Source organism: Typopeltis vanoorti, chromosome 8 (assembly GCF_054136105.1).
Source record: "Typopeltis vanoorti isolate ZY-2024b chromosome 8, IOZ_Tvanoo_1.0, whole genome shotgun sequence".
In the NCBI taxonomy this organism is placed as follows: Eukaryota; Metazoa; Arthropoda; class Arachnida; order Uropygi; family Thelyphonidae; genus Typopeltis; species Typopeltis vanoorti.
In genome coordinates, this window is record NC_143556.1 from 79,493,348 (window position 1) to 79,637,526 (window position 144,179).

Sequence of the window (144,179 nt, forward strand, 5' to 3'; positions counted from 1 at the left end):
ATGTACACTAATACTAGGAGTATTAGTGAAACATGGCTGACTGTAGATGATATAACTAGTGGGACTGAATGTGATGGGTATAGTGTGTTCAGGAATGACAGAGAGAATAAAATGGGGGGAGGAGTATTGTTGATGATAGCCGATGAGCTCCAGCCAAGGAGAATAGAATTTGAATTGCAGGATAGAGAAAAGAGCACATTTGAGGCTATTTGGTGTGAGATTGTGGCTAGCAGAACTAAATATACAATTCGGTGCTGCTATAGACCAGGTGATGGAAAAGATGGTGGTGACAGTATGCACAAGCAAATAGAAGAAATGGGTGGAAGGAGGGTGATTATTATGGGAGATTTCAACTATGGTCGCATTGATTGGAGTGAGGAGAGGACACACGGGAGGAAGGAACTGGATTTTATGCGGTTATTAAGGGATAACTATCTGCGACAGCATGTAATGGAAAATACTAGGGGTCAGAGAGTGCTTGACCTAGTAATTACATCTGAGGATTTGGCTGTAACAAATATGACCACATTGCTACCAATCGGTGAGAGTGATCATAGGGTCTTAACTTGGGAGGTGGCTAAAGGTGTAGAATTTTCAATTAAGACAGGGTACATGTGGAATTATCGGGCTGGAAAGTATGACAAGCTTAGGAGTTTGATTGGTTCAGTGCCATGGCATGTACAACTGCAAGGACTAGAAGTTGATAGTGCATGGGAGGTAGTTAAGAAGTGCTTGCATGAAGCAATGGCTGACTGTATACCTAGAGTCCGAATAATAAATCAAGTAGGGGTTAAATGGATGAATAACACCATTAAGCTTGAGTTGCAAAAAAAGAAACAACTATGGAGGGAATTTAAGGAGAAGGGTGACCGGCAGGCACATGAACGGTATAAAGCGCAGGCCAGAAGGGTGACGAGTGTGGTAAGAAAAGCAAAAAAGGATTATGAAAGAACATTGGCCATGCAGGCTAAAGAGAATCCTAAACAGTTTTTTAGATATGTAGCAAGTAAAAGGAAAAATGTACATGGCAGGTTGATTTTAAAGAATGCCGATGGTAGGGAGGTAACTGAATCAGTTGAGATAGTTGAGTTACTGAGTGAGCACTTTGCAAAAGTATATCATCCAGGTGGTGACATTGCAGAAACAAATAAACCAGTAGATTATACGGGAATTGTGGTTAATGAAGTGGAGGTGAGTAGTCTATTGCATAACCACAATGTCAATACATCTGTGGGATTGGATGGTATACCAGCTCGTGTTGTACGAGAAGCAGCTAAAGAATTGTCAGTACCCTTGACCATTTTGTTTAATTTGAGTCTCGGGTCTGGGTTAGTCCCGAGCGGGTGGAAAGAGGGGAAAATAGTTCCACTGCATAAAGGTGGTTCCAAGACTGCTGTTGTAAATTACCGACCGATTAGCATATCAGGAATCATTGTCAAGGTCTTAGAGAAATTAGTCAAGAAAAGAATACAGGATTGGATAGATGAAAATGGGATATTGTACGGGGGACAACATGGTTTTGTGAAGGGTAGGTCATGCCTCAGTAACTTGCTCACGTATTATAACACAGTGACGGCTGAACTGGATAAGGGTAATGGGTTTACGGTGATTCTACTGGACCTTGCCAAGGCCTTTGACAGGATTCCACATGGAATTCTAATCAGTAAATTGCAGCATATGGGAATGGACATAGGGTTGGTGAGATGGATAGGAGGGTGGTTGACGGAGAGATATCAGAGAGTGGTTTACTCGGGAGTAGAGTCCACAAGACGGCCTGTGACTAGTGGTGTGCCACAGGGCTCTGTTCTTGGACCACTGCTTTTCAATTTGTTCATCAATGATATTGGAAAGGATTTGAGAGGAAGTGTTCACTTGTTTGCTGATGATGCAAAGTTGGGTAGAGCAATTGTGAGTGCACAGGATGTCAAAATTTTACAGGATGATTTGGATAGTTTGAAGGACTGGGCTAGGAAAAATGGATGTCAATTTAATGTGGCAAAGTGTAAGGTTATGCACTTTGGGGTGAAAAGAATAGCAGCAGTATATCGCATTGGTGGAACCATACTCCAGGAGATTGATGAGGTCAGGGATTTGGGAGTGTTGGTGGATAGGCAGTTTAAGTTTAGGGGGCACATTGCAAAAGTAACTAAAACAGCTCACCAAATCACTTGCTTCTGAAAAATACTTTTACATGCAGAGACGAACAAATTGTTGTTCCTCTGTATCGAGCCTTAATAAGACCCCATCTGGACTTCTGTGCCCAGCTATGGGCACCAGGGTTTCTTCGTGATGGGGAGGAAGTGGAGAGGGTCCAGAGACGAGTGACCAAGATGATAGCAGGTCTGTGGAATGAACCTTATGAGAATAGGTTGAAGATTTGTGGGTTGCAGAAATTGGACGATAGGCGAAAGTGGGGGTGATATGATTGAGACATTCAAATTACTGAAGGGTTTTTATAAGATTGATCCAGAAGATATTTTTGAAAATATGACTGGTGGTTGGAGGACTAGGGGCCATGCATGGAAGCTGGGCAAGAGCGTGGTTGACAAGGGTGTTAGAGCTAGGTTCTTTACTTGGAGAGTGGTAAATGAGTGCAATAAGCTTCCAGAGTCTGTTGTGGGTGCTACGACCGTGAATGAGTTCAAGGCAAGGTATGATAGATACTCTGTGAATGTTGAATAGTTGTTCTTGACATGATGTTAGGGCCTCCCTCGATGAGTCTGTCGAATCCTTGGAGTTTCCCGGAACAATAATAATAATAATAATAAATATAACATGGGAGACTGTTACATAAACTGGAGAATATAAGATTTGGATTATCACATTTTATCGTGGATAAGACGATGGCTGACTGACAGATATCAAGAGGTGGTACATACATCCTCTATCCAAAAAGAATCCGAACTTTTCGAAAATATAAAATTCCAATTTGAGTTCTACGATTTGAAAACCTTAGCCGCTATTAACTTTACTAAGTATTTATCGTTCGGTATACTGAATGAAACATTTGCCGATGTATTGGAAGAAATAATTCTTTTAAATCTTTGCATTTAATTCTTAAAAAGATACAGCAGGCTCCACCTGCTCTATCTTTTTGTTGTCGAAAACCGCAACCTTCATTAGTGTTGTGTCAACTGTTTTTGACATTTGTTTCATTAGAAGCCGAGTTATAGTGCCAACAGTGACAGTGTGTTTTGACGAACGGTCGGAAAATGAGTTTCAGAGAGCTGCATATTGACTTTTGCGTTAAATTTGGTAAAGGTTTTACCGAAACGCATCAAATGCTTCAAAGAAGTATACGGTAATGAATGCTTATCCCGTACTCAAGTTTACGAGTACTTCAAGCGATTTCAAAAGGGTCGTGAGACGCTTGAGGACGACGAAAAGCCGGACTGTTCAAAAACTGGACTGAGCGAAGTTAACATGAAAAGTGTGATTTCATCAAAGAAAGCCCGAAATCGTCCGTGCGATTGATTGAAGATGAATTGGAGATTCCAAAATCAACTGTGCATAACATGTTGACCGAGGGTTTGGGCCTTCGTAAATTGAATTTGCGATTTGTTCCCCACAAGTTGACCGACGACCAAAAAATGTATCGAATTGAACACTGCAAGGACCTCATTAAAGCCGCTTGTAAGGACTCAAACTTCATTGAAACGATCGTTACTGGTGACCAAAGGTGGTGTTTTGAGTACGAGCCCAAAACAGGGTGCTGAGTGGAGACCACCAGAAGAAGGGCATTCGAAAAAAAGTCGCTTGGAGAAGTCAAAACTAAAGACAATGATATGTTTCTACGATTCCAAGGTCATTATCCACAAAGAATTCGTTCTGCCTGGCCAAATGGTCAATGGTGAGTTTTATCTCGAAGTTTTGAAGCAATTGATAGCGAGAATTCGTCGCGTACATGAATATCGTGACGACCGACTGTTCGTCAAAACACAGTCATTCTTGGCTATAACTCGGCTTTTAATGAAAAAAATATCATAAACAGTTGACACAACACTAAAGAAGGTTGCCGTTTTCGACAACAAAAGGACGCAACAGGTGGCGCCACTAGTTTCTTCTATTTTCGAAAAGTTCGGTTTCTTTTTGAACAGAGGGTGTATATCTGCAACATTTAAGTTAACCAGTGGTGTAACACAAGGATCAGTCCATGGTCCATTGAAATTAAATATGTGCATTAAAGACATTGGGAAGGTTCTGACATACAGTTATTTGCTATCGGGGGAGCCTGGTGCATAGGCCTGCAGAACTGCAGCACCCCCAAATTTTCTCGATTGATATAAATAAATCAGTTAACGCCTTTTATTCCCTTATAGGGAGTAGGCGAGGCCTTTATACCCTATCTAGCTTTTGGAGACTGAGTGGGCAGTTCAATATCCACCAGTAGCCAATCAGAGATAGCTGGCCCATGTCTATCACTAATTATAGCAGCCACCGATGAAGAGGCTGGCAAACAAGTGCTGACATATGTTGGTACTAACCCTAACAAGATATGTTACTGTCTGAAATAATGTGGGTACTACGGTCAATTTTCTTGAGTTTACGGGATAAAAACCCGAGTTCCCAGGAGGAAAAATCCGCTTGCCCATGCCAAAGATACTAACTCAGGAATCGGTCGAAGAAAGGCTTAGAAAAAGTTCATCCAATCGGCGACTAGACTTGAATTCAAGTCTGACTTCGAGTGACCAAGTGCAGAGGATGCAAGCGCCACTTCCACTGAGTTACACAGGCCCTCGATAGATAGATAAGATATATTTATTAATTTATTTATATTTGCTTGTAATATTTAATTTTATCAATAATCATATACAATTCTCTTATTTTGTATAAAAAATAAATATCCATATTGTAGGAGTGTGAAGGACGCTAGCAGCATTGTGTTTACCACAGTGTCATACTGCTACACGCGCAAGCATATGCATGTAAAATGAGATGCCAGCTATTAGCGTAATGCCGCACTGTCCGTCGCGCAGTTCCACTGTTGTTTATATGCAATCTGCGCCAGTAGTAGTAGTGTTCGTAGTGCTTATCGTGTTTGTTCCATCTCTTTAAATATTTGGACATTACAATTAAAGACATAACATTTGTTATACTTTTTATATTAGAACATTATTGGGGTTATGATAAAGGATTTTATTTTTAAGTAATTTTGAATTATACTAAATTGTATAATTTTATCGATAATGGACAATATTTTTTCATGACATGAACAAGAAGAATATATTTTATTTTTAAGTAATTTTGAATTATACCAAACTTTTTAATTTTATGATAATAAAGAATATTTTTAAAGTGATTTTTTTTTTAATTTTATCATAATTTTGATATTTTATCCAAACATGTATACACTGTACTTACAGTGTGTATGTATATTTCGAAAGTTGCAGCAACCCCATGATTTCAAGCCGCGAACTGCCACTATTTGCTATTGATGCAAAGATTAAGCAGGAATGCTTCTGATAAATATATTGTACTCAAAATGATTTGAATTGGCTGAAATTATGGGCATGTGAAAATAGAAAATGTATCTATGGCATGGTGTGATGAGATATCCAATGTCAAATTATATTGCTTGGATTATGCTAGAAGAAACGGACCAGACTAGAGATCTTGGAGTTTCAGTATGCAGGAAGCTGAACTTCAAGGGCCACATAGCAAAAATTGAAAATACAACTCGGAGTATGATTACAATGCTCAAACGAACTTTTACATGTAAAGTTAAGTCATTATTTTACATGAAGTTTTTTTTTTCCAAGTGCAGGTCATTTGATTATTATGGAGGGACTTCAGCTATAGAGAGATATAGATTGGAAGGAAGAGAGATCACATGGCAGGAAGCAAATAGAATTTATACACGTACTAAGAGATAATTACTTGAGGCAGTATGTGATGGAAGGGACTCGGTATACAAGAGGATTCGACCTGGTCATAGGATCACAAGAGCTATCTGTAATCAAGGTCATATTTTCTCCGAAAGTGGCCATGCCGTCTTGCCTTGGGAGATTGCAAAAAATTAGGAATATTCTCTTAAAAGGGGGTATATGTGTGGAACTACAAGGAAGTGAGTATTACAACCTTAGCAGGAAGCTTGAAACTGCGATATAGCATAAAATCCTGCAAAGGAAGGATGTTAGTAGTGCAAGGGAGAGAGAGAGAGAGAGAGTTAAGGGAAGGAATATTAAATTATATAGCTAAGGAAAGGAGAGTTAATCGGGTAGGAGTTGGATGAGTAATAACATAAAGCATGATCTGCAAAAAACGGAAATGTTGTGGAAGGTATATAAGGAAAAAGATGACTAGTAAACTCTCCACATCTCCTTGTTCACTCTACTAATTTTGTATCATTAGCAAACAACTGAATATTTCCTTTTAGGTTATTTCCTATATCATTAATGTACAAATTAAACAGTAATGGTCTTAGCACCGAACCTCGTGGTACGCCACTAATCATCAGTCAACTGGTTTTCTCTTCCTCCATATACCACTTTTTGATATCTGTCCAGTAGCTACCCTCTTATTCACATAATCAGTGTCATATCATTCTTCATTTCTCTTTTATGAATTATTTAAACGTAAACAAAAGGTAAAGGTAATAATTTATTATAAGGCTATATATTTCAGTCTGAAAATTACAGACCATCTTCAGTGGCAAAAAAACAGCTGATACAAAGTAGAATGCGAACAATGGATTTATTTGAAATAGAACCGCTTGATGTTATATTTCCAATAACGATATATTGTAATTGAGAAAAAGGTTCATCATAACAGTATAAAAAATTTATATAAAAAATTAACGATGTCTTATTCTAATCGGATATCATGTGGTAAATATATGATTAATGTTCTTGTATTCTCTTTGCTATGGAAGTGTCCAGTTTGTCCTAAGTAGCATAGATGGCAGTCACAAGGAACTTTGTGTACACCCAGGAGAAACATCGGGGTGCGTTTATCTTTTGAATAGGTAAAATAAGTTAGGAGTTTATTGATGGGTATAAAAGTAGCTAATAAATCATATTTCTTCAGAATTCTGTAAATCGGTTCTGAAAAGCCAGAAATATATGGGATTGGAACTGGACGTACTGTTTACTTGTTGTTTAGGTTAGGTTTAGGTCAAAGAGATGTGTAGTCCTTTCTGAGAAGCCATTTAATTTCATACATTGTTTGATATTTGAGAGTTCTTCCTGTAATTGATGAGCAGAACAATTAGTCTTAGCTCGTCCAATTAGACTATGATTCCTCTCTTTTGAGAAGGATGGTGTGCAGCTTGTTGAAGAATGTAGCGAATCTAGAAAAAGTGGGCTTTTTCTAGAAACCGATATGGTGGTGAGTGGACGGCAAGAATTCTGAAAAGATAATTTGTAGTCTTTTTCAATTTCCATAGTGAATTTGATACGAGGATATTTGATATTTATAGTAACAAAAAACGTTGGTAAAGTTTCTTCATTGTGAGGTCACACAGCGAAAACGTCAGTATACCAAACCCAAAATGAAGTTTGAGGATATATGGATCAAAAGAGGATGTCTTCTAGATGCTCTAAATAAAAGTTTAGCTAGAGCAGGGGAGAATGGACTTCCCATGGCATTTCCTTCCACTTGATTGTAGTATTTGTTTTGAAAAAATAAAGTATCCAGAATGCACCACAAATTCGAATAGTTTTACTATATCTTGTGGAAATGTTTCAGAAAGTAGCTGCAATGTATCCTAGAGAGTTTTGTAAAAAGGGATTCTATATCGAAGCTCACCATAAGATAAATGGGTTGTATGGAAATATTTTTCAATTTCCCTATGAAATCTGAAGATTTTTTTATAAAACGAGCGAGACTATAAAATAGGGACATTATAAAAAGTTAGTAAATTAAAAAGGTATGAGCGACCCTTCGCAAAGCCATGTTTCCCCTTATAATGTTCGTATCTACCCATTCCTGAATTCTTTTAGACCAATTTTTCCAGTATTTTTAATGCCACGTCTGAGATACTGATTGGTCTATAATTTGCTACTGCGAATTATAAACCAATTAGACTCTCATGCAGTCTGAGAACCTCTCTTATGCAAGGGAATTAGTTTGACCTCTTTCCACTTCTTGGAACTCTACCAGAGCTCAGACTTAAATTAGAGCCCAGTCAGAGGCATTGCCAGTTCCCTTGCACATTCTCTCAGAACGCAAGCTTATATCCCATCTAATCCACCAGCTATTCACATTTAGATTCTGTGATATCCCAAGAACCTCCGGTTCATCCACCTCTGTTCACACATAGCTGTCTGCCACATACAGGGTGTTTCAAAAGAGGGTGAACAACTTTGAATGACAATAGAAGGTAAATAGCTATAGGTTAATAATAATATTTATTAACCTATAACTATAGGTTAATAAACATTATTATTAACCTATAGCTATGTGCAAAAATAGCGTAATACTTGAAATTTCAATACGGACAGTTAAAGTTCGATATGACTACCTCCAGTAATTCTGCAGACGTCCCATCTGTAATCAATTTCCTGCCACATGAGGTAGAGCATATCTGGCGTAACTTCAGCAATGGCGGCAGTAATTCTGGAATGCAGCTCATCCAAACTGGCTGGTAGTAGTGGTGGTACAAACACTCGATCTTTCATAAAGCACCAAAAGAAAAAAATCTAACGGTATAACATCGTGGGAACGCGGTGCCATGCTACAGGCGCCCCTCTATCAATCCATCTGCTTGGAAAACGGGTGGCGAGGCACGACCTTAAGTCTCTCAGGTAATGAAAAGGACGTTCTTGTCTTCCACTCACCACCATATCGGTTTCTAGAAAGCCCTGCTGGAAATGTAAGCGTCCGTCGTGATCATCGTCGTCGTCTAATTGTGGTATCAGGTACTACCCTTGCAGCACGTCAGAATGAAGCCAGAACAAGTCAGATGTCTTCTTAAAGTTAATTTTTAACTTCTGCAAACAGAAGTAGCAAATTATACACCAATCTGTATCACAAGAGTAGTAGTTAAGGTATTTGAGTAGGCTGACCATATTTCCTTGAGATTAAAACGGGACATTGGGATGGGGACGGGGGTTACATAATATTCTGTATTCATTAAAAAGTAAGGCGATAAAAAAGTTTTACTTTGCCCAATATGTATGGTGATAAAATGTTGGTAATTACTGCTTCTGATTTGGTACATGCTGAAAAAAATTTGGTTCATAAATTTCATTTATCAATGTCGACAGTCAGTTATTTGAGCGAAAACTTTGGCCGTGACGCACAGTATGATAAGCAACAAGAGCTTCACTTGCTACAATTTTATCGCTTCCACTATCTCACTCCATAAACGAGCTAATGTTTTTAAATTAAAGCTAGAGTCTTTTCAGCATCCTTATGTTTCTGGCTATGTAAATGTTGGTTGATGTCGCTTCTACCTCCATGAGCAAAGGAAAAATGGACATTACAATATTAGCATACCACTTTTGTTCCATCATTCCACAACTTGTCCAGTGTAATAAATTTGAATTCTTTCTGGAGATTGTCATTAAAACTGGTTTCGCCTCTTCGGTATTGCAAGGATAGACTTAAAGCTTTAAAATCTAAAACTTAAAACTTCAAAAAATATGAAATTTAAACCACCTACATTGAATAACAAAGCCACCGGTTATCATACAGACAAAACAAAAACTAACGCTACAGCAGTACAGACGCCACGTCTGAGACGCGCAAGTGTTGCCAAGATGTATTTTTTAAATTTTCTCTGAATAAATCACTGCAGGTATCTATCGATATTTAGTATCGAAAATGAGACTCCATGGTTATTCAAATTCATGGTATCCATGATATTGATATAGGATTATAGGTTATGAATAATAATTTATGATTGGCCAATATTAAAGTATATTTATATTTATAGGTTTTATTAAAAACGGGACAAAATTGACATTTTTATTAAAACGACGGAACAGCCGGGAAATATGAAAAAACCAAAAAAACGGTAGTGTCCCATTCAAAACGGTATGTATGGTCAGCCTATATTTGAGAAAATGATAAACGACAGAATTCAGGACTAGGTGGATAGTAATTGATCATAATAAATAATCAGCTAACGCTTTTTATTCCTTTATAGGGGGTAGACGAGGTCTTTAACCATATCAAGCATTGGAGATTGAATGTTCCATCTACACCAGTAGCCAATCAGAGATAGCCGGCCCATGACTATCACGAATTATAAGCAGCAACCAATGGAGAGACGCGAAAACAAGTGCTGCCATCTCATGGTACTTAACCCTAACAGGATATGTTACTATCCGAAATAATGTGGGTTCTATGGTCGATTTTCTTGAATTTACGGGACGAAAAACCCGAGTTTCCAGGAGAAATAAAAAATGCTTGACCCTGCCAAATCCACTTACTTGGGGAACGGTCGAGGATTAGCTTAGAAAAAGTTCCTCCAGTCGGCGAAGACACTTAAACTTAAATATTCGGGCAGACAATACAAGTGCCACTTCCACTGGGCTATGCACAGTGAAAATGGAGTTGAATAAAGAAACTCAGTGATATTGCTAAACAAGCAAAGGCACTTGGCAGGATTCTACATAGAACTCTTTCATTAATTAGAGAAAACGGGGATGGACATGCATCTAGTGATTTAGATTAGAGGGATGCTGATGGCAGGTGACTAGTGGTGTTCCACATGGCTCGGTATTTTATCCTCTGCTGTTTAATTTGTACATCAATGATACAGGAAATGATTTGATGAGAAATATTCAGTTGTTTGCTAATGATGCAAAACTGGGAAGAACAGTAGTGAATGAAAGTGATGTAGAGATCCTGCCGGATACCTTAAATAGATTGTAAGTATGGGCAAAGGTCTGCAAGTTTAACGTGATCAAGTGTAAGGTAATGGACTTTGGGATTACAAGCTGTGTATTGTATTATATTGATGGGACTGAATTGCAGGGAACTGATGAATCAGTGACCTGGTGTTTGTGTGTGTATATGGAGTGGGGTATTGTGAACAGAAAATTGAAGTTGCATATTGCAAAGGTAGTCAAAATGGTTACCATTGGTTACATATCAAATTATGCAGCTTTTGAAGAACACATTGATAAGCAGGGAGGTATTGTTCCCCTTGAATAAGGCCACATACAGTCATCTAATTCTGTGTGGTTGAAGTGATGGAGAGGACCCACAGGTGAGCAACAAAGATTATAGCACCTCTATTGAATGCTGACCACGAGAATATATTAAAAGCCTGCAAGCTTCAAATATTAGCTGATAGGCGAAAAAGAGGAGACATGATAGAAGAATATGTTATTCAAGGGGTTTATAGGTTTGGCACTGAAGACTTTTTAGTAGATGGTAAGAAGAGATAAAGAAAGAGAGGTCACCCATAGAAATTATGTAAGAATTAGATTTTTTGCTTGGAGGATAGTGAATAGATTACCAGAGGTGATTATCGGTGCTTCATCTGTGGATGCGTTTCAGGAGAGGTATAATAGGAACTGAGTGAATAATTGGTCTCCCAGGACAAGTCTTCTGACTGCATGGAGATACCCATATAATAATAATCAGGGCTCGACAAATTGTGCAAAATCCTACTCGCTGCGATTAAAATGCATTCTCCCAAAATTTTCCTTCCCCTATTTTTTTTTTTTAATTTTAATATGCCCCAATGTCAGTAAGAGTTCCACAAAGCGATTAGTGGTCCTGTATCGTTATTTAGAGAATATTTCCATTCTGTGAAAATCATTCTAAAAAGGAAACGTCACTAAATAACAAGAAAATGAAAAACAGAAAAAAACCCAAAGAAAAACACTGACTTTAATTACATTAATTAAAGTATTAATTAATAATTAATTAATTAATGTAATTAAATACAATACTTACATTAATTACATTAATTAATAAATTACATTTATTACATTAATTTTTACTACTGGACTGGCCCTTTATATTACGCATATTCTTCTGCGTTTCCTTCAAGTTAAAAAAAGATTTTGTTCAGAAAGTTATTTTTTATTAAATAAAAAATTTTTTTGCCCAGTTTGCAGTCACTTACCAGCTGGCAAGATCTACTCGTTTCAAGCGATTGTATTTGTTTAGCCTTGCTCATATCCATATCAGTTTTATATTCATTCCCATTTGTTCCAATTTGTGTAGCAGTATCCCATGAGGTGTCCTGTGAAACGCCTTTGCAAAATCTAACAGAATCATCACGTAACCATTCCCTCCATCAACTCAGCTATCACTGTTATAAAACATGAATTACAAAAGCTTATTTAAGTATAGTTCCACGTTCCAGTCTAAATGTAGGTTTATATTTTTCTTCCATTGCATCTATATCGATATTAAATAGGAGTCGTGATATTGATCTTTGACAAATTCCTCAGTTTATTGATTTGCATTCTGCAACTTTTTCATTGATCCTTATACAGCTATTTGATTGGTTTGGTACGTTACTTATTGAAGCAAAGAGCTCATTTGGAATGTTTAGATTCTTGAGTATGGCCCACAGTTTGTTCCTGAAGATTCTACTATCAAAGGCTTTCTGGTAATCTACAAATGCTACGCGTTTTAATTCGCAATACTTTTCCATTAAGATTTTTAATGTAAAAGCTTTTAATGGACAATACACGAACGTCCTTTTCTGACACCATTTTGTTCTTTATCTTCTACATATATTTAAGTTTATCTTCTATATTTGATTTAAGTTTTTTAAAGTTAATATTGGTGCATATAATAACTTATAACCAGTAATTAGGAGACATTCCAATTTATTCGCAGTTGCTTTTATCGCCGTTGTTGCATATATTACACTGATAATCGCTTTATTCCAACTTTCTGCGATTTTTCCTTGCTGCCAGATATTGTTAAATAATTTTAAATGTCGCTTGATGAATATGTCTCCATATTTATTACTATTATTATTACATGACGCTTCTAGGGAATCAAAGGACTCATCGCGGGTGGGCACACTACACTACTTCGCTAATACATCTCATCCTCTCCACTACTAATTAATTAATAAGGAATTCGTCTACGACACTGCTACCATCAACGGCATCTATCGCCCATCATTACCAACAACAGTACTTTTTGTCTGTAAATTGTGCCGTTCTGAAGGCTGATTTGTCTGTACGAGGATGAAAAACCTGAGTTTCCGGGAGAAAAAACCCTGATACCGCATCTCATCTTCAACTGAAAAAGACCATATAAGAATTCCCTTTGTCAAAACGAGGATCGAACCCAGGTCTTTTCCAATCGAAGGGCGCAATGTTCCACTGTTTTTCCAATTGCACTACGACTTATATTTAATAAGTTCTGTATTTATTCCATCTTCTCCAGGGGATTTTCCTGATTTAACTTGCCATAACTTTTGGAAGAAGTCCAGCTATGTTTTCTCTTTTAACTTTTTTCCCCCATTTACCTCCGTAATCATATTTCTTAGAATTTTGTAAAAAATATGTCTCTTTACTGTAATATCTCTTTCCAATTTTGCTATGAAGTTATCCCATCTTTCACGATTCTTTTTTCCGGCATGCTTTTTTTTTTTTTTTTGCTATTGCTCTTTTATATTTATAATTAATTCCCACTTCTAGTGATTTTGCGTTTATCCACTGTTCATATGCTTCTAATTATTGCTACAATGTTTTCATCCCAGTTTCTTTTTTAACTCCTCCTCCATTTACTTTTTGTTCCAAGGCATTGTTGCTGCATTTAATAATTTTTTAAAAAAATTTCATCATTTTATTTGCTCTCGTTTCATTTATTTTTTTGCAAATAAAGGGAGTTAATACTTTTATCATCCAAGAGATGAATTCTAAAAGATTCCTGGGGATTTCTCTCTGCACTGATTTTTTTTTTTTTTTTTTTTTTTTTTGGAAGAGATGATTAGATTCTATTCTACATTTCTTACCCAGCTGCCAAGTATCATATCAGCTGTTTTCTTAGTATCTATTATATACTCTATTATACTTCGTACGTTTCTTGTTTCCCAAGTTTATGGAAATCTTTATGCCTGAAAAAAAGTATTAGTATTTTTTATTATTATATGTGGTAAAATCCCTAAGTCTGTAATGATTTCTATTGCAGGTAGTTTTTCTGTGTGTTCCTATATTTGTACCAGGTGGAATGTTCCCTCTGCTGGCAATGAAATCTCTCATCATTAATGGATAATCATTTGGGTTATCTTTTATCAATCAGAATAAAAGGCATTGTTATCTTCCTTCCACTAGGGCAGGGTTGTCTAACCTTAAGTAATCCGAGGGCCGCATTAAAAAAAAAAAAAAAGATTTATTCGAGGGCCGCATATCTAGTAATTTAGTGAGCAGCAGCGACAACGTTAGAACAAAACAATGTAAGAACGCTTCTTTGACACATCTAATATTTGAAAAACACGTGGGTATATAGTGATATAAAACACCAAATAAAATTACCATCGAAATTATCGATTAGTGATAGAATTAAAATATCTAATATGCATTCGCTCGTGAAAATCAAAACCCACTAGCGGGCCGCACAAAATTGCACCGTGGGCCGCATTTTGGACAGACCTGCTCTAGGGTATAGACACCAATAATAGTCAGGAAGACATGATTTACTTGCAATCTTAGTTCTAGAAATCTTTCGCTCCAGTATTTGTAACATGATTTTTTTTTACAATTTTTTTTAAAATTGATTTGTTAATAAAAATTATTACTCCTCATTTTGTTCTTTCCCTTTTAACTCCGTTGTAGATATAGATGTATCTATTTCATCTGAATCTTTTATTTCTGTTATTACTGCTAATTTGATATTTCTATTAGAGTTTTGTCTAGATCCTGATATTTGTGATGGATACTCGTGGCATTCTAACTAGCAACATTACAGATATTCTTGTTTATTTTCAATCTTTTTCTTTTCCTGCTCATATCCGTTAACCTGCCTGGGTCATTTTCCAGGGTGACAGTCCAGTACTTCTTTCCTGAGATTTTGGTTACCGGCTATCTGCAGCCTAGTTTGGTGGTGGGATGACCACCTTAAGGCCTCCAAAACTTGACCAAGTCTCCCTTCGCTCTTTTGTACCTGACAAAGCTTCCCACTGGGGTCAGTACCCAATCTTCTACTTGGTTACTCTGGTTCCAGAACTCGCCATGTGGAGAGGCTAGGTTATCCTACTTTAGAGGATCATATATGTTGCATATCTATCCCCTTTGAACCGTCATCAGGTGGAAAAAACCAAAGCTACTACATAGATCCTAATTTAAATAATTGTCTCATGCTACACCACTGACCGTAATATAAATGATAGCATAATTCTGCATAAATTTTGGTGCACTGTGCTGCCTGTCAGCAATAACCATGAATTATGACCGTAGAGAGCACCACTACTACCTTTCATGTACGTGATTATCCTTGTTCTGTAAGTCACTGTAACTCTGGTCTCCCTTGAGTTCATAAATATGCCTTTGATAATGCTAGTTTGAGCTAGCAAAATATCAGGTTGTAAATACTTAATTTAGTTATTTTATTTCTGTGTTCGTGTAATTTATTTCAGAAATTTTCAACATGCTTAGAAATTTTATGAATCAACAGACCTCCATGGAGGAAAGAGATTCATTGTGGGAGGTCTGCTCTTACTGTCCCTGCACTCACCTTCCACTCTTCATGTAAAAAAAACTTCCAGGGATGGGTTCTCGTTCACCCCATCTCCAGATACTCTACAAAAAATCTCGATGATAATCTAGTAATTAACCCTTACCAACTTGTACATCTCGATCATGTCTCTCCTCTTCCTTCTATCCACTAGGCTCTGCAATTTGCATTCTTTCAATCTGTCATCATATTCCAGAAACCAGCTTAATCACCTCTGAATCCTCTCCAACATATCCTTTTGAAAATCTGGCAATCAAATCTGTGCACAATAATCCATATCTGGCATGATCAGTCTTGTACAATGGAATTTTAACGTCAGTGTTCTCTGCATCACTCCCATAATCCATTGTGCTGTCCTCACAATTTTAGCAAAATTGTCCATGAAATTTCAAGTCCCTATCCACCATAACCCCCAAATCTTTCATCTCCTCCAACTTCTCTAAAATATCCCCACCAATCCTATACTCTGCATCCCAAATTTTGAAATCTTACACTTTGCAACATTAAACTGACATTCCCACACATTCACCATTCAGACCGTCTATTTAAGTCTCTTACAAAGCTGCATGCGCTCTACTTCTCATAACTCTCCCTAACTTTGCATCATCTGCAAACAACTGTATATCACCATTTAAACTCTTTCCAATGTCATTCGCATACAAATTAAACAATGGCCCCAAAACTGACCGCTGGGAGCATGCCACTATTGACATTCCTCTTCTGGAATATCACTTTCCCAATACACGACTTAATAATACATATCAGATAGAAAAATTTCCAATTCAATCCCATTTATTCCAATTTAACTAGTAGTTTGCCATGTGACAGTCTATCGAAATCCTTTGCAAGATCTAAATATACTATTTTATATGCATCACCTTTACCACAACTCCAGACAAGCAGATTGGCCTAAAATTCGCATCCTTATATAATCTTATCACTTTATGAACTGGAACAATTTTGCATTCTTCCCACTTCTTTGGAACCTGGGCTACTCTAAAACTCATACTAAAACTGTACATTAAAGCTGTTGTTAACACTCTGGACCATTCCCTCAAGATCACATCTTGAGGGAATATGGTGAGATACTATCAAGTCCCATAGACTTGTTGACATCATTTTTACTCAATTCTTCGCACATCTCTTGCTATTTCAGTATGGAAATTTCAGTACAGAAGTACTCAGACAGGTGGATTAAGTCCTCTACTGTTCAATATTTTAATGGATGAAATAGCAGAACTAAAAGACAGGAAGTTAAATGTAACCAAAATCGATAATAACATAGTAAATGTAATCTGCCACATAAATGATATAGAACCGATTCAAAATTTAACAGACACAGAGATAATTAACAAAGAGAAGTACAGGGTGTCCCATAAGTTCTGAGATATTTCAATAATTCATCAAAATTAGTATATTAGAGTGTGGTTTGCAAGAAAGTGTATTGCAAAGGAAGGGGATTTTTTTGGAGAGGTGGAAATTTAACTTCAAATTTTCACCGATAGAGGACGCTATACCCCATGCCCAATTTGCAAACGAGTCCTGTAAAACGCAGGGTGTACCACTGACAGGAATGCGTGCGAATTCCCAGTCATTGGGGCAAACCAAATTGTTTTTGTGAAAAGAAAAATTTGTTGCTGTGATGCTTGCATCGTCGGATAAGGATTTCTTAGTGAAGTTGTTTTAAATGGGGAATTGGTAGCAGAAGTTTTACGATTTTCCAACGCAGAAAATAATGAAGAAAGGTCGAGGTCCCATCACTCCTGTCAGACTACAGTCTCTAATACGCTTAAAGAAAACTAGAAATGTCAGATCACCCTCGAACATGCAGACCAGTGTTATCTGAAGCCCGTACCAACGTTGTGGTATCGCAAATGAATGCCCTAGTGGCACAATCATAAAACAGTGCACGGTAAGCTGCAAGAATCACAGGCATATTAGAAAACGTCCATATTCCGCATCCTTCATGGTAAGCAGCACACCAATTTTTTCTTTTCACAAAAACAATTCTGTTTGCCCTGATGACTGGTAATTCACACATTCATTATGAGCTGTCAGCGTTACACCGTTTTATACAACTCTAATTTGCACGTATTTGCGCGTGGGATTTGGCGCCATCTATCTGTGAAAATGCGAACTAATTTTTCTCCCAGCTAAAAAAAAAAATCCCCCTTCCTTGCGATACTTTCGTGCAAACTGCACTCCAATATACCAATTTTTCTGATTTTTATGAATTATTGAAATATCTCGGAACTTATGGGTCACCCTGTATTTAATTTTCAAAAGATTTACCAAAAATATTACTATTAAGTCGCCCCCCCCCCCGCCCTCCAAGAATTCACTGAGGGAGAGTATTCTACTGTAACAACTCACTGCCTACGCTACTTACTTTTTCGACCAGTTACACACATTGCAATCTACTGCCCAATATGTTGTCTGCAAATTGTGTGAGTTCTCATATAGAAATAAGAGAAATATATTAAGTGCTTCCGTAGCGCAATTGGAAGAACGACGGTACATTGCGCCCTTCGATTGGAATTGGCCTAAGTTCAATTCTCGTCGCGACGGGAGGAATCTTTATCTGGTCGATTTCAATCGATGGTGAGTTAGCCGATCTCATACGGAGGTAGCAGGGTTTTTTCTCCCGGAAACTCGGGTTTTTTTCTCCAGGAAACTCGGGTTTTTTTCTCCAGGAAACTCGGGTTTTTCATCCCGCATACATACAAATCGGCCCTTCAGAACACACGCAATTTACAGACAAAAATTACTAGTTGTGTTGGAGGTGGGCGGTAGATGGCGTTGATTCGTAGTAGAGGTAAGGTGTAGAAACAGTTGAAGATGTCCTCCCGCGATGAGCGGGAGTCCTTGGACTCCTTGGAGGTATCAGGAATAATAATAATATGCTTATGCATAGAAATATCACCAGAAAAAAATCAGAACACTTGTGATTAATAGGCAACCAAGTAGGTAAAAATAATAAACAAGTGATTAATTTTAAATATTTAGGAATTCATATCAGAAGAAATAACAGAAAATTGAGTAAAGGAGCAAGCAATTACAACAAAAAAGATTTCTAGATATCTCTCAACAGTTTAAATGTAACAATCATGCCACCACCTCCCTTCTTCTATCCATCAAACTCTGCAGCTTGCATGTCCTTAGTCTATCCTCATAACTAATCTTGTAAAATTCCGATATCATTTTGGTTATCTGCCTCTATACTCTCTCCAAGGTTAACTCTATTCTTCAAATCTCAGTGACCAGGTCTTGGCATAATAATGTAGATGAGGCCTGATGGCTTTATACAATGAATTGCTACTCTTATCTCTACTTGTCAAAGTTCTTGGTATTGCAGTGATTCTCTGGGTTACCTTCACACCTTCAAAATGTGCGCGATAAATTTCAAATTTTTACCTATTATCACCCCAATATCCCTTGCCTCATCCACTTCCTCTAGCATAGATCTATTGATAGATTAATACAGCTTGTTATCAGTGGATCCCAAATTTCAAAACATACATTTAATTGCATTAAACTGGCACTCCATTTATTTACCAATCTGTTCAGTTTATTTAAATCATTCTGAAGGGCTATCCTCTTGCAACCCGGTAACAATATCATTGACAAACGTTAAAAAGTAAAGGTCCCAGTACAGATCCATGTGGAACTTTGCTTGTAACATTCTTCTTCCTTGATATTCCTCTCCCGCCCAAACTCTAATATCTTTCAGATTGCAAATTTCCAATCCAATTAGCTAACCTAATATCTAATTCCACGTGTGTATGTAATTACAGTAATTACACACATGGAATTAGATATTAGGTTATGGGTACTAAATGTCAACTTATTACATGGCATCCTATCAAATGCCTTTGTAAGATAAAAAAATAAAAACATGGCAGTATATGCCTTCCCTGCTTCAATCACTTTATTATAAATCACAAGTAAATTACGGAAATAAGAGAATCCTTTAACAAATCCATGCTGACCACAGATATTACCACCATCTACCCAATTTTGTATATGCTCTCTCACTAATTTCTCCAAAATCTTAGTAACCAAAGATATACAAACTTGTCCATAGTTTGATGCCTGCATTCTACCGCCAATCTTGTGCAATAGCACTATCATCGAAATCCAACTCCCCCACATGATTTAAGAGAATGTGCTGTCAGTTCTTTAGCAGTCTAGATAATGGAAAAGTGCTAGACTTCTAAAGAACTGACAGCACATTCTCTTAAATCATCATCATCAAATTCCTGCCATGTACCCCCCCCCCAAGGGGTATACAGGACATGATACTACTACATGAAAAATATTTAAATCAGTACTAACTTCCTATCTACAATTTTCCTCCAAATCAGTCTGTTACTTGTCAAGACTGCAACATTATCAGAACATATTTTTCTTTCATCTAAGGCACTTTTTATCGTATCAATCCACCTATATCTTGGTCGTGTTCTGGGTCATTTTCCTGCTGACCTGGCAGAGAACACTTGTTTTGCTAATCTTTCCTCGCCCATTCTGTTTTTAAGTGACCATATCACCTGAGATTAGCTCTGCTAACGCATTCCTGGATGCTGACAATGTCAAGTTCTTTCCTAATATCCTCGTTTTTAATATGATATTGCCATTGATGCCATCTGTTCAAACCTATAATCTTTTTCAGGACTCTCATATCTGCAGTCTCTAGTCTTTGGTCAAGTGTTTTACTTCTGACCCAGCTCTCAGATCCATAAGTTAAAACTGGTTTGAACACGGTCTTGTATACAGCTAATTTAGCGTTCCGACTAATTTCTCTCTTATTCCACATGAATTTAATCAATTGACTTCCCACCATACCATCTTTGCTGATTCTGTTGTCTATTTCTATATTTAATTTACCATCTTCACTAAAAATCGTGCCTAAGTAGCTGACTAAGTAGTTTACTTGTTCCACAGGTTCTCCATTCACAACACAGTTGACATTTTCAATGATTCTGTCTATTTTCATTGTCTTTGTCTTTTTATTGCTGACCTTCATGCCATATCTATTACAACAGTTATTCAATTTAGTCAGAGAATCTTGCAGACTTGTACTGGATTTATTTAGAAGTATAACATCATCCGCATAAAGCAAAGAGCTGAGATTAACATCTCCAATTTTGATATCATGTTTAATACCACTTTCCTTCATAATGTGATCCATATAGATAATGAATAACAGAGGGGATAATGTACATCCTTGTCTCACACCAGATTTAACATTAAACCATCTTCCTGTACTTCCTTCAATTCTAACTGCCGACTTACAATTCAAATAAAGACTAAGTATTGCTTGATATAATGCCCTATTGACACCATATAACTGTTGCGTGTTGAATAGCTTCTCTCTTAGCATCTTGTCATATGCCTTTTGCAAATCGACAAAACGTAAATACAGATCTTTGTTATATTCCCATGCTTTCTCGACTATTTGTCGTAAAGTGAAGATCTGATCCTGACAGCCTCTATTTGGCCCGAATCCAGCTTGTTCTTCACAAAGCTTTTCATCCACAATTCTTCTCAACCGTTTCTCAAGTATACTTGCATAGATCTTGCCAGGAACACTTAGTAGGGAAATACCTCTGTAATTCTCACGTTCAGTTTTATTTCCCTTTTTATATATAGGCATTATGAGAGCTCTACTCCAATCATCGGGAATTCGTCCCTCTGTGCAAGCATTCTGAACTATGCAGTGCAGCCACTGTAAGACTTTTATACCACCATACTTCAGCATTTCTGGTCGAATATCACGTACTCCTGCTGCCTTTCCACATTTCAAGCCTTTGATGACTATATGCATTCCTGATCAGTGTTTTTTTACTACTGTGCTGTCATCACTGCTTGTTTCATTTAGCAGTTTTTCAAAGTAATTACTCCATACTTCAAGGATATCTTTTTCTCCTGTTTTCATGTCACCTTTATCATCTCTAACTCCTTTTGCAGCACTCTTTCCTCCATTCCTAAGCTTCTTCAACAACCTCCAGAATATTTGGCCACCTTCTTGATATTTATTTCCTATATTCTTGCCAAACTCCTCCCATGACTTTTAACTAGTTTTACACAGCGTTTGGCATTCTTGAATTTGTCTCTGTATTCTCTAAGAGCATAAGCTGATTTATTTGCCAGGAACTTTTGATATGCTTTCTTCTTTTCTTTCACTGCCTCTTTTAACTTCCTGTGTCCACCATGGAGTTCTAATTTTTCTATCCATGCAGACAACTTCACCACATGCCTCTCTAGCTGAATCAATCAGGGCTTTCTTCAAGGCTTCCCACTGAATCTCCAAGATTTGATTCCTGTTATCAAAATCTTTCATTTTTTTCTTCAATAATCTTTCTGTATTTTAGTCTACAGTTCACATCTGAGAGCTGCTCAACTTTTATTTGCTTCAAAGCTTTCTTACATGTTTTTCTTTTCAATATGAAATTCAATTTTATCCTGCTCAAGACTAAATAGTGATCACTTCCAATTTCCAAATCCTCTGTACACTCTGGTGTTCTGCACCAGGGAGAAAACATCACTATCAACAATAAAATAGTCAATGAGACTTTTCTTATTCCTTGCCTCTTCTCTCCATGTGAATTTGTGCAGATTTTTATGTTGGAACATGGTGTTAGTAATAACCAGTCCATGTCCTGAGCAGAAATCCAACAGGTATTTGCCATTATTATTAGCTTTGCAGTTTTCTCCAAATTTTGCCAGAATATTTTTGTATGTCTGACAATCATTTCCTACTCTGCTATTTAGATCTGCCACAAGAACCAACTTTCCCTTTTTCAATGTGTCAGTTGCTTTCTCTACAGCATGAAAAAATTCCTCCACTTCTACCTTAGTAGAACCTTCTGCAGGACCATAGGCACAAATAAGTCTCATTGTCCAGTTCCCCATTCTCATATTTGCCCACATTACCCTACTTGAGACTGCCATTCAAGACTACTCTCATATTTTGTGTTGTATACTATGGCTACTCCTTCTTTCCCTTGATTTTCATTGCCTGAATATAACATTTTGTATTTCTTGCTCAGGAAGATCTTATCAGTTTTTGTCTTTTTTGTTTCAGTCACCCCTATTATGTTGATCTGGTATTTATCTAATTCCTCAGCTAGCTCCATTTCTTTGCCATTCAGGCTTCTTATGTTGATAGTACCGATCTTTAACTCTGGTGATGTTGAGTTGGGGTGTGTTTTCAGATTTATTCCAGTAGCTGACCTTTCGTTGTTTGCCCTGGTTCCCTGGCAAAAACAACGGGGGGGGGGGGGGGGCTGGTTTCTAAAAACATCATACATCCCCTTCTTGGAGATGTGTTTTGGCATTAAGGGTAAATATTAAGATTAGTGATCAGAGCTTGCTCCACGTCTACCACGAGTTGCCTTGGTCTTGCACTACCTGTGGGATCAGCTAATCTTGCATAAATTGCAGGCGCAAACTTGACATTTTGTCTGTTTGCTTACTTGGAAAAAATGGAGTAAAACCAGGTTTAAAATTGCTGGGTATCTTTAACATAACTATACCCAAGTTAAAAATACTTTCTAGGGTTATAGTTATGAAGCAATCTGCTTGTTATTTATTTTTCAATACCCTTTTTATTTATAAAACGGCTTTGGCCTTATTATCTCCTTTTTCTAAGCTCGTCCAAGCACTGCCACAAGGAACCTATATATAATTACATCAATAGCTACTTGGGTGCAGTTTATTAGGTTTAATCAGCTGGAGTTCTGTTATTTTTAGGTGGCCAGCTTTGATTTTGAAGAGCACTGATTTAAAGCTGGCAAGCATTTTTCCTTGTGGCAGTGGATACTGACAACATTATAGATCCATTATTTTTTCCCTCTGGTATTATTGCTCTATTCTTATGGGGTAATGATAATGTTATATTCTAGTATTATTGTATTATTTTATTATATTATATTATATTATATTATATTATTGTATTATAGTATTATTTTTTAATGTGTTAATGACACCTAGTTTTTGTGTTAGGTGGTGATATGTATATGCATGAAGGAGTGACAACCAGAGGAAAGGTACATTCCAGTTTTCAAGTTCAGTGTTAAATTGTTGTATATATTTGTGCTGGGGTGAGTAGGTGAGGCCATTTAGCCCTAACTAATCTTTTGGAAAGTGGAGGACAGCCAATTGCCAGAGACCCCTTAGCCAATCACAGATAGCTAGCCAAAGACTATTAGTGATTTTAATAGGCATCCAAGGAGTATTAGAGTGTTAGGGATTGTCTAAAATACTGCAAGCAAGTTATACAGTTGATTTTCTTGAGTTGCAGGATAACCCTAATTGCTAGAGATCAACCAATTCAGGAACTGGTAAAAGAAAGGCTTAGAAAATGTTCCTTTAGTCAGTAACTAGAATTGAACTTGAAATAATCTTTCTTTGGTGACCCAGTGCTATGGATGCAAATACCATTTCTACACATGCCTAGAAGAAAAATATTATTATTATTATTCCGAGCAACTCCAAGGAGTCGACAGACTCATTGAGGGAGGCCCTAACATCATGTCAAGAACAACTATTCGACCTTCACATAGTATCTATCATACCTTGCCTTGAACTCATTCACGGTCATAGCACCCACCACAGACTCTGGCAGCTTATTCCACTCATTCACCACTCTCCAAGTAAAAAACCTAGCTCTAAACACCCTTGTTAAACCACATTCTTGCCCGGCTTCCATGCATCGCCCCTAGTCCTCTCACCACCAGTCCCATTTTCAAAAATATCTTCTGGATTAATCCTATAGTAACCCGTCAGTAATTTGAATGTCTCAATCATATCACCCCTTTTCTGCCTATCGACCAATTTTTGCAACCCACAAATCTTCAACCTATTCTCATAAGGTTCATTCCATAGACCTGCTATCATCTTGGTCACTCGTCTCTGGATCCTCTCCACTTCCTCCCCATCACGAAGGAACCCTGGCGCCCATATGAATATGAAATATTCATAATGGGTGCCAGCAAAAATATGAACTAAAATTAAGCGAGATAAAAAAAAAAGTGATAAGAGCTTAAAATCACCAGAAATTTTTGTTACAATTAACAACTGCCATGTTATTTATGTATAATAAAGTAAGAGATAATGTATGATAATTAATGTATAATAAAGTAAGAGTAAAAAAAAAAAAGCTATTTCATTCATCCTTACAGAATGACTTTATTGCAATATCCATATTCAAAACTATTGGCAAAATATACAAGAAAAACTTGTTTTGAAGTCTAACAATTAAATATGACATAAAAAAAAAAAAAAATCAAATAATTACGCAATAATGATACTGTACAATTACACAACTGATTTTGTACCAGTTAGTAATACCAGGTGGTTGTCACCATCCTGTTTAATACAAATGGTGAAGAAAGTGAATAACTAATAGCAAATATATAAACATGGCACTAATCTAAGTTAGTTTACAGATAAATAAATTTCTTACATTAATGGCCAAATTAAATGTATGAATAAAAAAATTATTCCAAAAAAAGATCTGTATAAAAATTTAAAAATATATACAACAAATGTAAACATTAAAATTAAAAGATACTCTTCTCTGGTTTCTGCTCAGGTAAGTATCATATCGTGGAATGATATAAAACCATTAAATATCGCATTCTAAAATCATATTTGGACGGATACAGTTGAATGTGTAATGATATAAATTATATAAAAATTATACTATTCATATCATTAAAAGTATAAAATATTTCATTTGTTACAGATAAATAAAATGCATGTAGTAGCATGCAGCCAGTCTGTTCATAAAATACATTACACTGAAAAAAAAAGTTAATTTTTTATTCAGAAAATAATTAGAAAAATAACTAATCATTTAACACGTTTGCTGCCACGCTACTTCGGCATAGTCTGTTCCAATTTCACTTCAAGGTCAGTACGATAATCTCGTTGGCGGCGGTAAGCGTCATACGAGTATACTCGTAGTTGGCTTACGCAGAGCATATACTATCTATGAGAATACACAGTTTTGATGCTAGCTCCACAAGCCAAGCATTTTCACTTCTTCAAGGTCAGTACAGTAATCTCGTTGCCGGCGGTAAGCGTCATGCAAGTATACTCGTAGCTGGCTTGTGTAGCTGGTTTACCAACTACGAGTATACTCGTTGTTGGCAGCGAATGTGTTAATGATATGTAAGAAATTATTGTCTTATTTGGCACTATGATAATTTAATGCAACTAATTTTATTATAAACCACATATTAATATGTTTTATAATAACATATAAAACTTATGTTAACATTTTCTTTTTTCTTGTATTATATTGTATTATTTAATAAATGGCAGTAGAAGTACTGTATTCTCATACATATATTATCTGCTATTCAGAAAATTGTATAGATAAAAATTTATAAAAGTTTGTTAATTTTACAAATGACAGAAATAATAGATAAAACTGCTTTTATAACATTAAATGCAATTTTCTAGAACATTTTATTGTACATTTTATTCTAAATGGTTGCATATTAGATTTTATGGCCAATCCATTAAATGCAATGCAATACACTAGTGATGATGATATGAACTTTTGACAAAGAAACTGTCTTTGTCAAATTGTATTTAGGGAATATTACCTGTTAAAACTGACTAGTAGGATGACTAATCTCAGTGCTAAAATTAAAATGCAACATAAAAAAAAAAAAAAAAAAAAACACCTCGTTTATCAATATGGAGTAAACCGCACAAAAGTTGAGTAGTATATACAATAAGACAAATCTTTACCGTCTCTCAGCTGGCAGTAGTATATTAAACCTTCTAAGGGCTGATATTTAATATTAATATATAGTGAAATATCTCATAATGAGCATTCCACCCCAGCCAGTGAATCTGGCTGAATTGGAGGGGAGAGGGGGGTTACTTGGCAAGTGCAGTGCAATCCAACTAAAATGCTGCTAAAAATCAGAAATAATAATAATATATATATATATATATATATATCAGGAAGAGAGAAAATTAATATGCTGTATATACATCCAGTGTATTATATTTCTTGGGTACTTTTCTACATTATTAACACAAATCAGTCATGTATGGACATTTTTGCTAGAAGAATAAAGGAAAATTTCCTACATAGTTTGTTGAAGGCAATATCTACAATAAAAACAACAGCTACATAAGAAATCAATGAATTTGAAATAATTATCTAGTAACAGAATTTACCAGACTGCAATGCATTTTTTGATGTAATACCTTTCAAAAATATATTACTTAAAAGATGGCCACACTAGTAGTAGTTTTGGTGGTGTCTTAAATGAGAGCTGAATGACCAGCATGGCAAACTAACTTGTGACTGCACACAAATTAGTTCAGTTTGTGTACTTGCGCAACTACAGCATTTCTGTGGATGATACATTTTGAAGTATCTGATACAGATGTACAACATGAAAATTCAATAATTCATGAAGAAGTGTTTTAGCTTAGAAGTATATTATAGTATGAGGGTGTGCTGAAAAGTTGATAATCTTGAATTTCTTCAAAACCTCTGACATATCCATCCAAATACATCCAAAAAGAAAAGAACAAATGATTATAATTTGATGAAACATGGGAGTTAAAGAATTTTAAGATTATGTTCTTTCTTGTGATTATATCAGTTGCTTTAATATCATTTTTGTTCTAGGTGTTTATCAGAACTTTTCAGCTCCCTGTATATAAGAAATTATTAATTCTTTTTTCATCTACATTATATAAAGTATTTGTGCAAAAGAGCAGTTTGCACATGAAATAACTCTCACTAAAGCAAACTTGTAGGTACCATAGGAATAGTTTGTTATAACGGAATGTTTGCTACAGTAAATTTCTTTTTAACAGAGCATTTAACCTGTGGAACTTTGGTTGGAACTTTTTTTGGCAGTTTGTTACAGTGAGCAAGTTTGTCATAATGGCATTTGGTACAGTGAGAGATGACTGTATATGGAAGTAATAACTTGAAAAATTTTTCCTCTTATATAACATATCAATATTGCTTAACCCTTAAAAGGAACAATTGTTATTTTACCAAGTATGTTAAGAAAGAAATGCAGTTCATTCTTCTAAAATCACCTCGAAACAAAAAAAAATTCATTTTTAGCATTATTTTGTGGCGATATGGGTTTATTACTGTTGGCCTAAGGCCAAATGATAGGACACACACACTTCTTCAACCCACATTCAGTAAGATTCAAATTCCACCACGAGCATGGATGTTTATGAATTTCACCACTTACTGTAAGACCACCACCCGAGGCTGTAGGTGGCTTGAAAAAAGTTCTAGGTTTGATTTCAAGGGTAGGTTTTTTTTTTTTTGAATCTAATTCTTAGCCCATTCTAATTCTTAATAATACAATATGGGTTTATAAATCTTTCATGGATGGAACATATAAAAAAATAAAATAAAATAAAATAAATATGGGGTTACCAAGCAAGAGTGTGTGCTAACATATTATGTAATAGTTAAAATAAACCCCTCAATTTCACCTAACATGAACTTTATGGCTGGAGCCTTTGAAGTTGACAACAGACAGAGGATCACACATCATGGAGTGAATTTTTGGTATGGAATTGATTCTTGGTTATGTTGTCAAAGTATAGGAAAAATGCATAGATATATTAATGTTATAATTAAAAATCATGTTAATAAAATAAACGTAATTGGGAAAAGTTACAAGACCTGGACAGCTATGGTAATTATATATTGATTGACTTGAATAAAATGGAACAGTTAGGTGAACAGAGCTTGCAAGCTGTTATACATATGTACAAACATGAAATTTGTACACATGACTATCATGCAGGTACAGCAATAGAGAAATCATCTGATTAGAGGACTGGTCAGTTTTTTCATCTATTTTGGATTAGTACAAGAAACCTGGAACCTAGGCTAAGGCATTATATAAAGAAAAATGGATATGTTTTTTGACATGTGCAAGCCAAAAAATTACTGCCCCACGAAGAACTAAATGAAAAATTTGGAGCGTGTGATGTTGATTTTTTGCAGTCTGAAAATATAGATGATATTCTGGAATTCTGACGGTCCGAATGATTCAAGAACCGTACAAATCTGCACAGCATCAAAATCACGAGTGAGGCAGCAAGTGCAGATATAGAGCGGCAAGTCGATTTCTCGAACTTTTGGCAGAAATAATTGAGGAGGGGGATTATTTGCCTGAGCAAATATTTAATGTTGACGAAACCACTCTGTTTTGGAAGAGGATACCAACACGGACATTTACTGCAAAAGAGGAAAAATCTATGCCTGATTCAATTGTTATGATTGGCAGCAACGTTTCATGGGACTTAAAACTTAAACCACTTACAGTGTACCATTCCCAGAGAACCGTGCGCCTTTAAGAACATTAATGTGAGTATGATGCCTGTAATCTGGAAATCCAACACCAAGGCTTGGGTTACGTGCACGCCATTTGGAGACTGGTTCAATAACCACTTCATTCACCAGGTGAAGGAATATTGTTCCGAGAAAGGAATCCTATTTAAAGCACTTCTCCTCCTCCTGGACAATGTCCCAGTCACCCAGAAGAGTAGGATGACTTTCACCCTGACATAAGTTGTTTACCTTCTTCCTAGAACTACCTTATTATTGAAGCCTATGGATCAAGACATTATTGTGACTTTTAAAGCCTACTATCTGCAGTGTACATTTTCCCAAGCAATCAAAGCCATTGATAGTGGTAAGGGCATTACTCTATGTGATTTCTGGAAGAACTATAATATCCTTAACGCTAAACAACAGGGTGGCTTGGGATGAAATCAAGCAGACAACAATGAAAGCTGTGTAGAAGAAACTCTGCCCAGAAATGGTCCATAATTTTAAGCGTTTCAAAGAAGGAGAGCAAACAATGACTGATAGCATGCTGAGTTGACACAAGAATTACAACAGGCGATGAAGATGTGTGTGCAACTAGCACAGCAATTAGAACTGGAAGTGGATAATGGTGACATTAACGAGCTTCTTTTGAGTCACGATGAAGAGCTAACTAATGATGACCTTATTCAGTTGGAGGCATTCCGAAATTCTGAAGAAAATACTAAGCCAGACATAAAGAAATTTACGATGAAGGGACTAGCCAAGGTTTTTAACTTGATAGACGTGACGTTAGCAAAATTAGAATCCATGGATCCGAACACCGAGCAGTTTGAAAATGTTAGCTGCCGTATCTATTCTGATATGTCTAGCTACAAGGCCACCTAACAAGGGCAAGAAGCATGTGACCACACAATCTACTCTAGACATGTTCATTCATAACAAAGTCAAGATGAAAACCCAGATGACCCCGGCTACCCTCAGCCTTCAACATCAAAAGGAGTAAAACCTCCTGCAGAACAGCATTCCTTAGCTGTCACAAGACATTTCATTATTTGAAAAGTGAATATTTCAGTTTGTTTTTATACTCTTTTATATTATGTATTTTTCATACTTTCATATTTATGTATATTATTCAATACAATTGATAAATGTTTTTATAATTGAATTTTTTTTAATCAACCCAAAAATGGAAAATATCTGATTAATGGCAAAAAAATTAATGCAAGACAGCGGTGTGAGCAGCCATTGAACATTTTATTGTATGCATGTAATTTAAAAATTCGAATTACGTAAAATTCAAGTTACGCAAAGGTTTACGGAATGCATTACTTATGTAACACGGGGTGTAACTGTATAATTTTGAACAAAGGTGCCTCTTACCCATGGGACGGTCTTGCTAACTGCTATTCTACAACTCAAGCATAAACTATCTTTCATGGAATTATGTTTACACAACATCATTTCAGTTTTGAACAGTATTTACTCATATGCTTTTTTACAAACTATATTCTTCCTGGATATTTTAGCTGTCATGTATTTTTTCAACTAGTTTAACTACTCCAACCATCTAGATTATCTTTTCAGTTTTATATCATCTCTGTCATCTTTTATTTCCTTCTGTCCTATTCTTCCCTCCATTTCTAAGAATAAAATAGTGGGATCCAGAGCAATATGCAACTTTCATGATATTTTCTATATTCTTCCTATGACATTGGTTTTAGATACCTTCACAAGTAACTCCACCATAGAATTCTTGCTTTTCTAAATTTGCACACAATCACTACATACTTCCTTGTTTTATTTTACTTTCTTGGATGAATCTGTTGATGTTTTTTTTTTCTTTTCTTTATCATTGCTAAAGGCTAATCATCATCTTTGAATTCTTTCCCTTTCTTTTTCCTCCCAATAATATCTAAGCGACATCTGACAAGTACCTTAAAACATAAGATTCTGTTACAATTAAAAGAGCTTCTTAGTTCATTCATATTACAAATTCATAGAGCATGTCCGTGCTATCTAGCTTAAAAAGTAGCTGAAGGACTATTAATGTGCTGACTGATGTCCTAACATGTTCATAGGGATGAACATGTTAGACAAGCCCGATAATATTCTACAAAGGAAAAAAAGAAAATTTTACATTTAATAAGGATGATCTGTGACCAAATGAAAAACTAATTTTAACATAAACTTGTTTAAAATTTCCTACATTTGGCACCGGGCACAAAAGAGTCTCTAGGTATTGATATTATTGAAATTATAATATCAAAAGACTAAAATGATTAAAACTAAATATGAAAGTAACTTTCTGTGGCATCCTCAGAACAACAGAGAATATGAGAGATAATCAATACACATCTGCACCCAAATCATGCACTTCTATGTGTTTACTGGCTAATTTTTAAAACTGCTTATTTTAATAGCCTGAAAATAATTTCAAGAGGATAACTACTTTCTAATCTCGGGGCACAAGAATGTAAAATCTCTGTTCTTCAATGCTGGACAAAACTTGGTAATGTGAAATAACGCACACAAGGCAATAAACCTAAGGAAAACAATACGTTAAAATAATTAGAAAGATAAAAGTAGCTACAAACATATAAGTGACTATATATACCATTAAAAAAATCAAGAAAAGAATACATTAAAATTAACACAAATGACAAAAACATACAGATGCTCTCAGGATCTATGATACATTGTACATAAATTTTCTGTAGTTGGCACATTAAAGGATTATTGATTTAAATCAATATCAAATCAAAATCAGTGAATATCAAATAATGTTAATTCAAATTAATGTGCCAGAAAATTATTAATAACTGAGATCAAACAAAAAATTGAAAGGCTACATATTTAGAACATATACTGTGACTTAATAATTACTGATGTTATCATGATTTAATAAATATATTCCAATACAATATAGCAAATCTTCCATAACTCATCATTTGATACGTCATATTTCCAATATACCTAAACCTTCAACCAGACATCAGTCAGCAAAATATTAATGAAAGTTCTAATAAGGAATATACAATAAACCTGATTTAATTTAGCTGTAGGCAATTCTTTCACTTTGTGGCAAGTAAAAGAAGGAATAATTATGGACTTTAAAAAAAGGGTTGATGGTAGGGAAGTAACAGGAGTAAATCAAATAGATGAGTTACAAACAGTGGTGAGCTATGGAAATTTTAACAAAGGGCTCGCATCGTCGAGGGGAAAAAAAAATAAAAAATATAAAAGCTAACTTAGCCCTTATATTGCAACTTTGTAGAGCTTCTGACAGATATGATAATTCCTGTAGGATATCAATCATTAATGCTAGATCTTTTAAAAATTCCAAATTGAGATGTTGGTTTAAAAAGCCCTTATATTTATCGTTTGATGCTAAATGCTTGCATAAAGCTTCCAAACACACACCCAATGTTTAAAATTTCGATACCAAGGTCTTTTGCAATTGTATTTAATTCTCGTTGATTTTTTGGTGATCGATGATAAAAAGCATATAATTTATTCATAAATATTTCAAAATGATTTATTTCTTTAATGTTTTTATAGAATCGTCTAATGCTAATTGTAAACGATGAGCAACGCAATGCTGGGAATCAAAATGTTGGGAAATTTTTGTAGAAGTTTAATTGCAACACCTGATTTGTCTCCTAACATTATACTAGCTCCATCAGAACAGAATGCAATGAAATGATTTTTTATATAGTTATCAGAAAATCCATTAAATTTAAAGTAGCAATTATAGTAGCAAATATACATTCCGCAGTGGTATTTTCTAGTTCTACAAGATTATTAAACAAGAAGAACAAGGGGCTTGCAAATTTGAGAAAAATTTAACAAAGGGCTCGTGCGAGCCCCTTATAGCTCACCACTGGTTACAAAGCATTCATTACCACCTTGGCTGTCATACTGCAATGCTGGATGTGGGAGTGACTGATGGGAGAATAGGAATTGAAGAAATATAGGTGTTTAGGATATTGAAGAACTTTAATGTGAACATGGTCATGGGATTAGATGGCATATGTGTTACAAAAATGTGCAAGAGAATTATCACCTCCTCTGACCAAGTTATTTAATTTAAGCCTTCGTTCTGATAAGGTTCAGAGTGGAAAGAAGGCAAAATAGTACCACTGCATAAAAGGGGCTCCAATCCAAGACAAAAGTAGCAAATTATAGAATCAGTATCTCAGGAGTGTGGTTAAGGTATTGGAGAAGTTTGTAAAAGTCAGAATTCAGGACTGGATGGACAGAAATATGACACTTTATAAGTGCCAACATGGTTTTGTGAAAGGCAGGTCTTGCCTTAGTATTTTACTTACTTTCTATAACAAAGTAACAATGGAGTTGGATAAAGGAAATACTAACTCAGTGATACTGCTGGACTTGCAAAGGCATTTGAGAGTATTTCACATAACACTCTGTTGCATAAATTGGAGCAAATGGGAAGGGATCTGAATCTGATGGGCAGATATCAAAGAGTGATTTATGGAGAGGTCCAGAAGAAGGCAGATAAGTGGTATACCTAAGGGCTCAGTGCTTGGTCCTGTGTTGTTTAATTAGTGCATTAATGATATAGAAAATAATTTGATGGGAAATATCCAGTCAAATGATGCAAAATTGGAAAGAGTCATAGTCAATGAAGATGATGTTCAGATCATGCAAGATGACTTAATAAGCTGACAGCATGAGCAAAGGTAAATGGTAGTCAGTTTAATGTGGCCAAGTGTAAGGTGATGCACTTTGGGAGGATGAGATCACATGCTGTGTACTATATTGATGGATCTGAACTGCAGAAAGTTGATGGGGCCAGGGACTTGGGAATGGGGTGATTGTTTACAGTGAGTTGAAGTTTAGAGAGCACATATCTGCAAAGACAGCCAAAACATCAAATTACATGGTTGTTGAAGAATACACTGACAAGCAGGAATATGGAAGTTCCTGTTCCCATTTATAAGGCATTAACAGGGCCATATCTGGACTATTGTGCTCAGATCTGGTTGCCTGGATTCCTTGGTGGTTAAGTGGTGGAATGGATTCAGAGGCAAGTGACAAAGAGTGTGATAGGTTTGTGGAATGCTCCCTATGAGAATAAATTGAAAGTGTGTGAGTTCTAAAAATTAGCTAAAAATTATAGAAGCATATAAGTTATTAAAGGAGTTTTATAAGATTGACACTGATGACTTTTTTTTCCACAGTACAGTACAGGAGGAGAAAAAAAGCGGGATCATTCATGGAAATTGTGTAAGAGCATCATTACTAAGGGCGTCAGGCTAGATTTTTTGCTTGGAGGTGGTGAATTGGTGGAATGCATTGCCAGATAGTTGTGAGTACTTCATCTGTGAATGAGTTTAAGGGGAGGTATGATGGGTATTGTGTGAATAATGGCTAGTTTGTCAATATAAGGTCTCTTACAATGAGTCTTCAGACTTCATAGAGATATCTGAATAATAATAATAATAACGAAGGGGATAAGAGGGTGGTTGATGGAGAGATCCCAGACTATAATTTATTCAGGAGTCGAGACCAGTGACTAGTGGCATGCCACGGGGCTTTGTTCTTGGACCATTACTATTTAATTTGTATGTTAATGATATAGGAAAGGATCGGAGAGGAACTATTCAGTTGTTTGCTGATGATTCAAAATTTATTCTATAATTTATTCAAGAGTCGAGTCCAGTGACTAGTGGCATGCCACGAGGCTTTGTTCTTGGGCCATTACTATTTAATTTGTATGTTAATGATATAGGAAAGGATCGGAGAGGAACTATGCAGTTGTTTGCTGATGATTCAAAATTGGGTAGAGCAATGGTTATTAAAGATGGTGTTAAAATTTTGCAGAATGATTTGGATTTATACTGACAGTATCGTCAAAGGAGAATGGATGTCAGTTTAATGTGACAAAGTGTAAAGTTATGCATTTTGGGGTGAAAAGATTACCAACTGTGCATCCATTGATGAAACTGTACTCTAGAAGATTGTTGAAGCCAGGGTATTTGGGGGTGTTAGTGGATAGCGAGTTAAAGTTCAGAAGCCATATTGCAAAATAATAAAATTAGTTTAATCCTTTATCCAAGTGTGAGCAAACAAAGTTTGCGCCTGAAAGTATCTTCAGGACTGGGGTAAGGTGGTACAACACCAGGACAACTTGTTGCAAAGGTGGAGCATGATACCAACACTCCTATCTCGGTATCTCCTATAATGCAAAACACATCTCCTTGCGGATATGTCTAACGTTATGCATAACGTTTCTGTCTAACGTTATATATGTCTAACGTTATGCATAACGTTAGACATATCCACAAGGAGATGTGTTTTGCATCTCCACCTTTGCAACTCGTTGTAAAGGTGGAGCAAGACACCAACACTCCTATCTCGGTATCTCCTATAATGCAAAACACATCTCCTTGTGGATATGTCTAACGTTATGCATAACGTTAGACATATCTAATGTTAGACAGAAACGTTATGCATAACGTTAGACATATCCGCAAGGAGATGTGTTTTGCATTATAGGAGATACCGAGATAGGAGTGTTGGTATCTTGCTCCACCTTTGCAACGAGTTGCCCTGGTGTTGTACTACCTTACCCCAGTCCTGAAGATACTTTCAGGTGCAAACTTTGTTTGCTCACACTTGGATAAAGGATTAAACTAATTTTATTATACTCTAACCAAGTGAAAAATAAACTTTCACCATATTGCAAAAATGACTAAAGCAGTTCATTGAATTCCTTGGTTACTGAAGAATACTCTGATGAGCAAGAAAAGCAGAGAAAACCCCATCTTGACTACTGTGCACAGATCTGGTCACCTGGGTTCTTGGGGATGAGGGGGTGGTGGAGGTGGAGAGGATCCAGAAGCAAGTGATCAAGATGGTAGCAGGTCTATGAAATGAACTTTATGAGGATAGGTTGAAGATTTGTGAGTTACAAAAATTGATTAGCAGGTGGAAAAGAAGGTGATATGATTGAGACATGCAAATTACTGAAGGGTTTTGCATATTAATATAGAGGAAATTTTTCAGAACAGATCTGGTGGTAAGAGAACTAGGGGCCACCTTGAAAACTGAGTAAACATGTAGTTAGCAGGGGTGTCAGGACTAGATTTTTTGCTTAGAGAGTGATGAATGAGTGAAATAGGTTGCTAGCGTTCTATTGTGGATACCATGACTGTGAATGAGTTGAAAGGAAACGATAGATACTGCACAAATATTGAATAGTGCTAGGCATAATGTTTAGGGCCTTCTTCGATGAGTAAAAGGACTCCATGGAGTTGCCCATATAATAATAATAACAATAATGATATTGATGATAATTCAAACTCTAACAGAATTGATGACATAGTGGATACAGTGCAAACATGTAGACAGCAGAAACACAAAAATATTTTTATTGATAATAAAAATGAACAAATATTTCAGATGGAACTAAAAGTCCATTCTCAGTGTTCATAAAGCAAGACTTCTGAATATGCAACATGACTGAAGATAAATCATTAGTTTTGGTAAGAAATATTTGTAATTCAATATGAATTCAATATCTCATTTTTAATCTAAACAGGGTTAAATGAGATATTGAACAAAAATTAAATTTAATCAAAAGTGGATTCCAATGATCAGAATAGAGAATGAAAATCAAATGACAGTAGAATGTGTACAATAAGCAGTGCCTTTTTTAACACACCTGCATTTTGTGCAGGTGTGTTTAAAAAGGCACTGCTTGTTGTACACATTCTACTGTCCAATTTCTTGAGTTATACGAAATTCTTGAAAACTTGAGTTTTTCAGGAAGAAAAAACTCATGTGTCTTCAGTAAAGACTGACTAAATCAAGAACTAGATCAAGAACTAATTCACGCCTAGTAAAAGTTATTCTAATCAGGAAATTGAATCAAACCTATAATGGTATTTCTTCTGACACCAGTATCATGGAACAAGCAATGTTTCCACATGGCTATGTAGGCAAAGTGATCAATTCTTGCTCTCTCTATCTCTCTGTAACCTCTCATGTGTGATCATTAACACAATGGTGCCATGTATGGGCAAGTGATCAAGAAAGAAAGATGGAATCTTAATGTGTTACTTAAAAAGTTAGAGGCTTGTATCCACCGAAGTTATATTGAGTTATACGAATGAAAACTTGAGTTTTTCAGGAAGAAAAAACTCATGTGTCTTCAGTAAAGACTGACTAAATCAAGAACTAATTCACGCCTAGTAAAAGTTATTCTAATCAGGAAATTGAATCAAACCTATAATGGTATTTCTTCTGACACCAGTATCATGGAACAAGCAATGTTTCCACATGGCTATGTAGGCAAAGTGATCAATTCTTGCTCTCTCTATCTCTCTGTAACCTCTCATGTGTGATCATTAACACAATGGTGCCATGTATGGGCAAGTGATCAAGAAAGAAAGATGGAATCTTAATGTGTTACTTAAAAAGTTAGAGGCTTGTATCCACCGAAGAAAATACCATAGAGAAGGCTGTTCCAAAGAATGGAAATAGCTGGCATGAAGGAAGAGAATAAGAAGTTGGTTCAATAATGTTGCCCAGCAGTTGCTTGTGTTCTTACATAATTAAAGAAAAAGGAAAGCAAAATAATGGTGGTAGCCAGTTCAGCAGAGTATTTATGAGAAAGTGATGAGAGGTAGTCCATAAGAGAGGCATCTATCAAGAAGAGCTCTCTTTTTCTAAAGAAAAAGAAAAACAAAATGATGGTGGTAGCCAGTTCAGCAGAGCATCTATGAGAAAGTGATCAGAGGTAGTCCATGAGAGAGAGAGAGGCATCTATTAAGCAGAGCTCTCATTTGGATATAGTCAAGTATTCTTAGGGACAGTTTGGGTGCATCATCCCAAATGCAACAACATTGTAAGGTTGGGTGGATATGAGATTTATACAGAATGCAAGAACACAGTTTTGAACACAAAAGAACCAAGTTTTCGGGATGGAAGTGATGAATCCATGCCAGAGCAGACCAAATGTGAATGTCAACCCAGGAAGAAAACTAATCTTCACTAGAAATCAGAATATTATCAAGATAAGAGGGAGAAGTAATTATTTTTCTTCTAAGTGATAAAACTAGATTGTGTTTTCTTAAAATTTATAAGATTATCCCCACTTGGCATCAGAGTCCAGGTCTCCAAGAACTGACAGAAAAATGTTATGAGAGGAAACTAGCATCCAATCATGAACTGCAGGAGGACCAGAAGATTTTAGCTTGGTAAGGAAATCTTCATACCCAACACCTGGAAAATATGAAAGCAACCAAGTGAGTTTCTCCAAACTTTTCCATAGCATCTATTCAAAGATGGATAAGGGGGGATCAGCTAGGCTAGCTAGATTTGGAGTGGAATCAGAGTGCCAAAATCCATGTTGGTGACCCCTAATTAATCAGAGGGTCTCGATTCCGCTCCACCATTACACCACCCTCTGATGTCTATCAGCCATCCCTTTATCCTTAATACGAGCCTTATCCATTCCCATTTGCTCCAACTTATGTAATAATGTTCCGTACAGTCTGTAAAATGCCTTTGCAATGTCCAGCATGTGATAGTGTAGCAATTTCCTTTATCCAATTCTGCTGTCACCTTATTATAAAATGTGAATAAATTACTGAGGACTTCCTTTTACAAAGCTATGCTGCCCTCTACAGAGTATCACATTCCTATTCACCCATTCCTGAATTTTACTTTTAACCAACTTTTCCAATACTTTATCACCACTCCAGAGATACTAATTGGTCTAATTTGCTACTTCTGTCTTGGAGCCACCTTTATGTAATGGAACTATCTTACCCTGTTTCCACTCCCTTGGAACTTGTCAAAGCTGAAACTTAAATTAAACAACTTTGTCAGAGGCTGCCAGTTCACTTGCACGTTCTCTCTTAAGGCACATGCGGTGACATACTGTCCAAGCCCACTGCTGTATTCAATATTTTTCCATATACATCCACCTGGATGATATACCCTTGTAAAGTGATTACTTAGTAACTGAACTATTTCTTCTGCTTCTGTCACTTTCCTACCTTCAGCACTGAGTAAAGTTCTCTTTCCATAATCATTCTTTCTCTCACTTGAAAACTGTTTTGGATTTACTTTGGCCTTTTTAGCTAATTTTCTCTAAAAATCTGATTTAGCCTTCCTTATACTTGTTATTCTTCTTGTTTGTGCTTTATATTGCTCATGATCATGCTACTCACATTATTTATATTCCTTACAAGTGCTTTCTTCTTTTTTTTGCAGCTCCTGCTTTATATTGCTACTCATTCAGTTAATCCCTACTCAGTTCATCCTCCTGACCCTGGGTATGCAGTGTTATACTGCCTCAACTCAAACAATCCTTGACTGCTTCCCATGCACTAATGATGTTCATTCCACATAGCTTCTCATGCCATGACACTACTCAAAAGTTGCCTCCTAAGTTTGTCATAATTGCCAGCTTTTGTACCATAAACCCTTTCTTGACTGAAAATTCCAAATATTGAGCAACCTCCCAAGAAAGACTGCATTGCATGCTCACTTTCTCCAATTGGAGATAGAGTTGCAACTGTAGTTATAGATCTTCTGATGCTATTATCAGATCCAACACTTTTGATCACATGCTGTTTCAGGTAATTATCCCTTAGTAACTGTATAAATTCCATTTTGCCATATATCCTTTCCTCCTTATAATCTATATCTCTATAGTTAAAATCTCTCATGATAATTGTTTGGCCTACATTCATTCTGCTAATCTGCCAATGCATGTCATCCACATCACCTTCTGGACTCCCAGAAGTCTATAGCAGCAACCAAAAATATATAAAATATCTTATCTTTTTTGTTGATTGAAGTTCTTCAGTCATTATTAATAATATCTCTTCTCTTACCCTATTTCTTCTATCTTCTATGAAAATACGATATCCATCACATTTTAACCCTGTAACTATATCATTCTCTGACAACCAGGTCTCACTGATGCCAATAATTTTTGGCAAATTGAGTTGATAATGTTAAAAACTCCTCTACTTTATTTCTGATACTTCAGGCATTCATGTACATGCATTTTAACATCGCCTTGGGCCCACAGTTACCCTTATATAATGTTATTACCTGACCATTCAGATTCAAAACCTGAGAAACTATAAGCAGCTTTTCATTAGGATAACATCTCTAGCCTGGTTTTGCACTTTCAAACTCACAGAACAACACTTTCTCCAAGCATCTAACTCCAAAACCATTCAACTGCAGTCCATCAGGCATATACAGACCCCTACATCCATCAAATTAACTCCACACACCTATAAACTGCACACTATTCTTCCTACACAATCTTCTCATTGACAATCATGGCCGTTCTCAATTCTGTCTTTTCATTTTTGCTTCTTCCAATAACTCTTTCATATTTCTCACCCTTCAAATCATTTGTGCCTATGAAAAAAATTAACTTGTTCACTTCTTTCTTCTACAAACTTATTGTGAACTGTGAATTTTATATGAAGCTTCATTTAATATTCTTTATCTTAGCACCTGGGAAACATGCTTTTATCACTTTCTCATTAAGTATATCTCTATTTTGGTTTATATTAAAATCAATATTGAACTCTTATCATCAAATCCCCGTCCGTGTGGTTAGCCTATTGGCTTTGCGCTTCACAACCATATGCCTGGGGAAGGAGTGTTCTAGGTTCGATTCCTGTCGACAACGTGAGGAGCTTAAGGATCTTCCTCGGTCATAGCCATGTTAGCCGATTTTGGGCATGGACAGCAGGATTTTTTCCGCCAGTTTATCTGGTGTTTTTCATCCTGCAAGCAGGCAAACCGGTCCGAGGACACACACACACACGGATTACAGTCAGGAATACTAACCCAGCCATAGGTCTGATTGATTCGTCAGCTATGCTGGTTCCGGAGCGCAGATAAAATTTAGGGGAGGAGGCTAGATAGTACCGTGAACTCCCATGAAAAGGGGGAATGCTGTATCATCACAGTAATTAATTAATTAATCAAATCCCCATACAATACTTTCTCCTAGTTTCTCACACTTTTCTCATTCATTCTTTCTTACTTCCTCCTGTTGTACCATATGCCAATCATTTCTCCAGTTCAGGATACAGACTGGTCATTACTAATATTAAAGATGGGCACAAATTCACAATAAGAAAGCGACTATATTATGGTGACATAAAAATCTCAAGAATTAGGATGGTGTAAAAACTCCATGTAGCTTAAAAATACCAAAATGCCTTACATCGATTTTTTTACAGAGGTCAAGTCCTATGAGAATATTGTAAAAATAACCTTGTTTGTCTCTGTATATTTTGTGCTAGATATATTGTAAATAACCCGATGGAAATTAACTGTATTTACTCCTTTAACAAGAATATTTTAGAATGTCAAAAACAAAGGCAATGTTTTCCCAGAACATTGTATAATACCTCTCTATGAGGGCATAAGAAAGGTTGTTTACGATTTTTGTATGTATGAGAAAGTGCTCACAAGCTCTGCGCATAAACACCTCCAAAGTCAATCTAAAAGGTTCAAACAAGTTTCCGCTGGCCGGCAACTTATGATCAAAAGAGTGCACGAAAGAGAACAAAGAGCAGGTTGAACTTAAAAGAAGATGAAAGAGTCATGCCGAACTCTTGGGGGGGGGGGTTACAACCCTTCGTGCGAGATATCAGAGAAGGCATAATAAAAAGAAACAGAGCCCAGCAATAGGGACTTCCAGTCATCAGAAGTCAGAACCAGAGCAGTGGCAGTAGAGAAAAGAGGCGAGGCAAGACCCCAGTTACTAAAGAGGAGAGCCGAGAGAGCAAAAGGCAAAGCACTGGTACCAAAGAGAGCCAGATCAGTCATTGGCGGTTGGCAGTTACAACCATCAGCGATTAGTAGCAGAAGTTCCTGAAGTAAGGATCCAGAGGAGAATTTGCCTGTATGCTGAAACCTCTTGTATATGTGCTATTTGAGTACCACAGATTGCAGTCAAAAAGCCTGCTAATATCCCAAAGTGATACCGCTGTAGCAAGATACTCCTGAAGGAAGCCTAAAACTCGAGATGAAAGAAAAGCCATAAAGACTTTAGTAAAAGACTCTTGACTGAATGTACGATACAGAACCTCTGTAAGTTACTTCCCTTTGTATATTTTAATCTAGGAGATATGTTGTATATGGACTGTTAAGAATTAGTTTAATAGTAATAAGAAGTGTCCATAAGAGAGTCAATTGGCATGTTAGAAGTTGATATCTAATTTGTAAAAATAACCTCTTTGCAAGTAAACTAGAAGTTTAATAAGTTGAATTTGCAAGCAGAGAGTAAATAAGTTTTAGAGTTAAAGAGATTATTTAGTGTCGAAGTGAAAGGGTTCTAATTTTATGCTAAAGATTTTTTAGATGGGTAGAGAAAGCAACCTCCTTGTTGTTTGATTCATGTATATTTCATATTAATGTAAATAAATGTGTTTTAATTATTTGTTAAAAGAGTGCTGCCTGATCCTTTATTTTAATTGCACTGTTCCTAAATAAATCGGACTTGTGAGCGGGAAACAACTAAGGCATTAAAAGCACAGTTTTATTACTTAAGAACCATGACTGTTTATGTAAACTTTGTTGAAGGAGTGTAAGAGAGAGATCTATCGGAAGTTTTATTGAGTCTTATGTCGAATATTTGATATACTGATGGCGCAGTCTGGCAAATAAATTTTTCAGTGTTCATAGGCATACGACTAATAAAATATGGAAGGTGGATAAAGTATAGTAAGATAGAGGAAGTAGAGTAAGAAAGTAAAATATATAGAAAAAACATGTAGAATAGTAAAGATAATAAATAATGCATTAAAAAGACATAATATTACAAGGGCACACATTCATCCACTTAAGTTCTTCAAGTTTCCAGCAAACCCTTATTGGGCCACCATCCATACCATTTTATTGCAATTTATATGTGTACTTATGAGTAATTACATGAGAGCATGTTGCTCACTAGCTTAATATTTCTCTTAATAACCAAATAGATAATAACAACAATACTCTAGCTATAATGTAGTAAGTTTTTTTTTTCCCCCAGCCAGAGGTCAGTCCAGTAGTTTTAACAGTTGACCAAATTAATGTATGTAGATTGTAATATAGCTTGTTTCTCTGTACATATGTGCATACTCCAGATGATGACCTTAATGTGAAGGTCGAAACATCAAGTGATTATTTTGGTTTATATTAAACTGAAGTTTTACTAGAACAGGTAGATGTTTCCATAATTTTTAATAACGAATGCTGATCTCCGTGTAACCACGAAGGAAAGGATGCATATTTAAATGTTTATTACTGCACTATTAAAATTCCTGTTCATTTTTCAAAGAAAAATGGTTTAAAATGATAATATTGCACTCACATAAAGCATGTTATTGTAGTGGGATTCACTTCTCTAACTATTTATTAATTTACAGCATTCTTTATGAATGTAGAACCATGTGGCTATACTGTTCTACAGACATCATTAACAGGACATTACTTTAACCAAGCAGTCTTCAGAAGACTGCTTTCATTATGAAGTGTGCATTAACTGCTGTTCATCAGCTGCAGAGATGCTGATGGAAAAAAAAAGTGTAAGTTCCTACTTCACAATTTGTTAATCCTATTACCAACTTCTTCAGCCTAGATAATTTCTTAAATGCTTAAATATTACTCTAATCATATCCCATCTTTCAGAACACTATATATTATTCAGACTTTGGAATGTTCAAATAACATATGAAGATTTATCGATATGGTGTCTAATAATCATGATAACAACAAATTAATAATAATTCTTTTACCACATTCTGTACCTGATTTTATACCTGCTACTGTGTTGCTTATGTCTGTCTTACAGGATTCATTGCTTTCAGAGGCATGAGATACTTTCAGGAATAAGGTTTATACACATGTACATTTATATAATATTCGTTTAAAAATTCAATAACTGAATTACTTACATGAAAGCCATCAGTGCACCATACAATAATTGCTGCTATGATGGGATACATCTTAAATAGAAAGAAATAAAATAAAATAAATATTTATATTGATCTGATTATATTTCAAAAAGTCTATTTAAAAATTTATATTTCAGAAATGGCCAATAATGTCCTTTTGTATGATGAAATTTTATATGTGCTAGAATTTTACATGTAATAAGACTAAACAAGTACTACTTATTTTGTTTTATAATGGAATGAAATTGAAATGTGGCAGATTTTGCAACTATGCATAAAATACTTCATATATATATATATTAAATAGAAGTAGCATGACATTCAGCAGCATAACTGCACTGACTTTTTTTATTCTTTTTTGTGAAAGCAAGTCCACTGATTCTCAGCCTTCAAAATGTTTAGAAATTAGGCTTACAGTATCTTGTAAGAGGAATTTTCAGGGAATATGGTTCCCTATTTGAGATTTCACAATTATCCAATATAATGTTCTTATTTATTCTGCACAGGTTTTTATAATTTCTAACATTATTTTTTGTAGCCTGAATTTCCACCTTATAAGAATGTTTCTGAGGCTGATTCTTTTGTAGTATAACTTCAGATGCAGTTGAATGGCTTTAGCTAAAAATAATGCTGTTGCAGACAGTTCTGTAAAGAATCGATACAAAATTAATAACGGAAAACTCACGTACAAAGATTATTTAATAGTATAATTTTCGCCTGTGTGTCACAGGCATCTTCAGTACATTTTAAGCTCAAATTAAACAAGATGATGATGCCTGTGACACAGGCGAAAATTATACTATTAAATAATCTTTGTATGCGGGTTTTCCGTTATTTATTTTGTATCGATATGTCAACTCATTGCATACCTCGTTTAAAACTTTCTGTAAAGAATATTTAGGCTATAATTAGCTCTGCAACTAACCCAGCACTTTTTTTCTTCATCATCAAATTCCTATCATGTACCCTCAAGGGGTGTACAGGATATGATAGTACTACATGAAAAATTTAAATCAGTACTAACTTCCTATCTACAATTTTCCTCCAAATCAGTCTGTTACTTGTCAAGACTGCAACATTATCAGATCATATTTTTCTTTCATCTAAGGCACTTTTTATCGTATCAATCCACCTATATCTTGGTCGTCCTCTGGGTCGTTTTCCTGCTAACCTGGCAGAGAACACTTGTTTTGCTAATCTTTCCTCGCCCATTCTGTTTTTAAGTGACCATATCACCTGAGATTAGTTCTGCTAACGCATTCCTGGATACTGACAATGTCAAGTTCTTTCCAAATATCCTCGTTTTTAATATGATATTGCCATTGATACCATCTGTTTGTGCCATTTAATCACTCTTTCTCAGAACTCTCATATCTGCAGTCTCTAGTCTTTGGTCAAGTGTTTTACTTCTGATCCAGCTCTCGGATCCATAAGTTAAAACTGGTTGAACACTGTGTTGTACACAGCTAATTTAGTGTTCTGATTAATTTCTCTCTTATTCCATACGAATTTATTCAATTGACTTCCTACCATACTAGCTTTGTTGATTCTGTTGTCTATTTCCATATTTAATTTACCATCTTCAATAAAAATCATGCCAAAATGTTTTACTTGTTACACAGGTTCTCCATTCATAATGCAGTTGACATTTTCTCTGCCTATTTTCATTATCTTTGTCTTGTTATTGCTGACCTTCATACCATATCTATTACAACAGTTATTCAATTTAGTCAGGGAATCTTGCAGACTTGTACTGGATTTATTTAGAAGTATAACATCATCTGCATAAAGTAAAGAGCTGAGAATAACATCTCCAATTTTGATATCAGGTTTAATACCACTTTCCTTCATAATGTGATCCATATAGATAATGAATAACAGAGGGGATAATGTACATCCTTGTCTCACACCAGATTTAACATTAAACCATCTTCCTGTACTTCCTTCAATTCTAACTGCTGACTTACAACTCAAATAAAGACTAAGTACTGCTTGATATAATGCCCCATTGACACCATATAACTGCAGCATATTGAACAGCTTCTCTCTTGGCACCTTTTCATATGCCTTTTCCAAATTGACAAAACTTAAATACAGATCTTTGTTATATTCCCATGCTTTCTCGACTATTTGTCGTAAAGTGAAGATCTGATCCTGACAGCCTCTATTTAGCCTGAATCGAGCTTGTTCTTCACCAAGCTTTTCTTCCACAATTCTTCTCAACCGTTTCTCAGGTATACTTGCATAGATCTTGCCAGGAACACTCAGTAGGGAAATACCTCTGTAATTCTCACATTCAGTTTTATTTCCCTTTTTATATATGGGAACTATGAGAGCTGTACTCCAATCATCTGGAATTTGTCCCTCTGTCCAGGCTTTCTGAACTATGCAGTGCAGCCACTGTAAGACTTTTATACCACCATACTTCAGCATTTCTGGTCGAATATCATCTACTCCTGCTGCCTTTCCACATTTCATGCCTTTGATGGCTTTTCTACTTCAAGTATGGATATGTATTCTTGACAGTATGCCTGTTGAGTGTTTTTTACCACTGTGCTATCACTGCTTGTTTCATTTAGCAATTTTTTTGAAGTAATTACTCCATACTTCAAGAATATCTTTTTCTCCAGTTTTCATGTTTTCAGTCTTTTGCATTGAAACTAATAAACTGAATAAGACTAAGTTTGAAAAAAAATAGGCATTTTAAAAAAAATATGAGGTGGGCTTGGCTTTGTAAATAGATGATTGAATTAATAATTGATTAATGTAAAAGAAGTTAATGTAATCAGACTAATTAACATCACATTTCTTATGTGAATCTACACCATGAAAGTTTGTAAACCTATAGTACATTAGTACTGTGGAGATGGGCAAGGATTGTTTTCTTCTATTTTTTTTAATTAATTTTTACCTGGTCTTCAACCATCACAGCATGATGGTTGAAGAGCTGATGTGCTGACCACATAACTTTACAATGAAATTACTAAAAAATTTGAACACATCAAGTGACCAACAAAATAAATGCTGAACAATGTTAGAATTGTAATTACCGTTTGAATATTAAGAAGATGAAAAACATTAAGATGCTCAAGTGTGACAGAGCATATAAACAAGAAATAAAACAAAGAGATATTATTGCCTTGCATTTAAAAATAAATTTTAAAAAATCTATTTCTACAGCTGAATGGTGCATGCATCTCTTTGCTGGACAAAGAGTTAAATTCTGTCTGTGATGAGACTAACTGTATTGCTTTATTAGACTTTTTTTCAAGGACTTAAGACTTAGCTATGTTAGCTTGCTAATGTAACTTTGAAAATTACCAAGAGAATGTGAGACATATTCTCTTGGTAATTTGTGCTTCTTTAATTGTGTACATTATTAACCAGCTAGATTGTAGTGGAAAAATTTTCTGCAATATCTGTTTGAAAAACTAGCAAATTTAGTTGAACAGTGTAGAAAATGTTCTTTGCATCCTCCAAATGCATCATGGAGGCAACTAGTTTTTACATACTTGGCATCTGATTTTAAACCATAAGCAAAATGTTCCTGAATTTCCCTGATGACTCTATGGAGAACAATAATAAATAATAATTTCCATCTGCTCTTATGAAAATGGAATAAAATACAAAACAGCTTTCAGGTTAAGGAACACCAGTCTCACCAGTGGGAGAACTAATGAGACCTCAAAACTGGTCTGAATAATGGCCCTTTCCATAATACCATTATATATATATATTCGAAAGGATGTGTTATTTGCATTATGAGATACTAAGGCAATTAATGTGAAGCCAGTAGCTTCTATATACAAGTAGCTGAAAGTCATGAAGATACTTCACATATAAACTTTGTTTACTTATGCTAGGATGGCCAAGTTGTTAGCATATCCACTCTCCAGTCAAAAGGCTGTGGGTTCGAATCCTGCAGTGGGCATGGATGTTTGTGATTGTCTGTGAAAATACTAGTGGTGGACGACAGTAGATGGCATTGGTGTAGATGGAGGTAGCTGCGTTTGGTGAGGTGGTAGAGACGGAGAGTTGTAGAGTAAGTGCCCTCCCTCGATGAGTCTTTGGACTCCCTGGAGGTGTCACGTAATAATAATAATAATGGATTAAACCAGAATATAATTTTGGACAAGTTTAATTTAATCTATAACCAAGTGAAAAAACTTTATAGGAACCTTCAACATAAAACAGATGGAGCTAACAGAAGATCTGAAAAAATACTGTACCAACATAATGTTACCTACATGAAAAAAAAAGACCATAACAAGTAAAATACTTCCAAATTTTGGCCTGTAGGTCAAAGGAATAGTGTATCCAATCTCACCAACAGTCTGTGGGTTCAAATTGCAACATTAGGTGGTAGATGAATATCATTTGGTGAAACTGCTACGACATTGTTTATTGGAAGCCTCTGGATGAATAAATTTACATGATAGAAATATGGATTTTCTACCATGTAAATTTACATGGAATAAAGTAGAAATTAGAGAAAACACCCTGGACAATCAAATTAGCAAACATATACAAGAGCTCTTAGGAAAATCAGGAACATGAAAAAGTGAAATAAATGGCAGTAAAGTGGAGTAAAACCATACGATAAATGAAGAGACATTAAACAGGAATTTGACATTAATAACATTATGAATGTGCGAGCAGAGCTAATCTAAGATAATATGGATGTCATTAACACAATGAGAGAGGAAATGTTAGCAAAAGAGATGTTTCATGCCAAGATATCAGGAAAAAAGACTCAGGAGAAGAGAAGACCAAGATCCATGTGGAATGATGCAGTCAGCTGCATCTTAGAAGATCAAAATGCAAAATCTACAAAACAGAAAACTGGCCAAATAAGATTCTGGAATAAAACTATTGATAAGAAGTTGGTAATAATTGTGCAGCAACTATGCAGTATTATCACAGTATCACGTGTACATTACTGGAGGATAAATATCAGGAAATGATGGTGTTCTATATAAATATGATACATGAAAGTAACTTGTTTCAATCACCATTAATGATAGTCACTATTATTTATGTATTCAAATTCCATGAAGTTCAGTTATGAACGTGCATTGAGTTACTGATACTGGTTCACTTGTAGTAAGAACTATAACATGATTACTAAGAGTAACAGGCATCAGTTCTTAGTAAGGACTGTAACATGATAGGATATCACAGGTACACACAGGAAAGATACACAGATGATGTAATGAATGGAGGAGTAGTTTTAAGTATTCTAGCTTATGACATGTAATATTGGAGTAGAATATCCACAAGCAGCTAATATTTCTTTTGAATTAAAGGTTCTATTCCGCTGTTGTCTTATTCCTTTCTGAAATTTTAGGAAGAAAAACTGTTGATATTTAAAATACCAAGCTGAGAGTGAGGATGGAGTTTAGTGCTGATATGTTCTGGTGTACTGAAATCTTAATGAAGAGCTCAGTTTTAGCAAGATTTGAATTGGAGAGATTTTGAATTGGAATAAGTGTTGAAATCCTTTATTCCAACAAAAATTATATCAGTAGCTGGATCGAAGCAGCAAGTTTTCATATCAAGTAAATGGAATCCGGTAGTCTAACCATGGAAAATATGAATAGAAATCGCAGAAATCTACTTTGCAACATAATAGTGCTAAAGGATATGAATGAGGGTGATATGAAGACATTCTGTAGCAGAAGACTTGTTCTGAATTATGAATTACTTAAAGGAGAGCTAACATTACAGTGTACAGTATTGAAGAGTTATGGATTAGAAAAAGATCAAGAGTTGTATGAGAATGATTAGACTTATGTGGTATTCTGGTGGGCAAATAAACAACATGTATTAAATAACGTTCACCTGGTCTCTAAGTAGAAAAGGAATGCATAATGAGGTACAGAACATAAAAACTATAATAAAGGTTTTTGCAGACATGTGATATACGGATAGTTACACAAATTGCTACAAAGCAAAAGTGTATGTCGATGGGGGGATATGTGTGTGTGTGTGCACGCATGAGGGAGGAAACAAATTGCTACAAAGCAAAAGTGTGTGTGCATGAGGGAGGAAACAAAGTTATGCAACAGTCAGGTCTATTTTGCATCTTCAATAAACAAGAAACTTTTACTTTTTGGATAGCAAGATATGCCATTCAAATGATGGCCAATGGTCAGCACATTCATTTTGATTTGAACCCTCAACCTGTTGGTTGAGGGTTCAAATCCCACAGTATACACTGATGTTGTAATTGTCTTTAGGTTAGAGATAAATTTCATTGCCTGATGTGAGACAACTGCTCTGCTTATTGGAGGCATTAAATGGCTTGCAAAACTCTAGAGCAGAATTTAAAAATGAAACTGTAAAAAATGAAAAATACAAAGAAATATATGAAATGAATTCTAAATTGAAAAAATTTCCTTAGTCTATGAATAGTATGAATGTATATTTACACAAGACTTTCATGGGTGAGAGTCATAAGACACGCACACTGTTAAAAGTAAGAAAAGGTATAGGAGAAAAAAAACAACAACAATAAAAAAAAAAAACGAATTTTAGGAATATCAAAATGAAGATATTTATCTTTTTCCTAACAACAGCGTAGCAATCAAATAGCATTTAAGTAGAAACAGTTTTCACTAGGAGAGAGATGAAATTTGTATCCATAAAAATGGTGCAGTAAATATTTTTATTTCAGTTAATATAGAAATTGCAATACACTTAAAGTCATATTTAGATAAATATGACTAATACTTAATAACCTTAGATAAAGCTAAAAAATGTAAATAAAGAAACATGATATGCTCACTGATAAAGAAATGTTAATAATTTCTTTACTTTTTATTACAACATAATAAAAATAAAATCTTACACTGCTATATGCAGATGCAACAAACCAAATACCCATCAACAATGTCACCAAAATTTCTAAAAGCATCATAGTTATCCATGGCAGCAGTAAACAGCGATTTTCCTAGAATTAAAAGATATATGTACATTAAAAGGCTAACACTGAAGACTGCAAGAAAGACAAACTGAGAAAAATTTTATTTATCTAATGATAACTAATTTGCTTAACCAACCACCTGTAAAGCTATTTTTCTTATATAATACATAATGATTTGACTCACTGAGTGTCATTTTTTTTATCCCTATGCCAGTATTAAATATTTTCTATATTTGATTTCAATAAAATACCAGTTCCATGTTGACAAATGTAAGGTTTACACTTTAGCCAGAAGAAATGGAATACAGTGTTATCCCATTGGACATACTGCAAAAGACAAGAATAATTGTGCCTTACGATGTCAAAAGAAAACTGCTGGCATAATGAGACTACTCTTGAAAAGTTGGGATAAAGAAATGACAGTAGCATTGTAAAAAAGGTATTAATTAGGCCAAATTATAATACTGTGCACAAGTTATAGTCTTCTGGATATTTAGTAGATAAGGAAATGATAAGAAGGTTCTAAGGGCGAGTTACTAAGGGTGTTGTGACTGCAGAATCAAATGTGAAAACACTGAAGGAATGCACTTTAGAAAGCTTGAAAAATAGGAATGGAGGGATAATATGATAACATAAGTTGGTTGACAGGAATTCATTAGTTAAATGAATGGGGTGGGGGGGGGGGGAATTACAGAGTTGCAGGAAGTGCTGGTATAATAAATTATCCTTGAAACTGAATAAGCAACTGTCAGCAGACAAGTGAGAAATATTGTTTACATGGAGTGGGTGAGGGCATTGTTAGGCTGGATGAACACACTAACATTCATTGTGTGTTCAAGATGAGGTATGATATTTATTACTGCAGAGAGTAGATGAATCCTTTTGTGATGAGTCACCTAACTACATAAAGGTCTTTCTTATATAGTGAGACCTATGGAATGTCGATAATTATAAAATCACATATGTACCACAGTAGAAAACTATTTATTGTGCAAATATTTCATCTGACATATCGTAACACACCATCAATGTGAACAAAGAACAGTAAGGAATTTGAACAAAAACAGTAGCATGCTTGCATTAAATCAGAATTTCTCTCTCCCTCTATATATATATATATATATATATAGATGTAACTGCATGTTTATTAAGACTATTGAGCTGAAAAAAATATTTAATAATAAAATTACAATATAGTTGAGGATAATAATTTCCCAAGTTTTAAGAACCAGTTAGGCAGCTATTATAATTAAGGTTTGGTTGATGAATAAGGCACTTTCTTTCTTTCTCTGATGCCCTACTTCATCAATCAAACCTTGATATGAAGGTTGAAACATTGAGTGTTATTTTTCTAAGTTGTAAGTAAAGGATGTGTTCTAACCCTTTCTTTTAGTGTTACATGGTGATCAGCATTCATTTTAGAAATTATGGACTTTACGTGTTATAAATAACTCTTTTAATATCCTGACTCGATCTTCACATTAAGATCATCATCTGGAGCATATACAAATATACAGGACAAGCTAAGTTACATTACATACAGTAAGCTAGAAAAACAATGAATTGATCACAAGTTATTTTACTGGCATGACCTCTAGTGAAAAAAAAAAAATTTAATTATTTATAAACTACATCAAGCTAAATTCTATTTCTGATAACATGAATAAACATTCTTTCTTACAGATAGTTTTCTTTCAGTAACAATGATGTCCTGCTTTTAGCATTACAATTGTTATTTTTGATTTAGGATCATGGATTTTCTACAGTCCTGTTTATAGTTGCTCTTAGAGAGGAGCAGGTCGAATATATGCCTTCCATGTGTTTGGGATTTTTAGACCATCATTATTGTTCAGATTGGGGTGGTTGGTAATAATCTCACAGGCTTCTTTAAATTTGCATTCATACCATGTTTTGGTGTGATGTAGACAACTAGTGCTGTTCCAGTCAATTCTATGTAAGGTGTTCAATTGTTCTACCGTGTGTTTTTGTAGCGATAGATTCTATGCAATGAATTGACCACTATTTAACCCTGAGAGAGAGAGAGAAGCACATATAAAGATCCCTCTCATCATGCCCCAGCATATTGATCTGCTTTCAAACGGAAGAGCACAATGTCCCACTATATTTCCAATTAAGCTACAGAGGTGCTTACATATATACATACATACATACATACATGAACACATACATACATATAGATATACATATATATCTCTATATATACACCATCTATATATGTTCAAAGGACTCAAAGGTGTCTGTATTTGTGACTGCACACCAGGGCTATTAACTCAAATATGATGCAATATTTATGCATCGAAAAGTATCCTCTTCATGAAGCATTAGTATGTTGGGTTTGATTTTAGGAGTCACACAAAGCCATGAAACAATCAGGGGAATCTTAACTGGAATAAATGGAAAAATATAATATTGGTGATATTGCCATTCCATGAGTGTGTGCCACACACCTAGCATACCCTGAATATATGGCCCTAATATATATATATATATATATATAGCAAATCATACAACATCCATCCTTCCAGTTTCCTAAACACCTCACTTTTCATCTTGATTAGCATACCATTGCAATAAGAGATGTAATGATAATTGTGACTTAAAATACTGAAAAAATGCATGCATTCCATTTTTAAAAATGATTTCTCTGTTATTATTTTTTGTTTTAGAACCTTATATTCAGTTAAAAAATAAAAATGTTAACTGGAAAAAAACAATGGATTTAGTACTACAAAATGCATTTTATAGGATATCACACACTTTTTTAGTACAAGAATAATAACATATAAATTTCTTCTTTGTAGAATGCACAGTACATGTAAGAATTCAACTCACTTTAAAAAAAAAAAGAAAAGAAAAAAAGATGAACAGACAACCTGATGTGACTATACAATTGCAGACAGACAAATTTAAGGTTTGTGAAAAGAGTGTTTTCAATAATATGGTCCCCACCAGGTGTGATACTGCCACTATGTTGGAAAAATATTAAAACAAAACAAACATATACAACATCAAACTAGCAGTATACAAGGTAGTATTCAAACCAGCTTTAAGGTATGGATCCAAGAGTTGGGTTAGAAATAAAGCCATTGATCAAAGAGCAGAGGCCCTGGATATGAGGGCTTTGAAAGAAATTAGAAGAGTGAACCAATAGCATCAACAAAATCTATTAAAAATGAGGATATCAGGAAGTACCTTGACATTAATAGCATTCAAGAATGTGTCAGCAGAGCTAATCTAAGAGGTATGGCTACTAAAATAGAATGGGTGATGAAAGGCTAGCAAAATAGCACATAGCCACAAGAAATTTATTATTTAATAAAGTATATAACCATATACAGTCATCCCTCGACTTATGTCCGGGTTCTGTTCCATCCGGCAGGACGTAAGTCTAATCGGACGCAAGTCGACATTAAATCAACAGAGTTATAGGGGTTAGGGACTTAACCGTAATAAGTATACTGTCATGTTAATTTTTAAACCTTATTATCAAACTGTAAATTTGTTCATAGCAGGCAAATGCAACATGTACTTTCGTTTCTACTAATAAGTAGCATTCAATATTGGGGTCTATGTTTTCAACCATTTTGAGAACATCATTAACTGCAGAGAACATTTCTGCAAGACCCTGCACTGTGAATTGTTTAACTACTCTCCTTGTTTTTCTTTTCCGTCTTCCTTTTCTCGTTTTTCCTCTTCTGCAACAGTTGTTTCTCCAGTTTGATCAATTCTTCGTTGTTCAACTCTTCAGAGGAACTTTCTATGAGTTGAATTATGTCGTCATCATTCACTTCGAGATTCAGATTGTTTGCTAGGCCCACTATTACAAACTTCCAAAATCATGCATAAACCTTTTTAATGTTTTTTCCATATGCCACTCATACATTGAGAGGTCACTTCATCTCAAGCTACAGCAATATTTTTAATAGCATGATAAATATTGAATGTTTTCCAGAATTGCATGAGAGTCTGGTCATTTCCTTCAGTGGCAGAAATGGCTTGTGAAAAGTTGTCTGTAGATAATAAGCCTTAAACACTGCAAGAACTCCCTGATCCACCAGTTTGATCAATGAAGTAGTGTTTGGAGGGAGAAACCTAAAACTTGAACTTGGTGAAGATCACCGCTATAAGACTTACAAGAAGGATGACATGGAGCGTTATCTAGAATTAATAAAATTTTAAATTCTACATTTTCTTTCACACAATACTTTATTTCACTTGCATAACAGTTGATTAAGGCATCCTAAAACAATTTTTGAGTCATCCGCGACTTCTTATTGCTCGATAATGAACTGGGAGTGTGCTTCCTAATGTTTTTGAAGATTCATGGATTCTCACTGTGCCATATCACAAATGGTTTCAGTTTATATCCAGCCACATTACCCATAACAGAATCTTAATACAGGCATTAAGAGCTTTGAAACTAGGTATAGATTTCAGCTTTTTGTGGATGAATGTCCGCTCAGACATTTTTTCCGAAACAAGGACGAGACGTCTCATCCATATTAAATAATTGCTGTGGCAAATAATTTTCCTCCATAATAATTTTATCCAATTTTTCCGCAAACTCCTTGGCAGCGTTCTTACCACTTGCAGATTCCCATACATTTTCACATTATGCAGTGCAAAAGTCTGCTAGTCACAGTGCTAAGGGGTATGCGCTTTTGGTTCAGGTCCTCTATATATAGCTGAAAATGTTATTTATTCCCTTATGGGATCACGGATGCATCTTCGAAAGGACATAACTCGAACGGATGTAAGTCGAGGAATGACTGTATTTCATCATTAATTTCTTGATATGTATCCCCAAGGTTCAGTTTACTATGACAGCACTACATGATTAAGTTTACATTATTATTAATCTCCTATCAACAATTTTCTTCCAAATCAGTCTATCACTTGTGAACACTCCAACATTGTCATATCTAACATTATGTGCTTCTAAGCTACTTCTGACTGAATCAACCCATCTAGACTTTGGTTTTCCTCTGGGTCTCTTTCCTACCATCTTGGCATCAAACACCTGTTTTGTTAGCCTTTCCTCACACATTCTATTTAAGTTGCCATACTTCTTAGATGCATTCTGAATACTAGTAATGTCAAGGTGCTTTCTAATATCCTCATTTTTAATATGATTCTGCCATCGGTTCACTTCCCTAATTTTTCTCAGAACCCTCATGTCTGTGGTCTCTGTCTTTGATCAATGGCTTCATTTCTAACCCAACTCTCAGATCCATAATTTAAAGCTGGTTTGAACACTGCCTTGTAAACTGCTAGGTTGAAGTTTTGGCTAATTTCTATCTTATTCCATATAAATTTATTCAGTTGGCTACACACCATACCAGTTTTGTTTATTCTGTCGTCTATTTCCAGATTTAACCTGCCATCTTCACTAAAAACTGTGCCTAAATAGCTGAAATATTTTACTTGTTCTATAGGATTTCCATTTACAATGCAGCTGAAGTTTTTTATGCTCCTAGCTATTTCATGGTTTTGGTCTTTTTATTGCTGATTTTTGCCAAATCTGTTACAGCTGTTATTCATTTTTTTTTTATTTAATTTTTAAATCATGTTTATTTGGAAGCTTCCTATAATAGTTCAATATGTTGAATAATCATATGTGTAACCTAAGAGCAACAGCTCATATTCATAAAGTTACAAAAATTTATGTAATGCATTTTCATTATATACACATATGTACATTCATATAATATACATATTATTATTATAATATAATTACATAATAAAATCACAAATAAAATAAAATTTCATCGTACAGAGAAAGTTGCATAACAATTAATTAGGAACAAAATAAAACAAAGCAGTTAAATAGCATTTAAATTTTACATTTTATGCATAAGACTGATCTTTGAATACAAATATGCTAAAAACCAATAATTTATACAATTATTTTGAACAGAGCTTTCTCATTTCTGTGGGAAAATAAATACTCTTTGATTAGAGTTTTGTATTAGTTTGGGTTAGTTTCATTTCTTATTGTTAATGGTAGTGTGTTGAATACTTTTGGTGCTAAATAAGTATAATGTTTGTGTATTGCTTCTTTATTTGCTTTTGGAACTAAAATTTCCTCAGTAGACATATTCCCTTATGTCTACTAAGGAAAGTATCTTTTTGATATTTACGTATTCATTGTCGTTTTTTATGAATGGAAAAGAATATCCTTGGTTTACGCCAAATAGAGAATTGTCAGGATCAGATTTTCACTTTAAAACAAATATTTAGTTAGAGAATCCTAGAGATTTGCACTAGATGTGTTTAGGAGTACAACATTATCTGCATAAAGCAAAGTTTGACATCTAATTCTAATATAAGCCTAATGCCATTTTTTTTCATAATATGATCTATATAGATGATGAGTAAGAGTGGAGATAATGTGTATCCTTGTTTTACCCCTGATTTTATATCAAACCATCTTCCTGTATTTCATTCAATTCTAACTGCTCACTGACAACTTAAATACAGACAATGTATTGCTTTCACCTCATAATTGTAGTGTCTTGAAGAGATTTTCTCTGGGCACTAAGTCATACTCCAGATCTACAAAACTTAAGTACAGGTCCTAGTCATATTCCCACAATTTCTCAACTATTTGTTTTAAAGTGAAAATCTGATCCTGACAATCTCTATTTGGCCTGAACCAAGGATGTTCTTCTCTAAGTTTCATTTCCACAGTCTTTCTCAACCTCTTTTCAAGTATGCTTACATAAATCTTACCTGAAACACTTAGTAGAGAAATTCCTCTGTAATTCTCACAATCAGCTTTATTCTCTTATTTACGGATGGCGCCATAAGAGCTCTACTCTAATCATCGGAAATTCGACCTTCTGATCAGGCCTTTTGAATTATGCAGTGCAGCTACTGTAAAACTTTTAAGCAAAGCAAAGAGCTAAATTTGACATCTCCAATTCTAATATCAAGCCAAATGCTACTTTCTTTCAAATTATGATCCATATAGATGAATAAAAGTGGGGATAATGTGCATCTTTGTCTTAAAATCAGCTTTATTCTATTTTATACAGATGGGTATTATGAGATTATGAATAAAGCATAATTTCATACCATCATCTGTTCACTGGGCATCCAAAGATGCTGTATGGTCACTTGCTCTGTGATGTGCCACACCAGTCCTCGCCACATTGTCCTGTTGTATGCTTTTCTGGAGGCTTCAACTCTAATTAGATCAGTCACTCCACATACACACATATCCATCAATCCATCTCATTAGCAGTCTACCCCCCCCTTCCTCTTTTTCATAGAACTTTAACCCTCTATTACTGTTCTGAGAAGTCCTCCTTCAATCCTTTCAATGTATCCATTGAAAGGACATCAATTTTATATCTGCTACACCATACTACCCTAGTATGTAGCTGATATCTTGCTTATGTAATCTATTGTTATTCTACTGTTTTGAACTGTCACTTCATCAAGGATGATCTGTGAGTTTTAGATTAAAATATTTAGTTACATAATTTATTAAGTAACTAAATATAATTTTTTGTTATAATTTTCTGCGGAAGTAATTTATTTATTTTTTTTTTGTAAACTTAAATTCAAGGAATTTGCCCATTCCAGCTTTAATGTGTTTTTCCTATTTTTAATTTTGATCTATATATTTATTATTTTATATAGCTGATACCTTTAAATCCTATATAATATTCTTTCAGTTTCTCTCTGTATTCCTTCTTTTCATTTAAACAGTAAATATTTAAGTTTTGTACATCCTAATAATTTCTGTAACTTGTATTTTACTCTGGTCCTTTTTTTTCTTTAAAACTGATCATATTCTGAAAAAATGCAGAATGAGAATGGCCATTGTTTTATAAAATTAAAAATGGGCTTCCTCAGCTTTTTTCCCCTCATCTATATCCCTGTCTTTTAGATATATTATCTTACAATATAAAAACTAAATTGTATCACTTGTTCAAATTATTTGATCTTCTAAGACTATTTTTGAATCTAATATTGTCTTTGTGTCTGAATGATTTTTTTCCCTTAAGATTTTTAGACTGTTGGCTTATTTTATTAATTCTTAAACTAATCAAAAAAAAATTTTTATATAGCTTTCACCTATGAAAGGCTATTTTATTTTACAAAATAACATAACCTTTTCATAAAATAAAATAACTTTTGGTTGTTTTGGTTGGGTATTCTTGGTCATCTCATATGCAGATGAGGGTTCCACATATGAGAGGCAGTTTGATATAACCATATTTTTTTAGGTTGGGGTAGTTGGTAAGAGCCACAATAGATTCAAGGAAAAGCCTCTCAAAATTTAAATTTGCTTCAGTGGAGTAATTATAGGACTTTAGGCCAGCTCTCTCTCTCCTCTTCCATCTTTGTTACTGAAGTGTGCCTGTATGCACATCTGATACCAATGTATTACTATTATTACGGGCAACTCCAGGGAGTCATTAGACTCATCGAGGGAGGCCCCAAATCATATTCATCGCAACTATTTGACATTCATACAGTATCTATCATACCTCGCCTTAAACTCATTCACTGTCACAGCATCCACTACAGACTCAGGGAGCGCATTCCACTCATTCACTACTCTAAAAGTAAAGAACCCAGCTCTAACACCTTTACTAACCACACTGTTGCCCAGTTTCCATGGATGTCCCCTAGTCCTCCCACAACCAGCCCTGTTCTCAAAAATATCTTCTGAATTAATTTTATAGAAACCCTTCAGTAATTTGAATGTCTCAATCATATCTCCCCTCCTCCGCCTATCAACCAATTTTTGCAACCCACAAATCCTCAACCTGTTCTCATACGGTTCATTCCACAGACCTGCTATCATCTTGGTCACTCACCTCTGGATCCTCTCCACCTCCTCCCCATCAAGAAGAAACCTAGGTGACCAAATCTGAGCACAGTAGTCTAAATGGGGTCTTATCAAGGCTTGATAGAGAGGAACAATAACCTGCTTGTCTCTACTTGTCAACGTATTCTTCAGCAACCAAGTGATTTGATGAGCTGTTTTGGTCACTTTTGCAATGTGTCCCCTAAATTTCAATTCCTTATCTACCAACACTCCTAAATCTCGTGCCTCATCAATTTCCTGGAGCAGGGTTCCACCAATGCAGTAAACTGCCGCCAATCTTTTCACCCCAAAATGCATAACCTTACATTTTGCCACATTAAACTGACATCCATTCTCCTTAGCCCAGACCTCCAATCTATCCAAATCATCCTGCAAAATTTTGACGTCATCTGCATTCACTATTGCCCTACCCAACTTCGCATCATCCGCAAACAAATGAACTGTTCCTCTCAGATCATTTCCTATATCATTTATGAACAAATTAAACAGCAGTGGTCCAAGAACAGATCCTTGTGGCACACCACTAGTCACAGGCCGTCTTGTGGACTCTACTCCCGAGTAAACCACTCTCTGATATCTATCCGTCAACCACCCTCCTATCCATCTCACCAACCCTATGTCCATTCCCATATGCTGCAATTTACTGATTAGAATTCCATGTGGAATCCTGTCAAAGGCCTTGGCAAGGTCCAGTAGAATCACCGTAAACCCATTACGCTTTCAGCCGTCACTGAGGCATGACCTACCCTTCACAAAACCATGCTGTCCCCGATACAGTATCCCATTTTCTTCTATCCAATCTTGTATTTTCCTCTTGACTATTTTCTCTAAGACCTTGACAATGATTCCTGATATGCTAATCGGTCGGTAATTTACAACAGCAGTCTTGGAACCACCTTTATGCAGTGGAACTATTTTCCCCTCTTTCCACCCGCTCGGGACTAACCCAGACCCGAGACTCAAATTAAACAAAATGGTCAAGGGTACTGACAATTCTTTAGCTGCTTCTCGTACAACACGAGCTGGTATACCATCCAATCCCACAGATGTATTGACATTGAGGTTATGCAATAGACTACTCACCTCCACTTCATTAACCACAATTCCCGTATAATCTACTGGTTTATTCATTTCTGCAATGTCACCACCTGGATGATATACTTTTGCAAAGTGCTCACTCAGTAACTCAACTATCTCAACTGATTCAGTTACCTCCCTACCATCGGCATTCTTTAAAATCAATCTGCCATGTACATTTTTCCTTTTACTTGCTACATATCTAAAAACTGTTTAGGATTCTCTTTAGCCTGCATGGCCAATGTTCTTTCGTAATCCTTTTTTGCTTTTCTTACCACACTCGTCACCCTTCTGGCCTGCGCTTTATACCGTTCATGTGCCTGCTGGTCACCCTTCTCCTTAAATTCCCTCCATAGTTGTTTCTTTTTTTGCAACTCAAGCTTAATGGTGTTATTCATCCATTTAACCCCTACTTGATTTATTATTCGGACTCTAGGTATACAGTCAGCCATTGCTTCATGCAAGCACTTCTTAACTACCTCCCATGCACTATCAACTTCTAGTCCTTGCAGTTGTACATGCCATGGCACTGAACCAATCAAACTCCTAAGCTTGTCATACTTTCCTGCCCGATAATTCCACATGTACCCTGTCTTAATTGAAAATTCTACACCTTTAGCCACCTCCCAAGTTAAGACCCTATGATCACTCTCACCGATTGGTGGCAATGTGGTCATATTTGTTACAGCCAAATCCTCAGATGTAATTACTAGGTCAAGCACTCTCTGACCCCTAGTATTTTCCATTACATGCTGTCGCAGATAGTTATCCCTTAATAACCGAATAAAATCCAGTTCCTTCCTCCCGTGTGTCCTCTCCTCACTCCAATCAATGCGACCATAGTTGAAATCTCCCATAATAATCACCCTCCTTCCACCCATTTCTTCTATTTGCTTGTGCATACTGTCACCACCATCTTTTCCATCACCTGGTCTATAGCAGCACCCAATTGTATATTTAGTTCTGCTAGCCACAATCTCACACCAAATGGCCTCAAATGTGCTCTTTTCTCTATCCTGCAATTCAACTTCTATTCTCCTTGGCTGGAGCTCATCAGCTATCATCAACAATACTCCTCCCCCCATTTTATTCTCTCTGTCATTACTGAACACACTATACCCATCACATTCAATCCCACTAGTTATATCATCTACAGTCAGCCATGTTTCACTAATACCTATAACCTGTGGTCTGGAAGTGCCAACCATGGCCAAAAACTCTTCCTTCTTGTTCCTAATACTCCTAGTATTAGTGTACATGAATTTAAGACCCCCATTAGCCCCAACCCTACCTTGATGTCTTATATTAACTATCCCACTCTGATTTGTTGTCCTTATTTGCTCTGGCATATTATATTCATTCTTACATTCAACTGCCTCCATAATGACTCTATCTCTACCCCCCCCCTAACAAATCTAGTTTTCCCTGAATTTGCACATCCACTACATTCAGCAACACTTTCTCAAGTCTTCTTACACCGTAACCATTCAAATGCAAGCCATCCATCTTGTATAGATCCTTTCGCCCATCAAACTCACTCCACACATCCACAAATTCCACACCACTCGTCATACATAACCCACGCATAAAGTCATTTGCAATTATAGCCCTCCTTTTAAACATTTCACTGTCATACCGTGGCAAAAGACTAATCATTCTAACTCTCTCACTCTTTTCTTTTGCTACCTCAAACAATTCATTCAGGTCTTCTATCATTTCCATTTTATCTCCTTTCAAATCATTCGTACCTGCCACAACAATCATTTCTTTCACCCTTTCCTTTTGCTCTCTAATAGACGCAGTTACGTCCTTTATGGTCGCACCAGGTTGGTACGATTTTGTCAAATCCTCTACTAACACATCTCGTACTAACGAGTCTCCATACAGCACTCTATCCTTCATTTTGTTCATGTTCACATTCATACGTCTATTTTTCCTGTCATACCTTTTATTATTGGTTGGTTAATTCAGTCTACTTTTGTTCATGCACTCTAGCTGCTGTTTTGCTCTTTCTATCGCACTATTCAACAACGCGATCTCACTCGATGCATCTATCTCATCTTTTTTGTTCTCTGAGAAACCATTTATACTATCATTCACACTTTCTACATTCACACTCTCACAATTTTCATGTACAACCTTGCCGTTTCTTGTCATATCCCTATTTCCTTCATTCTGAAGGTTGACAAAAATATCACACTCACGATCTGAAATACACTTCAATTCCGCATTCTCCCTACATTTTCTACACACATTCAATCCTTTATCATCATCTAACCACACTCCGACCGCACTCCGCAAAGCGTACATTTCACAGCTAGTACACTGACTCATTTCTTTTATGCTACCGTTCTTTGATAACGATGGCGAACCTTCATTACTGGCCGCCATTTTCCTACGCACAGGTGCCATATTTATCTGTAACGTGTTTTGTCAAATTAAACGTTATAACACACCAAAAATAGACGCACTAAAATATTCCAGGCAAACAAAACAAAACTACACAATATTAAGTAATTTGTATCGATAACTGAAAATGATACTTATCTTATCTGGAGCTTGCACGAACACTACTCATTACGAATTCATCTAGCGGCGACTTCCCGACATAGATTATGTTATAAAACACTTTAGTACACTAACCACGTTAATAAAGCTCTAATAATATACCAAAATTAAACACTTAAGTCCATTAAATTGAATCCAAAACACCAATAAATCAACAAAAAACACAAATCTCTCAGGAGCTCTCCGATAGCACGTCCGTTCACCAATGACGTGCTATCGGAGATAGCACGTCATTGGTGAATGGACTGAAATGTCCTATAGATTTTGCCTTTCAAATTTGAAAGGCAAAATCTATAGGACAGTAGTGAGACCAGCTGTGACATATGCTATGGAAACTGTGGCCCTGAAGAAAAATAACATCAGCAGGATAGAGGTAGAGAAGATGAGAATGTTTAGGTAGATGTGCAGTGTGACCAGAAAGGATTGTCTCGATTATTTGAGAAATGACTATGTGAGGGGGAAATGGTGAAAGTTACGAACTTAAGAGCAAAGATACAGGAGGCAAGGTTGAGATGGTTTTGTCATGTGATGAGGAGGAAGGACGAATACATGGGAAGAAAGGCCATATAGATAGTGCAGGGAAGGAGGCCAAAGAAGAGATGGAGGAAGCTGGTGAAAGAGGACTTGAAGATGAAGAACTTAGATGTGGTTACAGCCCAAGACAGGAGGATGTGGAGGAGACTCACCAAAAACAGTGACCCCCCACTTAAGTAAGACAAGCTGCAGAAGAAGAAGAAATGTATAGTCCACTGAAGCAAATTTAAATGTAAGAGGCTTTTCCTTGAATCTGCTGCAACTCTAAACAAATATGGTTGTACCAATCTGCCTCTCATATGGGGAATCCTTATCCCAACCAAAGTCAATAGGTGGTGTAATTATATGACTTTAGATCAGTCTGTCTCTCTCTCCTATTCCATCTTTGTTATTGAAGCATGCCCACATGTGCACGTTTGATAGCAATATATTAATCTCTGAAGATGTCAATTTAACTTTGGGAATCTCCTACAAAACTGCAAAGTCCACCATAAAAATGAAATGAAAGTATAGGTCCATCTCCATACTTCAGTTGGTATTGACAATAACCTGTGGTTAGAAAGAAAGGTGCAAGAAAAATGCACAAAACGGAAAAATATTAAGTTATACACCACATCAATAATCCAGAGGTATCTGGGTGTTTTGTAACTTATTGAATTTCTAAATATGGATCATCACACTCCTGTTTTTTGAAGATGTGTGATCAGAAATCCTCTGCAATATACTACACAACTTTAGTATCTACCATAGTAAGTGTGTAACATCTAATGTTCCCAATAATGTTTTTTTGTAACAGGAATAAAATGTTGAAGTATATAAATAGCTTACTCTATTTACAATGGTGATTTTTATCACTTGAGGAGCAATATGGTATGCTGGAAATAAGTTTTACATCATATCACATGAAATCACATAACCTGCAAGAAGGGCAGCCCCTTTCATCACATTTATCTAATACACAGGGTGTCTCAAATTAAAGTACCCCTATTCAGAGCAATTTGTAGAGATTAAAACTTGGTGGTACCCTAACCAGATTGTGGGGAAGAGATTTTGAAAATAAATTGAAAAATGACTTCAAAAAATGACCAAAAGGGGAAATATCGTTATGAGCAAGAAAGTGAATTTTGGATACCATGTGAACTGCAAAGCAGTATAAAAGAAGGAGCAAGACTGACACAACAGTTGTTTGACTTATGCAATGGGTCTCACTTTGCCTGAACGTGCTATGCTTGTGAAGTCTATAGAAATGAGAAAAATGCTGCAGCAGCACTACGTGAGCACAGACATTTCAAGACTTTGAGAAAAGGCACAGTGACAAATACAGTGTGATGCATGGCTTGAAGAGACAAGTAATTTGACAGTCCAACCTGGAAGAGGGCATAAATCTGAAATTCTGCAAATGACTAAAGATATTGCAACTGCAGTCAAATGATAATGTCTAAGTTCATGCAGTATATGTGCAGTCACAAGACAATTAAATTTGCCATATGAAGTGGTATGGAGAAGTTTGTGTAAAGAGCTGCAATGCTACCCATATAAACTCAGCTACAGCCAAGAGTTGCAAATGGGAGATGCCAGAATCCAAGAGATTGCTGGCATGCACAGAGGTTGACAAGGACTGACCTCGGAATATCCTATGGAGTGATGAAGCATGTTTTCATGTTTCTGAAACAGTAAATACTCAAAACTGCTGCATCCTGACTATAGAGAATCCTCATGATTTCAACAAGTTCCCTTACATTTGCTAGAAGTCACAGTACAGATAGGATTTATGGCTGAGTTTGTTACTGGGCTTTTTTTCTTCAAAGACATCTATCAAACCAGACCCGTCACCAACCATGCAGGACACGCACGGCTGCACATTATCGGGACACATTAAGCAGTTTGTCATCCTACAACTGCAGCAAAGAGGATGCCTGAATATAAGAGTAGTGATGCATGAAAGAGCACCTCCTCACATAGGACATGAAGTTCAACATTTATTGCATCAACACTTCGGATAGAGGAATCAGTTCCTCATTTTCTATGAAATGCCACTGCATTCACCAGACTTTAATCCGTGTGACTTTTGGCTTTGAACGAGTTACCTCAAAAACATGGTATATTAAGGCAAAGTTCTTTGCACATCATATGTGAAACTTTTTTTCCAGATCAATTGCATTTTGCTGTAGACAATAATGTATGGTGGTATCAACTATTGGTTCTGCACAAAGATCAATACATTGAACATTGCAACTCCAATTAACATCTGGATCTCTTTGACAGCTCCTTATTTATGAAAGAGCATTATTTTATGAAAGGAGCAAAACAAACACCATCGTATAACTTCATTTGTCACTGACTGAATCATTCACAATCACATACCATCTGGTTCACATTAATGTCATTTTTTCACACACACACACAGTACCATATTTTCCCTTTCGGTCATTTTTGAACATTTTTTTTTTTTTAAATCAAAATCTCTTCCCCATGATCTGGTTAGAATACTCAAGTTTGATGGTATTTCATCTACTGGTTCTCTCTCTACAGATTGCTGTCAACAGGGGTACTTTAATTTGAAACACTGTATATGAGAGATGTTTTGAAAGTAATGACTCTGTTGCAATGGATACCTACCCAAAACAGATATGTTAGTGTAATAACAAAACAAAGCAATTTGAAGTCTTCACTTTATTTTCATATGCTATTTCTCAATATATAACCTTCTACCCTTTTAATACATTTTCTCCACCAAGTAACAAATTTTCAAAGCCATTATAGAAAAACTCATGTTGTTTTGAGAGCCATTTTCTAACTTCTACTTTAACCTGGTTGTCGTTTTCGAAATGAGATGAGATGTGTATTCAGCTTAGAACATATGCAGAAGTGGAGGCAAATCCAAATGCACATCCCTCTTTACAGCACAAACAGTTCAAATGTAAGAAAATGGGTCCAAAAACAACCTGAAAAACGTTATGGGTTTGAAAAACTTATGAAATGGAGAAAACATATTGAAAGGGGGTGACATTATGTTGTAGGAAAATGTATGAAAAGAGACTTCAAAGAATCTTTTATTATTATTATTTTATTTTATTATTTCACTACAATCTTTTGGATAGAAAACTATTACTATGGAGAAATTACCTATATATATATATATATATATATATTTACAGAGTAATTGACTCGTTAAATGGCATGTTTATAATTATTTACTGACTTAAACACTGAGAAAAAATACAACAGATTTAATAAGGTTCACTACTAGTTTCATCGGAAATGCCAACACCATCAGATGAATACAGTATCATGGAGAAAACAATCTAAAAAATATATTGCACTTTAGACAAAAACAGAGTTTAGAATAAGTAGTACTTGCGTTTGAAATTGAGTCCAAGCATTAGTTCTGGCGTGAAACACTGTGCGTGTGAATGATATCATGAGTGCTCCAAAACTGGATTACAGCGCTATGTGAATCGGGCTGGCTGTAACTGAGATTGCTGTTTAGATGGGTAGGGTCGAGAGCTATTTCTTTGGATTCCAAGATACATCTTTCTAAATCCTGAAGAAATTTAATGTTAAAACATATTTCGCCACCTTTCCAAAACCTCCGATCTTACCTCAGTCAACCTAAAGTAAAACACAACCTTCTTCGGTTCCCAGGAGTATACAAAATCATTTGCAGTTGCGGCAAACCATATTATGGCAAGACAGAAAAGTCCATCTCTCTCCACATATAAGAAATGTCACTTTGGTGTTCTTCTAACAGAGTGCGTGTTAGAATCCTATCCAGCCACGTTTTATTCTCGGCCAATACCAATGTTGAAGGACAATAACATCAAATACACTGGAACTCAACTTCAAACATCCATAAATGCTGCGATGATTTAGAAAGATGCATCTTGGAATCCAAAAAAATAGCTTTCAAACCTACCCCCTAAACAGCAATCTCAGTTACAGCCTGTCTGATTCACATAGCGCTGTAATCCAGTTTTGGCGAACTCATAATATCATTCACATGCACAGTGCTTCACGCCAGAAATAATGCTCAGCCTCAATTTCAAACACAACTACTACTTAATAAATTAAAGACTTAATTCAGTATGTTAGTCAAGTAAATAACTGTTTAATATCCGACATGTTTCACTGACTAATATCTGTCAGCATTTTCAGGGATACACTGGTAAGCAATGGAAAGTAACAAAAAACTAGGAAACTAACCGACAATTCTGAAAGTTATATAAAGTTATTACTGTGCATGATACAATATGTGTGTTGCAAGCACGTTTTATTTGTTGAGATATTTATTGTAATTTTCATGAAAGTTCATTTCTTTTTGGTTAAATGATCTAATTAGAGTTTTCCATATATCTGGTAGGATTAAGCCTTCATTCTTATTTAAGTTACCTGTTGAACGGGCGACTGTAGCAGCTTCTTTGAATGTTCTGGAATGGTAGTTCTCTTCTATGTAGGGCATATGACTCATATCCCATTCAATATTATGGTTGGTAGAGGCGAAGTGGGAAGAAAGGTCCGATATATCTTGTCTGTTATTCATTACATAGCCTATGTGTTCTTTCTTTCTTGTTTCAAAACTTCTAGATGTCTGTCTGATGTAATTGATGTCGCAGGGTATACTGTAAACTGCAGAGTATTTGTAGAAAGGATGGCTATCTTTCGGTGATCTTATAAACTTTTGAATAGTCTCAATAGGTTTGAAGGTTACTCTGATATTATATGGTTTTAGAAGAAGAGCTAATTTTTTGGATATGGTACTAACAAATGGAATTGTTATAGAGCTGATGTATTGGGTTTCATCTCGTTGTCTTTGTGGTATGTCATTAAAGAGACTCTTGTAGGATAGCCATTTAGGGATAGATCTCTGGATATTTTCATTAATTCCTCTTGTAAGTCACCAGGGTCTGTGGTATACTGTATAGCTATTTTTTTAAGCATATGGATAATGCTGAGTTTCTGCAATATGTGGTAAGACGAGTCGAAAAGGAGGTAGCGTCCAGTGTTGGTAGGTATTTTATATACCGAAAGGTTGATGCTATTGTCAGTTTGTTTCTTAATAAGGACATCTAGGAATGGAAGTTTATTATCTTTTTCTAGTTCCAATGTGAACTTGATAGTGTTGTGGAAGCAATTAATTTTGTTTAGATAATCCATTAATTCTTCTTTTTTGTGATTCCAAATGATGAAGATGTCAACATACCTAAACCATGTGGTTGGTTTAGGGGTAATTTGGGATAAAATCTGAGTTTCCAAATTTTCTAAGAATAGGTCGGCACAAGAAGGAGAGAGAGAAAGGACTACCCATTGCTAATCCAGTAAGTTGTTTGTAGTAGGTTTTTTGCCATGTAAAATAATCTGAAGTTAAACAATGCTTGAACAACTTGGTGATGTTTGGTGGGAACAAGTTTTCTAAGATGTCGATGACTTCTGAAACTGGAATATTTGTGAATAGAGATGTGACATCCAAGCTAGCCATAATATCATCTTCAGAGATACGGGTGTTTTTTAATTTCTCCAAGAAATGTTGGGAGTTCTTGATATAAGAATCCGTGTTGTGAATGTGTTCTTGTAATATTTTGGGTAGATATTTTGATAGTTTAAGTAGGGGAATGGATACCATCTACTATTGGACATAATGGTGTACCTTCTTTATGGATTTTGGGAGCACCATATAGTCTTGGAGTTAACGGACGCATAGATTTTAGTTTTTTGATTAAGTCAACAGGCCAGTTGGTCATATCACGTAATAGTTCATTGGTATCAAGATGGTTTTTGTGAGTAGGATCTGTGTTAAGAACATCATAGACAGATGTGTCTGATAATAGATTATTGATCTTTTCTTCATATTCCTTAGTATTTAAGATGACAGTGTTGTTGCCCTTGTCTGCTCTCAGTATAATGATTTCTTTGTTGTTCTTTAATTTGAGTAGTACTTTTCTTTCCATAGTGCTAGAGTTGGTGTGAGAATATCTAGAGGGAGCGGAGATGATTAAGCTGCTTTTTAATCGTAGGTCATTGGCTATTGTGTGTGGAAATAATGAGAAAACTTTCTCTAAGTTGTTGCAGATAAAGTCCATTTTTGGAATAGTAGTTGGTTTTAAGGCGAAATTGAATCATCCTTTTTTGAGAATAGAAATCTCTGGTTTTGTTAAGATGTGATTAGATTGGTTCACAATGACTTGGTTGTCTGGTAGGGAAGGTTTAGTGTTGATGTGATTATCATATAGTGTGTTAAATTTTTTAATTTGTCTTTTTACTTTGATTGAAAGTTTTTGTATAACTTTTGTGAATCATGTTGTCCAAAAGTTGCCAAGTTTCCTCATCTAGGATATTAGAAACGCCTCTGAATAAGTCATAGCATTGAGAGTCTATTTGGTTGAGTATGAATCTCGAATGACAAATTCTTTCTTTAAGTAGAGCAAATGCTGTATTGTGGTAAATGATATTAGCTTTTTTTGACTTAAAAAGTTGTTTTTGGCAAAGAAATTTTGCGATAACGTTGTTGTCATGACAGCTTTTTAAGAATGTCAAATGGTTCAAATACCTAGCCTTTTTACTTTTTAAACTTTCAAGATTGCATACCTTTCGTTTTGTGATTTCGTCGATTCTATTCATATTATGACATTTTTTCTTGACCACTACTATTAATAAATTAAAGACTTAATTTGGTATGTTAGTCAAGTAATAATTGTTTAATATCCAACATGTTTCACTGACTAATATCTGTCAGCATTTTCAGGGATACACCACTGGTAAGCAATGGAAATTAACAAAAAACTAGGAAACTAACTGACAATTCTAAAAATTATATAAAGTTATCAGTGTGCGTGATACAATACGTATGTTGCAAGTACAACATTTTATTTGTTGAGATATTCATTGTAATTTTCATGAAAATTCATTTCTTTTTGGTTAAATGATCTAATTAGAGTTTTCCATATATCTGGTAGGATTAGGCCTTGATTCTTATTTAAGTTGATGTTGTTAACTCCAAGACTATATGGTGTTCCCAAAATCCATAAACAAGGTACAGCACTACATCCAATAGTAGATGGTATCCATTCCCCTACTTACAAACTATCAAAATATCTAGCCAAAATGTTACAAGAACACATTCACAACATGGATTCTAATATCAAGAACTCCCAACATTTCTTAGAGAAATAAAAAACACCCATATCTCTAAAGATGATATTATGGCTAGCCTGGATGTCACATCTCTATTCACAAATATTCCAGTTTCAGAAGTCATCGACATCTTAGAAAACTTGTTCCCACCAAACATCACCAAGTTGTTCAAGCATTGTTTAACTTCAAATTATTTTACATGGCAAAAAACCTACTACAAACAACTTACTGGATTAGCCATGGGTAGCCCTCTCTCTCTCCTTCTTGTGCCGACCTATTCTTAGAAAATTTGGAAACTCAAATTTTATCCCAAATTACCCCTAAACCAACCACATGGTTTAGGTATGTTGACATCTTCATCATTTGAAATCACAAAAAAGAAGAATTAATGGATTATCTAAACAAAATTAATTGCTTCCACAACACTATCAAGTTCACATTGGAACTAGAAAAAGATAATAAACTTCCATTCCTAGATGTCCTTATTAAGAAACAAACTGACAATAGCATCAACCTGTCGGTATATAAAATACCTACCAACACTGGACGCTACCTCCTTTTCGACTCGTCTCACCACATATTGCAGAAACTCAGCATTATCCATATGCTTAAAAAAATAGCTATACAGTGTACCACAGACCCTGGTGACTTACAAGAGGAATTAATGAAAATATCCAGAGATCTATCCCTAAATGGCTATCCTACAAGATTCTCTTTAATGACATACCACAAAGACAACGAGATGAAACCCAATACATCAGCTCTATAACAATTCCATTTGTTAGTACCATATCCAAAAAATTAGCTCTTCTTCTAAAACCATATAATATCAGAGTAACCTTCAAACCTATTGAGACTATTCAAAAGTTTATAAGATCACCGAAAGATAGCCATCCTTTCTACAAATACTCTGCAGTTTACAGTATACCCTGCGACATCAATTACATCAGACAGACATCTAGAAGTTTTGAAACAAGAAAGAAAGAACACATAGGCTATGTAATGAATAACAGACAAGATATATCGGGCCTTTCTTCCCACTTCGCCTCTACCAACCATAATATTGAATGGGATATGAGTCATATGCCCTACATAGAAGAGAACTACCATTCCAGAACATTCAAAGAAGCTGCTACAGTCGCCCGTTCAACAGGTAACTTAAATAAGAATGAAGGCTTAATCCTACCAGATATATGGAAAACTCTAATTAGATCATTTAACCAAAAAGAAATGAACTTTCATGAAAATTACAATAAATATCTCAACAAATAAAACGTTGTACTTGCGACACGCGTATTGTATCACGCACAGTGATGACTATATATAATTTTTAGAATTGTCAGTTAGTTTCCTAGTTTTTTGTTACTTTCCATTGCTTACCAGTGTATCCCTGAAAATGCTGACAGATATTAGTCAGTGAAACATGTCAGATATTAAACAATTATTTACGTGACTAACATATCGAATTAAGTCTTTAATTTATTAATGCTAGTGGTCAAGAAAAAAGGTCATAACAACTACTACTTGTTCTAAACTCCGTTTTTGTCTAAAGTACAATATATTTTTTAAGATGTTGTTTTCTCTCTCTCGTTCACACACACATATTATATTTTGTTACTGTTCTAATCAAAAACAATGCTTTCTCTTGCACAAAAAAGTATGGTATTATTAGTTAAAAATTCATATAATCCTTTTTCAAACCTGTTTACATTACCTTGGCTATTCCATACATTAACAAAGCAGTTGCACCACAGAACAAGACACTAAACAAAATGACAAAAATGGAAACTGCTTGTGATCCTAAAAAAAATAGAATAAAATAAAAATCAAACTATAATAAAAACACTTTTTATAACTGATAGAAAAATCTACACTAAATCATTATTATTATTATTATACAATTATTATATCTCTCCTAATCACTGACTTGTATACAAATTCAGTTATTGCCTATTAGAGAAATAGATTAGGGAAGAAAAGTGCAAAGAGAGTTGTGGCAAGGGCGAAGGTAGTTGAAGAGGTTTATGAAGTACTGGAGAGAAATGGTGATGAAGCTAAGTTGTTGAGAATAGCAAAAGCTAGAGATAAGGCCTCGAAAGACAACATCAGTTAAGCAGATAAAGGATGCCACAGGAGTTGTACTACAAGAGGAGGACAAAATCAGAGGAAGATGGGAAGAATATTTTCGTAAACTACTAAATGAGGAGAATCCAAGAGAGAGGTGTGAGGATGGAGAGACAAACAAAGGATCAGTGCAGGATATACGCAGAGAGGAAGTGTATTGGGCACTGAGAAAAACAAAGAATAGAAAGGCTGTGTGGGCGGACCAGATACCTGGAGAAGTGTGGAGAAGCTTGGACAGTGAGGGCGTAGACATGTTATGGGATCAGATGAGGAAAATAGCCCAACAGGAAAAGATACCAGAGGAATGGAGGAAAAGCATTCTCGTCCCAATCTACAAAGGAAAAGGAGATGTTCAAGATTGTGGCAACTATAAAGGGATCAAGCTGATGTCACATACGTTGAAGATATGGGAGAGAGTAATTGAAGGAAGGATACAGTGGGAAACAAAAATTGGTGAGGAGCAGTTTGGATTTATGCCAGGAAGAAGGACAACGGATGCAATATTTGTGCTAAGGCGATTGATGGAGAAATATAGGGAGGTGCAGGCAGAGCTACATATGGTGTTTATAGACCTGGAAAAGGCGTACGACAGAGGAGTCAGACAAGAGGTATGGAGGTGTATTAGGAAGAAGGGGGTGTCGGAAAAGTATGTGAGGTTCGTGAAGGAGATGTACGAGGGAGCAAAAACTCAGGTCAGGTCTAGTGTTGGCATGGCAGAGGGGTTCCCCATTGTCGTAGGGCTCCATCAGGGATCAACTCTGAGCCCCTACCTCTTTGATCTGGTCATGGATGTACTAGTGAAGGACATCAAGAAGGAGGTGCCAGGGAGCATGATGTTTGCCGATGATATTGTTTTCTGCGAATCATCCCAAGAGAGAAGCTTGAAAAGACCCTGGAAGAGTGGAGAAAGGTATTGGAGGAGAGAGGCATGAAAATTAACCGGGTAAAGACCGCATATATGTCAACGGGGAGTGATGAAGATATGATCATACGACTCCAGGGTGAAAGGTTAACTTCAGGGAAGAAATTCAAGTACCTTGGGTCGGTCGTCGAGAGGAATGGTGACCTGGATGAGGAAATACAGCACTGAATAACATACGGTTGGATGAACTGGAGGAAGATGAACGGGGTCCTGTGCGACAAGAGAGTGAGTTGTAAGATGAAAGGAAAGCTGTATAAGATGGTGGTGAGGCCGGCGATGCTCCATGGCACGGAGACGTGGCCTATAACAAAGGCACAGGAGAGGAAGAGGGAGGTGGCAGAGATGCAGATGTTGAGATGGATGATGTGGTGTGATAAAGAAGGACAGGATAAGGAATGACTACATCAGAGGGACGATCGAGGTGGGACCAATCGGCAAGAAGGTACAAGAAAGCAGGCTGAGGTGGTTCGGTCATGTAGAGAGAAGGAGTGAGGCATATGTTGGTAAACAAGTGGAGCGTATGGAGGTGGAGGGAAGGAGGAAAAGAGGCAGACCCAAACTCAGATGGAGGGATAAGGTGGCAGAGGATCTTAGGGAGAAAGGATGGAGTCGGGAAGATGCCCTGGAATCTGGAAGAAGAAGATTAAAGATGTGAACGCCGACCCCGTTTAACACGGGATAAGGCATAGCAAAAGAAGAAGAAGAGAAATGCTCCAAATACTTTAATATTATTATTATTAAGTGACACCTCCAAGTAGTCCAAAGACTCATTGAGGGTGGGCACCTACTCTATAACTCTCTGTCTCCACCACTCAAATATACCGACTACAGCAAACTGCATCATCTATACCAATGCCATCTACTGTCCACCACCACTATTATTTTCACAGACAATCACAAAAATCCATGCCCACGGCAGGATTTGAACCAGCAGCCTTTTGGCTGGAGAGTAGATACTAACCACCAGGCCAGCTATAGGTTCTCAATTACCAGTAATGTGTTCACAATTATAACTGGTTTGAGTTATAATTGCAATTACAATCACAAATACCATGTTAGAAGAGAGAGAAAGCTGGCAATCTGGTTGCAGAAAACAAACCATAAGATAGAGGATTAATTAATAGCTGCAATAACAGGTCTGCCGAATCTGTTCATGGCATATGTCCCAAAGGTGGGTGATTTGAGTAGGAGGTTATACCTCTTGAATGACAGTAGCAGAATCCATGCAAGCTGACTATTCATGGATTCTTTCATCATCATCAAATACATGTCAGGAATTTGATTTGCGACTCGCGGCAAAGGTGGAGCAAGCTCCGAGCATCTGATCCAAAAATAACCAGCCCAGAACTGGGGGGAACCCCCCCCCCCCTTCGAGTTTTCAAAATTTGAGTCATCGGAATTCAAGAACCGGCCTACCAGTCCAGAACTCTGGGGTTGGGTGCCACAGGCACTGGGGGACATAGCCCCCCCCCCCTAGTTCCATATAAATTTATTCAGCTGATTTCTTACCAAAACAGTTTTACTAATTCTGTTGTCTATTTCCATATTTAATTTGCTATCTGGTGAAATTCCAGGTGGCATATTGTTTGTATGTAAAGTGGAATTATCTCTTCTGAAGGATAAGTAACTTTTTCATATTTTATTTGAGAATATTACATTAACTTAGCGTAGTTTTTGTTTTAAATGGGTGTGGGATTGACTGAGCTAGTTAGTTTGTAAGTAAATGTTGTATTTTTTTCCCCTTTAAATATGATATTGTTGGCATGGCATCAATGCATGGATGGACAATGGTTGCAAAGACCACGTTGTCAGGCGATTTGAATTTGCAGGATTTTATTCAGTGCAGCGTGTGAAATGTATTCGTCGAGAAAATTAAAGGATATGTGGAAGGAAATTGAAACTGGAGAGAGAGAGATATATAGAGAGTGTATTAAGTGTTTCAAAAGTGAATGTCTGTTAGGTGACGAGAACGTAGCAAATATTAGTAAAATGGACAGTACCAACGGTAAGGTTGAAAATGATGTTATTAATTTCGAATCTGCAGCCATAGAAATATAGGAGAACAAGATGGACATTAATAGAAAAATTGTATGCTTGAATGTTATCCATCATACGACAAAGTGAGAAATTAAAAATTATAAAAGTGGCAAGAGATTAGCAGGGCTGAAAAGAGAAAGAAGCAGGTGGTCCAAAAGAATAATAAAGAATGACCGAACAAATAAGTTAAGGAAAATATGTACACAGAATCAATGATCAGGGGAGTACTTAATGAAAGTATAACAAATCATGTTTTCCAGGTGCAAAAATTCACGATATTTACCATGCCATCTGGATTCAAAAATGGTAAGTTGAAAGAAATGATTGTCTTGGTTGGTACAAATGATTTGAAAGGTGAGAAGTAGTCTATGAGGGAGGATGTAAAGGAGTGTAAGAAGAGGCAAAACTGAAGCGTAAGAAGGTGAAAATTGTAAGTCTCCTACTATACTATGATAGAGGCAAACTGAGAGGAAGGATGCTGATAGTCAATGAATCTATACATAGATTGTGCAGAAGGAATGATGTAGAATTTGTGGATCTATGATCTGTGTTTCACGGAAAGAAGGATTTGTACAATGTTGATGGACTGCATCTAAATGGTTTTGGTGTTAAGTGTCTAGAGAGAGCTTTGTTCGCTGAGCATGCTTAAGTGCAAATTCAGGGAAACTTAAGCAACTAGGGTGGAAGCAAGTGAGTTTGTGTGAAGACACCATGAAACAAGTGGGTGTGAGAATGCAAGTGAAGCAAGTGAGGAATCTAGTCTCTCAAGCAAAAATATTGAACAGGATAGTCAATTCAGAAAGTAAAGGTGGGTGGGGACCTAAAGAGATGCTGCAGTTTCTATACACTAATGCCAGAGTATCAGGATCAAGAGGAAAGAGTTTTTAGCATTGGTTATGTGACCTCAACAATAGTTATAGGCATTAGTGAGACTTGGCTAACAGCATATGATGTAATTACAGGGATAGAATGTGAAGGGTTTAGTATTTCCAGGGAAGATAGGATGGGGGGTACTGCTGATAATAATAATAATTATTATTATTTGTCACCTCCAGGGAGTCCAAAGACTCATTGAGGGAGGGCATCTGCTCTACAACTCTGTCTCCACCATTCAAAATCCACCAACTAACTGCAACTACATCAATGCCATCTATTGCCAACCACCACCACCAGTATTTCCACAGACAATCACAAACATCCATGTCCACAGCAGGATTCGAACCCGTAGCCTTTTGGCTGGGGAGCGGATACGCTAACCACTCGGCCAGCCAGGCTGGCCAAAGGACGAAAGATCACATAGCAGGAAGGAATAGAATTTATACACATACTAAGAGATAATTACTTAAGGCAGCATGTGATGGAAGGGACTAGAATTGGGAGAGTACTGGACCTAGTCACAGGATCAGAAGAGCTATCCATAATAGCAGATGAATTGTAGCCAAAAAAGAACAGGAGATAGGCGGGAGGGTGGCTGTTCACTCGAAGCAGTCTGGTGCGATATTAAGGCCAGTAAGACAAAATATACAGTTGATTGTTGCTATAAGTCAGGGAGTTCTGTAGATGATCTGGAAGACATGCATTGCCAAATTAGTACAATGAGTATACAAGTAAAGTGATTATTATGGAGGACTTCAACTATGGATAGACTGAAAGGAAGAAAGATCACATAGCAGGAAGGAATAGAATTTATACACTTACTAAGAGATAATTACTTAAAGCAGCATGTGATGGAAGGAACTAGAGGTGGGAGAGTATTGGACCTGGTCATAGGATCAGAAGAACTATCCATAACCAAGATGACCACATTGCCTCCAATTGGTGAAAGTGACCATGCAGTCTTGACTTGGGAGATTGTAAAACATGAGGAATATTCTGTCAAGAAGGGTTATATGTGGAACTACAAGGCAGGTGATTCTGATAAGCTTAGGAAGAAGCTTAAATCTGTGCAATGGCATAAAATACTCCAGGGTACGGATGGTAGTAGTGCCTGGGATATAGTTAAGGGTCAGGAAGCAATATTAAATTGATACCTAAAGTAAGAAGGGTTAATCAGATAAGAGTTGGATGGATGATTAACATCATGAAGCACGAGTTACAGAAGAAGAAGAAAATGCTGTGGAGAGTACATAAAGAGAAAGGGAACCAGCAAACTCATGAACAGTACAAGGCTTGGGAAAGAAAGGTGACAAGCATGGAAGGAAGGCAAAATCAGATTATGAGAAGAATCTAGCAAAGCAGGTCAAAGGAAATCCCAGAGTTCTTCCGTTATGTGGAAAGGAAGAGGAAGAATGACTATGGAAGATTAACTTTAAGGAGTGATGATGGTTAAGAAGCACATAAAATAGTTGAGTTACAGAGCGACCACTTTGCAAGGGTATATCATCCTAGTGAGGTTACTGCTTTTACACTGATGTGCAAACAGAGGTAGATGAATTGGAAGTTCTTAGGATATTACATAATCTCAATGCAAATACAACCATAGGATCAGATAAGATCTCAGCTAGGGTTTTACGAGAATGTACAAGGGAACTGGCAATGTCTCTGACTAGGCTCTTTAATTTTATATCCCAGCTATGGTAGAGTTCCAAGGGAGTGGAACTCTACTATACAATTCCCTTGCATAAGGAAGGTTCTAAGACTGCAGTAGTAAATTATAGACCAATCAGTATCTCAGGCATGGCAGTAAAGTACTGGAAAAATTTGTCAAAAAGAGAATTCAAGAATGGGTAAATAAAAATATCATATTGTATGAGGGACATTGCTTTGAAGGAATGGTCATGCCTTAGTAATTTATTAACTTCTTATAATAGAGTAATAGCTGAGCTGGATGAAGGAAATGGCTACACGATTTGGTTGGATTTTGCAAAGGCATCTGACAGACTACGTGGAATTCGGTTACTCAAATTAGAACAAATGGGGATGGCCATGAACCTGGTCAAGTGGATAAAAGAGTGGCTGCTGGAGAGATATCAAAAAGTGGCATATGGAGGGGCAGAATCAAGGTGAAAACAAGTGACTAGTGGTGTGCTGCAAGGTTCAGTGCTGAGACCATTGCTGTTAATTTGTACATAAATAATATAGTAAATAACCTGAAAGGAAATATTCAGTTGTTTGCTGATGATGCAAAATTAGGTAGAGTAATAGTTAATCAAAACGGTGTGGATGCTTGCAAGACAATTTAAATAGGCTGTCAGTATAGGCAAAAGATAATAGGTATCAGTTTAATGTCGAAAAGTGTAACATTATGCATTTGGGGAAAAATAAATTACAAGCCATGTATCACTTGGCACTGTACTCCTAGAGATTTAGGGGTGGTGGTAGACAGAGTTAAAGTTTAGAGGATATATATTGCTAAAGTAGCCCATAAGATTACTTGGCTATGAAGAACATATCAACATGTAGAAATAAAAAGTTGTTATTCCTCTTTATATCAAGAGATATATCCAGATGTGGATGTATCTCTTGATACATCCACATCTGGATTACTGTGCTCAAGTCTGACCCACTAGGTTTCTTAGGGATGTGGCAGAGAGGATTCAAAGGTGAGTGACTTGTGAAATATTCCCTATGATGATAGATTGAGAGTGTGTGTGGACTGCAGAAGTTGGTTGATAGGAGAAAAAGAGGGTACATGATAGAAACATTTATGTTGCTTAAAGGGTTTTATAGGATTGATGCAGGAGAAATGTTTCAACACATGGCTAAAGAGATCAGAACATCGAGTCATCCCTGGAAGTTGAATAAAGGTGTGGTTGGTAGGGATGTGAGGACTAGTTTTTTTGCTTGGAGAGTTGTGAATAAGTGGAATGGGTTGCCAGAGTCAGTTGTGAGTGATATGTCTGTTAATGGTTAAAAGAGAGGTATGACAGATTGGGCTCCCACGATGAGTCTTCCAACTCCATGCAGGAGCCCATATAAAAATCTTCACTAAAAATTGCACCTAAATAGCTGAAATGATGTACTAGTTCTATAGGTTCACCATTCATGATATAGTTGAGGTTTTCAATGTTTCTGATTATTTTCATTATCTTTATTTATTGCTGATTTTGATACCAAATTTATTCCAAGAGTTATTCAATTTAGTCAGGGAATCTTGCAGACTTGTGCCTGATTTACTCAGAAGTATAACATCATCTTCATAAAGTAAAGAGCTGAGATTAACATCTCCAATTTTGATATCAGGCTTAATACCTTTCCTTCATAATGTGATCCACATAAATAATGAATACCAGTTGAGATAATGTGCACTCTTGTCACACATTTGTTTTAACATCAAACAATCTTCCTATACCTCTTTCAGTTTTAAATGCTGATTTAGATTAACAGTGACTATTCATTACTCAACATAATGTTCCATTTACATCATATAACTGTACATTTTGAACAGCTTTTCTCTTGGCACCTTGTCATATGCTTTTTACAGATTTACAAAACGTAAATACAAATCCTTGTTATACTCCCATCATTTTCTAACAATTTGTTTTAAAATGAAAATCTAATCCTGACAATTCTATTTGGCCTAAATCCAGCTTGTTCTTCACAAGCTTCACTTCTTCAACTGTTCTTAGCCATTTCTCAAATATATTTGCATAAATCTTATCAGGAACACTCAGTAGGGAAATACCTCTGTAATTCTCACATTATTTTATTTCCCTTTTCATAGATGGGTACTATGAGAGCTCTGCTCCAATCGTCCAGAATTCAACCATTTGACAAGCCATTCTGAGTTATGCAATGCAGCCAATGTAACTTTTATACCTCCACATTTGAGCATTTCTGGTCAAATTTCAACTACTCCAGCTGCCTTTCTACATTTTAGGTTTTTGATGACTTTTTCTACTTCAAGTATAGATATGTATTCCTGACCATTCTTGATGGGAATTTTTTACCACCATGCAGACACTGATGTTTAATTTAGCAATCTTTCAAAGTAATTACAACATCTAGAATATCTTTATCTTCAGTTTTCATGTCACCTTTATCATTTCTGATTCCTTTTATAGTACTTTAATTAAAAAAAATATGTGTGTGTACACACACACACACACACACACACACACACACACACACACACACACACACACACACACACACACACACACACACACAGCCAAAATAAAGTTAATACTTTTTAAATCTGCTAATCTTTCCTATTTCCAACAAAGATGTAGGACAATGAAGTAAAGTTTCACACATTTCTTTACAAAGACATTCTATGAGGAAACAACTTTCATGAAGGACTCTTGTCTTATCTTGTTCCAATGAACTGTATGTTTACTATCTATAGCATGCTCTGCAATTCCAGAGTGTTCAGGCTCATGGTATTTAGTATAAATATTGTGTTCTTCTTGACAAATAAAAGCCAATCTTCCTGTTTGTACAAAATAAGATAACCCACAAGGAGCAAGGTGCTTAAGGGTCAAAGCTGTATAACTGAAAGGACTCCTCCGCATAGCCTCTAAAGGAATGCAGAGAACCAACCAGGGCTTCTGACCTAATGTTCAATCCTCACTTTCTCATGGTGCACCCTGTTACCTATCTACCTGGATGCTGAACTAACGAGGATGGGATGGCAATTGGGGATTTAGCTGACCAAATTGTATTCTTATTGGCTTAAACCACAATATAAAATAATGGTACAACATGACAGAATTTCATGCAAGCTGGAACGTGGCCTTAAACAAGGACCCCTGTTGGTTTTCACCAAGGAACCAGGGCAAACAGCAAAAAGTCAGCTACTGGAACAAATCCTGAAACACAAGCCAACTCAACATCACCAAAGTTCAAGATCAGTACTATCAACATAAGAAGCCTGAATGGCAAAGAAATGGAGCTAGCTGAGGAATTATATAAGTACCAGATCGACATAATAGGGGTGACTGAAACAAAAAAGACAAAAACTGGTAAGATCTTCCTGAGCAATAAATACAAAATGTTATATTCAGGCAATGACAATCAAGGAAAAGAAGGAGTACCAATAGTATTCAGCACTAAATACGAGGCTAATCTTCTTGACTGGCAGGCAGTCTCAAGTAGAGTGATGTGGGCAAATATGAGAATGGGAACTGGACAATGAGACATTTGTGCCTATGGTCCCACAGAAGGTTGTACTAAGGTAGAAGTGGAGGAATCTTTTGAGGCATTAGAGAATGCAACTGATACAATGAAAAAGGAAAAGTTGGTCCTTGTTAAGGATCTAAATAGTAGAGTAGGAAATGATTGTCAGACATACAAAAATATTTTTTAACAAAAATTTGGAGAAAAGAGCAAAGCTAATAATAATAGCAAATACTTGTTGGATTTCTGCTCAGGACATGGACTAGTTATTATTAACACCATGTTCCAACATAAAAATGTGCACAAATTCACATGGAGAGAAGAGGAAAGGAATAAGAAATGTATCATTGACTATGTTATTGTTGATAGTGATGTTTTCTCACTGGTGCAGGACACTAGAGTGTACAGAGGATTTGAAATTGGAAGTGATCACCATTTAGTCTTGAGCAGGATAAAATTGAATTTCATACTGAAAAGAAGTACATGTAAGAAAGTTTGAAAGCGAATAAAAGATGAACAGCTCTCAGATGTGAACTGTAGACTAAAATACACAACCATTATTCAAGAAAAAATGAAAGAGTTTGAGAATAGGGACAAACCTCGGAGATTCAGTGACAAATCCTGAAGAAAACATTGATTGGCTCAGCCAGAGAAGCAAGTGGTCAGTGCCTGATTAAACCCTGTGGAGGCTCCTAGGCAGTCGAAATCTCGGGGGGGGGGGGGGCTCCCCCTCGCAAATTATCTCCTAATACATTTTTAATGTTACCAACCAACAATTTTAATAAACCAATTGTATTACACAAAACAAACATTAACAATTATTAATGTTATTAAACAAATAAACATTATGTTATTAAACAATAATTATTAAATATTATTAAACAAAGAGGAATTTTTAATAATCAATATTATTTTGATCTGTTATCATGGGGCCCCTAAATGGCGTGAGAGCCCCTAGGCCGGTGACTACTCTGCCAATTTTATAATCCAGCACTGCATGTGGCGAGGTTGTCTGAAAGGATAGAAAAATCAGAACTCTATGGTGGAGACAGGAAGTTAAAGAGGCAGTGAAGGAAAAGAAGAAAACACATCAAAATTTCCTGACAAATAAGTCAGCTTGTGCTCTTATAGAATACAGAGACAAATGTAAGAAAGCTAAACAATGTGTGAAACTAGCTAAACAAAAATCATGGGTGGTAAGAACAGAGAAAATAAATATTATGAAGGTGGCAAAATATTCTGGAGGCTGTTGAAAAAGCTCAGAAATGGAGGAAAGAGTGCTGTAAAAAGAATCAGAGATGAAGATGATAAAGGAGACATGAAAAGTGGTGAAAAAAGATATCCTTGATGTACGGAAAATTATTATTTCGAAAAATTGCTAAATGAAACAATCAGTGACAGCACAGTAGTAAAAAACACTCAACAGGCATGCAAGCAAGAATACATACCCATACTTGAAGTAGAAAAAGCCTGAAATGTGGAAAGGCAATTGGAGTAGATGATGTTCGACAAGAGATGCTCAAGTATTATTATTATTATTATTATTTGACACCTCCAGGGAGTCCATAGACTCATCGAGGGAGAACACCTGCTCTACCTCTCTCTCACCACTCAATTCACCAACTACAACTAACCACAACTACACCAATGCCATATACTGCCAACCACCATCATTAGTTTTTCCACAGACAATCACGTTTGTGATTGTCCACAGGAACATGGAAACATGCCCATGGTGGGATTCAAACCCGCAGCCTTTTGGCTGGAGAGCGGATATGCTAACCACTTGGCCAGCCATGTTGGAGTAAGTATGGAGGTATAAAAGTCTTAGAGTGGCTGTACTGCATAGTTCAAAGTCCTGGACAGAGGGACAAATACCAGATGATTGGAGTAGAGTTATCATAGTAACCAATATATATAAAAAGGGAAATAAAACTGAATGTGAGAATTACAGAGATATTTCTCTACTGAGTGTTCCTGGTAATATTCATGAAAGTATACTTGAGAAACGATTGAAAAGGATTGTGGAAAGGAAGCTTGGTGAAGAACAAGCTGGATTCAGACCAAACAGAGGCTGTCAAGATCAGATTTTCACTTTACGACAAATAGTTGAGAAATCATGGGAATATAACAAAGATCTGTATTTTTAAGTTTTGTAAATCTGGAAAAGGCATATGAAAAGGTGACAAGAGAAAAGCTATTCAAAATACTACAGTTAAATGGTGTCAATGGAGAATTATATCAAGCAATACTTAGTCTTTATTTGAGTTGTAAGTCAGCAGTTAGAATTGAAGGAAGTACAGGAAGATGGTTTTATGTTAAATTTTTATGTGTCAGAAGGATGTACATGATCCCCTCTGTTATTTATTATCCATATGGATCACATTATGAAGGAAAGTGGTATTAAACCTGATATCAAAATTGAAGATTTTGATATCCGGTTTAATCAAATATCAGATATCAGAATCTCAACTCTTTACTTTATGCAGATGATGTTATACTTCTAAATAAATCCAGTACAAGTTTGCAAGATTCCTTCAGTGACTAAATTGAATAACTGTTGTAACAGTGTTGATATGAAGGTCATAAATAACAAGACAAAGACAATGAAAATAGGCAGAAGCATGGAAAATATCAACTGCATTGTGAATGGAGAACCTATAGAACAATTAAAACATTTCAGCTACTTAGGCACGATTTTTAGTGAGAAGGATAAATTAAATATTGTAATAGACTACAGAATCAATAACGCTGGTATGGTAGGAAGTCAACTGAATAAATTTACATAGAAAGAAGAAATCAGTCAAAGAGTCATGGACAGAGAGAAATTATTTAAAATACTAAATCAGCTGTATAAAAGACAGTGTTCAAACCAATTTTACCTTATGGATCTGAAAGCTGGGTAAGAAATAAAACACTTGACCAAAGACTAGAGACCACAGATAAGAGAATCCTGAGAAAGATTACAGGTGTGAACACATGGCATCAGTGGCAATATCATTTTAAAAACGAGGATATCAGGAAAGAACTTAACATTGTTAGCATCTAGGAATATATTAGAAGAGCTAATCTCAGGTGGTATGGTCACTTGAACAGAATGGAAGAGGAAAGATTAGCAAAACAAGTGTTCTCTGCCAGGTTAGCAGGAAAAAGACCCAGAGGAAGAACAAGATATAGGTGAATTGATATATACACCTATATCAGTAAAAGGTGCCTTAGAAGACAGAAATATAAGATCTGATAATGCTGGAGTCTTGACAGGTAACAGATTGATTTGGAGGAAAATTGTAGATAGGAAGTTAGTAATGATGAAAGTATTTCATGTAGTACTATCATATCCTGTATATGTACCCTTGAGAGTATATATCAGGAATTTAATTATTATTATCATTATTCAGGCCTCCATGGAGTCAAGAGACTCATTGCAGGAGGTCCTACCTAGGAAACACAAAGTCTATCATACCACTCCTTAAACTCATTGACCATTCTTGCTCTCACCACTCTATCAGGCAGTGCATTCCATGGTTCAACCACCCTTCATGCAAAGAAACCACTCTGCAGTTCACATTTCTTCAGCCGATCCTCAAAATTAACATTGTACAGTCCTGAAACCATCTTTGTTATCCGCCTTTGTACTCTTTCCACAGTTAATTTATCCCCTTCAAATCCTAGGGACCAAATCTGAGAACAATAGTCTAAGTGTGGTCTGATCAGGGTCTTATACAATGGAATGATAACTCTTTTATCTCTGCAGGTCAGCATCCTTCTCATTATTGCTGCAATCCTCTGTGTTACCTTCACCACCTTTACAATATGTCCCCTTAATTTCAGGTTTCTATCAATCATCAAACCTAGATCTCTTGTCTCTCCTACTTCCTCCAGTACAGCTCCTCCAATAGAGTATGCAGCGTCCCATCGACGTGTTCCAAACCTCAAGACCTTACATTTTGCTGCATTAAACCGACATCCCCATTTATTTGCTCATCTCTCTAGCTTATTCAAATCCTCTTGCAGGGCTACCACATCTGCACTATTACTAATAAATTATTAATTATTGATAATAAATTATTACTAATAGTGAAAGGCAACAAAAATATTCAGTAGTTTTGAAACTATCACTATGTGTTCAGTAATACCATACACATAAGGGATAGGAATGCAAGCTATTTCTTCTGTATTGGAATAGGTAGAGATACCATAACTATTAAAAGCTTTCTTGATGAAAGAATCCTTAAAACCATTAGATATAAAGGTGGAATTAATATATTATAATTCTTTCTGTAAGAGTGTCTGAAGAACATAAATAACGAGCATGACATACAAAGTCTTAATATTTCCAGTCTTTTGACAAGGAATAGTGATGGGATTCAGTGTTTATATAATGGCCTATATGAGTCATCGTCTTCCAAACAAAAAAAAAAAAAAAAAAAAAAAAAAAATATATATATATATATAGGCTGTCATCTGGATGACAAAGAATTAGAAGAACTGGATCCTTTGATGAAGTTCATTTAATTTCACAACTGAAGATTGTGTAATGTGAGGCTTGCATGTTGAAGTCCTGCCATGGAAACCCATGTTATGAGCCTTGGTTCTAAATGTTTTCATGCAGATTCGTGTTACAGTTTATGAAATCAAAAATTCTATCTATTTTTTTATGTGAATCCCACCCACGAACAGCTATTACATATTACATATAAACCTACTACATATTAGCAGCATGGGTGGGTTAAGAGTTTACAAAATTTGAAAACTTCACTCTAGAGGTGAAATATGAATGTTTTTAATGCCACTTCAGGCCTCATATAAAAAATATAGTAGACACATACCAGAAAATAAAATTCATCTACTACCGAAATATAATTATTAATACATATTTTATCATTTTTAAAAAATTAGTCTTTTCAATGTTTAATGATACAACTAATTACATGCAACCAGCAAGTAATTAATGATACCATTGTACTTTGCTATTCTTATTTACTAGTTAATACAGAAATTCCATGTACGAAAATGCATTTAATGTTAGATTTCATTTTATCTCTTTAAATTAAAAATCAGATATTTGATTTTCAAAGAGAAATAAATAAATAAAAACAAGTATTGCCTAATGTTTTATTTATCAATTGAGAACTCTTAGAACCTCAAAGATTACCTAACCATGTTATTGATTTTTTTTTTTTTTTTTTTTTTTTTTTTTTTTTTTTAATAAATGAATACAATAAAATACATACCAGTTTTTCCAAGTTCAAAATATGCTCCAAAAAATTCACGGCAACCTCCAAATATTAAAATATATAATCCATAGAAGAGAATAAATATATGCAATACCTAAAATTAAGCAAACAAATGAGACAGTTTTACAGAATATAAGACAAAGTAATAGCATTTACTTATTTAAGTGGCTGGAAACATTCTTCAATAAAATAAACTCATGCTAGTAACTAAATGTTACAACAATATCAAGACAAACTCTCTATGGTCAAATTTTGAAACTTTCCAATTTTCATTTTATATGGCTAAAAAAAAAGATGAAGGATCTTTAATATCCTCATTATTTTGAAGCAATATCACTTCATTTTGGTGTTTTCTATCACTTAATCCTATTTAATAAAGTAGCACAGTTAGCTGACTATTAAATCCCTTAAGTTTTAAAAGGTAAACCAACAACCTGCAATTATTTCTGCAAATCGATATTCAAAAAATGTTGGTGTTAATATTGTTTTAGAAATATGCTAGCCTTTTATGATAAAGTTACAACAGCATTAGATGAGGGAAAAGCTTATACTGCCATTTTCCTAGACTTAGCAAAGGCATTTGACAGGGTGCCACATGATAAACTGATATTCAAGTTGCAGCACATGGGTCTGGATGTCAGATTGGTCAACTGATTCAGGATTGGCTGTCCAATAGGTATCAGCAAGTTGTGTATGGTGGGACAGTTTCAAGGAGGCAGAGGGTTACAAGTTGGGTCCCACAGGCCTCAGTACTGGGACTTATATTGTTTAACCTTTATATCAATGACATTTTCAGTGGATTGCAGGGAGATATTCAGTTGTTTGCAGATGATGCGAAGCTGGGAAGGATTACTAGTAATAGTGCAGATGTGGTAGTCCTGCAAGAGGATTTGAATAAGCTAGATAGATGGGCAAATGAATGGGGATTTCAGTTTAATGCAGCAAAATGTAAGGTCTTGAGGTTTGGGACACATCGATGGGACGCTGCATACTCTATGAGAAAAGTTAAACTGGAGGAAGTAGGAGAGACAAGAGATCTGGGTTTGATGATTGATAGAAACCTGAAATTTAGGGGACATATTGTAAAGGTGAAGGTAACACAGAGGATTGCTGCAATAATGAGAAGGACACTGACCTGCAGAGATAAAATGGTTATCATTCTGTTGTGTAAGACCCTGATCAGACGACACTTAGACTATTGTTCTCAGATTTGGTCCCTAGGATTTGAAGGGGATAAATTAACTGTGGAAAGAGTACAAAGGCGGATAACAAAGATGGTTTCAGGACTGTACAATGTTAATTTTGAGGATCGGCTGAGGGAGTGTGCACTGCAGAGTTTGGTGGATAGAAGGAGGAGGGGTGATATGATTGAGACTTTTAAACTGTTGAGAGATGGTTACAGGGTTGACACTGGGGAGGTCTTTCGCTTGGTTGAACAGCAGGAAGGAGTCATGACAAGGGGCCATCCCTGGAAGTTACAAAAGGAAACTGTGAGAAAGAGGGTGAGGAGTGATTTCTTTGCATGGAGGGTGGTTGAACCATGGAATGCATTGCCTGATGGAGTGGTGAGAGCGAGAACAGTCAATGCATTTAAGGAGTGGTATGATAGACTTTGTGTTTCCTAGGAGGGACTTCCCTCGATGAGTCTCGATAGACTTGTGTTTCCTAGAAAGGACCTCCCACAATGAGTCTTTTGACTCCATGGAGGCCTGAATAATAAATTAATACATACATACATCTTCAAGGCCCACCCTTCCTAATTGGGTTGTGGGGACAACAGCTGCAAGAGGAACTTCTAATGGTCACGATCCTCTGCCACCAAGCACAGGTGTTCTGGTGGGATTCCCAAACATGTCCACCCAAGGTGTTGGATATAATCTATCTAGCAAGTCCTTGGCCTCTGACCCTCTGACTTGGCAAAGAGGGCCTGCCGAGGGAGCCTCTCTTGTGGCATTCTGACCAGGTGCCCGTACCAACGTAACTGTGATCTCTCAACACGGAGAAGCAGCGGTTGAGTATTGAGGGTTTCCTGAATTGCAGAGCTTCTGACTGTCGAGTCTTGTCAGCCCCGCAACCCCTCGAAGGAACCTCATTTCAGCCACTTGGATTCGTGTCCACATTCTTTTGGTCATTATCCAACTCTCATGACCATAGGTGAGGATGGGGGGGGGGACATAGACTGTATTGAAGACAGCCAGCTTTGCCTTCTGGCTTAACTCCTGCTTCAATACTACCGAACGGCCAAGCTCCCACAATATTGCGCTTGCTAAGCCAATTTGAGTATCTAGCTCTATGTCCCATTTTCCATCATTCATGAATATGGACCCAAGGTATTTAAACTTCTCCACCTGCCTCATTAGGACTCCACTTACATGTAGAGTGCACTGGGATGGTTGTCTTGAGACCACAAATGTTTCAGTTTTGGCCACAATGATCTTCATTCCGGCATTTGCACAAACAGCTACAAACCTATCCAGGTTCCGCTGGTGGTCATATGTGGAGGAGCTAAGCAGAACTAGGTCATCTGCAAAAAGCAGACGTCCAATGCTACATCTTCCAATTCTGACACACTCACTGCCTCGGATGTGCCTATCAATCCAGTCCATAAATATTATGAAAAGGAAGGGTGACAGAACACACCCTTGGCAGAGGCCAACAGAGACTGTGAAAGGTTCAGACTTTGTGCTGTTTACCCTGACACAAAACTCTGGGCATTCATACAGGGACTTGATGGCAGCTAATAGTTGGCCATCCACTCCATACTCCTGTACTACTTGCCAAAGCTTATCTTGAGGAACCCAGTAATATGCCTTCTCCAAGTCCATAAAACATGAGTAGACATTCTTGGCATATTCCCAAGATTTCTCAAAGACTTGCCTTAAAGTGAAGATTTGGTCAGTTGTGCTTCTATAGTTCGCCCACCGATTAGAGGTCCCTAGACACTTCTGCGCATGTCAGAAAAAGGAGAATCCATTCCGATAATAGGGTAATCAATCTGTCTTCTGGGATGTGTTTGTTTATTATTACAGGTCGGAAAATTTAGCTTTTCTTTTAGAACATTGTAGTTTTTAAAGTGTAACTATTTTGCTTGTATAACAGTTGGAAAAATGGACATAGAGTATTAACAAAATTAAAAAAGGTATAGCATAAAACAAAAATTTAACTAAGTTTATTTTTAAGAAACTTTTCTATAAAATAAAAATAATTATAATGAAAAACAGAAATTTTTTCAAATGAACTTAGATATTCTAAACTTACAGTTGAGAGAACTGAGACACTTTAATATCCTAAACTGATTAATTATTTATGACTTGTTGTGACTCTTAACAAACCCATGCAAGAAAAGGTTGGAAAAAAATACCATTATCAAATCCTTTTAATCTTCATAGTCATCTGAATCGGTGTCCGAATCGCCATCACTTTCACTTAAACTGATCAGCAAGGGTTTGCATAATTCTTCAATAATTCCGTTTCTGTCCCAATACATATTTTCCAATGAGGTGACATGAAAGATATTTTCCCCAGTTTTGAACTGTAATACTTTCAGTCGCCTGTTCTGAAAGCTTAAAAAGTTTCGACATGTCAATATCCCCAGTTACGTTGCGATGGCGAATGAAACTTTTCACTTCTGCCCAAACATACTCAATAGCATTAATATCACAATGATATGGTGGTAGCCTCAAAGCTAGAAATCCATGCTCTTTGAGCATCGTGTCGAATTTAAATAGTTTAGTTGTGGGCGAGTTTTTTTTGACCAAATTAAGCAATTCAATTGAGCTTTCAGCTTCGAGAAGAATGTCTAGCACGGTTATTATTTAAAAATATAATTCCGAGATTAAAATTGAATGCATCACCAAATATATTATTTTAAATTTTCACCACAATAGCAAATGAGGACACATTTTTGAAGTAGCTTACATTGTTATAATGGTCGCAAACAAGTGGGATATTTTAAGACGCACTCCAAGCAATGATAAGTTTCAGTAATATTAGCCGTTCTTATAATTATATAGCACTGATCAGTCACATATTTCTTACCTGAATTCTCAGCTCCTTCGTAGCAAGCTATCAGAAAGAATAACACAAATGTCTTATTATACAAATTTCTCATTCGCATATATGGGGAATGAGAAATGTTATTTGCAGAGAGCCAATCCATAAGAACTTGCTTGTTATTAGACCAATTTGGAACTTTGTTTGATCGAATAGAGTGATATGAAGCGTTATCAATTATAACAACACCATTTTTAGGAAGGTTTGGAATCAGTTTTTCTTCTGCCCGCTTTTCGAAGATCGTAGAATTCATTTGCCTATGGTAATTGGCTTTGCATATAAGTTTGAATTCAGTAAAAAAACCAATTTCTCCACCCGCACACAAAATTATTATGCGTGCGATGCATTTCCTGTTTGTAGTACTCCACATTCTTCTTTAGACTGCCAACATTTTCCATAATTTAAATTACTATCAATCCAAGTTTCATCTAGATACACAATCGGTTTTTTTTCCTCCCTGAAACGTCTTATTGCTCTCAAATACTGCGTTCTAGATAAAACAATGTCACTTCGCTCCATGATAAGTTTCCTTTTATTCTGGGACTTTTTAAAACAAAATCTGATTTCATGAAGTATTTTCCTTAAAGTTTCTCTTTTCCAAAGAAAATTAATTTTTTCTTTAAGCACAGGAATCAATTTCGGAACAGTTGGCACTCTTTTCTCGACCACGTAAAAATCGTGAAAAGTTCTTATAACATCTACATCAAAATCATTCAAAGCTATGGTTTAGATGGTTTTCTTTACTCTGGTGCTTTTTTTTTTTTTTTAGGAGATTTAATAAATTTTGGCTTACCTTCACCTTTTGATTCCCTACGAATTCTTTTAACAGTCGACCCCGATACGCAGGCAATTGCACTTGCACGTGTTATGACTTGAGAAAGGGGAACAAGGAGACGATTCTTTTTCACAGAATGTCATCACATTATTCAATATTCTTTTGCAAGAGCTACTGAAACTAGTCAACAAGTTCTGTTGTTAAACAACAACAGAACTTGTTGACTGTATTGGATCCATCAGACAAATTAATAAAAAAAAAAAAAAAATCAGCTAATGCCTATTTGTTCCCGTATAGGGAGTAGGCGGGGCCATTTATGCAAAAAAGCGACAACAAAAATCAAGCTAGTACTAGTACAGCGACAGACAAGAAGCACATGATTTCACATGTTGGTGACCAATTCGTACATCCTTCATTTCTTTCTTCCCTTCAGCATGAATCAACTATTCTTGGCAAAATGCCAAGGAGAGATCTACAAACGGTGGGCAAACTATACCAGGACGAAAGCCACATTGTTCTTCCTGGAACTTTGACTCAACTATGCTCCTGCACCGTCTTTCCAAGCACCTAGCATACACTTTCCCAGGCAGGCTGAGCAGAGAGATGCCATGATAGTTACTGCAATCTTTCTGGTCTCCCTTCTCGAAGACTAGTATTATTATGCCTGTCTGCCATTGCTTTGGTGCTCGCCCAGATATCCAAGCAGCCTGACACACTTGAGTCAGCCAGAGAAAAGTCAACACTCTTGATTTAAGGCTTTTAGCATTTCGGGCCGAATTTCATCATCGCCAGCAGCCTCGCCCGATTTTAGCGATTTTATTGCTAAATGGACCTCTTCTGCTGTGAGACTAGTCATTGCCCCGATTTGCACCTCTTGGATGTCCACAACTGCTGGGCCACCCATATTAAGAAGGCTCTCAAAGTATTCCCTCCATCTATGGAGGATATCCTTCCCCGTTGTTAAAAGTGTACCATCAGAGGTCTTAATTGCCCTTGCTGTGCACGATTTCCTCCCTCGAAGGCGGCAGATGGTTTGCCAGAATACTTTGTTTGTATTTGCATAGGATGAGTCTAATCTTTCTCCAAAGGATTCCCAAGCAGCCTTCTGCTTTGCTGTCTTTACTGCCTCAGCAGCAGCTTTTCGTGCCTCAGCATACCGCAAATGCATCTCAGGTGACCTGATCCTAATCCATGTTAGGTAGGACTCCTTTTTTGCCCGGACAGTTTTTTGGACTTCTTGGTTCCACCAAGGTGTCCTTTTCTCACTGCCTGTTGCCACACCGAGCCGCTTTCTGCCACAGCATGAGAGTGCAGAGACAGTGACAGCTGTTCTGAATAGCTTCCACTCCTCCTCAACCTCTTCCTCACAGCCTCATTTTCCAATGCCTCCTATTTCACGCGGAATAGCTGCTTAGGCCTACCAGCGTTGATGGTAGCATCTGGTATCTAAAGCCGTAGAGTGCACACAACAAGGTGGTGGTCAGTTGACAGTTCTGCCCCTCTTCTCACACGAACATCCAACACTGAGGAAAATAGGTCTGCTGAGGTACAGGGATACACTAGACCTTTGTTCTAGTGTATCCCTGTACCAGGTATACTTATGGACTTCTCGGTGCTGGAAGAAGGTATTCATTATGGACAAGCTGTTAGTACAGCAGAAGTCCAATAATTTCAACCCATTCGCGTTAAGGTCAGAGGCACCATTCCTCCCAACCACACCCCTCCATGTCTGTCATCTGTTCCAACATGTGCATTGAAGTCACCCATTAGCAGGACTGATGCTATGTCTGCCACCCTGTCAAAAGCAGCATCCACTTCCTCTAGGAAGGCAGAGTATTCTGGCTCCAGATTAGGTGCATAGGCTTGCACCACAGCCAAATCATGGTTTTTCATCTGAAGCTTTAACACACATACCCATCCCCCCCAATGGGATCCACTCAGCAACACAGTCTGACAGCTGGGAACTTGTGAGTATCCCCACACCCGCCTGAGCAGACAACGTTGGGCTCATACCAGAGTAGTAGAGTTTCCACCCCATATCCAGGTCGACAGTTCCAGAGCCTCTCCTCTTGGTCGAAGAAAGCCCGACTAAGTCTAGCCAGTAGCGCTTGGCTTCCTCGACCAGTTCCAACTCCTTCCCAGTCAGAGAGAAGATGTTCCAGTTGCCTAAAGCCATAGTCTGGTGCCATTGTCATTGCCATTTCTGTCCTTTTGCAGAACCATTTCTTTGCACTTCCCCTAAACACCTCCCCAAATGGGTAGCGGGCCCATTGATGAAGTTTCCTCTAGCAGAGTGCTGAGGAGTGGTGTCTAAGGGAGACTGTAACATATTTTTCGAAAGGGTCCCTCTGCCTAAAACCCGAACGCGTCCCTTGGTAACCTGCGTGACAGACGATGAGGTAGGAATATTAATAATAATAATAATAATAATAACATCATTAGGATTTTGTCAACTTACAATGTACAGCAGGATAAAAGAGATGCACGTCTCCATTTTACTCTTAATTACCTGCAATGAATCATACTGATCTCAGACAGTGCTGTCCCAGAAAGACACACTCCTTAATGTCATTCACGCTAAAAAACAAAACTAAAAGCTATATACACCATATTTTTTGCTTTATAAGATGCACCATTGTATTGGACTCACATTTTTCATGTCAAATTTTTTGGAAAAAAATGCAACAATTTTTCATGTATTTTTTTTATTTTAAATTTTAATATATTTATTATTATTATACATGTATAAAAAATAATTCTTAAAAAATCAAATCATTAAAAATGTCTAACATATAATACAAACAAAATAATTTTTATAAATTTCATTAATTTTTACAAATTTTTATTCAACTTCACTCTCAAAATTTTCTGAACTTGATTCTTCATCAAAATCCAAGTCGTTACTGTCTTGAAATAATAAATCATCCTCTGTACCATCAAGAGAATTACTAATGCCACACTTTTGAAAAAATTTTATAATAATTTTGGGTTTCACTTCATTCCATGAATTCTTTACCCATTTGCACACCTGTAAAATTGTGGCCTTCTTTCTCCTTCCTGTAGATGTTTCCTCGAATTTGGAGAATGAATCCAATTGACCCAATTTTCTCTCATAAATCCTTTAAATGGTTTGTTTATTGAAACATCTAAAAGGTTGAAGCATGGAGGTGAGTCCTCCTGGGATTACAGCTATTTTTGTGTTCATTTTGTGAAGTTCGTTCTTAATAGTTTCGGTTTATGGCATCTAAACTGATCCCATACTAACAAAGCAGGTTTCTTATGTAAGTTGCCAGGACATCCAAACCACACTTTCTTTATCCATAACTTCATCTCTTCCTCATACATCCATCCTTTTGGATGAATATGAATTTTTTTTTTACCTTTGAAGTCAAAAGTCTTGTTCAAGGTCATCAAATGTCAGATACACTTCATCTATATTAGTTATCTGTGAAAATTCCAAATTGTCTTATTTTCTAGTATTTATGATGAATCTGTGAAACTCATTTTTATTTTCAAATTTGTCAGGCATTTTGTGATCTTTTCATTTTTGCACATGCATAAATTGTTTCTCATTATAAATCTAAAGCACCATGATAGTAACCCTGCAAAATCAATGATACATTTATTTTACTGGATTTTACATTGATTTTAATATATATATATTGTTACCAATAATTTTGCTCATTGAATAATCGTTTTTGTAGACATACAGTAAACTTTGCACGGTTAGCCTAGTGGCTGTGCGCTTCGCAACCATATGCCTGGGGAAGGAGTGTCCTAGGTTCGATTCCTGTCGGTGATGTGAGGAGCTTAAGGATCTTCCTCAGCTGGTCTTGGGATTGGACAGTAGGGTTTTTTCCCCAGTTTATCCTGGGTTTTTACATCCCGCAAAGCAGGCAAACTGGCCTTGAGAACTCAACACTACAAGACATAGGATACACCGGGGTGTAGGGCTGACTACCTTATCCTGTAAACGGTTTGAGGTCCGATGATTAATAAACCCTCGACACTGCAAGGTAAAAGAGGATAAAAGGAAGATGAGATGAAATACAGCAACTCAATCTTCTTGGATCCATTATCTAAGTTTTTAATTCATTTTCAATTTCTGACCATTTTGCCTGTTCAACAGAGATTTGCGTTTTTTTTTTTTTAGAATTTGCTTCTATTAATTGCTACTCTTGTTTCCACCAAGTTCGTACCATTTTTTTCTGTAGACGGAGGCCCAAAGTGCAACTCAGCCCTATTGCCATTCATTTTTGCATACTCAATCACATTATGCTTAATGCAATCGTATAGCTATGTCTGTGCTTCAGAGAATCCACGAGTTTTTTTTAATTTAAATAATAATAATAATGCATTGATTACTAGTTAAAATGTGACTGTTAATGATTGTGCAACTATTCAAACTGATTATGCAATAACAACAAATGATGATGCACACTGCGCATATATAAAAAACACATTGGTATATAAGATGCATTTCGTTTAAAGGATAAATCCTAATTTTCAGATAAATTTCAAGTACAAAAAAGCAAAGGATATATCGATAAGGCAAAAATACAGTGTGTGTGTGTGTGTGTGTGTGTGTGTGTGTGTGTGTGTATATCAGAGGCAAATATTCAGGGTGTGCTAGGGTGCACAGGGCTTATCCATCAAATAGCATTATCACTGATATTATATTTTTGCATTTATTCCCGTTAAAGACTCCCCTAATTATTTCCAAATTTCGAGTAATTCCTAAAAGTAAACATAATATACTAATGCTTCCTGAAGAGGACACATTTCAATGCATAAACATTGCATCACATTTGCATTAATAGCCTGAGTGTGTGTTCAAAATACATACACCTTTGAGTCATTTGACAGATGGCTGTGGGTCAATTTTTAGCGTTCTAGAAGGAGAGGCAGGGTGAGCTCTGAGACAATAGCACCTAGAGGCTGTGACTGGTTATTGTGTCAACCAATCCATTTGAATGTTGTCAATTGTCATGAATTGCTGTTCTTGTTTTCTGCGTTTCATCTGTTTTGCATGTGTAAACTGAACTGACGTGGTAGGCAAGTTTTTAACATTAAGTTTAAGGGAGATGGTAAAAGGGGGTGCTTAAGGGTCAAAGCTGTATAACTGAGAGGAGACCTCCACATAGCCTTTAAAGGAAAGCAGAGAACCGACCAGGGCTTCTGACCTAATGTCCAATCCTCACCTTCTCGTGGTGCACCCTGTTGGGTATCTACTTGGATACTGAACAGACGAGGATGGGCTGGCAATTTGGGATTTAGCAGATCAAATTGTATTCTTATTGGTTGGTACAACATGACAAAATTTCATGCCGGCTGGGGCGTCGCCCGGTTAAACAAGGCCCCCCCATTGTTTTCGCCAGGGAACCAGGGCGAACAGCGAAAAGTCAGCTACTGGAACAAATCTGAAAATAAACCCCAACTCAACATCACCAGAGTTAAAGATCGGTACTATCAATGTAAGAAGCCTCAATGGCAAAGAAATGGAGCTAGCTGAGGAATTAGATAAGTACCAGATCGACATAATAGGGGTGACTGAAACAAAAAAGACCAAAAACTGGTGAGATCTTTCTGAGCAATAAATACAAAATATTATATTCAGGCAATGACAATCAAGGAAAAGAAGGAGTAGCCATAGTATTCGACACAAAATACGAGGCTAATCTTCTTGAATGGCAGTCAGTCTCAAGTAGAGTAATGTGGGCAAATATGAGAATGGGAAACTGGACAATGAGACTTATTTGTGCCTATGGCCCCACAGAAGGTTCTACTTAGGTAGAAGTGGAGGAATTTTTTGATGCTTTAGAAAAAGCAAATGACACATTGAAAAAGGGAAAGTTGGTTCTTGTGGCAGATCTAAATAGCAGAGTAGGAAATGATTGTGAGACATACAAAAATATTTTGGGAAAATTTGGAGAAAAGAGCAAGGCTAATAATAATGGCAAATATCTGTTGGATTTCTGCTCAGGACATGGACTGGTTATTACTAACACCATGTTCCAACATAAAAATGTGCACAAATTCACATGGAGAGAAGAAGCTAGGAATAAGAAAAGTCTCATTGACTATGTTATTGTTGATAGTGATGTTTTCTCCCTGGTGCAGGACACCAGAGTGTACAGAGGATTTGAAATTGGAAGTGATCACTATTTAGTCTTGAGCAGGATAAAACTGAATTTCATATTGAAAAGAATAACACGTAAGAAAGTTTTAAAGCGAATAAAAGTTGAGAAGCTCTCAGATGTGCATTGTAGACTAAAATACAGAAAGATTATTGAAAAGAAAATGAAAGAGTTTGAGAACAGGAATCAAACCTTGGAGATTCAGTGGCAAACTCTGAAGAAAACATTGATTCTGCCAGAGAGGCATGTGGTGAGGTTGTCTGTAAGGATAAAAAAATCAGAACTCCCTGGTGGACACAGGAAGTTAAAGAGGCAGTGAAGGAAAAGAAGAAAGCATATCAAAAGTTCCTGGCAAATAAGTCAGCTTTTACTCTTACAGAATACACAGACAAATGTAAGAAAACTAAACAGTGTGTAAAACTAGCTAAACAAAAGTCATGGGAGGACTTTGGCAAGAATATAGAAAATAAATATCAAGAAGGTGGCAAAATATTCTGGAGGTTGTTGAATGGAGGAAAGAGTGCTGTAAAAGGAGTTAGAGATGATAAAGGTGACATGGAAACGGTAGAAAAAGATATCCTTGAAGTATGGAGTAATTACATTGAAAAACTGCTAAATGAAACAAGCAGTGATGACAGCACAGTGATAAAAAACACTGACCAGGCATGCAGTCAGGAATACATATCCATACTTGAAGTAGAAAAAGCCATCAAAGGCTTGAAATGTGGAAAGGCAGCAGGAGTAGATGATATTCGACCAGAAATGCTGAAATATGGTGGTATAAAAGTCTTACAGTGGCTGCACTGCATAGTTCAGAAAGCCTGGACAGAGGGACGAATTCCCGATGATTGGAGTAGAGGTCTCATAGTTCCCATATATAAAAAAGGGAAATAAAACTGAATGTGAGAATTACAGAGGTATTTCCCTACTGAGTGTTCCTGGCAAGATCTATGCAAGTATACCTGAGAAACGGTTGAGAAGAATTGTGGAAGAAAAGCTTGGTGAAGAACAAGCTGGATTCAGGCCAAATAGAGGCTGTCAGGATCAGATCTTCACTTTATGACAAATAGTCGAGAAAGCATGGAAATATAACAGAGATCTGTATTTAAGTTTTGTCGATTTGGAAAAGGCATATGACAAGGTGCCAAGAGAGAAGCTATTCAATACGCTGCAGTTATATGGTGTCAATGGGGCATTATATCAAGCAATACTTAGTCTTTATTTGAGTTGTAAGTCAACAGTTAGAATTGAAGGAAGTACAGGAAGATGGTTTAATGTTAAATCTGGTGTGAGACAAGGATGTACATTATCCCCTCTGTTATTCATTATCTATATGGATCACATTATGAAGGAAAGTGGTATTAAACCTGATATCAAAATTGGAAATGTTAATGTCAGCTCCTTGCTTTATGCGGATGATGTTATACTTCTAAATAAATCCGCTACAAGTCTACAAGATTCTCTGACTGAATTCAATTGCTGTTGTAATAGATATGGTATTAAGGTCAGCAATAAAAAGACAAAGACTATGAAAATAGGCAGAATCATTGAAAATATCAACTGTGTTGTGAATGAAGAACTTGTGGAACAAGTAAAACATTTCAGCTACTTAGGCACGATTTTTACTTAAGATGGTAAATTAAATATAGAAATAGACTACAGAATCAGCAAAGCTGGTATGGTGGGAAGTCAATTGAATAAATTCATATGGAATAAGAGAGAAATTAGTCGGAACACTAAATTAGATGTATACAAGACAGTGTTCAAACCAGTTTTAACTTATGGATCTGAGAGCTGGGTCAGAAGTAAAACACTTGACCAAAGACTAGAGACAGCAGATATGAGAGTCCTGAGAAAGATTAGAGGCATGAAGAGATGACATCAATGGCAATATCATATTAAAAATGAGGATATTAGGAAAGAACTTGACATTGTCAGCTTCCAGGAATGCGTTAGCAGAGCTAATCTCAGGTGGTATGGTCACTTAAATAGAATGGGAGAGGAAAGATTAGCAAAACAAGTGTTCTCTGCCAGGTTGGCAGGAAAACGACCCAGAGGAAGACCAAGATATAGGTGGATTGATACGGTACAAAGTGCCTTAGACGATAGAAATATAAGATCTGATAATGTTGGAGTCTTGACAAGTAACAGACTGATTTGGAGGAAAATTGTAGATAGGAAGTTAGTAATGATGTAATTTTTTCATATAGTACTGTCATATCCTGTACAACCCTTGAGGGTACATGGCAGGAATTTGATGATGATGATGATGATTATTCCTGACACCTCCAAGGAGTCCGAGGACTCATCGCGGGAGGACACCTACAACTGTCTCAACCACTACACCGAACCTCTACTACGTATCGTCTCCATCAACGCCATCTACTGCCCATTTCCACCACCACCACCACAACTGGTATTCTATGTCTGTAAATTGCGTGTGTTCTGAAGGGCCGATTTGTCTGTATGCGGGATGAAAAACCCGAGTTTCCGGGAGAAAAAACCATGCTACCTCCGTATAAGATCGGCTAACTCACCTGTTTTAAGGCTTCTGTTGATTCTAGGAACAACCTCTCTGACTTGTAGAAGCTTCTGTGCATAACTTTTGTTTCTTTCCAATTGATCCTGTGTGCAGGGGTATCCAAAGTATGGTCTGTCAGACCCGACTTGCCATAGTGAAAGTGTCGGATGTATTTTTTGTGTTCACTAAGGCGGATGTCCACAGTTCTTCCTGTCTGTCCATAGTAGGCTTGATGACAAGAACAGGGCACTTCATAGACTCCTGGATGTGATAAAGGAGTGCATTTGTCCTTAGGTGAACGGATGAGAGTTGCTAATTTTACATAAGGTTTGAATACTGTGCATAGTTGGTGTTTGTTAAGCACCCTAGATATCTTTTCAGATGTGCCTTTAATGTATGGGATGGTGATAGTTTTGTTGTAGTCTTTTGTGGTAGATAGAGGGGATTTCTGGGTAGCATTTAGTATGTTATCTATCTTATGGGGATTATAACCATTGGTTAAGAAGGTATGATGTAGGTGAGAAAGTTCAGCAGTGAGAGCAATGTCATTGGAACAGATTGCTCTAGCTCTATCGGTTAATGTTTTTAAGATACCATATTGTTGAGAAGGGTGATGGTGTGATTGTTTGTGCAAGTATCTCCCTGTATGTGTGGGTTTTCTATAAACTGAAAATGATAAGGAACCTTCTGGAAGACGTGTGATCAGTGTGTCCAGGAAGGGCAGGCAGTCATTGGCTTCTAGTTCCATTGTAGAGTGGATTTTAGGGTGCTGGCTATTTAGATGCACTAAAAATGTATTCAATGTGTCTGGGCCATGTGGCCAAATAGCAAACACATCATCAACATAGTGTAGCCAGAGAATAGGTTTGAGAGTGGCTGTGTTGATGGCCAATTTTTCCAGATATTCTATGCAGAAGTTGGTTAAGGGGGGGAAGGGGGGGGACCCATAGCTGTCACATCTAATTGTTTGTATATTTTCCCTTTCTATGTAAAATAACCTGCCTGTACTGTGAATTTAAATAGCTGAAATATATCTGGGGGAAATTGTGAATTTAGTAAGTTAAGTGTTTCAATCAGTGGTACATTAGAGAATAATGAGGTGATATCAAAACTCACCATTAGGTCTGAACTAGTTAAGGTGTGGTTTTCTAAAATACTTTTTTAGGTGGTAGAATTTTTAACAAAAGAGGGAGAATTGTTTGTGTAAGTGGTTAGTAATTTGGCTTAATGTTTAGCTAGTTTATATGTAGGACTGTTTATAATATCTACAATAGGATGCAAAAGTGTACCTTGTTTGTGTATTTTAGGAGCACTATATATTCTGGGTGTTTTACCCTTGCACATTTAAAACACCCAGAATATATGGTGCTCCTAAAATACACAAACAAGGTACACCTTTGTGTACCTTGTTTGTGTTATTACAACATGTCTGATGAACACATAAGCCTATCCATGCATATAATTAAGGGAGGTATTAAATAATATGAGCTTGAAAACTATTATTATTGTATATAGGCATGCCCAGGGAGTTAGGGACTCAATGAAGGAGAATTCTGAAAGGTTTAATTCCTTGGTACTATTATCTCTCTCTTTAAAACATTCAGTAAACAATGTGTCAACAATATCCAGTGTCAACTAATTCCATTCACTCACTCACTCACTGCCCCACATGCCTGGAGAAGTACATAGATTCTCACATTCTTTCTGATCCTGAATTCCCCCCCCCCTCAAACACACACCTCCCAAATACTGTACTACAAATTTCTCCTGTATCTGTACCACTTACCAACTGTATGTTTCTATTATATCTCCTCCTAATTCTCAAATTCTGAAGGCCACACTTCTTTAGCATATGCAAAGTTCTCAGCCTCCATAGTGCAATTAAAGGAACAATGGGACATCATACCCTTTGATTGAAAAGACCTAACTTTGATTCTCATCATGATGAGAGGAATCTTCATATGGACTTTTTTTTAACTAAAGATGAGTTAGTCAATCTCATATGAAGGTAGCAAGGTCCCACATACAGGCAAATTGGTCAACAGGATATACACACAATTCACAGACAAAAAATACTATTCGTGGTGAAGGGCAGTAGATGGTATTGTGTGTGTTGATGGTAGTAGTGTTGTAGTCTGTAGTTGAAGGATTAAGTAAAAGAGACCGAGTTGTTGTGCAGTGGAGTAGTGTACCCTCAAAGGATGAGTACAAGGACTTAGCTAGTCTGGACCTGTTTGTTTTCTCATCACTATGGAATCCAGATGTGATTTTATCAAGGTCTTGTAAAGTGGGAGAATAACTTCCTCATTTCTAAGTTAGTGTTCTGATCAAACACTACAGATATCTGATATGACATCTTAACCCACCCTGGCAACATGGCCTCTAATTCACTATACACCATTACCCTCATATCTCTAGTTTCATCAGTCACTTGCAGAAAATTCCCATTAATATAATATTCAGTCTACAATGCTTTTAGCCCAAAATGCACACCAATGCACTTAGCAACATTAAACTGACATTAAGAAAAACACCTGTTCAAAATAAACCTATTCAAGAAAGCCTACAAAGATTCTGTATCAAAAATGTCTCTTATAATTCAATCCAACTTTACATCATTTGCATATCCCCCTCCCAGACCATCCCCAATGTCACTAATATACAAGCATAGTTAAAAAAAGAATGCTGTGACACAACATTAGTCATCCTCATGATCTTAGATTCAGCTTCTCCGTATACCACTTTTTGATACCTCTCAAATAGCCATGCTCCAAACCATGCATAAGCCTATTTTTTATTATTATTATTATTATTATTATTCAGGGCTCATTGGAGTCAAAAAACTCAAGCAGGAGGTCCCTCCTAGGAAACACAAAGTCTATCATACCACTGCTTAAACTCATTGACTGTACTCACTCTCACCACTCTATCAGGCAATGAATTCCATGGTTCAACCACCCTCCATGCAAAGAAACCACTCCTCACCCTCTTGCTCACAGTTTCCTTTCGTAACTTCCAGGGATGGCCCCTTGTCATCACTCCTTCCTGCTGTTCAACCAAGCAAAAGAACTCCCCAGTGTCAACCCTGTAACCACCTCAACAGTTTAAAAGTCTCAATCATATCACCTCTCCTTCTTCTATCCACCAAACTCTGCAGTCCACACATTCCCTCAGCTGATCCTCATAACTAGCATTGTACAATCCTGAAACCATCTTTGTTATCTGCCTTTGTACCCTTTCCACAGTTAATTTATCCCCTTTAAATCCTGGGTACCAAATCGGAGAACAATAGTCCAAGTGTAGTCTGATCAGAGTCTTATACAATGGAATGATAACTCTTATCTCTGCAGGTCAGTGTCCTTCTCATTATTGCAGCAATCCTCTGTGTTACCTTCACCACCTTTACAATATGTCCCCTAAATTTCAGGTTTCTATCAATTATCAACCCTAGATCTCTCGTCTCTCCCTACTTCCTCCAGTATAGCTCCTCCCTAGAGTATGCAGCGTCCCGTCGATGTGTCCTAAACCTCAAGACTTTACATTTTACTGCATTAAACCAACACCCCAATTCATTTGCCGATCTGTCTAGCTTATTCAAATCCTCTTGCAGGGCTACCACATCTGCACTATTACTAATAACCCTTTCCAGCTTCACATCATCTGCAAACAACTGAATATCTCCCTGCAATCCACTGATAATGTCATTGATATAAAGGTTAAGCAATATAGGACTGAGCCTGTGGGACCCAACTTGTAACCCTCTGCCTCCTTGAAACTGTACCACTGTACACATCTCACTGATACCTATCGGACAGCCAATCCTGAATCCAGTTGACCAACCTGACATCCAGACCGATGTGCTGCAACTTAAATATCAGCTAATCATGTGGCACTCTGTCAAATGCCTTTGCTAAGTCTAAGAAAATGGCAGTATATGTCTTTCCCTCATCTACTGCTCTTGTAACTTATTATTATTCAAATATTATTATTATGTAACTTTATTATAAAAGGCTAGCATATTGCTAAAACAAGAGCGCTCCTTCACAAATCCATGCTGACTCTCACAGATAACATTACACTCCTCTGTCCAATGCTGTATATGGTCCCTCACTAATTTCTCCAAGATCTTAACAACTACTCATGACACACAAACTGGCCTATAATTAGACACTTCCAGTCAGCTACTGCCCTTATGCAATGGCACTATCTTACCTTCCTTCCATTCTCTGGGCACCTTTCCCGCAGCCAGACTTTCATTGAAAAGCCAGGTCAAAGGCTCTGTCAGTTCTTCAGCACATTCTCTCAAAACTTGTGGTGAAATACCATCCAGTTACCCTGCTTTACTGATATCCAGAGTAATCAGTATTTGGAACACACTCTCCTCCTGCACCTCTAAACCTCGAACCTACCCAATTCCTCTAGTATTAAAATTTACTCCTCCAGGATGAAATACTCTAATTGTGTTCATTGAACAATTCCACTCTATTCCCATTGTCATTCTTTCACAGTCATTTCTCCTCCTACTGGCCAGATTGCTAAAAAATTCCCTAGGATTTTCTTTGAATCTTAGGCCAATCTCTTCTCATATTCCAGTTTCACCTTCCTTACCATACTAGTCACTCTCCTGGCCTGTGTCTTATATTTTTCATGCATATTCTCTTCCCTGTCTCCTTATATCTCTTCCATAGCCACTTTTTCGCATGCAGCTCCTATTTAATATTGTTTGTCATCCACTTTACTCCAAATTGTGTCCTCTTCTTCACACGTGGAATACAGCTTACTATTGCTGCTAACAAATATTCCTTCACAATTTCCCAAGAACTAATGATATCCCGTCCTTCCAATTCTTCCCTCCATAAAACTTCCCCAAGTTGACGTCCAAGACTATTATAATTACTTGCCTTATAATTCCACATACGTTCCTGTCTCTTTGATACTCCTGCATGTCTATTCATCTTCCAAGTCAAAACCATATGGTCACTTTCTCAGGTGGAAGAGATGTCATCTCAGCTATTATCAACTCTTTTGATGCTATGAACCAAATCCAAAACTCTTGAACCTCTTGTTCCCTGTATTACATGTTACCTAAGACATTTGTCCCTCAAAAATTCTAGAAATTCCATTCCCTTATTGCTACATGCATCTTCCTCTCCCAAATTTATACTGCTGTAGTTTTGTATACCTATCCTTTTGGGTTTGTATACTACCTTCCTGTGTGGAATTTTATCAAATGTAGCAAAATCTAAAATAATCATTGTCTCCATTCCCTTCATTCAATTTCACTACCACTTTATTATAAAACATAAAGAGACCGATAAACAAGACTACCTTTAGCTGGAAGGTAATAAAAGACCCAGCACTGGATGTAATTTGTCAGCAGCCTTTATTTCTCTCTTCTTACATGCATCCCCTACCATAAATGAAATCACCCATAATGACTGCTTTTCCTTCCACAAGGTTAATTTTCCTGTGCAGTTCCAATTCCTCTTCAGTTGACCCCTAGTAGGAGAACTTAACAGCATGCATTCTGTCCTGCGAACTTCTACTTTGCAGCAAACAACCTCAAACCTTTTGGTGGAATTACTCATGCTATCTATCATTCCTAATCTAGACTTGTTATTAGTTGCAGTTCATCTATAATGATAAGTAACCCCTTTATTATTCTGTATGTCTTCCCTGATACACTGTACCTATTGCAGTCTATTACTCTGGTAACAAGCTCTTACCAATTTATGTCTCAATCATATCTCCTCACCTTCTCCTTTTCACAAGGCATTGCAAATGTACTTTCTGTGGCACACTGCTTAGGATAACTGTCCCTAAAGAAGTCAAGAAATTCATTCTTCTCATTCCAGTCGATGTTACCATGATTTGTCATCCATAATGATGATCACCCTTCCCTTCCTCACTAAGCCATTTTACCTACCTTTGTCTCCACCCTCCACATGGCCTATAGCAACATTTGATTAAATATCTCATCCTATCAACCTTATCTCACACCATGCTGCTTCAAACCATTACTGCAATCACCAAATTGCAGTTGTTACTGCAACTTGTATCTCAACATTGTGCAGATAATTCCACTGTTATTGTCAGCAGTGCTCCCCCTCCCTTCTTATCCTCATGAAAAATATCATACCCTTCCATTTCAATCCCTTTTAGGATATCATTTTCACCTAATCATACATCACTTATTCCAACTATTTTCATTTGAATAAACTTAATAAATGCAACAATTTCATCTCCCTTATTTCTGATACTCCTGGCATTTGTAAATAAGCAGGGCAATCATGTTTACAACTAGTCTTACCCAAGCCATCCTCTCATCAGTGACTTTTCAACACCTGCTCACCTTTACCCTGAATATCTTCCCAAGCATCCCATTGCTAGGCTGAGCATTCCCATGCATACATGCATTCATTGCTACTTCCAAAATCCAGCCTCCTGTTCTCATATTCTATCTCTTGCACTCCTCTCCATTCACAAAACATTTCACCTCACCTGTTCTACTCTTTCACATTATCTCTCACTTCCTCTTATCCCTTAAGTACATCACTCATTACACTTCCAACAGTCTCCAGTTGATTCATACCAAATCTTTATTAGTTGATTCATACTGAATCATTATTAGATTCAATTATGAATTAATTCATAGTTCATCATTGTTACTTGGGCAACAACTACTCTTCCTAATCGCACTGTTGGCATTCCTTCTCCTCAATAACTTCCTGATATTCATCTTCACATTTCTCTGTGTCCAACAAAATCATTCAATTCTACTATGAGAAACTGATATTTTTACTTCTCATATGCAAAGCATGAATTCACCCTGTTCATCCTCTCTCCTGGAAAACAAATCTTGTGTACCCTTCTCCACCAAATCTTTAATAATAGAATCTCCAGCCAGTGCTACTCTTGAGTCATTTGCCACCTATCAGAATAACAGGGCTGAGCATTCCCTGTTATTCTGAGGTGTTATTCTGATGATTCTATCAACTTACACCCATAGGTGGCACAGAATGTTTTTATTGTTATGACGATTATTTTGAAGTTTTAAATGTAAATTTCATTCATGAAAAATTAACTTGGTATGCATTTAGTACCATGAGTGGCTAAGGGGTTTTTAACCCAGAAATCCTGCTCTAAAAACTAACATAGTGCCTTTCTTTCAAGTTATTACAGGCCTCCAATATTCTCCGATCGTGAAACGGAAACCCATCTATCACCTACAGAGTGGTCGAAGTGTCTGTTATTAATGTAAGAGATTTCAAAATGAAAGACGTGACAAAGATATCTCTTTGACTAATAAAAATTGCAACTAATATGTATGAGTTAACTTGCCATGAGTTTTCAGTATCTATATATGAATACATTTCCAATTCCGTCGAAATCCAGCATATTTCATTTGGCTATAAACAAGAAGGTATACATAATGTTTATTCTTTTGTGTTTTCATCGTTAGTATTATTTATACGCAGTTTGCTTGCGCAGTTGATTGATTATTTGATTGAAAACTTTCTAAAACATATATTTGATTCAAGTAATAACAAAGATTTAAGAAAGCATCAATAATAAATCATTTTCGGTTGCACGATAACTCTCTTTATAACTCTTAAATACCTTCATTTTCCACAAGAGTATTCTAAACAAATTATGTTGAATTCCAGTAAAACAAATCCAGACCTACCACACCATATATTGCTATGTAGTAACTCCCGTATTTAACACTTGTCCACCACCTGTTTAAAAGAAACGGTACACAGCAGCGATTTAAAATTGGCATAATTCCTGTTTCGAGTTATTTTCCTAGATAAAATCTGCTAAATGCAATCTACACACACATAATCCGTAGCAGAATAGATTTGATGGCCACTATAATAGTCACTACAGTATCTGTTATCCGTCCTTGAGACGAGGAGCTAATTACTTTTCAAAAACTAATTTATATCCTCATATAATTTTAACTTAAAATAAGGTATACGTTGAGTCAACTCGCTGACTAGTAACGCTTGTGATCAGTGATTCTAAGAAACTGCATAGAGACATCCTCATTCAACCCGCATAAAGCTACTATTATTACAGCAAAAGCATTTCAACGCCCAAGGTCTCGAGCAAAATAGATTTACAATATCTAATATGCTGTACCTACGGCTATGAAATGGCCGTGAATTACGTTACAGTTGAATGCGAAAAATAAAAAAAGCACCAAAAAAAATCATAGGCAAGATGATTTTAATATTCAGAAACTCGAATATTTTGTATCATAAAAAATATTCAAATAAAAATGCAAGAAAAATATTCAACAATATTATTAAAAATGAATGAAATAAAATGAAGTTCAAATAAGTATTTTCCCCAATACGCTGAGGGAGAAGCAGACTTGTTGGTCGAATTTTCTACTGAGCATTTCATCTAAACACTTAAAAAAAAAAAAAAATTCCTGTTAAAAAAACTAAATTTTTCGTTTAAGTTAAGGGATGTTATATCCCATATTGTTTCTTAGCCGAATAAGAAACTCAAAGAGTTTCATGCCGAATATAGAAACTATATAAAGTTCGGCGATTCCAGGCATAAGCAAATACCTGGATAGTGCAGCAACTGACCCTAGAAGGTAGTGCAAGCTGAGGCAACTCATGTAAAAGGTAGAGCAAGATCCGATCACTAGTCTTGATATTTACCCATATCCCTTAACTTAAATAAGTTCATGTGGCCGAATTGAAGCCTTTGGCTCTTCATTATAATTAAAACTTTAATAGGACACCTCTTGGCAGTTCTCATTAAAGGGATGTAAGTTCTGTTCGCTACAAACTTGGTATTAACATGGTCTACCTACTCACTGATGAGACCTCAAAAAAGGTCGAAACCGGTCTGGGTAGTGACCTTCTCTCATAATGTTGAACAATAATACAGCTCCTAGGAGTTAAGTTCACATTATGGGTAAATATCAAGAGTAGTGATCGGAGCTGCCCCACCTTTTACATGAGTTGCCTCAGCTTGCACTACCTTCAAGGGTCAGTTGCTGAACTATCCAGGTATTTGCTTACGCTTGGAATCGCCGAACTTTATATAGTTTCTATATTCGGCATGAAACTCTTTGAGTTTCTTATTCGGCTAAGAAACAATATGGATATAATATCCCTTAACTTAAATAAGTTCATGTCGCCGAATTGAAGCCTTTGGCTGTTCATTATAATTAAATTTTTCGCGTTTGTTTCTTTAACTGATATGTACCATAATTAGGGATCCCAGATACATTGGAAAAAAATACGGGACACTTATGACTGAGGGTGAAAGTTTAATATGCGTATCCATCGCATATGCCAGTCTTACAAAATGATTCTAACTTTCCAAGTGTGTGCGTGGTAAGGTTTACTATGTACACACTTTAAGTATAAGTAAACAAATAGTAAATCCAATTGTTAGGCTACATATTTTCATTAAGCCACTTTAAGTTGCCTTCAAATGGTTTTTTACTTACTATTATAGATACAAAATAGATTGATAATACAGTAAAAAAAGAAAACGACCGTTGTTCCCATAATAATAGATGCTTTTGGCACCATCCCTAAAACATTGAAAAAACATCTAGACGCACTCGAGTTAGACAGATTAAAAATCGGGCAGCTGCAAAAGGCCGCTTTGTTCGACACAGCATTCATATTCAGAAAGTATTTCCACAACTCATAAGTCCTTGGGTATATGTATATGATATACATATATCATATGATAGAGATGTAGCAAAGTCTACAGCCGACTTAACGAAAACTCTTTTGAGATGATATGTTGAATATTAGAGATTGTTACATGACATCGTAGGAGGACACACACAGCACACCGTCTCCCCTATTTATTACTATTACTATTATTATTACGGGCAACTCAAGGGAGTCATTAGACTCATCGAGGAAGGCCCCAAATCATATTCATCACAACTATCTGACATTCATACAGTATCTATCATACCTCGCCTTAAACTCATTCACCGTCACAGCATCCACCACAGACTCAGGGAGCGCATTCCACTCATTCACCACTCTAAAAGTAAAGAACCCAGCTCTAACACCTTTACTAACCACACTTTTGCCCAGTTTCCATGGATGTCCCCTAGTCCTCCCACAACCAGCCCTGTTCTCAAAAATATCTTCTGAATTAATTTTATAGAAACCCTTCAGTAATTTGAATGTCTCAATCATATCTCCCCTCCTCCGCCTATCAACCAATTTTTGCAACCCACAAATCCTCAACCTGTTCTCATACGGTTCATTCCACAGACCTGCTATCATCTTGGTCACTCGCCTCTGGATCCTCTCCACCTCCTCCCCATCAAGAAGAAACCTAGGTGACCAAATCTGAGCACAGTAGTCTAGATGGGGTCTTATCAAGGCTCGATAGAGAGGAACAATAACCTGCTTGTCTCTGCTTGTCAACGTATTCTTCAGCAACCAAGTGATTTGATGAGCTATTTTGGTCACTTTTGCAATGTGTCCCCTAAATTTCAATTCCTTATCCACCAACACTCCTAAATCTCGTGCCTCATCAATTTCCTGGAGCAGGGTTCCACCAATGCAGTAAACTGCCGCCAATCTTTTCATCCCAAATGCATAACCTTACATTTTGCCACATTAAACTGACATCCATTCTCCTTAGCCCAGACCTCCAATCTATCCAAATCATCCTGCAAAATTTTGACGTCATCTGCATTCACTATTGCCCTACCCAACTTCGCATCATCCGCAAACAAATGTACTGTTCCTCTCAGATCATTTCCTATATCATTTATGAACAAATTAAACAGCAGTGGTCCAAGAACAGATCCTTGTGGCACACCACTAGTCATAGGCCGTCTTGTGGACTCTACTCCCGAGTAAACCACTCTCTGATATCTCTCCATCAACCACCCTCCTATCCATCTAACCAAACTTATGTCCATTCCCATATGCTGCAATTTACTGATTAGAATTCCATGTGAAATCCTGTCAAAGGCCTTGGCAAGGTCCAGTAGAATCACCGTAAACCCATTACCCTTATCCAGTTCAGCCGTCACTGTGTTATAATACGTGAGCAAGTTACTGAGGCATGACCTACCCTTCAAAAAACCATGCTGTCCCCGATACAGTATCCCATTTTCTTCTATCCAATCTTGTATTTTCCTCTTGACTATTTTCTCTAAGACCTTGACAATGATTCCTGATATGCTAATCGGTCGGTAATTTACAACAGCAGTCTTGGAACCACCTTTATGCAGTGGAACTATTTACCCCTCTTTCCACCCGCTCGGGACTAACCCAGACCCGAGACTCAAATTAAACAAAATGGTCAAGGGTACTGACAATTCTTTAGCTGCTTCTCGTACAACACGAGCTGGTATACCATCCAATCCCACAGATGTATTGACATTGAGGTTATGCAATAGACTACTCACCTCCACTTCATTAACCACAATTCCCGTATAATCTACTCGTTTATTCGTTTCTGCAATGTCACCACCTGGATGATATACTTTTGCAAAGTGCTCACTCAGTAACTCAACTATCTCAACTGATTCAGTTACCTCCCTACCATCGGCATTCTTTAAAATCAATCTGCCATGTACATTTTTTCTTTTACTTGCTACATATCTAAAAACTGTTTAGGATTCTCTTTAGCCTGCATGGCCAATGTTCTTTCGTAATCCTTTTTTGCTTTTCTTACGCACTCGTCACCCTTCTGGCCTACGCTTTATACCGTTCATGTGCCTGCCGGTCACCCTTCTCCTTAAATTCCCTCCATAGTTGTTTCTTTTTTTGCAACTCAAGTTTAATGGTGTTATTCGTCCATTTAACCCCTACTTGATTTATTATTCGGACTCTAGGTATACAGTCAGCCATTGCTTCATGCAAGCACTTCTTAACTACCTCCCATGCACTATCAACTTCTAGTCCTTGTAGTTGTACATGCCATGGCACTGAACCAATCAAACTCCTAAGCTTGTCATACTTTCCCGCCCGATAATTCCACATGTACCCTGTCTTAATTGAAAATTCTACACCTTTAGCCACCTCCCAAGTTAAGACCCTATGATCACTCTCACCGATTCGTGGCAATGTGGTCATATTTGTTACAGCCAAATCCTCAGATGTAATTACTAGGTCAAGCACTCTCTGACCCCTAGTATTTTCCATTACATGCTGTCGCAGATAGTTATCCCTTAATAACCGCATAAAATCCAGTTCCTTCCTCCCGTGTGTCCTCTCCTCACTCCAATCAATGCGACCATAGTTGAAATCTCCCATAATAATCACCCTCCTTCCACCCATTTCTTCTATTTGCTTGTGCATACTGTCACCACCATCTTTTCCATCACCTGGTCTATAGCAGCACCCAATTGTATATTTAGTTCTGCTAGCCACAATCTCACACCAAATGGCCTCAAATGTGCTCTTTTCTCTATCCTGCAATTCAACTTCTATTCTCCTTGGCTGGAGCTCATCAGCTATCATCAACAATAATCCTCCCCCCATTTTATTCTCTCTGTCATTCCTGAACACACTATACCCATCACATTCAATCCCACTAGATATATCATCTACAGTCAGCCATGTTTCACTAATACCTATAACCTGTGGTCTGGAAGTGCCAACCATGGCCAAAAACTCTTCCTTCTTGTTCCTAATACTCCTAGTATTAGTGTACATGAATTTAAGACCCCCATTAGCCCCAACCCTACCTTGATGTCTTATATTAACTATCCCACTCTGATTTGTTGTCCTTATTTGCTCTGGCATATTATATTCATTCTTACATTCAACTGCCTCCATAAGGACTCTATCTCTACCCCCCCCCCTAACAAATCTAGTTTTCCCTGAATTTGCACATCCACTACATTCAGCAACACTTTCTCAAGTCTTCTTACACCGTAACCATTCAAATGCAAGCCATCCATCTTGTATAGATCCTTTCGCCCATCAAACTCACTCCACACATCCACAAATTCCACACCACTCGTCATACATAACCCACGCATAAAGTCATTTGCAATTATAACCCTCCTTTTAAACATTTCACTGTCATACCGTGGCAAAAGACTAATCATTCTAACTCTCTCACTCTTTTCTTTTGCTACCTCAAACAATTCATTCAGGTCTTCTATCATTTCCATTTTATCTCCTTTCAAATCATTCGTACCTGCCACAACAATCATTTCTTTCACCCTTTCCTTTTGCTCTCTAATAGACGCAGTTACGTCCTTTATGGTCGCACCAGGTGGGTACGATTTTGTCAAATCCTCTACTAACACATCTCGTACTAACGAGTCTCCATACAGCACTCTATCCTTCATTTTGTTCATGTTCACATTCATACGTCTATTTTTCCTGTCATACCTTTTATTATTGCTTGGTTCATTCAGTCTACTTTTGTTCATGCACTCTAGCTGCTGTTTTGCTCTTTCTATCGCACTATTCAACAACGCGATCTCACTCAATGCATCTATCTCATCTTATTTGTTCTCTGAGAAACCATTTATACTATCATTCACACTTTCTACATTCACACTCTCACAATTTTCATGTACAACCTTGCCGTTTCTTGTCATATCCCTATTTCCTTCATTTTGAAGGTTGACAAAAATATCACATTTACGATCCGAAATACACTTCAATTCCGCATTCTCCCTACATTTTCTACACACATTCAAACCTTTATCATCATCTAACCACACTCCGACCGCACTCCGCAAAGCGTACATTTCACAGCTAGTACACTGACTCATTTCTTTTATTCTACCGTTCTTTGATAACCATGGCGAACCTTCATTACTGGCCGCCATTTTCCTACGCACAGGTGCCATATTTATCTGTAACGTGTTTTGTCAAATTAAACGTTATAACACACCAAAAATAGACGCACTAAAATACGCAAGGCAAACAAAACAAAACTACACAATATTAAGTAGTTTGTATCGATAACTGAAAATGATACTTATCTTATCTGGAGCTTGCACGAACACTACTTATTACGAATTCATCTAGCGGCGACTTCCGACATAGATTATGTTATAAAACACTTTAGTACACTAACCACGTTAATAAAGCTCTAATAATATACCAAAATTAAACACTTAAGTCCATTAAATTGAATCCAAAACACCAATAAATCAAAAAAAAAACACAAATCTCTCAGGAGCTCTCCGATAGCACATTTAATCCTTTACCTACATAACAAAACTACCACCATCAACACACATCACCATTTACCATCCACCACACCGACAGTATTTTTTGTCTGTAAATTATGTATGTTCTCTTGGCAGATTTGCTGAATGCAGGACGAAAAACCTAAATTTTCAGACGAAAAATCCTGCTATCTCCGTATGGGATTGACTAACTCACCTTCACTTGAAAAAGCTTATATAAAGATTGAATAGATGTGCTGTTCTCTGCAAACGAAGCCTGTGTAGCTCAGTGGAACTGATGCTTGCTTCCTCTGCGCCTGGTCGCTCAAAGTCAGACTTAATTTCAAGTCCAGTCGCTGACTGGAGGAACTTTTTTAAAGCCTTTCTTCAACCAGGAATCGGTCGAAGAAAGGCTTAGAAACGGGCAGGTGGGTTTTTCCTCACTGAAACTCGAGTTTTTTTTAAGAGATAGCGGCATTTGTTTGCCATCCTTTTCTTCGGTGGCTGTTATAATTAGTGATAGACATGGGCCAGCTATCTCTGATTGGCTAGGGAGAATGAACTACCCACTCAGTCTCCAAAAGCTAGATAGGGTATAAAGACCTCACCTACTCCCCATAAGGGAATTAACCAGACAGCATCTCAAACAGGGTGATCAAGCTGCTACCTCGGAAAGTTATAGTGCACCTGACCAGTATAATAAATGCAATCTTAAGATTTCACTATTTTCCTTCTACTTGGAAACTGGCTGATGTAATTCCTATACATAAACCAGGCAAAGACCCACACCTACCGCAAAATTATCGTCCAATCAGTCTTATCTCTAATCTGGGTGAGGTTGCGGAGAAGGACATTCTCTCACGACTCCAAACCTCAGTAAATGACCTAAACATCCTCCCTAAAGAACAGTTTGGTTTTCGGCAACACCATAGTACTACCCCGCAAATCCACAGAATTGTGGAATACATCACCACCAGCAATAACTGGAGCCAGTACACAGGAGCTGTTTTCCTAGACCTATTATTATTATTATTATTATTCCTGATACCTCCAAGGAGTCCGAAGACTCATCGCGGGAGGACATCTTCAACTGTCTCTACACCTTACCTCTACTAAGAATCAACGCCATCTACCGCCCACCTCCAACACCACCACAACTAGTAATTTTTGTCTGTAAATTGCGTGTGTTCTGAAGGGCCGATTTGTATGTATGCGGGATGAAAATCCCGAGTTTCCGGGAGAAAAAACCCTGCTACCTATCCAAAGCATTTGACAAAATCTGGCATTTTGTACTCCTGCAAAAACTTATCTCAGCCGGTACCTCACTAAAAATGGTTCATCTAATCCATTCATATTTTCAGAATAGATCAGTGCAAGTAAAAATCAACGGTTCTACTTCGTCCCAGCGCCATACCTTTGCTGGAGTGCGGCAGGGATCCCTACTGACTCCATTGCTGTTTTCTGTATACATGTCGGACATCCCGCACAATCCGATGTCTTCCATTTTGGCCCTGCATGCGGACGATACGGCAATACTAACCAGATCTCTCAAACCCCATTTTGTTACCAGAAAACTTCAAGAAAATCTTCTAAAGCTGGAGGGTTGGTTCTCCAAATGAAGATTGGAAGTCAACCCCCAGAAAAGCTCAGCGTTCTTTTCTCAAAAAGGCCAATGTCTCCTCCAGGAGATGTGTTATTATTCAATACTAAAATTCCCCGACAGACAGAAACAAATTACCTGGGTGTAATTCTCGACAAAAAGCTATCTTTCAACCAACACATCAAGTCTACGTGCGCAAAGACATCTAAAGTCGTAGCTCAGATCTACCCACTAATTAACAGAAATAGCAAGCTCAGTAACAGAATCAAATTGCAGCTATATTAGATGATGATGCGTCCTATAATCACCTATGCCTCTCCAGCCTGGAGCCACACATCTAATGCTAACATTATCAAAATACAGCGAGTGCAGAACAAGTGCTTGAGAATGATTCTGAACGCCCCGTGGTATGTTAGAAACAACAAACTTCATAGAGATACAAATATTCCTTATATTTTCTCTTTTCTACAATCCTTAGCATCCAAGTTTTTGCTAAAGACATCCACACACCTCAACGATTTGGTTCAGCAAGCTGCAGCATACGAAGCAACGGACATATTCAAATATAGAAGACCAAAAGCTATATTAGCCTCCTTTAGCGATGCATAATCTCCATACCCATTCAGGGCTAGCAATCTGCTCATAAATTTTACCCTCACTGTAACCACAACAGATAGCGGGGAATATGAAAAGCATCTTGCTTCACCCCTAAAGTCATAAATGTCAATTGTCAATATGGGAATTAAAGGCTTTAGCTGATAGCTGCTGTGCACAGATGACAGGAATGCTCATCTTCAGGCCACTATGACAGCACTACAAGATTAAGTTCACATTATTATTAATCTCCTATCAGTGGCGGACGGTGAAAATTTTAAGTAGGGTGCTTCATATAGAAAATAAGAAAAAATAATTCATTTTTTCCTATTCAGTAACCAATTTATTATTAAGTAAATTTACATATTAAAAATTTGCTTTATTAAAAATATTTCACCCTCACCACGAACACACACCAGTAATAAAAGTTTCGTACACAGAAATAACGCGCGCAAGCATACAATTTATCTGTAACGACACTACTCAACGAGCAGTGTCAGTTTCGACATTCTGACACTTTGTTAGATCGCAATGAATTTGTTTCGTGTAACGATAATTGAGAAAATATAATTCTTTTCATATTTTCAACAGCGACACTCGTCTTAACTCAGTCTTGTATTTATAAAAAAAAAAATCAGCTAACGCCTTTTTATTCTCGTCTACGGGGAGTAGGCGAGTCCATTTAGCCCTATCTAACTTTTGGAGACTGAGTGGGCAGTTCAATCTCCACTGGTACCAATCAGAGATAGATGGCCCAAGGCTATCACTAATTAAGCGGTACACAGTGAAGAGAGATGGCTCAAATGTGCCGCCATCTCGTGGTCCCTAACCTTAACACAATATATTTAATGTCTGAAATAATGTGGGTTCTACGGTCGATTTTCTTGAGTTTACAGGACGAAAAACCCGAGTTTTCGAGAGGAAAAACCTGCTTGTCCGTTCCAGAGATCGACTAACTCGGGAACCGGTCGAAAAAAGGCTTAGAAAAATTTCCTCTAGTCGCCGACTAGACTCGAAACCAAGTCTTCCTTCGTGCGGCCAAGCGCCGTGGTGTGCAAACGCCACATCCACTGAGCTACACAGGCTCTTTTTTTAAAAATCAGCTAACGCCTTTTTATTCCCGTCTACGGGGAGTAGGCGAGGGCATTTAGCCCTGTCTAACTTTTGGAGACTGAGTGGGAAGTTCAACAGAATAAAATAAGATTAACCAAAAATATTTCACCTTCATCACGAACACACAGCAATAATAAAAGTTTCGTATCTCACCGAAATAACACGCGCAAGCATACAATTTACCTGTAGCGACACCGCTCCAGGAGCAGTGTCAGATTCACTTGTTACGTGCAATGACAAGCGCAAACCAGCGAGTCTAGCGCCGCAATTGGCCGAACGTGATAATTCCAATTATTAACTATTCAATCAATGTCGAAACATAAGCTGTAACCTTTAACATGTTGTATTTCATTCATATAATGTTGTAAGCATTGTTATTTATAAACACAAACAAATTTTAATTTTTTCGTTTTTTCCTTGGGGATGCTGCAGTGTTGTCGCAGTGCTTATGTACCAGCCGCCATTGCCTCCTATCCACAAGTTTTTTCCAAATTAGTCGATTACTTGTCATATCTAAAATTTTGTGCTTCTAAGTGTCTTAGAAGCACGGAAAATATAAGGTGATAAAAGGACCTATCACACAGAAAAGGAATTCTTGCATAAGGTGATAGGTAGTTTGAGAAAGAGAGATCATGTGAATAAGGAAGTGAGAAGATGATTTTATGCTTGGAGGGTGGTAAATAAGTTAAATGTATTGTCCGAGTGGTCACCAATTTACATCTGAAAGGTATGAGATGCGTTATGGTTTGCAGAAATTTTAGTTTTCCATGATGAGCCTTGTGACTTCATGTAGGTCTGGAGAGAAATAAAGAAATAAAAACAGTTTTTTTTTTTTAAATCTTGCTACTCAGCAAAACTGATCGCAGAATACACGAGTACGTAAAATAAATACTCGGAACGGTGCCTCTTATTTAGCATATGGTGGTAATGCAGTGGACATTGAGATGGTCGGAGCCACTGTCTGCCAATTTCTAAAAAAATTAAGTCTAAAGGAGTACACTTTACATCAACTGTGGAATGAGAAAGAAGAGGATTTATTTCTATGTTTTAGTCTGATGACATTTAACAATATTATTGAAATTTTCACCTTTTTTTTAAATTTTTTTTATTTCATTTGGAATGGTATTTGGATTCAATGAAACAATAAAAAAATAGCATGCCTCTCAGTTGCGTTTAATAAACAGTAAGGTCACCTTACTAATTTTTGTAGACTGAGAGAAAGTCAATATCTATCCTTAGCCCATCAGCGATAGCTGACTTAAACTATCAATTTACATTTATTTAAACGACATCAGTGGAAATAATGAGGCAAACAACTGCCGCCATCTCATCGTCCGTAACTGTAATGCAATATGCTATTTTCTGAAATAGTGTGTATTCTACGGTCGATTGTCTTGAGTTGCTGGAATAAAAATCCCATTTTCCGGGTTTGGGAGGAATCTATTTCCCTAACTTGGCCAGTAGGTTGCGATTAACTTGGGAACCGGTTGTAAAAATACTTAGAAAAAATTCTCTAGTTGGTGACTAGAATCGAACTTAGAACAGATTTCTTTGGGTTTACTATCGCTATGGATGCAAACACCATTTCGACAAGGATTATTTTATTAAGCCAACAATAAATATATATACAGACAAATCGGCCTTCAAAACACATCAAATTTACAGACAAAAAATACTGTTATTGGTGATGATGGGCGATAGTTGGCGTTATTGGTAATAGTGTTGTAGTTGGAGAATTGAGTAGTAGCAGAGAGGAATTATATTTAGCGAAGTAGAGTCGTGTGTCCTCCCACGATAAGTCCTTGGACTCCTTGGAGGTGTCACGTAATAATAATAATAATTATAATAATAATATTTACAGAATACAGAAATATTTTACCCTGAAGGGTATCACTATCAATAAAATGAATTCACATTTTATATGTGAATTCATTCTTCCCTTCGTTTCTGTTCCTTTTGACCAATTGTTCTTTAAATTATTCTATTTAACACTTAGTTGTTATCAGTGGTGCACCCAGGGAGGGCCAAATGGCCCTGGCCCCCAAAAGAAAAAAAGGAAAAAACAGTAGAAAATTTTCCAAACTCTTTTCCTAATTAAAATTCATGAATTATAATTAGGAAAAAAATTAGGACTTATGAATTAGCGGTCACATAAGGTGGAAATACCCTATAGCTCTCGGGAATCACGGCCGCTGTGAACGCAAGGCGAACGAGGTAATGCTCGGGCGGACTGAGAGCTACTTCGTTTGATCGAGCCAGGCCAGAGGAGATCATGGGGTTTATGAATGTATTGGCGATCACTGCAAATGCTCGGTCGTATGCAATGCGTAGTATGTATTTTCAAATCGTCTACTCAACTCTCCCCCCCGATTAAATTTTGAGTGCTCGTCCCCCTCCCCCAAGATTAAATCCTGAGTGCACCACTGGTTGTTATTACACATGTGAAACACTTTGGTTTTGTCATGCTGATTTTAGCTAATGCTGAGGCGTTAGCGAACTTGGCTGATTCTGCCTCCTTGTGAAAAAGAGAACTATAACTAATATATGAATTCAATTTTTACCGTAGGGTCCTATATAGTTCGAAGGAATAGCGTTTATATCCTTTAGTACTAAATCTGCTGAAGAATGTCTGATTTGATTCTAGTCGCGTTGACAAGAGAAACTTTTCCTAAGTCTTTCTTCGACCAGTTGGCGATTTTTTTGAACTCCAGGATGGAAAAGTGAGGTTTCCTTCGAATGCGGGGTTAAAATCCTGAAACTTAGGTTTTAACCTGTATCTAAGAAAATTGACTATAGAACTGCCAGATGATAATAATACGAATTTTGGGATTAAGATGGTGGCAGTTGTCTGCCTTGCTTTCTGTCTTGAAAAGCTTTGAATTATTGATAATGTCGTTATCAGTAAATGCTTGAATGAAGAAGAAAGATTGCTTCAAAACTTAGATTAAAGAACGTTAAAGAGTTACGGATGCAATGATTATATCGAACTTTGAAAAAGAAATAGATGGTTCTAGTTTCGTGACAGTTTGAAAATTACGATATTTTTCTTATGTGCTTGTATATAAATATGCTTGTAAAAGCTATACAAGCCACTAAAATTGATGTTTGAGAATAATGGTGAACTAGAAAATATGTTATGAGAGTGAACGAATATTAATAGCCCAGGTTATTTACTGGCAGTGAAACTTGTGTTATCTATCAGTTAGGCCAGGGCTTTCCAACCTTAGGTAATCCGAGGGCCGCATTACAAAAAATATTTATCCGAGGGCCGCATCACAATGCGTATCTAGTAATTTGGTGAGCAGCAGCGACACAATCTCAATAGCTGAACAAACGAGCAACACTTATCGCGCGCTCACGTTCCTCGTGAGTGCCCAGAGCAAGCGCGTTGGAACAGAACAGTATAAGAACGCTTCTTTGACACATCTAATATTTGAAAAACACGTGGGTATATAGCGATCTAAAAACACCAAATAAATTTACCAGCATCTAGATTATCGATTAGTGATAGAATTAAAGTATGTAATATGCATTTGATTCAGATTATTTTATTTTTTCGCTCGTGAAAATCAAAACCCACAGGCGGGCCTGTGGGTTTTGATTTTCACATTTTTGTGCGATTTTGTGCGGCCCGCATCCGGTCAACGGGCAGTGCTTTGGACAGCCCTGGGTTAGGCCATAGTGGTGATACTCAAAATATATACTCATTATATAATGCTCGTATTATTCTCTTTCTTTCTAGCCCCGAGTTGGACGGTCTTCAGCTAATGCAAAGGGGTTGTTTATCGTCTGTTGTTCCGGTTTTCCCAGCAGAAATATAAACCTGATCTCAAATATATTTAGCAGTAGTTATGTGCATTGCAAATAATCAAAATAATTGAATATAAATAATCAATTTGGTTAATTCGTGAATTTATGACATTTCAGTCCATAATGGATTGTCTTCTGGTGAAAGACAGACACTGATAATAAGAATAATAAATATTTAGAAAAACTAGATTTCTTGGGGTGCAAGATTAAATATATGCATAACTGAATGAGTGCAGTGAGCATGAGAGTGATGGAAAATTTTATTGGAATGTATATGTTAGAGATAATAAAAGAATGATCCTATGGACAATTGGATAAATGTTCAACGTATTCGTTATGGAATTTGTTTGAGAACTGAAAGTTTTGTCTAATGAAAAAGAGGAACTGGTTATACTGCCATCTGGAGAACTCTATTTAGAATTTGAAGTTTGTGAAAGATCATTTAATGATAAGAGGAAGAGATCGGGAGTATCAATGTCTGTATTGACCCCTAATTAATTGGTAGGTCTTCAAATACTGAAGAAGTTGACTATTCGTGACGGTTGATATCGAGAAAATCGAGCTAAAGGATACAGTACAATGATGGCTGACTTTTATTTCCTTTTATGGAATATACTAATAATCAGCTTACTTCCATGCTATCTGGATGATGCCATATGAGGATGATTGATCAGATGATAAAAAATAGCTGATAAAATATATTTGCCCTCTGAATCAGGAGGCTTTTTGGTTCCCAAATTATTAAGAAGTCTGACCTCTTTTCATCTTAAAAGAAATGTCGATAAGTTACTAGAATTTAAAATGAAGTGATACAGATGCCTCTCCTAAGCATGCATTATCCTGATCATATCAGAAAATTCAGAAGTGAGGAAAGAAATAACAACTCGTCTAACATGGTTCTATTTGCAGATATAATGACCTTCAAGGAAATTCCGTTTGAGGATTTATTATAGGAACTAAAAGAGAGGAATTATCAGAATAAACTAAATAGCAATAAAAATGGAAAACTTCAATTACAGCGCTAAGTAGTGATCAAGAACTCACCAGAGAGATTCTATGACGAATATTTCGTGATTACTGTGCAACAATCCTATTATGAACTAGAAGAAGGCCTAGTAGGAAATTCTTCCAAGTAAAGAAGGTATGCATTTACGACAATACAATCAATTACTCTGGACTCATGTAGATGGAATTGACTTCGATGGGAGAAGACATAATCTGCAGAACGTTTGGTGAAAAATAGTCAAAAACAAGATGATACATAGCTGGTCTATGAATATTCATAAACGGCTTAGCCTAATAAATACAATAAGAGAAATCTTATTGGTGATTTCGCTTATAGAGAACAAGAATTGAAGTGAAGAAAAACACATGGATCTTTGGTACCTCCTTTACTTACTCTCCAGGGGAGAGAATACCATGTTTAGGACTACATGAGTCAGAATTAATGAAACAGACTCATCTAAGAATTTAGGATTTGATATCATGGTCTGAGGATGTATCCATAAATGAGTTATTTCCAGACTTCTGTAGCTTAGACAGTAGTATTAATATGTCGTTGGTTGGAAAGATCTGAATTCGAATCCTCTTAAACAGGCAAACCGGCCAGGAGAACAGACAGAGTTTAAGGAGAATCTATATTCAATGAGCGCAAGACTAGCCATCATATCCTAATAAATTATGATTAGTGAAACCAAAGACACAGCCTCAATAGCTCAGTCGGTTAAGACGAAATCTTTTGTTCGGAAAAGACCTGGGTACGATTCTCGTCCATGACGTGAAGAACCTTTATCTGGTCTCTTTCGACTGAAGGTGAGTTAGCCGGTCTCATATGGAGGTACGGTTTTAAACCAGGAAACTCGGTTTTTTTTTTATCCTCCAGAACAGGCAAACCGGCCCTGTGAATACACACGGATCTACAGCCATGAATACTTGTACTTACGACATATGTGGAAGAGATAGAGTCCCCACTACATGTCATAACGCCCGTAGTTAACCATGAGTTACATCATGGTAATCAACCAACCTTCCAGATTAAAAGATTGCACTTGAATGGGATGGGGAAGCTAAAGACTTGTTCTGGTCTAGACTTTCAAGGGCTCTAAGTCTAGTAACCATGATGATGATTAAGCCTCTAACTTGGAAAATAATCATATAGTTCTAACTAAAGAAACAGCTAGATAGGTAAAAGCTTTAATTTTAAATTAAAGTATAAGTAGATCTTTCGATTTTATCCTCACTTTTAAATATTTCCCTGCAATGAGATCTTACATTGTGAAGAATTATTGTTTTGGAAATTATGACCGAGGTGTGTGAGGCCAATATATTGTATGATAATTGCATGTCTTTTTCTGGACCATAAGTTAGTTTTTCAGAAAAAAAAAATAGAAATTCATGGAATTAAAATCTGCAGAATAAATGTGTCAGCAGTCAGGAGAAAGCAGACAGAAGGGGGGAGGGGATTATAACGTGATATCAGATTGCTTTTCGAGAATCACGAAGATAAATCACATAGTGTCCTAAATGGATGAGTAAACTTAAGATTATCCACTTTGAAATACAAACTTATTTATTACTGATCATTTACAAAACAAACTTACATTAGAGCCTACCAGTTTCGCCAGCAAACTGTTTGGCTTTTTTCAAGGCGTTTACGGAGACATAAAAACTAGTAAATGCAAATTGAAAGGAACATAAAAAACGTTGTAAACCAACTAGTAACTAAGGTTACACGTTCGCGTGACAGAGAGGACTTATTGTTCTTATTCATTATCACGCATGCGTGTTTGTTGTAAGCGTGTAATGTGATTACTGGCTAACTGTAGTTCAGATTGATTTAGAGATAGGATCAGGTTTTTCTACGAACTGTTTAGGATTGCACCCTGATTTCTGTTGAGGTTTCCACCAGTTATTAACACTATTGTGGCTTCCTTGAATAAACGATGTCTGTAGTCGTCATCCAGATATGGAATGGAGCTGTTTTGCCACTCTATCGTGTGGGTTAGATGTACAGAAATTATGTGCTAAGCCGGAAGAGATACTTCTGTTGTGGTTTACATCACCAACATGTTCCTTTTGTCTGATTTCTAAACTCCGTGAAGTTTGTCTGATGTAGGCAAGACCACAGGAGCAAAGAATGTAATATATTCCTGGATGTTTGTAGAAAGGCACCTTATCTTTTGGGGATATCCTAAAACTTGTCTGATGCTGGTGATTGGTTTGAAAACCACTTTGATGTGGTAGGCTCTTAGTATTCTGGATATTTGATAAGAAATTGACTTGATGAAAGGGATCAGTACAGTAGAAATGTGCTGGGAGCGTGATTATTCTTGTCTGGGGTTGTCACCGTATAGATATTTTTTGAAGATATTTTGAGGATATCCATTTTGTGATAATGTGTTGGCTATTAGTGAGAGTTCAGTCTGTATATCCTCCTCTTCTGATATAAACTTTCTGACCCTATATTTCAGCATGTGGAGAATGCTCAGTTTGTGTGTCTTGTGATGGTTTGAAGTATAATGAAGATATCTTCCAGTATCTGTGGGCTTTCTGTAAATAGATAATTTGACACTATTTGATTGTTTCTTTATCAAGATGTCTAAAAAATGCAGTTGGTCGTTTTTTTCCACTTCCAGAGTGAGTTTTATCTTATTATGTATTGAGTTGATTTTATCCACAAACGATTTTAGGTTTTCTAAGCTGTCTTGTTATATAATGAAGATGTCGTCAACATATCTAGACCATGTAGATGGTCTAGAGGAGATTGTGGAGAGAATTTCTCTTTCAAGTTTTTCCATGAAAAGGTCTGCACAAGATGGTGATAGTGAGCTTCCCATTGCTAGGCCTTCTAATTGTTGGTATATGGTGTTGTTAACCTTGAAGAAATTAGATTGAAGGCAGTGTCTAAACATCTGTGTGATGTCTGTGTGGCGGCCGCAGGGCGACCTCCCACTTATGCTACACCTCTCATGTCTTTTCACATAGTCAGACTAGAGTCAAGCTCAACAGGGTCTTCTTTCCCCGCTCGGGAATTCGTCCCTCTGTCCAGGCTTTCTGAACTATGCAGAGCAGCCGCTGTAAGACTTTTATACCACCATACTTCAGCATTTCTGGTCGAATATCATCTACTTCTGCTGCCTTTCCATATTTCAAGCCTTTGATGGCTTTTTCTACTTCAATGTGGCCATTTTCCCCTCATAAATAGAAATTGGATATATTCCCAGAATCTGCAATAACAGAACAAAGACTTCTGACCAAAAGAATTTCATATTCCGTAACAAAATATTTACTGAACTTTAGCTGCAAGAGTTACGTAATAAACCAACAACTCCAGTAACAGAAAATCATCTGGAAGTAGCTATATCAAACTTTGGAATTCGACTCAGTAAACATCAAGCTGACGACATACCTCAGAATGTTTTGACAGAAGGGCAGTGTAAAATGAAGTCAGGGATACTGGAACGTATGACCGTTTAAGACTACCACCATTAAAAGCTTTACAACAATCTAAGCTAAAACAGCTCCTCTTAGACGCAAATGCTGTAATTGAAACCATCACAACCAACAGTATAAAGGAAACAAATCAGCTTCTATACAGCACAGCCTATATCATTTCAGTGAAGTTTGGTTGCAAACCGAAAGAGCAAAAGCCGAGGATGAAACAATCTGCACCATGGAAAATCCGGTTAGAACGAAAGGTTAACAGGCTTCGAGCTGATCTAAGCAACTTAAAGAGTTTTAAAGAAGGACGGTTGAAAAATAATAACATCAAAAACAAACTGATTAACACGTATAATTTGGCCAACAAAACAATTGCTGAAGTTACCAAAGAGCTAAAACAAAGAATTACAGAGACTGCACAGAAAATTAAAAGATATGAAGCAAGAATAAACCAATATATACAAAATATGAAATTTCGACAGAACCAACGTCAGTTCTTCCAGTCTCTCCAGAGAAATACAAATGCAAACCATCATTCACCCGGAAAAGAAGAAACACTCAAATTTTGGAAGTCAATCTGGGATAATCCTATTGAACACAATAAAGATGCTTCATGGATTAAGGAAATAGAATCAGAAATGAAACAAAAACAAATGGAAAATGTCATTATCACTAAAGAAATGGTCAGTTCTCAAGCTAGAAAATTAAAAAACTGAAGTGCACCTGGCAAAGACGAACTACATGGATTTTGGTTAAAACATCTACCCAGTCTACATTATCGAATGGCAGAACAATTTAATTATTTGTTGCAGTCTGGCTCAGTGGATGACTGGATGATATCTGGGCGCACTTTTCTCTTCATGAAAGATAAGGATAAGGATGCAGACCCAAGTAACTATCGTCCAATAACATGCCTACCAACTATGCTTAAGCTGTTCACTGCAATCATAGCAAATTCCATATACCATTACTTATCAGATAATCAAATTTATCTGATTGAACAAAAAGGCAATTTTCAAAAATCTAGAGGAACAAAAGACCAGATCCTTATTAATAAAATGATTCTCAGAAACTCAAAAAGACGAAACACTAATTTAAACATGGCATGGATAGATTACAAGAAAGCATTGGATTCCCTCCCACACTCCTGAATCCTAAAATCACTAAAAAATATCTGGAATTAGCAAAAACATATGTTCGTTTCTGGTTACTGCTATGAAATCATGGAAAACAACATTAATAGTGAATAATGAACGATTTGGAGATATCAGCATTAAACGTGAATTTTTCAAGGTGATTCCTTGTCACCATTACTCTTCAACATTTCTTTGATACCTTTGTCTATGATGCTGAAGAAAATAAAACTTGGATATGAAATTCCTAAACATAATATTAAAATTTCCCATCTGTTGTATATGGATGACTTGAAGCTATATGGAAAATCGGCCCAGCAAATATCTCTTCATTTCTGATTCTATTTCCTTAATCCATGAAGCATCTTTATTGTGTTCAACAGGATTATCCCAGATTGACTTCCAAAATTTGAGTGTTTCTTCTTTTCCGGGTGAATGATGGTTTGCATTTGTATTTCTCTGGAGAGACTGGAAGAAAATCTCTTTATTGAACATAGTTCATATTTTCAGTCAGGACATCAAAATGGAATTTGGTTTAGATAAATGCGCAATTTTATCTATTAAACGAGGAAAAATTAATGACACTAGCAATTTTAATTTTGATCAAGGGAAATATATAAAAGCAATTTCAGCTGACGAACACTATAAATACCTAGGAATATTAGAAGCCAATGATATTCTCTACTCGAAAGTTAAACAACAGGCAGCATCAGAATACATCAACAGAGTTAGAAATATTATGAAAACAAAACTAAATGGATTAAACACAATTAGAGCAATGAATTCTTGGGCTATACCAGTGATCCGATACACAGCTGGCATAATAAATTGGACAAAAGAAGACCTGGACAAACTAGACAGCAAAACTAGAAAACTAATGACTATGCATCATGCATTACATTCACGAAGTGATGTTGACCGGTTGTACCTGCCGAGGAGAATAGGTGGACGGGGTCTGCTGCAAGTGAGACAGACTGTGGAAGAAGAAGAAATTGGTTTAAGAAATTACATCGACAATAGCTCTCAGCCAATGCTTCAAGCAATTACACAAGAGGGCCTTCTAAAAGCAACAGGAAACAAATCCGATTACAAAAAAACAACAACAAAATATCCGATATCTGCGCTGGAAAAATAAACCCGTGCATGGTCGATTTAGGACAAAATCGACCTGAACAAGACCTGGCAATGGCTACAACACAGATATATTAAAAAAGAAACAGAAGGATTTATTCTAGCAGCTCAAGAACAGGCATTACAAACTAATGCAATCAAAGCAAAAATTTTCGACATCAATAATAGCAGCAAATGCAGATTATGCGATCAGAAAGATGATACTGTAGAAAATCTAATCAGTGCCTGCATCAAAATAGCACAAAGTGACTATAAATACCGCCATGATCAAGTGGCCAAAATAGTTCATTGGGATATATGCAAAAAATATGGCTTTCCTACTTCTGATAACTGGTGGCAGCGTAAAATAGAAACTGTATTGGAAAACGAAACAGCAAAAATTCTCTGGGACTTTAAAATACGAACTATCGGCATTTGGAACACAATAGACCTGACATCACAATTATCGAACATTGACAGGTTTAGATTATTGATATCTCAGTACCCAGTGATAACAACATTAATAACAAGGAACTGGAAAAATTACTAAATATCGAGATCTGGCAATAGAAGTTCGCCGACTGTGGCTTAAACACACCAAAGTCATCCCAGTAGTTATCGGTGCACTTGGTGCAACTTCAAAGAAGCTGTCCAACTATTTACAGCAATTAAACATCAATGAAGTGACCCCATATGACCTACAAAAAACAGCATTATTTGGAACAGTCCATATTTTACGACGCTACCTGACGAACTATTCTTAGATTCTTGGGTAGAATCTGAATTGTTCTGAATCACCAGTCAAATTATTATTATTATTATTATTATTATTATTATTATTATTATTATTATTATTATTATTATTATTATTATTATTATTATTATTATTATTATTATTATTAAAGAAATTCAATGACTAGAAGCCGAGAGATAACAAAATAGAAAAAACTTTATTCTTTGAACGCACAAGTAGTTTTGTCTTAGGTGCGTAACATGAAAAGAGAAATACAAAAATATACATTACAAGAGAACAACAGTTGTAAATTAACTTGCAAACGTGCTGACATTACAAGGCATTCTGGATAGTATAATAATATTGGGCACGTTTATGCGGGCATGATCTCGTGTACGCCAAAGTTGAATAGCTGACGAGTGATAATCAGATTGCTTATTGTTAAGGTTAGTCAAAATGGACCTTATTTAGGACAATTTCTGGTCATTCGCAATTCTTCTCTCCAGTTCACCGTAGCAACTAAAAATGTTTTCTGATTTGTTCCAGATCACTGGATGAGTGATAGAATCTTCATCGTTAGGGTGAGCAGAATTATCTAATCATGTCCTTAATTATGGCTTAGAGTTGGTAGGACTGACCCTATCAACCAGTGCTATGATTTCTCGGATGTCGATGGGTTACTTTGCATGCAATCCCATCAAAATGCACGGGATGTAATTTCAGTATTACGTGCCTGTTTTTAATGAGTTTTGTTCCATATCAACCCAAAAAAGAAAGGTTGTAGATTGTGTAGCGCATTGGTTCTCTGTATAGGATCCTATTGATATTTTTTTCTGAAAATACTGGCCTGGAGCCTGTTCTTGATCAGAAACACTTTATCTGGAAAGTTGATACAGAGAACAGGGCAGAAGAAATAACAGAGGAAGAGGAAGTCTGGTTGAATTGCAGCTGGACTATAAAAGGAGATTAGGCAGCAGCTACTCTCATTTTAACAAGCTTAGTGGAGAGCAGAGGAACAACAGATCATCTGCTCTCCACATGAGAGCGGCTCAGTAAGCAGTTCCATTTCATTTCCATCAGACAGCATCAAGATCTTTTAAGTGATATTGGGTACACCCCAAATATGATAGGTTTGGTAGTGTTTTGATAGCAAAATCAGTCGTTTTTAGAAACTGTAAAAGCTATTGATGTGATTTGTTTCATATAATGCAGTTTCATATAATTGAAAGTGAAACGTTGGAAGTATGAAGGAGTGCAAGAACTATAGATCTAATAGTTTAATATCTCATGCAAGCAAATTTTTATTGAAGATCATGCTAAATAGAATTGAGGCCAAAGTTGAGGGAGAGATACCCGAGGAACAAGCAGGTTTTAGGAAAGGTAAGGGCACCATATCTCAGTTCTTTTGCCTTAAACAGATCTTTATAAAAAAATATAAAGAATTCATACTCCCTCTGGTGATGTGTGTTTTTTAGACTACTCTGAACCCTTTGACTGTGTCGAGCATGTGAAATTGTGGGAAGTAATGAAAAGAATGGGTTTTCCTCAACATACTATAATGCTAATAGGTAACTTGTACAGGGAGCAAGAATCCACTATAAGAACAGGTGTTGGATTGACTGATTCACTTCAGGTTGGAAAAGGAGTTAGGCAAGGATGTTTACTTTCTCCTTACTTTTTTTAGTATATATGTGGAAGACATCATGCTTGAAGCATTGGATAAGCTCAGGACAAATTCTTGACAAAGTTAACAAGATCAGTAATAACAGAGGTTCAACTCAATCCTAGCAAGATCAAGATTATGCTTCTCAAAGGAAATACAAACAGGAAGGCTTTTGAGAAAGTTTACCTTAATGGAGAAAGAATTGAGGAAGTCAGCAAGTCTGAGTTCCTGGGGTCCATTATTATTGTGAAGAATTGCTGTTCAGAAGACATCAGAAGAAGTTTAGGAATGGCTAAAACAACAGTCAGAGATTTGTCTAAAATCTGAAAGGTTGCATCTACCTCCATGGGAACAAAGTTGATGATTTTGGATGCAGTTGTTTATCCAACAGCGAATTATGGATGTGAGACTTGGAACCTAAAGAAGTCAGATAAGAAACGGATATCTGGTTTTGAGATGTGGTGTTACAGAAGGCTGATGAGGATATTATATAATGAAAGGCGTGCAAATTATTTGGTGTTAGAAAAGATCAGTAGGACTTTGAGTCTCCTTAAGGATATTGAGAGAAGAAAGTTAAAATATTTTGGATGCATTGAAAGGATGGAAGGTGGACTTCTCAGGACAGTAGTAGAAGGTAAAGTTCCTGGAAAAAAAGGAAGGGGTAGACCATCAATGAGATGGATGGATGGATGGATGGATGGATGGATGGATGGATGGATGGATGGATGGATGGATGGATGGATGGTGTGTGTGTGTGTGTGTGTGTGTGTGTGTGTGTGTGTGTGTGTGTGTGTGTGTGTGTGTGTGTGTGTGTGTGTGTGTGTGTGTGTGTGTGTGTGTGTGTGTGTGTGTGTGTGTGTGTGTGTGTGTGTGTGTAGGCCTCTAGAAAAGCAAACAATAGGACTACATGATGAGGCCTGGTGTGACACATCACTGAGCATCGGAGAGACCATACAGCATCTGTGGATGCCCAGTTGAACATATAGATAGTTGGAGGTAAATGTCTTTTCAAGGAGAATTCTGATCTATCAAAGGTAAGTAACGATGAACTTGAATCTGTTTTTTGGGGAGAGGATTAAAGCAGGACTGTGTTTTGGTAGCAATGAATTGTTTTCCTCCGTTTAAGAATGACATCAAAGTATATACTTAGGACAAAGACTGCAGAAGATATTGAAGTTTGGGTTGTTTACGTACTGCAAGCTTTGTCAGACGTGTAGGAGAATTGGAGTGCTCTCATCAGCAAAACTATAATCTATAGATATGGTTATTGGTTAGTGAGAGAATGTCATTTATGTATAGGAAAAAGAAGATGAGTAATAGGACAAATCCCAGAGATAAAAATGGTTATCCAATTACAGATAGCGGAAGAGAGAGAGAGACTAAAAAGATGGCACTTTACACAGCAAAACTTGATGCCAGACCAAATGGGATGCTCTGGAATGTCAAGATCAACTTCAACGGATTCTCAAAAACGTTTCAAAGCGTCCAAAGATTGGTAATGCAAGTTAAGAGACGTACCATTGATTTGTAGTGGCGAAATCTATTTTGTGGTTATTGATTATCCTCTGGGCTCCCAGGTATTGATGAAGTTGAAGGTTAATAGCTTCTAAATTATTTTAGAGAAAACTGAGATTAAGGTAATGGAGGTTTATCTTGATGGCAAACGATTGATATTTATCTTCCCCATTTTTTGGAATTCGATAAATATATAGGCCTGCTTCCATGTTGTTGGCTAAATGTCAACTGAGTATAACAAGAGTGTACAGATGATGCAAGATGCGATTAGTTTCAGAGCACAGCTTTTGATTATAGCTGAGCAGATACCATTATAACCAGAAGACTCTTATCCAGGTTATTTATGATTCTTCTGATTTTCTTCTAGCAAAAGACTACAGGAAAATTTCACCATTATAAACCCATGGTAATTATTTGGAAGGGAGACTAAAGGATACATCACCAACTTTTGAATACATTGGAGCAGAATAACGACGCTAGAGGATCAACTTTATTTTTACGTTTGTTATAACAAAAGTGTTGTGTGTGTGTGTGTGTGTGTGTGTGTGTGTGTGTGTGTGTGTGTGTGTGTGTGTGTGTGTGTGTGTGTGTGTGTGTGTGTGTGTGTGTGTGTGTGTGTGTGTGTGTGTGTGTGTGTGTGTGTGTGTGTGTGTGTGTGTGTGTGTGTGTGTGTGTGTGTGTGTGTGTGTGTGTGTGTGTGTGTGTGTGTGTGTGTGTGTGTGTGTGTGTGTGTGTCAGAGAGAGAAGTGCAAGTAAGAAACAGTTGCACTCCAGCTGTCTTTGCAGAAGTTCAGAAGAGAACGACTATCATTTGTATAGAAAGAAAGTTTTTTTTTGCATCTCAATCCGTCTCAAGGTGAGATTTTTGTTTCTTGATAGTATCTCATGCTGATGAGCTTAGATTCATGGAACTCATTATAACTATCATCCCGATTCTGAATCTTAGTCCTCACCAACTCCTGTGACACATGAAACAAAACTCAGACACACAGATTGGCTATAATTTGTGGCCTCCCTTTGTGCAGTGGGAAAATTTTATCCTCTTTACTCTTCTTTGCTAGTTGCCCTCTTGCGATACTTATTTTAAGCAGGTGTACAAAGGGTTCTGTTAATTCGTTGGGTCATTCCTTCAAGACACACAGTGATATATTGTCAAGTTCCACCAAAGTGCAGCTGAATGTTTTTGGAACTTAACAATATATCACCGTGCGTCTTGAAGGAATGCTCCCTTTGTACCCCTGCTTAACACGGATATTGCAACTGGACTAGTCCCAAGCTATGGTTTAACTGCAGGTGTGTCAAAGCAGGAAATTTTAAATGGAGTGGGGAATGAAGTCCTTTATTTCAGTAAGAAATTATTCTATCTGGAGTAACTCTATCACTGCTGTTGTTGGATTAAGAGAGTGGAAGTAGTAGTCTATTCGCGGAAAGGAAAAGTCCAAGAATTGAAATCGTCTGTCGCCTCTGCAACGTCAAAGGACATGAGATTGAGAAAGCTCATTTGAAAGGTGCTCTCACAATCAATGCTTTCCGTTGATTATGAGACTACCTCTCCATACAGGTAGTATCACAAGATTATGATCTGATTTACCGAAGAGATTACCTCTATAATATACTTAGAGGGAGAAGTCATTGCGAAAAGATAGTATTGGTAGAATGGAAAGATTTATCTAGTTGGTAAGCGGGTCATTCCAGTCGAGTCCGTGGTACTGGAAAATGGAAGTCAGTTGGAGGTATGGATATTAAAGTCACAGAAAAATCAAAAGCAGGAGAGTGCAAAGATACATGTGGGGAAAAAAATACACCAGAACTTCATGCAAAACAGTCAAACCAAGTTACAAAGAGTTATCCCTCTTACTGTGCTCAACGGTGACAAAGTGATAGGAAACCTTGCAGAAATAGAAACAGTCTGACAATTACTCAAAAATAAGAGTGTCTCCCAACAAGCCATCATACCGGACAAATGGCGTGAAGCCTTAAAGATCCTGGATTGATGTCATTTCAATAGATGGCAAGGTCGTCAGAGAACAGAAGAAAAAAAAAATGACAAAATATTTTGTGTAATACTCAACCTGTCCTGAATGGATGAGAATTATGATATGAAGATGAGTTCATTGTATTGATAGCTGGGCTGTATGCAATCAATCATGCTTGAGATAAGAAGCAGAAGACGTCAGAGTCATAGAAGAAGACAGCCGAATCTGCCTTCCCGAATTGAGGAAAGAAAAATTATGCCACAGTGCATATCAGAGGATTCTAGATTGGTCATTCTCTGGCATGAAATATTGGATCGAACCAAGGTACAGGTGCTGCCCGTGTAGCAGTAGGAATCATATGGTGGGTAGTTTCGGCAATCAAGATGTACGTGATCACTGGCGTTGATATTTAAGGTTCACTCAGAAATAGAAAGCCCGGTTTTAATGTCTATAGGTGTTAATGTACAGTATAACTTTTTTTAATGAAAAAAAGTTCTCACCTACCATGTAGATTTATACATAAACATGTATAACTTTACGTAGTAGATTAATGTGGATTGGAGTAATCCAAATTCATATTCTGTTGTGAACACTACGTTTCCGATTTCCATTGTTTCATCCGCATGATCATCCTTAAATTATGTTCAAATCTTAGTAGAGAAGTTTGGAAAAGTGCGGCTCTCTATAGCCTCGAAGGAGGGAGATATATCTCAGCTCTACATATGATATATTACTGCACAAAGTTGAATCATTTTCTTAGAACACTTAAACTTTGAGTTAAAAATACAACAAATTAACGTTTTGAAAAATCATAAAAAAGAGATTTAAAAAGATTTATTGACTTATTTTGAAATCTTGTGATTTCAAAATATATTATCGTGGGTATTGAGAAAGTACTTGTGAAATTAATTGTGAATTACTGAATTTACCAAAGTAGAAACAAATTTAACTGTGTTTTAGTAATCTCAGCAATCGCCAGTTCTGTGACTGTTTCGCAGAGGGGAAAATCACCAACAAATACAAAAAAAAAAAAAAAAAAAAGAAGTACTATGATTCTTAGTTTCCTCGTGGGAGTGACACACACACACACACACACACACACACACACACACACACACACACACACACACACAAAATAAAGTTCATTACAGTGACTCGTTCTAACCAAATTCAAATACTAGAGACGAGTTTCCGCTCTGACCGAAACCTGCTTTTCAGGGTCACATTGACTTCTTTTCATATGAGATGTACGTGCCTGCCCTTATAATCCATCCTAGAAAATTGTCCTTGTCAATCCACTTCTTCTGGCTGTCGTCCAGCGTTAAAACTCACAACTGGATATTTGAATTTCGTTGAAAAATGGAAACACAAAGCATTCTCTGCAATATTAATGAAGAAAGAAAGAACGAACGAGGATTAAAAGCAAGTTCCGGATAACTTCCGCAAGGTCACAGTGACATTCTGTACTGGCTGAGCAGGTTACATTTCAGATTCTAATTAAAATACAGTGGTTGAAAATAAATTGAAAATGATTATGACATCTACGGATATTCCACTGTGTCAATATGTTATGAAGGAACCAATGTTGTTTTCACTGTTCGTTTGGTTTTATCAATCAAACAGTGAAAATAATTAATCATTCTTTTTAATAGAGAAAGATAATGAGGAAGTTATGGAAATTATCATTTCGACCCGATGAAAGTCTCTTAACAACAGTGAAGGAACAGAATTTTTTCTCTCTCCAGTTTTTGTTTCCTTTTTTCTTTCTTTCCTTTCCTTTTTTTTTTTTTTTTTTTTTGTGATTGAAGGTGTAGTAGAGGAAATATGCTTATATTTTCCGCCATCACAGACAATCAGGGAGCATCTCACAGAAATCATTGACTGAATGAATCGTAATCAAATATTTATGAAATATTTAAAAAATTTCTTCCCAGTTTGGACACAAAATGATTTTGTCTATTTGCGGCTTATATCCTAATTTGTTATATTTGCTCAAAAGATTTTTTTTTTTTTTATGAGAAGATTTTTGAATTTGTCAAGATTGTTGGAATAGTGACAATTATCACTGATCCTCGGCGCCATGTTTGTGATCTGTTCAGTCATAACAATACAAAATCTAATAAGAAAACCAAGTCAACAGTTGTTGTTCGCTTAGACTGATCTTTATCGGTCGAAAAATAACAATTACTACCACACTATTATCAGAAATATGTAATGAGTCCTGACTCATTATTCTTTGACGACACCTGTGGTAACTAATACGATACAATCATATTAGGAAATATACCCAAGAGAGACATTTCTCTTTCCATTATCCTCACCGCTAAGAGTCTCTTTATCAGAGATTTCATATAGAAGTGACAGGTTTTTCCTCTTTGGTTTAACGAGGAAAATTCATTATACTGCTAAAATACATGGATAAGAATTTTCCATTAGTCTTAAATAACCATTTCTAAATTTAGCCTCGAATATCATGTCATTAACAACAACAATAACAGCAAAAACTATTTATTAAAAATAAAAATAATTTAATGTAAATAAATATAAAAAGTTTTGTGATTTTGCATTTTTTAAAAAATGCGAAATCACATAACAGAAGCCACGTTATTTCGTCATGAGGCCATTGAGCCTAACACGCAATGGGAAATGGGATTAGGAAATAAACGGTTGACTATGAAAGTTCAGATATGCCAATCATATTTTTTTTTTTTACCACTGACAAGAAGAAAGGAAAGGACGGTAGGCAGCTAGCCAATAGTCATCACTATTCATCAGATTAGAGTGAAGCGGTTAATTGTTTTAACGGCAATCGGTATAGAATTCGAAAGTATATTAAAGAGATATTCCATGTTTTTCATCCACAGAATCTGATCTCGATCTGGAAGAGCTTTGGTTTTCTGAATTCTAATTTTTAAGCAAAATAACATGCAAACGACTTAGGAACATGCGCTATTTATTAAAGTGATACATCTGTAGTCTGTTCTGTGACTCTCCCTTCCTCTTGAAAAAATAAAATAAAATAAAATAAAGAAATATGAATTCAATATCGAGAGCAATTGAGAATTAAATAGCTCTTTCCAACAGATGCCAAAGATTTCAAATATTTTAATATGTACTAAAGTCAGTAATTCACTTATTTCTATAACCATTAAAGAGCATATGCTTTCAGTATTTATCAAAGATAATCGCCATTAGGAATTTGTAATGAGCTTGTACCTTTCACTTTATTTTATTTTATTTTTTTAAGGTGGTAGGAGCATTAAATGGTACTCCTCTTAAGTTTTCTAGTGCTCGCAAATCAAATAATAAATCCTTCAATAATAAATTTCTTTTATTCTTAACAATAATGAGCATTAAATGTGGTCCTCTCCACATTTAATAGTCACCAGTAATTGAGTTTGTTGCTACCGAGGATTTGTGGATTTTAAGCGCCAAGACTGCAGTAGGTTTCCTCGCGTTTTTAATCCTCAGCTCGTTTTATTGATTGTCTGAAACAGCGTGAGTTCTACAGTCGATTTTTCTGAACTGCGATGACAAATCTGATTTTCCTGGAAAGTGGGGGGGAGGTATTTATCTGCGCGAAAAATCGGCTAATTCAGGAGCTGGCTGAAAAACGATAGTAATTGAGATTCTGGCAGCGCCCTAACTGGCTACCTCTGAAAAAAAAAAAAAAAAAAAAAAATTTTTTTCAGATGTAGTGAATAGAAAATGCATTTAAAAAGAAAACGAACTTTTAAGGTTACTTAAATATAAAGAGCCAATAGGCTTCATTTCGGCGATATAAACATTATTTAAATTAAAGGGATATTAAATCCCACATTGTTTTAAAACCGAATAAGAAACTCAAAGATTGGTATCAGAGAGTTTCATGCCGAATATAGTAAACTATAAAAGTATCAGCGATTACTAGCGTGAGCTAATGCAAGTAGTCCTAGTACGTAGTACAAATTCGGGCAACTCGCAGCAAAGGTTTAAGGATTTCTAAAGATGCATAGTTTGAACTTGATTATTATTATGTGGCATCGCCAAGGAGTCCAAGGATTCATCGCACATGGGCACCACATAATTATTCCTATGCAATAAGTATATTTCATACAATACATGCATTGAAATTAAAAGTGTGTATTATCCGAAACCCTGGCAAAGATTCTTTTGCAAGTATTATTTTTTAAGTTGAAGAGAAGATAATATGAATACATGTCAACAGATGGCAGCACAAAAATCATAAACGCCTCTCACTGTTGACAAGTCCATTTTCATTGAAATGAATGCTAAGGAATATTTCAGCAATAACATACGCAGATCTTCCGCTCAAAGTTGATTTTGTCAAAAATGACGGGCATCCTTAAAAATATTTTTTTTTATTAACTATGGTAATCTATAGAGGAAAAATATACCATGACCACAATACGCGCATTATATGCCATTAAAATTAAACGGAGTAAATTATTTACTATTTTAGTTTAGTTTGAAAGTATAAATTTTAGTTTATTATGTTTTTGTAGCCAATAGGTTTTAATTTAGCTGATAACCGTTAGTTAAGACACTTTCGAAAAAAAAGGAAAAAGACAGTTAATTTGTTGGGTTGAATCTTATTTCAGATATAATATGTTATAATCATGTTAAATGAACAATTAAAGATTTAAGAGCCATATCACTGAATGTTGTTAAATGCAATGCTATTTACTTAAGTGATACTTTTGTAGTCTGTTCTGTTTTTCCATTTTGTGACTGTGTTTTTCAAGATATCCATTATTTTTCTTATTAAAATATTAACGTTATGTGTTAATTCAAATATGTGTTATAGGAAGAGAAATATAAGTAAAATGGCACGAGTTATTTTTTTATTATTATTAAAGTAATTTTTAATATCTTATTCCGGTGTACTGTCATATAAACTCTTATTTATCTAACCATGAACTGGCAAAGCCTACATGCCTCTCTCTCTCTCTCTCTCTCTCTCTATATATATATATATATATATATATATATATATAGAAAGTATTTTACCTTGGGTATAATAAATGTTAAAGATACCAAGTTATTTTAAACCTGGTTTTTACTCCATTTCCCAAGTAAGCAAACAAACAAATCAAGTTCGCGCCTGCATGTATTGCAAGTCGAGCTGACACGCAAAGTAGTGCAAGTTAAGGCAACTCATGGTAAAGGTAGAATAAGCTCTGATCACTATTCTTAATATTGACCCATAAAGCCTGGCTCCCAGTGATGAGACCTCAATAAAGGTCGAAACTGGTGTGGGTAGTAGCCCTTTGCCTTTAATACATAGCATCATACATCTCCTCAAGGAGATGGGCTTTGCATTAAGGGTAAATATTAAGAATAGTGATCAGAGCTTATTCCACCTTTACCATGAGTTGCCTTAATTTGCACTACTATGCGGGTCAGCTACAAGACAAACAGACAAACAAGTCAAGCCAGCTTTGCAGGCTTGACTTGTTTGTCTGTTTGCTTACTTGGGAAATGGAGTAAAAACCAGGTTTAAAATAGCTTGGTATCTTTAACACACACACACGCACACACACACACACACACACACACGCACACACACGCACACACACACACACACACATATATATATATATATATATATCGGGTGATCCAAAAGTCGCAGAAAAAGTAAAAATTCAATAATTCGAAAAGTATAGAGTAGAGTATAAAGTATAGAAATAGACAGTAGCAGAAGGCGGTTTTCACAGAAAGACGTGGGATTTTTTTAATAACGAAAAATTTTATTGCCAGAATAGTTACATTTGTCACCGACAGGTGGCGCTGTAGCGTTTCCGGAGCTGCTACCTGTCGCAATTTAAATCGTGAGGCACGTAAATTTCAGATGTAGTGAATACTGAAGTTAAACTTTCAGCATATAACGTTTATTACTGAAGTTAAACGTTCTGCCAAGGTGAGGTATGTTATCGTTACGAGATAAAGCACTTTTAGTTAATCTGTATTATCAGAATTCCGAATGTGCAAGTGTGGCTTTGCGCACCTATCGTTCGATGTGGGGTGTTAGAAGTGGAAAGGGACCGATGTCTTGTTCCTCACTGATAGCTATGATGAAAAGGTTTGAGGACACTGGCAGTTTGGAAGCATGTGCAAAAAGCGGGAGACCCAAAAAAACTATTGCAGTTGTGCACGAGGTCGAACACGAGACCGACACACAATCGGCAGCTTCCGCACATGGGGAATGCAGTGCGCGTGAAATTTCAAGACAAACTGGCATTTCGTACGGGACTGTGTGGCGATCACTCAGGATCATTTCAAGAGGTATCCTTACAAAATCCAACACGTACAGGAACTGAAACCAACCGATTTCGAGAGACGTCATGAATTTGCAAATTGGGCTTTTGAACAGATGGAAAACAATGCGGACTGGCTGTCAAATGTCCTGTAGACTAGCGAGGCGCACTTTTCACTTAATGGAAGTGTAAATGCGCACAACTGCCGCATCTGGGCGAGAGAGAGAACCCACACGCGATTGTGGAAACCCCTTTGCATCAGCCAAAGGTGACAGCATCGTGTGGGTTCACTGCGTCATTAATTATAGGCCCCTTTATCTTTGAGGAAGTCCACAGGTACATTTCGAACTGTTTCTGTCACAGGCGAGCGTTATGCCAAAGAGGGAATGATGCTGTCTCTTAAAAGAGACAGTATCATTCCCTCCTCAAGACAGGCAAGCGCTCCATAGTGTAACATTCATGCAGGATGGAGCATCTCCGCACATCACAAGTCCTGTCCAGCACCTGCTGCGATCGACATTTGGCGATGACCGTGTCCTCAGTCTCCCTTTCCAGCGCGAATGGCTACCAAGATCTCCAGACTTTACACCTTGTGACTTTTGGTTATGAGGCTACTTGAAGTCACAGGTGTACAGAGGTCGGCCGACGTCAGTGGCCATGTTGAAAGAAGCTATTCGCCATCATGTGACAGGAATTACAGCTGAAACCCTCTTCGATGCTGTGCAGGGTGTCGTGCCACGTCTGACGTCCATTCTCATGAATGACGGCCGTCACACTGAATATTTGTAATCCTAGCTGCGTTGCGAACTGTGCTGCGCCACTGCACAAACTACTGACACAACTGAAGCGTTACCTGCCGGTGGCAAATGTAACTATTCTGGTAATAAAATTTTTCGTTGTTAAAAAAAATCCCATGTCTTTCTGTGCATTTCTGTGATTTATATATATATATATATATATATATTGACAGAGCTAATCTCAGATGGTATGGTCACTTAAATAGAATGGGAGAGGAAAGATTAGCAAAACAAGTGTTCTCTGCCAGGTTGGCAGGAAAACGACCCACAGGAAGACCAAGATATAGGTGGATTGATACGGTACAAAGTGCCTTAGACGATAGAAATATAAGATCTGATAATGTTGGGGTCTTGACAAGTAACAGACTGATTTGGAGGAAAATTGTAGATAGGAAGTTAGTAATGATGTAATTTTTCATGTAGTACTGTCATATCCTGTACACCCCTTGAGGGTACATGGCAGGAATTTGATGATGATGATGATGATATATATATATATATATATATATATATATATATATATATATATATATATATATATATATATATATATATATATTATATATAAATAAATATATATATATATATATATATATATATATATATATATATATATATATATATATATATATATATATTATATATAAATAAATATATATATATATATATATATATATATATATATATATATATATATATATATATATATATATATATATATATATATATATATATATAGAGAGAGAGAGAGAGAGAGAGAGAGAGAGAGAGAGAGAGAAGCATGTAGGCTTTGCCAGTTCACGGTTAGAAATAAGAGTTTACATGACAGTATCACCGGAATAAGATATTAATAATTACTTTGATAATAATAAAAAAATGACACATACCATTTTAATTACATAGGACTTCTTCAGGTGTGAAAACCCAAACTAGTAGACAAACAATAAATGATTAACAAGGTGACAATCAGTATATAGTTATACAAGAATCTGATGATTTAAAAAATGCATATTTCGAATTATGGGTTTAATTGTTGAGCCAAATCGATGCCTGAGCCAAACACGTTGATCACGTGTTTGGCTCTGGCTAATCCATATTCCTACAATTTCATGCCAGGGTTTATATTTAGGTGTATTGGAGAATCCGATGTCATTTCTAAGGATTCCCACCTTCTCTCGGTTATGTTAGCAACGATGTAAATAGTACATACTCATCGCATTCCACTTGATACCTGACTGCCGAAGTGAGACCTCACTTCTTCGGTATTCAATATCTCGGATGTGCTCTTCGGTACGTTGCTCAATAGATTTTTCTGTCTGTCCACAGTGTCCTTCGTTCTCACCATAGTCGGTAAACACCTGGATATTTTTATGGACCATGTCGAGGTTTTACGGAATCGAAGTAGCGATCAAATTCGGATAAAGGGAGTGAATACTATTTTGATTTTATGTTCTCTAAGTATTTTTGCAAATTTTATGAAAAAAGAACTAATATATGGAAGGATAATAAATCCTTTGATCTCTTCGTCATTAGAATTGTCTCGAATTGCGTGTTCGCTTGATTAAGCAGTCAATATGTATACACAATACAAAATGGCCACAATACGCTGATTGTAGCCATTTTGTATTGTGTATAAAGTTTTTTTTTTTTAATATTGGAATTCTTTATCTGTTTATCTTTGTCAGTAATGAGGCGGTGGGCTCATTCTTCTAGTGTAAAAATAATGTCCAATTTTTGAGGCTATAATGATGGGTGGAGGCATGTAGATATCAGTCAGTATGTGTAGGTTTTCGAAATAGAGAGACTTTTAGTTTACCATATTCTTTAATTAGTCGAAGATCAAAGTCAAATCTAATGGATTCTTGCACAGACAATATATTTATATTAAAACAAACTTATAGAGCAAATTTTTAAAAAAAAATTGATAGGGAACTCTATTTACTTCTTATAGATGATGAAAAATCATTCGATAATGTCAGAAGAGAGAAACGTGAAAAATAACATGCAACAAACAGATACTCTTAACATTTGAATGAAGGTAATACGAAATGTCTAAGAAAATTCAAGAATATGTTGTAAATCAAAGCAAGGTAAAAACCTACATGGAGACAATAAATTTAGGGATACGTCAGGACTGCAGCTTATCACAATTCTGTTTCACTTATACCTGGAAGAACCTCTCAGAAATTGGGAAACACAGTTAAATACACTTTCATAGATAGGAGAAAATCTTAAAAGAGAAAAAAAAGTGTAAAACGATTAATATTTTAAAATATAATAATCAGAATTTTATTAAAATATTATATAGGTTGAACTACCTCTAATGCAAGGAATTACCAACCAATTTTCTGTTGGGTGGTAATTCCTCATTAGAGGTTGTTCAAACTATAATATATTAGTACCGTGGATGGATAGAAAATTGAGGA

General features: G+C 36.5%; 1 protein-coding gene across 1 annotated transcript; it reads right to left on the reverse strand.

The window, feature by feature from the left end:
* Window positions 1-24,760: 24,760 nt before the first annotated feature.
* LOC150104152 (uncharacterized) lies at window positions 24,761-108,941 on the reverse strand. Its single transcript, XM_090397297.1, has 6 exons — window positions 108,548-108,941; window positions 87,372-87,468; window positions 72,712-72,797; window positions 50,750-50,851; window positions 43,900-43,950; window positions 24,761-31,487 (listed from the first exon to the last, which is right to left on the reverse strand). Exons 1-6 carry the CDS (start codon window positions 108,641-108,643, stop codon window positions 31,398-31,400), a joined length of 522 nt encoding a protein of 173 aa, XP_090253423.1. The 5' UTR covers window positions 108,644-108,941; the 3' UTR covers window positions 24,761-31,397.
* Window positions 108,942-144,179: the final 35,238 nt, after the last annotated feature.

Coding starts and splice junctions, on each gene's coding strand:
- LOC150104152 (XM_090397297.1), bottom strand. CDS start 108,643: ATGCCAATTTTAAATCGCTGCTGTGTACCGTTTCTTTTAAACAGGTGG. Junction 87,469..108,547: donor ACATAGCAATATATGGTGTG/GTAGGTCTGGAT, acceptor GCTTAATTTTAG/GTATTGCATATATTTATTCT. Junction 50,852..72,711: donor TAATGTATGGAATAGCCAAG/GTAATGTAAACA, acceptor TTTTAATTCTAG/GAAAATCGCTGTTTACTGCT.